This window comes from Echiichthys vipera (assembly GCF_963691815.1).
Source record: "Echiichthys vipera genome assembly, chromosome: 17".
In the NCBI taxonomy this organism is placed as follows: Eukaryota; Metazoa; Chordata; class Actinopteri; order Perciformes; family Trachinidae; genus Echiichthys; species Echiichthys vipera.
The window spans coordinates 15,485,325-15,629,503 of NC_139842.1; the positions used below are offsets into that span (position 1 = coordinate 15,485,325).

Consider the following 144,179-nt stretch of genomic DNA (forward strand, 5'->3'; position numbering starts at 1 on the left):
TATGGGTAGTAACATGTCCCATGTGGCTATATCTCCAGTCACATGCAGCCAAATGATGGTTGACCTCCACCTTTTTTTCCCAGCTTTCCATCATCTGTGGCGCTATTCAGAATTGTTCAGAAAGGGTCCTTGATACCAGGGGAAGTAATAACAGAAACACAAAAGTGCAGCCAAATTTTGATCCATCCTGACCTGGGATCAGGCTGAAGCACCATGTCTAGACATCAGCTCCACTTGATGCCAGCATCCTACAGCACCCAGACCTCTCTCTCTTTCTTTTGCTTCCTCTGTTACTTTTACACTTTTCTCATTCCCATATTCACAACTCAGTTCTCACAATTTCCTGACATCTGCAGCTTCCTTTTGTTTTTGATCTCTGACTCTCATGTCATCACTCTCTGATTCAGACTTAGGTGTGGTTCTCTGGTGATGATGACAGTGAAAGGAGGATACGGTAAAACGGCTGACCCAGCAATAACCCAACAACAGAGACAGACAGATTTGAAAGAATGTATCCTGCTAACATGCCGAAGATAACTCTTGAGGTTCCCTTTCTTTCGTTCTCTCTTCTCATGTTCGATGTCTAAAATTCCAAGTGGCTTGTTTGTCAGTACACAACAAGGGTGCATGAGGAGAGAGCCTACGTATGTTTAGCGGTAATCAGTAATTGTGACAGGGTAACAATTAAGGGAAGACCTAACCACGTCACGCTGCCCTCATTATACTGCAATTACGTTCTTGATTTTGAAACAAAGGTACATAACAATGGTTTGATAAGACCTCTTGTTTAATGAGACTTTGCTGTAACTCAGTGTTCATTCAATTAGCAAACAGGTCTTCCATTCAGGCCTGGGCACCCCAATTCTCATCTTCCAAAATGCAACACACCCCCACCCCTCGGTGCCCCAATATCCCCCACCTACCCCCTGCCCTTAGCCTTCAGCGTCCCACATTGGGTCTTGGCATCCCTCTGAACATTCAAGACACACAGACTCCTCCCCCAACCTCCGCCCCCCATCCCCTCCACCCCCCGCACACACACCCCTTTGATTGTGATTGACAGCATCTTTGTTCCATTGTGCAGAGCTGTCGCCTCTGATGAAGACACATACACAGAGCTGAGGCGCTGCACTCATTGTACATTGCACAGAAACTACAGGTCTGCAACCAGTTGCACTGTCCTCTGATGATGAGCTCCATGCAGTCTGTGAGAGTAACCAGCCTGGATATGGCACTGCATGGCAGGATGGGATGGGACAGGGCGTGCGCAGACAGGACAAATTCTGGTTAGGCTATCCAGGCCAGACCGCAGGCCTCTCCCAGTGTGGACCAGGGGGTCCTGGCCCTATGGGTTGAGGGGGCCAGCTGGAGAGGGAGGCTCAGGGCTGCGCAATGTGTCTGAGGAGGCCGTCATTAGGGTTCACCCCTCCTCAGGGATGGGAACCAGGTCACATTCTCTCACACGGCACAAAGCAGGGTGTGTGCATGTGAGAGAGGTGGGGGTTAAAGGGAGGGGTTTTGATGGGGAACAGGCCATGACCTCTTTATATCCATCAACAGATCACTAACTTGGCCCATAGACATGCTCATACAACACTTTCACACACACACACACACACGCATGCATGCAAACACATGCTAATGTGTGCGTATGTGCACAGACAAAAATGCACAAAAAAATGCATATGCAAAAACAAGTACGTGCTCTGCAAGAGGCATTATGTGTCTTCACCTGAATATGGTCCTGATAGTTTAAAGTCTCTGTTAGCTGAGATACATTTATATGAAAACTACCTATAATGCTTACCACTAAGGAATAAATATCCTTCCAAATTAACCATTAAAATCATCAGTATGGATTAATGTTGACTATTGTATTGAAACATATATAGTTACAAATCCAATGTATGCAACAAATCTGTTCATAAAAAATGCTAGTGTATGCAAGATTTTGACTTAATTACATTGCATTTGTCTATCTCGGGCCACAAATTCCTTTATACTACAGATCCAGATCTCTGCTGCTGATCCTGTGAAATCCAAAAGTTGGCTGCCAGGGAAAAACACTGTGAAATACTGCCCCCTGTTGCTACCCAAAGAGTCTTGCAGACAAACCTTGCAGATCATTTTGCATCAAGAAAAAATATTAGAAAAAGTGGTCACATTCTGTAATTGAAAAGAAACCCAAATAAATAAATAAAATAATTGAGGGGAAATCAGAATTCTGTTTATTTTTAAATCAAGATTCTAGCTTAAAAATATCTGACCCACCCATTCACAAACATTGAAAACATTCAGTTCATCAAAAGATTCAAAATATGATTTAACAGCAGTTATGACCATGAGAACACTATGCTAAGGAAACATGAAATAAAGGGCACAACACAATAAAAGCAGATATTCTGTCTCTGTCATACCTGTTATAACTGGGGAGCCGGACTGTATAGTTAGCTAGGCTACAAGTTATAGCATTGTTATTATTACTATTTTATTGTTTCTCTCTGGAATTGAGTTATTTTTTTGTTCTTTGTTAGCTATTCATGGGGCTCATATCTCATGTCCTGTGTGTTCTCATTTAAAAGATCAAGACATCGAACCACTATATAGCAACGCGATATCTGACTAAGGCTTGGCCTTAGCTTTATAGTATGTACGGTAATCCAATTGATTGCATGTGTACCTGTATATGTGTGTGTGTGTGTGTGTGTGTGTGTGTGTGTGTGTGTGTGTGTGTGTGTGTGTGTGTGTGTGTGTAGAGAGAGAGAGAGAGAGAGAGAGAGAGAGAGAGTACATGAGGTCATCCTGCATACAACATATCTGTGATAAACTTGTGCAATTGTGCATGTTGTCTGCCAAAGCTTATCATGGTAGTGTCTTTGAACTAAAAGGCACCTCCTCTCTCCGGGGTTACTGGCTCTAGTCTACCTGCTTAGCCCAAAACCTCAGGATAAAGGCAGTAGGAACTGGGTTTGGGATCAACAAACTGGAGGGGGAAAGGGAGAAGAGGAAGGATCAGACATCCTCTTCAGTTAGGCGAGACGGTGCGTCTACGCAGGCAGCTGCATGTCAGGCACTTGAGGATGCTCATGGTGATGTGCATGAGAGGGCCGAAATTGAAGAGTAGGTTGTAGAAGGTGTTGACAGACAGGCCGCCAGTCTCATCTGCGTACTTTAAGGCCACGATGGGTGTGTAGAGGCTGTTGGTCAGATTCCTGAAGCGAGGGCTGCTTGACTCAATAACCTTTTTAGTGCACTGGAGAGATGAGGAGCAAAATAAAGTTATGATCGCATTGTTTCTTTCATTGTTTCCTGAGATGGGTTGGTAAAATGTGAGTTTGAAACCTGTTCCCTTACTTTGGCTATGTCATCTGGCATCTGGCCCATGGCTTCAAATATATCTATGGATGATGGCAGGTAAACATCTTTAAAATAACGAACTGTGTCGGCATCTGCTCCTGGATACTCCATCTTGGCTACATCCTCCATCATCTTTGTCTCAAACTCGGTGTGCACAGGGCCAGGCTCAATCATGGACAACCTGTGGGGAGGCAGATGCAGAGGGGCCAATGATGGAGCTTGTACAGTACAAAGCAAAGACAGATGTGAAGGAAGAACAGAGGAAAGAGGGTAATCTACCGGATATTGAACTTCATCAGTTGCACTGCCATACTCTCGCAGAAACCTTCCATGGCAAACTTAGAGGCAGTGTAGACATCATTGAACACCACTCCTAAATCAATAAAATGGAGCGATAAAGGACAGCATCTCTGCATTTTATTATCAAATGTACTCAATTAACAGCAGACCTGCATCAAACATCAGTTTCTCATTAAGGCCTAAAATACTCAGGTTAAATTCCAGACAGAGTATGTAAGCCAGTTTAGCCAACTTGCATGCGATTAATAACTTGTCTCGTCATTCTTTAGCTTGTTCTGGTAAACCCCACCAATCTGGCACTTCAAACAAGTTACAACAAATGCTAAAAATGATTTGCAACCCAAGTCAGATCAGCAGACTTTTGCTAAGCAGACAGCTAATAAACAGAATCAAGTAAAGTCTTTAAATACAAAAATATGAAATTGGAAAACAAGATAAAAACATTAGTCAATCTTGTAACTTGCAGACATTTACTATTCAATTCTCATGCTTTTCAACTAAGCCTTAGTCTTGCTAAATACTATGTCATGAGACATGAGTTATATCAATAGTATTGCGAGTATGATTTGTCTGATGATTTATTAAAGTGGTGTCTGCCTGCAAAGACTTAAAGCATGTATTTTTGTAAGTATCTTTTCCTGTGTTCAAGGATCAGACTTAACTGGATTGCAAGTTGTTTTTTTTGTTTTTTCATTATTAAACATACACAAAACGTACCCTGAAGGCCCATGACACTGCTCATGACCACGATGTGTCCTGAACGCCTCTTCTTCATGTCTGGCATCACTTCTTTAATCATGCGAACAACACCAAAGAAGTTGGTCTCAAATACTCTTTTCATCTCCTCGATGCTGATGCTCTCCACAGGTCCCAGCAGGCCCACACCGGCGTTGTTGACTGACAGGAAACACACAAGACGAGTTCACAAAGTGCTTGGCCCTCCAACATTGCAATTATCAAAAACAGTTGAGATATTGTTGACTTAATATGACCTGATATCTGTATTGTTTGCATTGTTAATTTGGCCTTTCTGAAAGAATAGATCCCTCATTGATAGATGACAGATGGTATTTCCTAATATTGCCACCAGATGTCAGTGTGTGACAACAACAGAGAGGTGTGATGTAACACCAGTCCATGTTAAAGGGCCTCTGGGTCTTGAGTAATGAGTTGAAGGGGAATGAAATGTTGGATTTAGATTAAGATTGAGTCAGGTTTATAAATAGAATATTTATCCAGACTAAAGGTTTAAACCCAAGACCTGTCAAGAGTTGTTAATTTAGCAACACACAATGGACCAAATTGCCATAAAATGACTTCCAGGTTTTTACACAGTGTCAGCTATATTTCACACACACACACACACACACACACACACACACACACACACACACACACACACACACACACACACACACACACACACACACACACACACACACACACACACACACACACACACACACACACACACACACACACACACACACACACACACACAGACAGACAGACAGACAGACAGACAGACAGACAGACAGACAGACAGATAGACAGACACACACACACACACACACACACACTAACACACACACACACACACACACACACACACACACACACACACACACACACACACACACACAGACAGACAGACAGACAGACAGACAGACAGACAGACAGACAGACAGACAGACAGATAGACAGACACACACACACACACACACACACACTAACACACACACACACACACACACACACACACACACACACACACACACACACACACACACACACACACACACACACACACTCAGGATATCAGCATGGCGGTCATATCTGTTTTGGTGCAGAATCTATCTGCCCACTGGAATTTCAAGACTCTCCCAATCTCCTCCCCCCACCTACTCTTTATGTCAACTGCAAAACCAAGCAGGACAGCACTACAAGAGACTGAGTGCCGTTGTCCTAAAGTTGAGATATTAGAACAGTAATAACGCTGTACTGTGACAGTTTGCTTTTCCACTTGACAAGCCTGTTAGAGATTTAGTGTTATTGCGTGATACGACATGACTGTTTGTGTTGAAAACGGGCTACTATTGCAGGAAAGTTGAAGGTTTACGTTCTTTTCATTTGGTAATCATTCCTACACACATAAGAAACTGAAGGTCATATAGTACATTGAGATTACATACTTAAATTATCAACTGTTCTAAGATAGATCACAGAAACAAAACACACATATGTTTATCCTCATACAGGGGATGCATCAAGTGTAATCCAAAGCTAGGGAAAGAGTCAAATGGCATGTGTTGTCCCACTCACTCAGGATATCAATATGGCGGTCCTTGACATTGATGATGCACTGCTTGACTGACTCGTCACTGCACACGTCCAGCGGAAGCAACATCAAGGTCTTGCCATATGCATCTCCTGCCGCCTCCACTAGCTTGTCCTTCTTCTTCAGGTCACGCATGGTGGCAATGACTGATAGGGATAGACAGAGGAGTGCAAAATATTGTTTTACTTGCATGATGTGGCTTCAAACTTTACAAAAATAGTCTTTTTGATGTCAGAAAATGGTTCTTTGAGATCATACAGTAACACAACTTGGAACCACAAAGAAATGCTTAAGAGTGCATGGAGCATTCCAAATAATCAGTATTAAGAACATTTTTTAGTCTACGAGAGCTTCAACAATTCATCAACTAATTGATCAGTCAGTCGACAGAAAAATAACCACCAACTATTTTAATGACATATTATTAGCCATTTTCCATGCAAAAAAGGCAGAAAATGCTGTGTTCCACCTCTCAAATATAGACATTCCCCCTTTTTCTGCTTTGTATTACATTCAACTGAACATCTTTTGGTTTTAGAGTTTAGGTTGGACCAAACAAGACATTTATAGACATCATCTACAGGGATGGGCATTTTTGATTATTTTCTGACATTTCATAGACCAAAAGAGAGTGAGTTAATCTAGAAAAGAATCAGCAGATTGATTGATAATACAAACAACCATGAGTTGTGGCCCTAAAGTCCCTTTTTGTCCTAAAAAATCATTGAGAAAATCATGATTAATTACAGTATATCCTTAGTTAAAAGAGAAGAAAACAACCTTTGACCCACTGTCTCACTTACATGACATACAGCACTGTGAAACCTCTGATCTGTGAGGCCACCACTAAATGTCTTCCTTAACACACACACACACGCACACACGCACACACGCACACACGCACACACACACACACACACACACACACACACACACACACACACACACACACACACACACACACACACACACACACACACACACACACACACACACACACACACACACAGTTGTGACAGAGTCAGTCGTGCAGGTCAGAGTTCCTTGCGATGGACACGCCTGTCAGTTTACAGGCCACAGAATTGATTTGCTAAGAACTTTACACGCTGGGCAACATTAACCTACATACAGCACAGGAATCTATTGTGACCAGTGACAGCAGCTATCAGCACACTGTCGACTTGGCTTTCATGGCTTCCTCCATGTTGTGTGTTACACTAACACTTTGCAGAATGATGTTATCTAGCAGAAAAATGAGAAACAGTGCTGTTGCACAATGGCAATCAGTGGGAGTAAACAAGCTCTTCTCCACACATTAATCTGAATCTACCTGTTGGCCTTGACAGATAAAGGCAAACCCTCACCTGATTCTTGTCTGGACAGAGACAGGATTGGTTGAGTAAGATTAAAATACAAATTGCTGTGCTGTAGAGGTTCTTTATGTTACATGTCATCATGTATAGTAATAAAACTAAGCCATTTCTTTTAGAATATTGCTGTGTAACTTGGTTTGCAAGTAGTCGAATACACACTCTCTATTAATGACGTCTCATGAAGTCTAATTAAGTCTAATCTTATGATCTGAGAACTGTGTGTGTCTAAGAAACAACAAAGAGATTTACGTATTGGTAGAGAAGTGAACAAGAGAACCATTGTTCCTCTGGCTCCTGCAGGAATTACTCTTGGGCTGCTTAAACATTCTTGAAAGAACCACATTGCATTGCACACTCTTTTTTTTTGGGGGGGGGGGTTCTTCGAATTTGGTGCATGTTACTGCAGCTAATTATTACTTTATGCACAATGCAATATTTAATCTCTGTTGGATTTCCTAAAGACCCTGGTAAAAGGACAGTTCCCTTGCTCAAGGGTGGCCTTATTGAAAGCGGGTCACATTGGTGAAAAACGTGAAAAACAGTCTGTTATGGTAGCAGTTAATCACTTTTGTTTTGCTCATCTTTTTCACAGTAATACATCCCATCTGATGATCCTGATGGCCCCCCAAAGAAAACTTTCACTAACACTTGCACAGTGACAACTTGGTTAAAATGACTTTAATTAGATACTGTATAAGATGACTGCTGAAATCATGACTGTAGGCTGAGCCAATTACGTCTGTCTGCATAAAGTCACAGCTAACAAAAGGGGGGGTCTTAAAGGCAAACTCTTACCAAGGGGGAGGGGGAGGGGGCGGCGCGGGGGGGCAGGAAGGTAGTCTAATTTAATTCTGTCTGAGGCTCCGTGACACGGAAAGGTTTTGGATCTCCAATTCCTACAGTGGCGTGGCTGGGAAACAGGAGAGGAGACGCGCACACTGACAATGTCAAAGTGGGACACCCCAACTCCACTGTGCACCAATGAAGTCTTCAAACAAGGCCCTTGCTTTAGAGTGAACCCTCGCTTGTACAGGTCTCAAACTTTGTCCCCCTTTCAACACTCGCTCCAGTGAGGGGACTAAAGGCACATTAGACACGGCACTAAACCGGAGCAGGCGGTCTACAATTCACTGCGATAAAAGGGGGCTTTGTGCCGGAGAAGTCACTTGAAAGAGAACTGACAAGACTCCTTTTATGATTCCGCATGGAAAGCGGCATCCTTGCAGAGCCCTACCCTGGAAACTGCGCTTTCAGATGATAATTGTTGAACCACAGGGGCGACTGAATCCCAGTCCTTACAAAAGGATATGGATCCGATATCACTAGGGTTAGCTATCTCAGTGGACACTACACCAATTCACTTATTTGCGTTAAGAGTGAGAGTTGCGCATGAAACTCAACCGAACTTTGTGCGTAAAGGAGGGTTGGTGCAGAGGGGGAAGTAAACACGGAATAGGATTTCAAGCGAACCACACTTTTTTTAGGCATGCTACAAATAGGTCCGATCAAAGAAACAATGTAGAAGAAAGCGCATTTACCATGGTAACGCTTCTTTTCATCTTTGGCCAGCGTGACGGCGATTCGTAACCCGATGCCGGAGGAGCAGCCGGTGATCAGCACAACTTTCTGCCCACTGTTCGCCATGATTTGTCCGAGTAGGAGCTGTGTTTTTCAGCGGTCCTCCGCTCTGGATGGTCGCTGCCGAGGGAGCTACCGATCACCGGACTTTAAAAAAATAAAGCGGATCATGCAGCCACCGCAGCCATGTGAGCTTCTAATTCAGTCACATGTTCGATAAAATCAGTAACCAAAAAAAAGACGTGGCAACGCAAACACCCCTTGCAGACAGGGTTTTAAATCTTGATAGGTGCCGCCTGCCTCGAAAATGAAGTTAAATCCTTTAAAATGTGTGTGGCCGTGCTTGCGCGCACGTGCGTGTTGTAGAGGGGGAAGTGCTTATTTGATTTCTGAGCTGGTGACCCCCACAACAAATAACTCATGCATACAGTCAGAGCAGTTGTGTTCGTACTTGATTGTATTTCTGCTTCACTACTACTACTATATTTAATGGTTTATAGCCAACAAACTTTTTATTTATTTTTTATTTTTTTTAAACTTTTATTGAATCTTTTATAATTAAATTAGATGAAATCAAACCTGCTAATTACAATTTAACACAATATTTTAAATGCGATATTGAAGATTTAGGCTGTGTATAATTTCACAACAAATACAATTAATATTATTATTATTATTATTGTTAATGTTATTATTATTGTGCCCTGTGCTGTTGTCCACGTTATACTTGAACACAGATCTTGTTGTTCGGCTGTAGATGATTTATTAGTTAAACTAGTCTATCTCATGGAAAGTTATGTTTATAGTAACCTAATGCGCTGCATTGCACTGCCATCTGGTGGTAAGGAAACGAGCAGCACACTTAAGAAGCACTCGTGCTTTCTGAATTCATAATACCTCATCAAAAAGTAATGCTAATTTCATCACTGTAATCCATTTGTTGACTAAATATGATGAGTTTATATTACAATGGTCAGCTTGGTTATCAGCTGTCTCAGTTTGGTTTGACAATGATGCCATCAGTGAGGCTCTGTGATGGTGACTCCTATTCTTGATGGATGTTGTTAGGAGTCAAAGTTCCTCTGATAAGATCTCAAACCAGACTTGTTTTTTCCCCCTTTCCTCTGATGAACGGCCATAGTGCAAAAGTCAGTCTGCCATGTTTGGGCCTGTTGCTAGATGTGATGCAACCACATGCAAACTGCAGGGATGAGTGGATGGTCCAAAGAGCAATCAGGAGTGATTAGTGAGTGAGTGATTTGTTTATGCTTCTATTTTTTAATGGCCTTGCCAACTTTACATGATGGACATTTCAAACACAAGTGCTGCTTCCCACATTTCAAAAAATAATAAGTATAAACACTTACAACTTTAAAGTATGTTGCATGTAATGCATTTATAATAGATTGTAATAATTAAGACATTCTGTTTTTAAGAACTGGATTAAACTGGGATTATTATGATTCTTCTCAGGAGGATAACACATAATATAATAGGCTAAATCATCTAATATATGTGGCTCCACACAGGTGAAATGAGTTTGGGTCTAATCTCTTTCATTTCTGCCTTTTAAAACATATTGCCAGCACACAATGATGACTATAGGTCCCCCTGTTTTAATCCTCCCCCCTGGTTAACCCCTTTAACCTCATTTCTATTTTAACATGTTAACGCAGTGTGAAGCAATAAGGTCACTATGAAGACAAGACAAGAGATTAGGTGAAAGCAGAGGACACTCGCTCACTCACAGAGACCAGCAGAGGGGACAGTGGGAGAGGACAGGGAGTTCTCTAGTTTATTTCCTTTGAGGGTAAACTGAGGTTACTACATCCATCGTCAAGAGCAGCTATTCATTTCCGCCACAACTTTGAAGGGATTCTCCCAAAGGGAAGACATATTTTAACAATGAGTGGAGTCCTGGCCTGATCCATTAAGGGTCAGCCAGTAACCAGCAGACGCATGGTGCTAAGACAGGTTTAGGCTTGCCGTGAAAAAAATCAACCTCAGGCATGTTCTTGCGTATATAACTCAACATATAAGAATACATAATGAAAGAATCTTCATTCGTCACTGCTTGTGACAAACTGTCTGTTATGCTGACAACAGAGAGTAGACTGTCAGCTTACATAGAATTCAGACCCAATTTCCTCTTGCTGTCTCCCAAAGTCGATGTCCGCTTATTGAGAACATCCCTAAGCTATGACCCATTTCTCTCACCAGAAAGCAGAAGTTCCCAATGAGACAATAAAAGTATAATTTGCATTGTCAGATAATGCAGCTTTAAATCCAAGCTGGCAGTGTGTAAAACAAAATGCACTGCAGTGACATTTGGTTTATATATTAATGCGGCTTCAGATTTTAGGCATTTGGCTGACAATCTTAGAACAACCTACAACTGAATATAAATGCAAAACCGATGGAATAGCAATAGAATAGCAACAAATAATAGCCCATTTTAGCCTGTTCACTTTTAAAGTGAGTACAAAAATCCACTTTTGCACTTTTAGAACAGATAAGTAGGTGGTGATCTGAGCAAATGTAATGAACAGGAACAGAGACAGAAAATGACCATGAATGTTTGACCCAGACCGAACCCACCAACACTGAACCAGTAATTAAAAAACAACAAAACTACCCTAAGGCTATTTTGCTTCAAAATCATTAAATCAGTTAAAACCGGTGCTAAAAGGGCCGAAGTGAGCCACTGAAGTGAGGTCAGGGCTCTTTCTGGCATGCTTTCTCTTGTGCCTCCAGAGAAAGTGGACAGGTGTGGATGGAGATGAGGAAGAACCAATGGCGTCTACCAGCCTCCAAGCTATTGCTGTGGAATTCTGAGGCACTAAGACACAGAATGAGTGAGGAAAGAGACAAAGAGGAGGGGATAACACCAGCCCATACATGCTTTTCCACGTGCTTTCTCTGCTTTCAATGTCTTGTTGTAAACCCTCCTCCCTTTTTCACCTCAAACCTTCCCATCTCCACTTTCTCTACTGCACCTCTGTACCTAAAGTATAGAAATCATTTTTTCCTAACATCTGTCGGCAGAGTTTTCACCTGTTCCCTCTGACACCTCTGAGCCTATTCCAGCTGTGCCCTGAGCCCAAATCATCCATCTGTGACCTCTTTATCGAAGTCCAAGTCATAGAAAAGGACAACCTCATCTCTTCTTACCCTACTTTTATGGCTTAATAGTCAATTTCCTGTGGACAGGCTTTAAGGATACATGAGCAGATGCTCCTGGAACTTCCACTGGTCTCCCAGCTGACTTTATAAATCCAAAGTCTGTCTTCATCAAAATTAAAGGACTGTGTGATTAGATAGTGATGTTGTTCTATCAGTGTGCATGAACTGTGTGTGCATTTGTTTAATAAAAATGAATAAACTGCATTTGAAATATTTTTTATACTCATATAACACACATTTTTATGCATGGTTATTATTATTTTACAAATAATTACTACGGTAGTATTCCTCATCATATAGCAAGTACATTACCCTGACTCTTCCTGGTTTTGGCTTTGCGGCCGCAGTCGCATTGAATAAGAGACATAATCCAGCTGATGCTACTGGAAGGATAAGGGACTCTGGCTGTGTGAAATGGCCTAGAGGACTGGAATGTTTGCCACGGGTCAGGAGTGGCGCTTTCTGCTCTTTTGTGTGCAGTCTGCAGAGGAGGTGTGGAATGCAAACTTCATGAGAATAAAAGGGACGAAAGGGAAAGAGTAGCTGGGGGTCGGTGGGTGGGAGGAAGACTTAAAAACAGGAAAAGAATGGGTGCAAAGACTTAGAAAGGAGTGAGCTGGGAAAGAGTTTTCTGCGGCAGACATAGATCACAGTTAATTGAGAGAGAGAGAGAGAGAGTGATAAAAGAGGTGCCCACAAGCTACACCAAAAGAGGAGAGTTAAAACAGTTGCAGCAGCTGCTGACCACACACAATGGACACTCCACAGAGAGGGACACTCTGAAGATCATAATGTGGTATTTCTGAGCACCAGTTAGCATTCTTAGAAACATTCATAGAGGTACAGCTCATCATAATACATCATGTGTACAGTCTCTTGATACGCATTACTCAAACAGTGAAATTTAGATCAGACTCAACAATGTTATAGTTGAAGTATTAGGGCTAAGATTTTGAGGTACAAAACTCATCATCATCAAAATGAGCAAGAAAACTGGTGTTATCGGGACTGGTGGAACTGAAATGTAAATGTCTTCCACACAGAAGGAAAGGTCAAAGAAATGTGTGTGTAAGTCATATTTGGCATCAGCCAAATACCAGCCAATACCAGTTTTGAACCTAATTGCTGTTTAAAGATCAAAACAAAATCATGGTGTTTTGTGCAGTAAACTAACAGTGAAGAGGAGGAGGGTACACTGTAGAGTGTGGTTGCTGGTTGAGTTTATTTAGTCTGTTTGTTTGAGCAATTAATTTAACAGACATGGTCCTTTGATGTTAATTAGTTTAGTCTCCCGTCATCTCTCAATATTATAATTATCACCAGACTGGCAGTTCCCCTTAGTGGCAAAAGGGAAAATTTCCACACACTTTCTCGCGGTCACATCCCTGGTTTGGCAACTCAACAGCAGGGTTAAGCAATTGACTAAATGGAGTAATATGTCTGAAAACACAGCTCGACATCCAATCCCCACTGCTCTTTTTCAAAATTCCAAATACCATCATTGGTTGAGGGAGGTACAGTGGTGATTAAATACCAAGCTGCCAATCTTATCCTGTCTGATGTGCTCACTCTGCCCCCTTGTACCGCAGGCAGGTAAAACCAGCTGTAAGCTCTTATGTAAGAACACATGCTTTCTGATATATTGAGATACTATCATCATCAGTCAGTCAGTCAGTCATTCAGTCAGTCAGTCAATGGGTGGCACAATCACATTTCTCTTGAGGTGCTTTCATAAATCAAGGGTTTTACCAGCCTCTGACAGATTAACCTACATGCCCCCCACAAGCAAAATGTGCATTTGTTCAGAGCCTGTGTTTTATCGCCTTTATACTTGTATTCGTGATCAGTTAAGGCTGTCAGAGTTTTTTCTTGTTTTGAAGTCACTGACGAATCCCACGTTTCACACAATTCGACATAAAAACATATATTTCACCACTGGTACTGAGAACACATAGATTTTCTTCCCTGTGATATGTATTGCATACAGATGTTGGCTGTTTCCATGTGCAGAAGAAAATAAATGTAGTTGTTACCCGAGGCTCATTCATAATCCTGCTATAAATGGTGAAATTAAGTGCAAGTAAGAAGAACAGCAACTCGCCTGGGTGAAAGTCCTGTGTTAGGGGACCCTTCCACCTCCCCAACCTACCTAGTTAAGTGGAGATTTGCTGTCTTATACTACGTCTCCTTCTTATAATACGTGGAATCCACATAAAATAAATATGTGGAAAATGCTCAAATTACTGCACATTACTTTCCATTGTTATATGTATGAAAAAAAACATAAAGCATGTAAACGTTGTAGTTGAAACCCAAAAGATTATGAACCTATATGAGCATATGTCCCCTTTAAATACTCATTATATCACAATGACAGAAAGCAATAACTGTTTATCACACAATGCAACTACATCACAAGCCCATTAGGGAGCAATGGTGTAAGATTTGAAATGATTTCTATGGTTATGTCATAATGACTTCACAGGAAAAGGGTATGTTTAAACATACATAAATCAATTTAGGCAAGCTGGAAGAGTCAGCTGCCTCTTCCTTTGCAGTTTTGCATGCATATTTTTCTTGACAGTTGGCCTGTTGTCCTGTTCTGGCATGTTCTTTGACACAAGAAGTAGACCGGAGGCAGACTCAAGTGAAGGGTCTCTAATCCTAAACGCTCATCAGCTCCGCTTGAGGATTAATACGGTTTCACTTTATCTCAGAGGGCCTAGAATGTGGCAATGACAGATTACCTCACTTCACCTTCCACCCTCTCAGTGATTTAATGATAACAAAAGTGCACCATCATTTATCAGCACAGAATGACCTGTAGAGGGAGAGAGAGATACTTCCAATTTGTAACACCATACCACATGTGTGGGCTAAACGTCAAACTTTGATACTGGAGGCATAATTTATGTAATTATATTACTAAAATAGGGGGAAATGCAGAGACACATCCTCAAGCTTTTTTTCCTTTTACAAAAATCTGTGATAGATTCATCTCCTGCCAAACTTCATCCGTAAATACATGTCAAAACACATATGGAGTATACTTCAGTATCTGAGTTTACACCTGATTTGTAAGTGTGTAGCTACAAAAGACAGTTGCTCACTCGGTTTCTGCCGATTCCTAATCAGGATAAAGAAATCACAGCATGAACAGACTTCATTTGCCATGTTGAGCACCGTTAAGCAGCATTTATGTGTTTACATCAACTTGAAAAAGGATCATCTGTTTACCTTACATTTATCATCGTCAGTCTGATTTATGAAACCCTCTTGGTTAATGAAAGTTGACAAACTACTGGCATGAGACAAATGGATCGACTCTGATTTTAATTGGAATTTTCCTGCATGTTACGGTCACGTCATGTGTATTAATTTATGTGTATGTTCAGCTCAATCAATGCCAGTCATGTGGAAAGCCGAAGTCTGGAGGAAGTTAATGTCAGGTTTACTTCTTGATTTAGAAAAATGTACATTAGGAAGTTTTTTGTTGTTTTATTGTTTGTTTTAAAGAAGGATTATCTGTAAATCGTCCCATAGTTGGACAAAGGTACACAGCACATGCTCTGGAAATATTTCTCACCCAAAGCTCAGACTACCCACTGGACTCTTAGTAACTATCTGCTAAAAGCTGTTAGGAATGTGGCCCTGACTCAGGCAGGCTAAGCTGGTACTGAGAAGGGAGACGGTGGGAGGTCAGGGGGTCCGTTGTTTATCTACCAGATCAACCACAATCTGCCCAGTTATCTGGGTGCTTCTCCTTCTATCTCTCACTCCCCTGGCTTTTTATGCTCTTTCTAATCACCCCTTCAACTTGTGCTCTGACAATTTACTGTCTGAAGATTATCTTTCATTTTCCTAGAGGGTCCCAATATTTTTAGATGTTACTGAAGCAAATTATTTATTCACCATGAAGAAGCATGATATGTTTTGGATTTACATAATAACTGATGGCAATGATGTTTAATAATTTGCAGCTAAGTAAGTAGAGTTTGTCTGGGAATAATATGGAACAGCATCTTTGGATAAAAGAGAGAATTGTTATACAGACTCTAAAATGGGTGTGTTTCTTCTTCTCTCTGTGGTTTGAGAATCTTCTGCCTTGAGAAATTATGGTTTGGCTTCCTATTTTCTCAATGTTCTCTAGGATTTAGAGTAACTCCCAGTTACTTTACAAAGGCCTGTTGTAGCTTGGACTGTAGATGTTATCTTTGGTAATTTTCCAATTAGACAAGGTCTTCAAAAGTCTTATCTAAGAGCATGTCTCAACTGAATACCACAGACTTCCTAGAATAATTAGGCTTCTGGCAGGCTGTACAGGTAATCAACACTGTTAAGGCTTACGTTTTGGCAGATGATGGAGCAGATGATGGGACAGATGTCCCCGGCAGTATTAGAAGGTATGGTAACTTGTCAATTAAAACCAATACATTTAGCTCATTCCTGTCAGTAGTGCCCCCATTAATGGATATAACTAACTCCCATGTCCATTCAAATGGAGAAACACTGACACAATCACAACATGGGTGGTTTCAGTTCTGTGAAAAATGTCTGGTGGATTTTGCCAACATTAAAGAGCTACATAAGATGGGATGACCATTCACATTAGGGGGTGTACAATAACACAGCTTATTATTTTAAATAATGTGTTTTATCCAGGTGTGCCCGCCCCTGAACTAGCAGTCCACGACCTATAACCTGAGGTGATTCAGCCTCCAGCCTGCTGTGGTAAGGCTCCAGCCTGAACAAGCATTGCAGAAATGCTGTAGCAAAGCTGGGCTGAGAATAAACTGATGGTGGAGATAACCTGCACTGGTCTGCAAAATGCTGACTCCATGAACTGACCTGGGGTTGTTGTTGAAATGTTGAGATGCATTCAGCTAGTACTGTGAGTGAAGTTCAAAGCTTGGATACATCCTCCAGCTACAAATGATTTAGTGGCCAAAACCTCTGATCTTCAGTGTGAGGTGGGGATTAATGAAATACCTGAACATTTTGCATCATCCTCATATAGCCTAATGATGTCACTGTATTCAAATATTTGCATAAATGAGAAACTTTTCATGCAAAAAAGGCAGAAAAGGCTGTTTTTCAGCCTCTCAAATAGGAAGATGTTCTGTTTGTCTCTGTTCTATATAATATTAAACTAATTATATTTGGGTTTTGGACTGACAGAACAAGTTATTTAAAGACATACTTTTGGGCTTTGAGAAACTGGGATGGACATTTTTCATTATATTTGACATTTTATCGCCCAATCGATTAATCGAGAAAATACTCTGCAAATAAATCGAAAATGAAAATAATAGTTAGTTGCATCCCTGAGCTACTCTGGGATCATATATTATAGCCTATCCTTCATTCAGGTGCCCCCTGTTGTAGTCTGTGTAGATAATAAAGCCTGCGGCTATCTTCAAAAATCATCTGTCGAGGTTGTGCCCTACATCACTTCTGTAGGTAATGACCGCCTTTAGGAAGATAGACCTCACAAATGATCGCTAGTAATAAACATGATTTAGGATGAAGTTTTCTGCCGTCCTCTATGGGAGGGAAGAGGCGGAGGAGGAGGAGAGCGGAGGGAGGGAGTGATGGCGAGAGGGAGAAATTGAATGAGAGGGGGCAGAGCGAAACTGACGGGAGTCACCACAACAAAACTTCTCCAACAATCAAGCAAGTGGAACTACAGACTGGCTTGTCTCCCTTTCTCCCCGCATGGCTGCTGATTCCCTGCAAAAATAACTTCAGTGTAAAGTTTCTGGTGGCGGAGGCAGAGGGGGGTATCCGCTTGGAAAGATGGATCGTTTAATAAGGACCAGGTCGCGCAGGAGAATACCGCTTTTTGTTTTTATCCTGCTTCACGTAGCGACGACACAAGCCGGTAAAGTATCTAGTTGAACATGAATGACACACTGTCCTCTGTTAAGTTCCTGTGACTTTTTTCAGCAGCCTTCATTCATCACTTGATCCCCAGCCAACAAAGCTATTGGCGCAAAATATTTCCTGTTAAAGGTTCACTGTGGATCCTTCAGAACCGTGCAAATGCAATAAATTGCGCAAACGTTATTTTTGTTAGTGCACACATATAAAATATGTACGTTGGACTCATTCATCGTTTCCCGTTTCAGCTTGCATTTAATTTGAACAAGATTTTGAATTTCAGTGCCCTGCGTCAGGTGAGCTGTAAGACTTGCAGAGACCTCAGGAGATGTATGATGTCATGTTCGAGTTTGCTTGTGACCAGCGTCGGTTTACTGTGAAAAGGTTTAACGTTGGCTTGAGAAAGAGGTGAATGGCTGAACACTGACCGAACAGAGTAGATTAAAATTCCTGTCATGGATCTGTTTAATGTGCCCTCTGCTCACATAGGTCTTAAGTGAAGGCGCTTAGCACTAACACTCTTACTGGCCAAGTTATGATGTTTCTGTCACTCTTAAATATTTTACATGTTTTAATGCAGGCTACTACCTCAGGTCATATTTACACACACTTATAGGGGAACACCACCTATATTAAGAATCCCAGTATGTTATTTTCATGGCCTAGGAGAGTTCAATCAATATTTGTGAACAAATCAGAGCCGCAAATCAGAGCAGCAAGTCTCAAACTTGTGCTGCCATCAAGTATAAAGTTGATGACATGATTTTGTGGACTGCTTCCTTTTTTTCCAACCCAAATTAACTTTATTCTGTTGAAACAAAAAATGTACCCTTATACTGCGACTCTCAGGTGCTCTCAGTGTCATCTATAACAACAACTTTCCCATTTCATCATCAGTGGGGCAATTCCACACTTTTTATACTTGATGACATCACAAACTGTGTGTTTTAGCACTCTAGTTTTTTTCGATTTGGGAGATAGTTGTATATGTTTACCAAGATTTTTGGAGCGTCTTATACTGTATGATTCTTGAAAATGGGCGTAGCCTCCCTTTAAGGCGCACTATGTCTTGTAGCTTCTTTTTTTCAATAATCCACCTGTAAGAAGAGGGCCTGGTTCCAAACAGCTGTGTCTCTCTGGTGTTCCAATTTGTTGTACTTTCAGGCTTGTTCAGCAAATGCTGCACCCATTTTAAGACTTCCTTGTTCTTAAGATAGCCAGTAACAACCAGCTTGTGCATACATACTGTATATCATTTGGCCCAGTGCTATCTGTCACCCACACAGACCTCCGTGCCCTGTTGCCATATCCTGAGTATCCTCAACTGGCAGCAGACTATTTCCTTGCAGGTGCTGCGGTTTAGAGACTCCCTGATGGAGCGACATGCCTCAACAGAAGGAGTTAACCCTGTGGTCACCAGAAGTGCTTAAAGAGATCTCATTCTCGTGGCCTTCAACATGCACCCACTTTCTGGCTGGCAGGATTTGTAGGAATTCATTAGCTGACATGAAGCAATGGCAGGAGGAAGTGAGCCAACTGACAGAATCATATTCAAGTGACACAGCGGCTGTGGTGTCCACTGCTCTCTAATGAGGGCCTGTGAAGTGAGAGGCTGAAATGATTTTAAAGTGCAATGGACATATGGTGCTGCTGATATGGCGGCCTTAGTGCATTTGGTTGTTAATGCGTATGTGTCTGTGAGTCTGTGCATGTGTGTATTACAGTGCCAGAATGTTTTCCCATATGCTTTCTGTGTGTGTTTAAGAGAGATGAGAGAACACTTTGTAGTCATGTTTGCTGACAGGAAGTGAGAGATTCTTGCACACGTCCAAATCATCTGTTCTTTTCTTTGCCTCAACAGTTTTGTTCAGTTGTTCCTTTCCTTCTTTTTCTGTTCCTGTGAATATGGAGTGTTTGTTTTTCTTTCATGTGCCCTATCTCTTCTTTCACATCGTTCTCCTCTTGCTTATGCCCTGCCTCATCCTTGACTGGTTCTCTGACAGAGGAGAAATCGTGCATACAGCCCCCTTACTGTGTCCTGTTTGATCCAGTCTCCTTGCCAATCCTGCACCACTCCCAAAGGAGGAAGGCAAGCCTTGTTCGCCTTTGATCCAGCAACAAATTAGTGGCAAATGAAAACAAATGAAAAAGGCAGCTCTGAATTTAGCAGGATAGAGAATTAGAAAAGATTAATTTTACGCTTGTAACAGCTCTAGTGTTTTCTTCTTATGTGAGTTTCTGTAATGCAAGTATGAAACATCAGAAGTGTATGGGATGCTGATGTCTGTCCCTAGTTGCTGATGCTGAGTGTCATATCAAACTGTTTCTCAGACATTTTGATGAGGCAAACTGTTTGGAATTCCCCGAAGTCATTAATATGTAGAAATTACGCTTAAACACTTCATGGCGCCGGACCGCAATCTATAGTATTCAACACACATCTGGCTTCCAGAAATTCAGTTAACTCCCTTCCCCTCAGGCTTCTAAGGCTCTGTGTTTCTGATCACTGATGCTTCAAGAAGCTTTCTGTGGGAGTAGTTGGAGATGCTTCCCGTGGAATTGCAATGAGCAGGCAGCTGAGGGGCTGACTTCTTTGTAGTGTCCCCTTACATGTCATCCGCCTCTTTATCCAACTTTATGGGCCTCAGAAAAGTTTTATCATTGTCATCAGTCACATGCACATGCACATTTTAGTAGAGGCCACAGCAGTAAGCTTTCCTTCCAAAGCCATCTGTAGAGTCTTGAAAACAATATGCTGCTACTCTCAGTGACATCGTGACCTGGCTCATATTTCAACTTCTCTGAACCTGCCAAGTGTCACTAAGCTGCAAACACAGAAGCCCTCAACTTGTTGAGAATTTCTTTCAAGTGTCACTCAGAAGCACAAATGAACAGAACTTCTAAAGGAGCATGTGAACCTGTCTTACACACGGTATATGTAGCGATACACTCCATAATAGCTGCCTTAATGTTATGATGTCTGAGAGACTAAATGATGGCTTGGGTTGAAACTTGAATGGGCTTGGTCATGTGTACGCTTGCATGTTTATATCGAGGTAATCCTCTGTGTCTGGGGTATGCATTTACCTGTGAAACTGTCTGTGTTCATTTGTGATTGTATTTGTCATTGTGGTGGTGTGTTATAGTGCATGCTCATGAGGAGATAGTATCTAGTATCTCATCTACAAGGATAAACAGATGAGAAAAGATCCTTCAACATTAGGATATTTTGAACCCTCACCCCACTTCTTAGAGAGTTTAGTGATTAGAAATGGTGTCAGACTGGTCTAAGGACCAATGTTAGGCATGCAGTGGAGATTATGTTAAGGGAGTGGATTTACTTTCATAATAATAATAATAATAATACATTTTATTTGTTGGCGCCTTTCAAGCACCCAAGGTCACCTTACATGTTGAAACAGAAACAAAGCAGACAATAAATACAATATCACATATAATTACATACACATATACAAAGAAAAGAAACAGAGTCGCTAGATAAATAAATAAGAAGGATAAAACGGTTATGGGGGGCAGCGACTCATACAGAGTAGGACAATTTCAAAAGGTGTGTTTTGAGGTGAGACATTAAGGTGTCAGTGGAGTCCAGAGTGCGTATTTGTAGTGGGATGAGTTCCAGAGTCGAGGTGCTGAACAGCTAAAAGCCTGAGCACCCATTGAGGTAAGTGAGAATGAAGGGTTGGAAAGCAAGGCGGCAGATGAGGAACAGAGTGAACAGGGTGGGAAATAAGAATGTAGCATAGTAGAGAGATATAGGGGGTGGGTTATGAAGAGCTTTGAATTTTAGCAGAAGGAGTTTGTAATGTATGCGCTGTTGGACAAAGAACATCCTCCCAAATATAGAAGTACACATGTGTGTTTCTGTGTGTTTGTGTGAAGTATCTTTGCAGTTATGGGCCTTAAGGGGCAGGTGTTTTCTCTGTGGGCCAAGCAGCTTTTGGCTTGCTGGCCCATCATGCTGTGAACAAACATGAACAGAACAAACTGTGGAGATTGAAGAATGCAGTGCTGATGTGAATTGGCAGGAAATGTGTAACCAGATGGCACCCGAATCTTGCAGCTTTAACACCATTAGTAACAACAGGCCATGACCCATATTCAACGAAGCACTCTGAACAAGTTACATTTTTTTTTAATATATAAGACTTTTGGTCATTCACCATATAGTGGTAGTGTTTTAAATGTGTGCATTTCCTTCATGTAGTAAAAAAAGGGGGGAAAAATAGCCTATAAGCGACGTATGTGATTCAAATGTTATCACCGGTGGAAATTAAGTCTCAGTTGTAAATGCGCCCCAGTTTGGAGAAGCAAGCAGGAGTAGCAAACCAGAAGCCAAGTAATGCAGCAGCAAAACGTATTTTAGCCAGCTCAAGAAAGGTCCAATTTTCCCGCTGTACTTTGCCGTCAGACAGCCCTTTTCAGCTGGGAACTGAAGCCATTGTATCAATCTATGCTCTGTTCAAAGCCACCAGACTCCTCCAGTAATTTCACCTCGCAGAACACCTAGTTTGTGTTATTGTGACATTGGTGTTTTAAAGGGTTAGGTCAGAACTATCCCTTAACTTCAAACATAGCCGATCATGTCCAGTTTAGCCTTGTAGTTAGAAGAGTCTGTAGATTCCCCACAGTCTAAATACGGTATATTATGTGAATGTCCGTGCATGGAAAATGGTTACAATCGTTGGTATAACATATGAAACTTGAAAAAAAGACTTGACCATAATTCACTTATGTAGAAGGCTTTGTCGGATCTACAGGAAACAAAGGGTAAATGGCTTTTCTTACAGGATGGTCTCTGTGGTGTCGTTTGTATGTAAATCCAGAACATTTCCTGTTGCTGGTCATCTCAGGTCCAGTCTTCCCTCTCACTGGCCATTCCACTCTGCGGTGCAGTTCAACATAAAAACTCAATAGCCACAGAGTTTCTTACACTGTCCATAACCTGTTTGGATGTCGCTGGTTGTCTTGTGTCTTTTAATGCCCACACAGATTAGATAGCATAATATTATAAATATTAATTATGTGGTATTACAAATAATTTTATATTTCAGGCTACATGCTTAAAATGAATTTAAGACTTAATGTTAGGCACTGTTGGTCGCTTTCATCATCTTAATAATATCCATGACTTCCTAACCCCACAGAATATGTTAAAAGCCATTCCCACCAGTCGTCTACATAACTGCTGACTTGACTTGCTCCTAAACTCTCAGCGATAACTCAAAGCAGACCCAACCACAAAGCACATTCAGAGCGATAACTATCACTGCCTCTCAGTTTGCATACCTCCAGCCCAACAAATGTCTCCATGTTACAATAAATTTACCTTTCTAACACACTCTTCTTTGTTTTAATGAGCCCTGTTTACAAGGAAAAGAGCAAAGTGTTTGACAGATAAAATAATGCAGTGATTCAGAGAGGATTTTTTGACTAGGGCAGAGGTCCCAAAGGGCTGTTTTTCCCCCTCTGTGGGCGTTATAATTGAGGTACATATAAACAGTGTGTGCAGTCAGTGTATTAAATCGTATTTGGCTGTTCATGTGTTTACATTTTCATCTGTTCAGAGCGTGTATTAGCTCTCCTCACTCATCGTGTTCTTGTCGACACACGGCAGTGACCCAGACAAAAGGTCACACCCACTGCTAATTAGATTAACGCTGTTCTTCATAGAGCCCGGGAGAAACTGTCTGGATTTATTCAACATTTTATCTAGATCTTTGTCCTTATTAATCACCATATGTTTTGCAGTTTGCTGCATTTAAAATGTTTTCTGAAAATATGTCCCCCCAATAGTACTTCTTACGGAGAGTGAAATTGCTTTTTCACCACTCATCTCAGGGTGTGGTCCAAGATGCTGTGGGAAATTGCCCAGATTCATTTTGGCTTCAATTCTTGTTAAAATCCCCCAGTTCCCATACACATCGTTTTTGACAGACTAGCATTGTGTGTGTGTGTGTGTGTGTGTGTGTGTGTGTGTGTGTGTGTGTGTGTGTGTGTGTGTGTGTGTGTGTGTGTGTGTGTGTGTGTGTGTGTTTGTGTGAGTGGTATTTTTTCTGGGAGTGTAGGTGGTGTGATTCATAAAGAATGTCTTCAGAGACATTAGCTTTAGAAACACAGAGAAGACATTATGTCCATGTAAGACTGAAATGGTGTGGAGTTGTATGACCGCAGGGCATGGAGAGAATGTGTCACACTGCCAGAGAAGATACACAGATGTAGACTGTTTAGTGCCACTTCCAGGGGGATAGAGCATGATCTGTGAGGTGGAGTGTTCAGCTCTTTTTTTGTCAGAATGACTGTGGACAGCACTGTTGCTGGGTAGACATGGTTGTCTCATAGGGGAAAAAAGCACAAGAAAAGGAAGGCAGGAATTCCAGATGTCTGTGAAATTGCTGGATGTTTAAGCCCCTTCCCATGTACTCTGACCTTTTGGAGTGATTGGAAAACACTCTGAGTCATCAGTCCTTAGAGGTTCTACGATGCTATTTCAAACATGTTGAGCCATATCTTGTTGGGACTGCATGCTGCACAGGCTAACAGAATAACCCCACCGAGTTCTGTCTATCAGTGGCAATCGGTGTTTATGCTCATTTGCTCTTACTGCTTTTCTTTAGAAGTAACATACTTTGACAGGCGAGGTAGGGACATGAATGATTACCACAAAGCCTAATGAGATGAAAGCAAAGCCTGCTCAGGCAGTCAGTTCTGCAGGATAGGTAAAAAGGCTGTAAAAATTGTCAACTTAAGGTGACATAAATGGATCCAAAGTAGAGATGCAACGATCCATTTTTTTCTGATCCAATCTGATACCGATACCCGGGCTGATCCGATCCTACTATTGAATGAATGAAGCGTATACCTTGCCATGTTAGGGAAGGCATCAGGCTTGACATAAACATTTAGCCTTGTTAAATTAACAAATTAACACAGATATAAATGTACCTAATATCATTTGAATTGAAATGACTAGATTAGTCAATAACAGAGTCGATATTCGATCTGGGTATTGTTTGTTTGCTTTTTGTACCAGGCTCTCAACATGTTTGTTTCTGCTCTAAAGTTGAGCCTTTTAACATGCGGATCTGTGGGGATTGACTCACTTTTGAAGCCAGCTCCAAGTGGCCTTTCAAGGAACTGCAGTTGAAATTTCTGCTTTGGCTTACTTTTTCAAGCCTGGGAGTTGCCGCTCAAGTCCAGCACGGGTTTTCCCCACGTTCTTCCAATCAGCTTGCCAAACTAATATTTCATTTTGCACAATTGGGTGTTTGTTGCTGCCAATTATTCCTTGCACGGTTAACTGACAGTTCATTGTGAATGCAATCTCTTTTTTTGGGAGGAATTTCTGCTGCTTGTCTCACATTTCTCCCTTTGGCATTGTTGCACATCTTGACAGTTCTCTGTTGTCTTCAGAGTGTCAGAGGTCATCAGTCTCCTGACAGCCCATAGCTTGAACATGTTTAGAATTGGGCAACGGTTATTTTAAAAAACTACTTGTGGTTGAGTCAAAAATGTACTTTATGTGGTTCATGGGGTGCACTGTCATTTTCATCTTTGACTTGCTTGAAATCAAACATTTATGCTGAAAAGTTAATTTTGTTAGTTTGTTTCAAGACCATTTTGCCAGGTGCTGTTTTGGATGAGCTGACATAAACCCAAGAGTCTTGTTTAATTAGACTCATGTTGCTTCAATTTAGAACATTATTCAGAACATTGCCTTACGACCTCTCTTCCCAGAGAGTGAGAGAGCGAGAGAGAGCGAGAGAGCGAGAGAGAGAGAGAGAGAGAGAGAGAGAGAGGACTCTGAACTATGACTAAAATACAAACTTTAAACTTTGCTAACCAAAAGGAAATTGATTTTCAGTCAAGGCCATAACATAGGACAAGCGCAGATAAAGACAGAGGCCCTTCTAATTCAAATTCAATTAAATAATACACAAGGATTAGGACTCAGGCATGATGTACAGTTCAAAGTAACTGTTGTGAATGAAAAAGTGCTTTAACAGCAATGCAGATGCTTACATATTTAAGCTTTTACATACAAAAAAAAAGCACTCAAGCGTAGCATGTCTTGTTTTTTTTTGCTTCTAAAGTGGTAGCCTGATCAGAGCATGGAGTTTGTTGATACCAAAACATTCACTTTACTGGTCAACTTTACCAATATTGTTAAGTTATTTTTATTTTTTGATGCAACTATATCAGGCCAAAAGAAATTGCTTGATGTGAATATGAAATCAAAAACAATGCCAGTGTCCTTATTCCTGCTCTAAGTGTGGTTGACTGGGCTGTGACCTTTTAAAGTCAATAGATACCTTATTCCTTGACATTTAGGTCTTGGTTCACTGTCATGATGACTAGAGTGGATTTGAAAATGATCCTCAATGACTGTGTGTGGATGAACATTTACTTGTGCGGGAGGTTTCTGTTGTTAGAAGTCACCAAATTGTTATTATTTGATTTACACTGCATGTTTATGACTATATAAATTCAAAACCTGAGCCCTAAGGTTTTAAATACCTTTAGATCTGGACCTAATGCTTTCCATTGTTGGAGCCTGGCTGTAATTCACAGCTTAACCTATTTACGGCCCTGTTGCCAGAGAAGGGGACAGAGAGGGCGAGCTCTCAAAGCTGCTTGGAATAAACGACCTCTGCTATGCAAATAAATCATGCCATAAAACGTATATAATGTGGTGTTTTCCTGCAAGCAATGTCGGAGCAACAGTAAACTCTTCTTACGTGTTTAATTAACAAGGAGAATAAAAGGCGAGCTCTGTATGAGCGGCAGCATCCACAGGAGGCAATTTGGGTTTAGGATCCTCATTTGAGATGCCTGGAATGCTAAGTGCTGAGTTGCCCTGAACAGGCTCTCTCTAGCAGCTGGTGGGAGACTGGCTACACACAAAAATCTGATCCTGGCTAATGCTCATGGTAACACTTTATCAACAGAACATCTGATAACATGACCAGCGGACTGCAGCCCAGGCTCAGTGTAATCAGACAGCTACATATTTACATGCACTTTGGGAAAATACCTGAAACAAGGGGAATTGCACGGGGAACAAATGCAACAATCTTACCCCCAATGGCATAACTGTTTCTATTTTCAGGAAAATGAGCTTCAAATGTTTAATACAAAACTAACTGACTTGTCAGGACAGATGTTTCAGCAGCAAGAATATATGAATCACTGATGCAATGCTTATTTGTGCCAGTGAAGTGTCCAAATTGTGATGAATGTGATGCGGACATATTGTTGCTCACTGGTGCAGGGTGAGCAGTGTGCAGGTGTCAGCTGTCAGGTGTGCTGCTGCAGGAGGATTATGGGTTAGGCTGTGTACCACCCCTATCCTATAATAACACCCACAGAAGCCTGGCCACCTGCAGCCACATCTCAGAGGAGCCCATCTCTTCCGACTCCTAGGAAGCAGGAAGCTTCTACACTTTAAACCCAGCTTCCAGCCACACTAAACCCTGCTCTTCAGCTTGGTAACAACCAGCACTTAACTGAGCCAGACAACAAAGTGCTGTCACAGTGGCAGAGCTTAAGTGTTACACCGACATGACTAAAAGCATGCTGCCGCAATCTTCCACAAGTTTCGTGCTATTATAAGTAGTTTCCAAACAAAGCTAGAAACAGGAATAAACAGAAAGCAATAAAATCTTGTTTAAAGAGATAGTATTAGCTACAGTCTGTGAACATGAAATAAAATAAACAACCATATTTCCTCTATCTGCTCTATAAGTCTGTGCAGATGGTTCATTTTTTTCTTTCTTTCCATTTGCAGCTGATCCCATCAATGTTTTGCAAGTGCTGGGACTCTCAGAGAACATGGAGGGGGTGTCCTTGGAGGCTGGTCTCTGCAACAACAGGAGGGGCTTGGAAGAGATCGACTTGGCCTACAAGATAGACAAAAGGATCCAGCTCAGTGCTCCCACTAAACAGCTTTTCCCTGGTAGTGGATTTTTTTCCAATGAGTATTACTAAAAACGGCAAAAAGCCCACAAATGTGTCACTTTTGCAAGGAATTCTTCCCTCAGTAAAACCTTAAGAGATCTGACTTTGAACTCCCTTTACTCCTCCTTATGGGTGCTCATTGCTTTCATGGGAAACATTTTCCATTATTATTATCTTCACTCAGGTCTCGCTGGCAGCAGGTGGTGCAAGCATGTTATAAAAAAAAACTGGTCCCTGCTGTGCTTTCTCTTGTACGACTTAATATCTCTCTGGTCCTCTCCTCTTCTCTCCTCTCAGATTCCACCAAATTTCCAGAGAATTTCTCTGTGATGGCTACAGTGCGAGCTAAAAAGGGCTCCCAGTTCTTCCTGCTTTCAGTGTATGATGACCAGGGGGTGCAGCAGCTGGGGCTAGAAGTGGGCCGTTCGCCCGTCTTCCTGTATGAGAACCAACATGGACAGCCCACACCAGAAATGTACCCCATTTTCAAGACGATCGACCTGGCTGATGGAAAGTGGGTAGTTTGAGGGCCTATAGCATCCCCATTTGAGCAGATATTAATGAAATATATGCCTTTCTGTTGATTGACATGTACACTGTAACTAATGTGAGTGTTCAACAGAACAGATTTTTTTCCCAAGCCTTGAAATTCGAGGTAGGCCTCACATTTCTGTAGCCTGAACAAAATGGGGAATAAGATGCTTGTGGAGCACTTGCTTTAATTATTTGACTTTATCAAAGGAGTTAAGGAAATCAATCCTTCACATTGGTTCAAAGACACTTCTCGTTTGCTTGACTTGAAAGAGAAACTCTTTGCATTGCTAATTCTGCTGGGCAACAGACTAAATTCTTGCACTACTACATTTCCACAACACCTCCCTATCAAACGTCTGTTATTCTTATTCTCGCTCACTCTATGTTCTTTTAGATGGCACAGGATAGCCTACAGCGTGCAGGACAAGTCTGTGACTCTCTACTTGGACTGTCAGAGGGTAGAGACCCTGGATCTGCATCGAGGGGACGACTCTATAGTCAGCACAGAGGGTGTCACTGTGTTTGGTACACGTCTTCTGGATGAAGATGTATTTGAGGTAGGAACACAAATGTAAACGACTGCAAAACGCAAACACATTTTATCCACACTGCTGCTGACTTGAACATTTCTATAGCTTATTTAATCACTCTAGAGTGATTAGGATAGTTTTTGGATCAGATTAGAAAAGCTCTTTATGGTGCACCACTGACCCAGCATAACTCATTCCAGCGTTGTTTTAAATCCTTGGTAAGATCTAAAACATACCAAATATTAAATCTCTCACCCACAGCATGAAATAGAGATCAGCTCAAGGGCCTGGGGGCTCTGTTTCTGCTCAGCAATGAGAGAGAAAAGGGAAAATAGACAGAGGTATAAGGTATAGTCAAGTTCAGAGAAATTACCATCTCCCCTACCCTCTTTCCCCACAGTGTCTCAAGACTATCCCACAGTTTATAAAAGGGGACATACTGTTACAGTTTTTCACACTTGCTAAAACACTAAACCCCATTCTCTGAACCAAATGCTCATTGCCCTAAACCCATTTATTGAGTCATTCACTCTTTTGGCAAAACCCTAAACATTTTCTCACTCGCTATAACACATTTGGCACTGTGATGCACTTGTGTTGTAACACAGCTGAAGCTGAACACAACTCCAAGACAGTTATCATTGTTTAAATACAACAACTCAAAATAGTATACACTTGCTTCTAAAGATATGATGAACGCTGAAGTCGGTAACTTTCAAAATGTGTGTTTTTTTTCTCTATTTGCTGAGATTGTCATTATATCCTGATAGTACTGTGAGACACATGACGTGTGAAAAAGTCAGGTATCTCTGCTTCCACCTGCTGCTCCCCATGAATGGCTAATGGCATCTGCTAGATTAAACCGCATTGCCTATTTCATGCATAAACTGTTTTCAGGAACATATTTTAGTGTACTGTTTAGCTGTAAAATGAGATTTTTGGTTGGGTGGTTGGCAGTGCTTGTTTTACGTGCTCATTTTACAGCTGAACAGTACACACATTTTTTTTCTAAAAACACTTCAGAAATATCCCCAAAGCAATTTCAGTCAAAAGTAACGGGACTTGGTTATTTGTCTAGGAAGACGTTTCACCTCTCATCCAAGAGGCTTCATCAGTTCATGTACGTAACTGACCAGGCTGGGACTAGTCCAACTAACTGGTGTGGAGATCCAGGTATCCAGGTAATGTCGTTAGTGCTCTATTGAGTCTTAACGACAGTCGTTGGAGTCACAGGAGGCCATTTGTGAAAAGTTGTTCTTTGAGGTTAGATTGTCGAATCTCCTGGGAAGGGATGAAAGGGCAGCATTGTAAATTGGAGATAAGTGGTGTCTCAGACTCTACTTTTGTTTCTCTACTTTTGCATAGATGGTTTCTTTTACTCCTCTTTCAAACCATCTGTCCTCTCTGTCCAGGATGTGGACATTGTTGTCATCAAAGGTGTGGGCTTTCTCAAAACAGTAGATATTGATCTGTGTGAGTGGGTTTTCTGTATACCCCAATGTGGATGCTCCTGTCATTCGCCATATGGACGTCACAGTCTGAGAAAGACAAACTATTGTCCTTGACTTCTTCTCTTGTGAACTTGATGTTTCTGTCCACTGAGTTTATATGTTCAGTAAAAGTTGGCATCTCTTTGGATTTGATTTTAACCCATGTGTCGTCCACATACCTGAACCAATGGCTCGGGGTGACTCCTTTGAAGGAGTTCAAAGCCTTGTCCTCTACCTCCTCCATGTACAGATTTGCCACAATAGGGGATACTGGTGAACCCATGGCACAGCCGTGTTTCTTTCTGTAAAAAGTGCCATTAAACTGGAAATATGTGGTGTTCAGGCACAAATCCAGAAGTTAGCAAATGTGGTCTGGTTTTAGATTTGTTCAGTTTTGTAATGAGTTGTCCTGTGTGAGCCGCTCTCTTACTGTGGCCAAAGCCTCCATGTTTGGAATACAGGTGAACAAGGAAGTCACGTCGCAGGATACCATGGTTTCATCTGGATCCATTTTCAAGTCTTGGACTTTGTTGACAAAGTCTATGGGGTTTTGGATGTGGTGTGGGGGTGTTGCCCACCAGTGGACCAGTCTTAGCCTGGTCAGTTGCGTACATGAACTGATGAAGCCTCTTGGTTGAGAGGTGAAAAGTCTTCCTATACAAATAACCGAGTCCAGTTGCTTTTGACTGAAATTGCCTTGGGGATAACGATGGCCTGGACAAATGAGAATATTCACAGGTTTACTTCAGAAATAGGCAATACAGTAACAGAATCTTGATCTATATTTGATGGATCTCACTGTCATATTTGACACTGCTGCCGAGTTTCACAGTTTGATCAGAGTTGACGAGCGGCCATTGACACTGCGTGAGAGACTCCTTTGCTCCTCTAGGTTGTCTTGATGCAGAGGTACATGACTTTTTAACAGATGGTCTGTCTAATAGTGCAGTCACGATTTAATGATAATTTCAGCAAATATGAAAATAAATCACATTATTCATAGAAAACTATTGATTTCATCTTATATGAGGCAGTTCAGAGTGCACGGCAGGAACATTTGAGTTGAATGTTGAGGTGTTGGATGAGGGGGACGAAGAGGAGAGGAGGATGTGGAAGAGCAAAAACAAGAACAGAAATTTCAGATAAAATTGTGATAGACAATGACAATGGGAGGGGAATAAAGAGTCTATATTTCTCAGAAAAGGGCGGAAGGTTGCAAGAATATGTCTTAGCAATTGTGGGAAACTGTAACTTACAGAGGGTTGGTTGCTCACTCCTCATAGACCTAATAGACAGAAACCACATCCTTCCTCACTTTCACCGGGGGAAAAAAAACAGATGTCTTTGGTCTTGACAAGTAAACACTGACTGCGTTTGGGTTTTGCATATATGTAGTCAATAACTACTTTCCTAACGTTGTCCTCACATTAACCTCCCCTTCCCTGGGACCTCTGTTGCCCTTCCTATGCTATAAGTTGTTTTCCACTCCCTTCCTACCATTCCCTCTCAGTTCTCTTCAGATCCAGTTTTTAAATTCCTTTATATCCCACTTAAGAAATGTCTCTACTTGTGGGTTCTATAAATGTCCCTTTTCAGAGACAATGGAGACCGTTTCTTCTTTGGCCTTATTCCAAAATCGCTCCAACGCCGTTATTCATCCTATGCGTGACTAATACTCCTAATACTATCTTTATTCTAATCCATGCCCTTCTTGTGGTCATCGTGGTCATGTGTATGCCTGCGTGTCTTAAAGGAATCAATTGGATGTTTTGAAGTGAGTTCTATAAGGTACCTATCCATAGTCACCCACCTAAAAGAAATATAATTTAAAAAAAAAAATCAGTTTAAGTGTACGCAATACAGTATATTTAGAATTTAATAATTGTCTTACCTTGCGGTCAGACAGCCCTATCTGGCAGGCAACTAAAGCCATTATTTATATATATCTATCTTTTACATGGTTAGTGTGTTTGTGTTATTGTATAACTTTGGTGTTTTAAAGGGTTAGTTTGGATTCACACAAGTCACACAATAAGACAAACAAATTAACTGATTGAGGCAGCAGTAGAGCAGCAACCCCCATGCTCTGTGTGGTAAAACATTTTTTCTTCTTTTTTTACTGCCTTAGTTCTCCATCGGAGAGGGAGTTCTGACAGTGAGATAAAGGGGTGAAAATGTTCTAAATATAATATACACTTAAAGTGATACTGATTTTTTTTTCAAGTGGTTACATGTAATGGTAAAATATAAGTTTCAGTGTGTGCATTTACAGTATGCATTTACAGCTATGAATATAAGCTTAAATGTTGTACACCTCGGCAGAGGCTGGTACCAGGGGAGGAGAGACTGAGCAGGCTGACCTCTGGGCCTCTGTTCCCATGGCCATGGTTCTGGGGGTGGAGGCCAGTGTTCTGGCCCAGTTCTCCCAGCGTGGGAGCTCAGCGTGGGAGCATGGGGACCGTGGTCAGCCACTAATGTCTCTATTGCTTCCAGATTTCCCTACAAATGACTACAAAACTTTGGTGTTAAAACTCAGCACTTCGCTTGCATTTACAGTAAAGCAAACATCAAACCGTCTACAAGTCTGGTTGTACTCCTTCTTGGCTGCTGTGTACCCTGTGTATGTGCCTCCAACACGCTGACTGCTTAGATAAGATCCAGCTCAGCGTTTATTTGTTAGGAAATTCAGATCCGATTTGTACTGGAAATAAGATGTTTTTGGCTCACTGTTACAGGCATGTTGAAAACAAGACATGTCAAGCATATCATTAAAGGCCAGCTTTATTTAAATGCTTAGCAACCCCACCGATTTACCACACAAATCGGCACATTAAATCGGTCAAGGTCTGTTTAAGTCATATTTTCCTTGGTAATTACTTATGTCTGATGGTGGTCAGATGTTTTCGGTTAGCCATGAACATCTGTCACACTCTAAGCAGATGAGGACCATCAGAATGCTGTTTCATTAGCATCAGCTTAACTTTTTGGTTTTTCCTTTACCCACACAACGTTGTGAATAACACAAGAATGCACGCCATTTGTGAGAGATCGAGATCTGATTAATGCACCACAAATGAATGGACAGCACCTCATTTAAGGTTTAGTTGATATGGTTGGCTAGCTGGCACCACACATCTTATTGCAGACAGCAGGGGAAAGCACATCCTCACATGTCCTTTTTAGATGTCCTTGTCCCATCTTAAATGGAGAATTGCAGCGCACACACGATTTTGGGCAACACTTTAGTCGCTGTGTGTTTCTGGAGGAGCGAGCTCCTGCTACGCAAGAAAAACAGGAAAACTTCTCTGTGAAAATGTCGCCTTTGATCTTAAATTGAGATTGGATTAGATTGGATTTAACTCCCCGTAGCCTTTCACTCTCACACTCTTTCTCCCTGTCTCTCACCTTAGAGTGCAAAAGTTTCTTTGGCTTGACACTGGCTTTTGGCTTAAAGGAAAAAAAAATGATAAGTGGGTAACAACTCCTTTCATGTTTGATGTCATGAATGAAAGCATAATGTGCACGGTCAGTCCTACATTTACAGTTTTCCGTATGGTGATCCAGACTTTGTGTGGACTTGCACTGCTGACAAGACCTGAGCTATATTAGAAGATATATGAGCTGGCTGCAGGTTACAGAGAAGTGATATGTTTTGATTTATTTCACCTCTGCCCGCTAAAGCCTAATTAAAGAGATTACAATGGGACTATAATCATCACAACATCAAGCAGTTAATCTGACTTGATTTATCACAAATGGCTGCCCAGCTGTCCCCGGATAACATTTCGTGCAGCAATATGTTTGCAATGGTCTGTCAGTTACATAGATTATTATCACTAATGTAATCTAAACGTTGTCAATCACTGTGCCATGGGGCTGCCTGTGTTTGGTTTATACTGAATTAATTTTTGACTTGTATCTTGGAGAATTAGCACTGCAGCAAACCATGATTTTCCCTTTTTGAATATCATTTTTTTATTCATTATTTAACCTATAAATATAAAAAAAACGTGTTAATACTGTTGTCTTAACTAATACTATTTATATTATATTATTATGAGAAAAGGCATTGTAAGTATTATGTACAGTTTTATGTACTTATTACAGTACAATTAAGAATTAGTCGACTAGTTATCTCAGCACCACAAAGCATTTTGTAATAATGTCATGTGGGCCGAAGACAAGAGTGATGCTGAGTGTAAGGCCATTAAAGCTAACAGAGGCTCTGGTCTTAGTGCTACAGGGTCCAGCCATGCTGTCTCTGTGCATGTTTGTGTATACACACTGGCTATGCCTCCAGGGCTGAATGGAAAGTGAAAGATCCTGACAGGGGGTTGAGAGAAAGCTATTTGACTGTTTCACGTACACAATCAGGCCCCTCTTGGAGTTATGGGAACAAAAAGAAGCAATAGTCAGTAGCAATTGTATCAGCAGTGGCAGTTTGATGATGCCACCGTATTATGCTTTGCCTTACATCTGGGCATGGCCAGTTTTGTTGTTCTCATAGTGTCTGTGTGGTGTATTAATCCAGTTCGGCTGCTGTATTTATCTGTAAGTGCTCCATTGAGATGATTGTGCTTTACTTTTGGTTCTGGAAATAAGCCCTAAGGCTTTTTTTGTGTCTTTTAATCCTCTGCAATTTTGAATATCTTGTATGGAGTCTGTCATTGTGATCAGCCTGTGATGGATGTTTTAAGACTTGTTAAATAAATCTATCTATCTATCTATTCTCCTGTATGCCTGATGTTATAACATGACACTTGTCTATCATTTCTCTCTCTGGCTTATTTCAGGGAGATATTCAGCAACTACTGATTCTGGAGGACCCCCAGGCAGCTGCCAACTACTGTGTGAACTACATACCCGACTGCGACTCCGCTTTGCCTTACAACAACAAAGCCCTGGTCCTGCAGGAGGTTAGTACTGCCACCAACAGGTGGCAATGCCTACTGGAACAGCCACTCAAATCTTCATACAGTTCTTTCACAGTTCATAAGATGTAGTATATAAGTATAGCACCTCAATAAACTGCACACAGGTCTAGATATCTCAATTCATTCTATTGTTTCATCGCATTTCCCACATTTCCTTAGAGGCCCTGTGTTTTATAAATTAGCTTCTTCCTCTAGCACTCATAATAATACATTAGCATGTCCTTCTGACTTCCAAAGGGGGCTTGCAGAAGCCCTTGCTTCGCAGCCAACCAGTAAAAGGAGCTTAAGCATGTCTTTCAGTAGAGGTATGTCCTAAGACTCCTATGATTTACAATCAGGCAACAGCCACAGCCAAAAAGAGGTCTGAGTACAGTGCAAACGTTTGAGTGTTTGCAAAAAGAGACTTGAAAGATTAAGACAGAATAGGCTATCCGTCAAAGGAGAAGTGTCTTCTTTCAAATGCAGCCAACACTGGAGCATTCTTAAGGTCAGGTGCTTTCACAGACACACACACACACACACACACACACACACACACACACACACACACACACACACACACACACACACACACACACACACACACACACACACACACACACACACACACACACACACACACACACACACACACACACACAAACACACTGAGCCAGGAGGCTATAACTCAAACATGATATAATAGCCCTTCCCCTCCTTAAGGCGTGCATAAGAAATTGAATTAATCATGGATATGAATTACTGTATATCAATTTGGTGGTGTGCGAATGATAGAGATAAGGAGAAAGGAGGCAGCCAGAGGAATAGAGGCAGAGAGATGGGTTTGTGAGTGTGAGTGTGAGTATGAGTATGAGTATGAGTATGAGTATGAGTATGAGTATGAGTATGAGTATGAGTGTGAGTGTGAGTGTGAGTGTGAGTGTGAGTGTGAGTGTGTGTGTGTGTGTGTGTGTGTGTGTGTGTGTGTGTGTGTGTGGGCTTCAAATAATACTATTTTAACTGAACACTTAAATGTCTTTATGAATGTGTCTATTTTTTCTGTGTATGTCAAGTGCATACACTCATATGCGTGCACCCTCATGTGAGTGCATGTAATTCTGGACGCAAATGTGTGCGCCGCTCCCATCATTGATTATGCTCCTGACAGAGATGGCTCATTAATGGCAGTGCAAGGCCATTTCCACAGTCATCTAGCTCAGCCTTGTCCAGCTGGCTTTTAAAGAACCACAGCTGAGCAATGAGCTCTGAATCCAGAACATGTCAACATCTGTCATCCCACTGACCTACTTCCCATCATTCTCCCTCACACACTGACCTTGTTTACAAGTGGATCTAAATCACGTCACAGACTGTCTTTCACAGACTGGGCCTTCAGTATTATTTTCCGGCAGAGGCCAATCAGGCCATTCACATCACTGACATGCTATGCACATTAACTCCGGAGGATGACACAACCCATATTTGTGCACATGAGGAATTAGCACCTCATTAGGATCAAGAACAGGGTGACCCCTGACCTCTGCATGGCATTAAGAAAACCACTTTGCATTTGCTTCCAGTTTCATGTTTGCTTTAGGTTTTTGCCAGCTCAATGGGAATCACAGTAAGTGTCTGACCCTATGTGGGTCATAGAACCTGTATGCATCACTACTTTACTGTATCAGTCTTCCCTAATTGTATTTTCATTCACAAAAGTATTTGTTTTTTCTCCATCCTCCACTTGTACCCTCGTTTTCATTCCCTTTTTTTTTTCATAAAAGAACTCCAAACTTGAGTCCGATGCACTGATGCAAAGTGACCAGCCTGATGAACCAAAGGAGCACTCCAAAAAGGACAGGAAAGGCAAAAAGAAGGGGGACAAGGGCTCTAAAGGCAAAGGCAAACGCAAGGGCAAGGGCAAGGGCAAGAAGGGATCCAGGAAGAAAAAACATGAAGACGGTATTGATGATGGCTTCCTCAGAGTGTCCACAACACTACCTGAGTATCTATCCCAAGAACCCTTTCAGCCCACAACAGAGTTGCCAGAAATCAGGAGCACCCTAGAAACTGTCATCCCACCTGAAGTCTTCAACAAGACCCTCATGGAGATGCCCACACATGAACCTGATTCCAAAACTGAGGCTGCGGCTGTGGTGCCCAGTGCATTGCCTGAAACAAAGGTTACTGAGGAGGTAGACAAGTGAATTTGTAGATGCCCTCCACCCCCCTCCTGCTATTTGCAGTTCTAACCGATCACTTCCCTCCTAACCATAGAGAGCACCTCTTCCCTCTCCAGTTGCTTCCCACCACCACTAACCAGCACCATCCTAATCATCCCTTCTACTACATCCCTACCAGAAAACATGGAGAATGCATTTTAAATGTGATATATTTTTTAAAGATCTCGCCCTATGACTAATGCTAGAAGGAATATTAGTTTACAGTTCATCAAATGTGAAAATATGCTCGAATACTACCATATAGGGCTGGGTATTGTTTAAACATGTATTAAGATGCCAGTACCAATACCAGTAGCCTTAAAATGAGTACTTCGTTTGCTACCTTTTTTTCTTCTTCATTTGATATCCATCATGTGAATGGAATAATCTCGGCAGATTGAACTGCCATGATTAGGGGCCAATCACACATTGTGTTATTTGCTTCGTGCAGAACCATACAAATAGTAATTTGTTTTCTAGATCTGGGTACAAAAAGGATTTAATGCACATTTTGTTTAACTGGAGAAGTTTCAATACTACTTGGTACTGGGTTATTCTGGTAGATAACTTAAAGAAATCGAGTACAGATACCCATCCCTAATGCCACACACAAACAATTGTAGAATATATTTTTTAATCCAATCAAATTTTAACTTCCCCTGGCAGCAAACAAGGAATGTTTGTGTATGTCTCCTTCATGTTTAATTTTTGCTAATTTGCAAAGTAATTTCCTCTGCTCACGCTGTTCCTGTAGCTGTTGCAATCTCTCTGCCATGCTGCTACATGAATCTGATGTGGTCCATCAGCTAATTACACTCCAGCATTGTAATTAACTGCACACCTGTCAATCTGTATCCTGGATAATAAACATATCCCTATATAATCCACCCGTTTTGCTAACATTTGTATCATGCACTACAAATTGTGCCTTCATTTGGAAGCACTGGGCGCTAATGAGAAGAGCTCAGTGTACTCTGTCTCATCTTTGCTATGACTCACTCAAGCCTGTGTGTTGGCCTGCAGGAGGACATGCCAGTGAAGAAGCCAGTGATGGAGGAGCATGGTGATGACCTTTACGGAGAACTCTATGATGATCTCTCAGTTTCCACGGTAACAGTGGGCCCAAATGTTACTGAATATGAGGTAGGTAAAATGCAAATGCATGAAATATTTCAGCACAAAAACACTAAGAGTTTATTTTGGTATTCACTACACCTGAACAGTGTTTTTCAATTTGTTACAGATTCTTGAATATGAAGATTTCAAGAATGACACAGAGTCAGAGTATGAAGAGTATGAAACATACGAAGACGGTTTTGAATTTGCAGAGCGGGAACGTGCAGAGACATGGGATGGAGAGGTAAATCCCAGAGTGAACTCATACATCAAGTGAGTGGTCGCATTTTAAATGACCTGTGTCAAGTGATTTCTAACAAAATGTTTCTCCTCCTCAGGCTAGCCTCAGAGCAGAGAAAGGTCAGAAGGGAGAGCCAGCTATTATTGAGCCGGTGAGCTGCTAGAGACCTTTAATGAATAGCCCAGCAGAAGCTTTAGTTATGAACATGGGAATGAGTGGTTATTCACTGAACGCACATTAAATTCTATCTGTTTCTAGGGTACATTAGTGGAAGGACCCCCAGGTCTACCAGGGCCACAGGTAAGCCTATTCCCCCTCCTGAAGAAGAAAATGATTTTTTTTCGAGTCCATTTAACATGTCCCTTTAATTATGCAGGATGTGGCATAATGTAACATAAGCAGATGCCCAGGTGTTGGGCAAAAGTGTTGAGAACTTTGAATTATAACTACCAGGATGCAATGTGGTGTTTTCAGAAAAGGAAACAGAGTTTTCAGCTGTGATAAAAAAAAATACACCTCTGCTGTAAGAAAGGCTAATAGGTTGAATGTCAATCAAACGATCAAAGATTGCACTTTGTGGAAGACTGATTATGTTAAAAGTGCATCATTACAAGGAAGTCCAAATATTTTGATTCAAAACTACATAAAAGGGATTATTTTCAAGTATTTGCCTGCTTAGAACATTATGTAGAAGTTTATAATTTTGTTGAAAGCTAAGCAACAATAAAGCAATGTTCTTTAATGTTTCTTTAAGTGCTGTGAATGTTTCCTTCTCAGGGGCTCTCTGGCCCAGCTGGACCAACGGGTCCTCCAGGACCCAGGGGAGATTCTGGTGAATTGGTGAGTGTGGTTTAGGTCTGGACCGGGGCCCATTGGATTAGTTTGACCCCAGTTTGATCTCTTCAATTGTGGGACAGAGCTGTGGGTTCAACTGTGACCTCATGTCCAGTCCTGAAGTGAACCTGACAGATGTTGACTCACACATTTGAGTTTCTTTTGTGAAACACACACACACACACACACACACACACACACACACACACACACACACACACACACACACACACACACACACACACACACACACACACACACACACACACACACACACACACACACACACACACACACACACACACACACACACACACAGACAGATGTTCTCTCAGTTGTTGATGGTTTTTATCATTTTGCTTTGCAAAGATGTTGAATTGATTACAATTCAGTGCTGCATGGCTTACAAGCACATCACCTTCAGTCACTGTACACACTTTTAGTAGCTGCGTACGGTTCAGATTCAGTCGACATAATAAATAAGCATATTTTTTATTAACTAAAATGACATCTGAAGAGATTCAACAATGGTTGATATCATGTTATTTGGAACTGATGTCAATAAGTGAGGAAAGGATTAATAAATGCAGTATATCTACTAATAATCTCTTTAGCCATGGCTTTAAAAAGACAAAAGAATATGAATCACCATGTTTTACTGAACCTGAAACTTGAAACAAAGAAGTATACTGTATTAAAGGACAACATGCGCATTTCACCAGTGGTGGAAGAAGCATTCAGGTATTCCATATAAGCAAAAGTAGTAATATCACACTGCAAAAGTAGCAGCCTTAAACTATACCCAAAGTACCAAAAGGAAAAGTACTCATCATACAGAATGGCCCATTTCAGATCTATTTACAGTACATTATGCAAGGCTCCTTGTAACTAAAGCTGTCAAACAACTGCAGTACAGCAAAAGCACAATCACTGCCTCCAAAATGCAGTGTAGCAGAAGCTGAAATCAGCCTGAAATGGAAATGCCCAAGCAAAAGGAGAAGCACCTAAAACAGAAAAAAAACAGACATAATAAGAAAAAACAGGAGCATTCATTAAATAAGACATCGCTCACAAGAAGCTTAAACTGTTCCAGGGGTATTAGTTTCTCATACTTAAGGAAATCTGAAGCTTATTCCACCTGTGAGGAGTGTAATAGGTGATTGTAGTTTCTTTCTGTACCCATATGAGGTAATGCTGTGTCTGTGCAGTTCCCATTAAAGCTTCATTTTCAATCCTTCATTTATGATATTGTAACAGTGTGTGTTTAATCTAACACCATAAGTTAATTGCAACCTATGTTTAAAAAATACACATTTTATTGATCAAATTTATGTTTTAATATATGATGTATGGAATAATTAAGGTCCAGGTCCTCCTGAAACACAGGCATAGCTAAGGGACTCTGCTGCAGCATGAGGCTGTTTAATTATGTCTGTCTGCCAGTGATTGACGTATATTAATTATCTCACGTCTTTAAGGATTTATGTAATATTTATGGGAACATCCTGTAGACATTTAATGGTTCAGGTTGAAAATCTCAAGTCTCCATGGTTTACTAGAAATCATTTTAATGCATATTCAGGATTGTTATATATACACATTTTTAAAAACAAATAAAAATGCCCACCAATGAGGTAAGATAGCATTTTCACTTCTGCTTCAGTTGTTCCTCGACAGTGCCAGTGTCAGTTTGTCAAGCGCCTTGATGAACCACCACCAACAAAATTACCCTTGATCCTTAAAAATATGTAATCAGTAGAGGAATGTATCTTACCAATTTAAATATTTATCAAATAACAGTAATCTGATAAACATAATCTTAATGACTCAATGTTCCATTAAATGACTTGACAGTGTCTAAACAGAAGATATGGTAAGTATGTGTGTGTGTGTGTGTGGGAGAGACATACCCCGTGAAAATGGAGCCAAGGTTGTTTTAATACATACAGTACATACAGTACACAGACAAGCCTATGTTTATCCCTTTCCCCGACCTTTTTTTCAGGGCCCCCCAGGACGTCCTGGTCTTGCTGGGGTTGATGGGATTCCAGGTCCTCCAGGAACCCTGTTGATGCTACCTGTAAGACCTTACAGCACACTTGCGCGCACACACAGAACACACCTTTTTCCTAATGTGGTGTAGTGGCATGACCACAAGGGGGGGCTGTGTGATTGAACTTCATTTACATCTGCAGTGGGAACTGAGTCCTCTTTTTGCCTATAGTTCCAGTATGGAGGTGATTCCCAAAAGGGACCTGTGGTGTCTCCCCAAGAGGCGCAAGCACAGGCTATCCTGCAACAGGCCCAGGTACACGTCATAGAAACCCACACTTTGGTGTCATCATGCCAAATTCACCAATTTATTGCAAATTAAAAGTCAAAAAACGTATGCAGCGTACATTAACCACCCAGTTGTGTTTTTCTTCCAGCTGTCACTGAAAGGACCTCCAGGTCCCTTGGGTCTTGCAGGGCGACCAGGCCCAGTGGTAAGGCACTCCACTGACCTTGACTAAATTTGCATCATACCTTAAGGGTTCAGGCAATCTTTAACCTCAACTTCACATTCTGGTTGACAAAGCACAAGTTTTATTCTCTCCCTCTCATCCTAACCTCATCACTATGCATGCTCAGTGTGTTCAAATTGCTTGTGCAACCACTGCAGGATTGCAAAAATGAACAGATTTTTTAAAGATGATTTGTTCTCAGCTCATTTGTATTTAGTTTGTTTGGTGCTTCATTGAAAAGAGTTAAATTGCTCCTGTGCATCATGTCATGCTTTAATTATTTTTTTGTTTCGCAGGGAATTCAAGGTCCCTCTGGGCTAAAAGGAGACAGAGGAGACAATGGCCCCCCGGTAAGACCAGACATTATTTTGTAACCTTAGTACTAGCTTCCATATCATATAATTCGTTTTTTTGCCACACTATTCATTTCCTTTTATCCTGCTCTTTTACTTTCTCATATAGGGATCGCTGGGGTTGGTAGGTCCTTCAGGAATCAATGGAAAGCTAGGAAAGAGGGTGAGATATCAGTCAGCTTTCCAAACGGAACATGTGTCTGAATATTGTGTTAAAAACCTGATGTACTATAGAGCAAAAACCTAACTGTATTGTGTATCTTGTAGGGGCGTGCTGGAGCGGACGGTGGTCGTGGAGCTCCAGGTGAAACAGGCTCTAAGGTAAGCTCTTTGAGCTCACACTGCACCGCAATGTACTAGTGATAATCTCAGCTAATTTTGCAGCTTCATGAACCGACAGATATTTATAGTTGTGTCAATGCTGCATTGTCTGTTGTTATGCCATATTGCTGATATTTGGTGAGGAGTTTCCATGAATTCAGCACTATAAACAACAGCACCGCACAGGCATAGGCAGGCATAGGCATAGGCGGCAAAGGTCTTGGATGATAAACTATCTCAACTTGCAAGTGAGGTATCCAGCAGCCCACAGCTTATTATATGTATTGACAACAAGGCAACTCAATACCTAACAGCTGCAGGAAGAGCCTAGCAAATAAATCAGGCTCCCTTGATGCCGGGTCTGACAGAACAGTAGAGTCTTTATCAGTCAAAGCAGCATTTTAGCAGACATACAGCTAATCTGAACGCTCCCTCTCCCAACACATACTCAGAGCAGATGGGAGGCTCTGCCAGGGGAGACTTTCAGCACAATTCTGCTAATGTTTACACATTACCGTATGTTTGTGTGTTTCTGGGTTTAATGCACTTACTTCCCTATTACTTTTCAGGGTGACAGGGGTTTTGACGGCCTGCCAGGTCTCCCAGGAAACAAGGGACACAGAGTGAGTTAGCAACTTAGCATTATCGCTGTATTTATTCAGTCATCCAGGCACTTACATGCTCACACGGCATGCATGAATACATTACACATCATATAGCAGGTGTTTATTTGCACATTATGATCATGATGATTATGATTTCTATGATGACAGTGCACACTAAAAAGCATCTGCTGGATTCTGCTCTGCAATAAACAGAACAGACCTAAAAAATCTCTAGGCTTGTGGCTAATGCTTTTATCTTGTAGGGGGACAGAGGAAAGCCGGGTCCTCATGGGCCTGCCGGAGAGCCAGGAGAAAAGGTGAGTGCACAGTACTTTGCAAAATGTACTTGCAACAAACAAAGCCTAGAAAATACATCCTGCAGGAATGCTTTGTTTTTCTTAAGCTTTCCATCACGCAAGGTTAAAAGGGAAAACATTTTCAGATCAGTGAATCAGTTCTACAAAGCATTTTGTAGGTAAAGCACCACAGATCAAAGCAGGCTTTACTGAAATGAAGTCATAAACTCTTGAAATTTTCAATCCCGATACGCTGGCCTGAGTTCATTCAGTATCAAGGTTTGCAAAAGACATGAAAGCTATGTGGTGCAACCCTGGCGTAGAATTGAAAATATGAAAGATAGAAGCTCTATCAAGATAGTATCAATGCATGCAGGCGGACGGGGGGAAATTTGAGAGAGCGGCCTATTAGTCTTTGCTCAAAGATAGTTGAGCCTTATCTGTCAGGCAGTGAATTTCTTTAATGAGCTATTTTCACAGATTATGTCTTTGGGGATATAAATGTATCCACGCCTGAGTTTGATCTATAGAGGTGCATGAGATTTATGTGTTGAATCTGTTTCCGTCTTTGTTATTTTAGGGATCTGATGGACCTGTGGGGCCAAGAGGGCAACCAGGCGAACCTGTGAGTAACCACATTTAGAAGGATTTAATGCTCCTTCATAATGCACATGATGAAATATATAATGTTGGTTGTTTCTCTACATTAATATATTTAATGTAGAGTATGTAGTTATCAAATCAGTGCAGAAATACGCCAACACAAAACCATTTTTGTATGGTGCAGAATCACAGAAACGTATGATTTCCATGACAAACTATGATAAACCATTAATGTCAAGCCGACATTGCAACCAAAATCTGACAGAAAAAACGTACACAAGTAAAGAATCCCCTGCTCATTTTGTAGAAAGATTGCACAATATTTAACAATATAAAACTATAAAAAAATAAAAAAAACTAGGACGGTCAAACCGTATTAATCCAACATTGCCAGTGTTCATCATAGAATTAAGAGAGAAAAGATCACTGAGAAAAAGCTTGCAGCTTGAGCACAATATACTCTACAATAGCATAACATGCATACCATGTATAGCCAAAATCTGTCATAGAAATTCTACCTGCGGAGTAGCTTCGACTTATACTAACAAAGATCTTCAGAGCACTGCTGAAGAACCTGACATTTTTTTTGTGTACCTCTGCGGTGAACACTAGTTGATTGGTTATGACTCACACTCTATCTTTCTCCCAGTAGGTGAGGTTGAGACTCAGCAGGACTCTGTCCCTCCAAATGGATCAGCCAGAGCAGGAAGAAATAGAGCACCATAATAACACATGTTAGGAAAGCTGTGTTAAACTACAAAGACACAGGAAAGGAGAGGCGCTAGCTGTTTTGATGAGGGAGAGAGAGGAAGCGATGGGGAAAGTGAGACAGCGAGAGACAAATGCGAAGCAGAAATGTGGTTGGTGGTAAAAGAGATAAGTGAGATGGAGAGAGGAAAGAGAGAGAGAGTCGGAATGGGAAGAGATAAAATCCTGGCCTGAATGATTATATTTCCATATCAATCACTTCCCGGGAGATCACAGATGTGGCTTTGGAACAGGTGGCTTGGCCAGCCTACAAAGAGGGAGGCTGACAAAAACAGAGCACACAGTCACGCAAACACAGGCTAGTGCGGTCTCCGTCGCTAGCACTGTGAGTTGTGATTTATGATTTAGTATTCCACACTTACCCCATCTCATCTTGAATGCAGGTTAGCGGCTGACTATTTGCTGTGCTTTGTCTCTAGGGTTCGCGGGGTCTTGTTGGGCCAAGGGGGACACCTGGCCCACCTGGCCAGCCGGTAAGTCAACATCGCCTTGATTACGAGATTAGAGCTATTCAGTCTCTTCAACTCTATAAAAGGTCCTCTAGTGCCTCGAATCATCAATATGCCACTGAAGATAAACAAGGAAACTATCGAACTGTGTCTCTTTCATCCATTGTTTTCTGACTGTCTTGTATTTTGTCAGGGTATCCATGGGTCTGATGGAGTACAAGGGTCTAAGGGTAACCAGGTCAGTCCTGCGACTTCCTCTACCTACTGTAACATATGTAAAAAATAGTTGTATGGAAATGAGCATATGGGTAACAGTCGATTGAAAGTGATCTCAGCTACAGAAACATCAGCCAGAGAGGCTGAGTGTGGCCTTCTAATGAACCTGTTCACCAGTCATGTGATGATGAGCTTATGGCAAAGTGTGTGACGATCAGTGTTTGTTGTTGTCAGGGTCCAGCTGGAGAGATAGGACCCCCAGGTCAACAGGGAAATCCAGGAGTACAGGTACCGTACCAACACAAAAAATCTGTCGTGTTGTTATGAGTTGAGCCACTCATTACAAATCCTTATTCAAGTCATATAGACATGCTTCAAATGTGCACAATCCAGTCCCTTTTTTTTTAAATTTCAGTTTCTATCTCCCATTAATTTGTCCAGCTATATTTAGTCAGCATAAATTTCACCCCTTGTAGTTAACAGATGTGGGTGCAGGTTTATCTGGGCGCATGTGCTAATGTATGTATGTAAATATAAGATTTTGTCTTTGTACATGTGTGTGTATATGTATGTGTGTGCATGTATGAATGAATAATGTGTTGTAAAAGTTATTTTTTTCTATTCTATTTTCCGTATTTGTATTATTGACATTTTGTAGATGTACTGATTTATAAATGTATTGCAATAAAATTATTTTTTGAAGGAAAATAATTAGTCTGAATTTTGAAATTGCTTCTCAATCCTCCCTGGATAAAAAAAAAAATACAAAATCACTTGCAAGCAGACAGTTGCATAAACACATTTGCACAAATGAACACTTTGTCTGTTTCTATTACATATTTTACCTCAACTGAAAGTTCCCTTTCTCCAACAGATTTAGAAATCTTTTATTTAGATTTTGGGCATAAGTAAAGCCTTTTACAATCCAATTTCATGACAATAAAATATATTCTGAATGCAAGGCTGTTCTAATTACCTTGTTAAAATAATGTTCTTGAAGATACAAGGTTTTCACCCCAAAGCAAATAAAATGTGATTTTAAAATATCATCAGAGACATTACAGTCATATAAAAAAGATTTAACCATATTTTCTCCAGCATGTCAACAATCCATGCACCCCCCCAGCTCGTGCAGGGACAACCACACATTCTGACTCTTACATACACACAGACTCAAGCAAAACCTCAACTCCCAACTCTCTACCAGTCTTGTGACACTTAAGCTGATTGATGCTTTGTTCTTGTCCAGGGCTTGACTGGTCCTCAGGGTCCCATTGGATTGCCAGGAGAGAAGGTAGGTAGCATGTCCCTCACTTAATTTCAGAATCAAAGCTGTGACCTTGTGACCCCTGTCATCATACACCCAGGGGAGGCCGGTGGAGCTGGAGAGTATGACCCACACACAACTTCTGGCTCCGATTCAGACAAGACAGGGCTAGACAGGAAATCAATACAGAAGAAACACACACAGGCAAAAACAGACAGTAGGGACGGCCTTGGCCACTGCACATCATGAGGCTAGACTGATAAAATAAATAAAAAGTGGATTTAGTCATGAATATAATATGCTTGGTAGAGGAGCAGCAAAGTGGGAAATGTGCTGTCTAAGTGAAGGTGCTATATCATACCTGAAGCTCATCTCAGTATTCATACCTCTCTCTGTCCTATGCAGGGTCCCCAGGGAAAACAAGGCATGCTGGGACTTCCAGGCATTGATGGCCCTACCGTAAGTACACACAACGAAATAATTACATATGCATGCATTTGCACATAAACATGCACATATCCATGCATACTTTTGCAAAACCAGTATCTATAAATAAGGGGCCTACTGCTGCTCCATCATCAGTCACCTCAAGTGACAACTGGATGACAGCTCCACAACATAAACTGATTGTTGTTGATGATGGGTATAGCAAGTTAGTTCCTTCATTTATATTTTGTAGGGTAAAAATGGATGCCTGGTCACAAACTGCCTCATATAGCTCAAAAGTACACTGCAATGTGTTTCTGAAAATATCTGAGGCGGCAAATAGGCAATACACTAACAGAATCTTCATTCCTTTTTGATCAGCACTGCCTGGTTTGACAGTTTGATCTGAGTTTTGTGAGGCCTGGTGCATTTCTCTGGATGCAGTATGACAGTTAGTTCGATAACTACATTCTAGCATGTAACTCCTCTGTCCTTCACTGTTGTAAAACCCGCCGCATATGAGATGTGATTAGTAGGCCGTAGGCCGGGTCAGCTGGAAATCTATCTGAATGTTAGGGGGGCCAGATGTATCTGCCAGAGCAAATTATATATGAGCTTGGCAGATTCATCTGGTTCCCAGGTTGGGTAAAAATATACATATAGACCAACATAACTAGTATAAGCAAAACCCTTATAAACCACATAATGACTAAATGAGGACTAAACCCAGTTGACCAGCCACTACAGTAAAGGATGCTGTTCCTCCATGCATGTCAATTTCCAGACAAAAGCTCACATAATGTTATACCAACAATACATAGCTGTATAGATATGTTCACACTTATATTCAACCCAGAAGTTAGCCAAAAGAGAATAGAATTTACCAACCTACACTTTCTGTGATCTGCCAGTGGGGGGACACAGGAGGCATTTGTGGGATTGATCCAAAGCAGTATGACATTTAGCAAAGAATAAAAAATAATCTGACAGCGAGGCTTTTCTCATCTTTGAGAATTACTTTTCGATTGCAGTCAGACACATTTGAATGAGTTTCACTTAATGTTCCTTGTATTTTTCTGCAAAGCTTTGTGACACACAATGATAGTTTTTATGGTGTCTCACTCTCAGTGCCGTTGGCGTTTCCTCCTTTTCATGGGTTGGTTGCACTCGGAAATATACATCAAGGAGTGATACAATAATGATATATTTTGCAGCAGTGCTAAGTCAATCTGATTCCTGTTTTGCTGTTTCAGGGTCACCCAGGAAGAGAGGGCCCTGCGGGAGAGAAAGGCATCCAAGTGGGTAACTGCATATCTGAGGCTTGCCTGCTGTCATGTCATATTATAAGATATTGAGCGTGTAACATCATGGTGTTTCTTGTAATCTGTTGCAACTCCACTCACTCACATTAGGTTACGATAATGCTCACTTTTATGATTATAATAATTGTGTTACTACTATGTTATAATGTATTATTGTGCACGCGCATTAGCGAAGAGTCAGCAGCCTCCTCTTTTTATGGAAATCCTTATTGACAATTAAGAACATGATACTTATTCCTATCTCATCGGAGAAATGCATTTTTGCTGGCTGCCGCTTGCTGAAACTAAATAATACTGTTTGTTTGTTTGTTTGTTTGTAGGGTTTACCAGGTGCTCAGGGGCCTATTGGGTACCCAGGGACCCGTGGAGTCAAGGTGAGACAAATACTTCATGATCTCAGGTGTAATGTCCACTGTGATGTTTATTCCCTCACACATTTCATTCTGCGAGCTGTCTACTGGTGACGGACAAGCTGTTTGAGTCCATGACTGACAGGTGACAGGTTGAGGGAAAACACCTCAGTTCTCAAGGGGACTGCTAACAACAGAGCGAGGAACATTTGACGAATGGAAGCAATGTCAGATAGAGCAGAGCTGTGTGTGGAGCAGTCCGTTTTGACTTTGATTGTGCTTTGAAATTTGGAGAATAAAGGTGTGCCATGAAATACCATCCTTCTCTGTGTTTGGTGTTTGTCACAATAACACATCTGGTATTTTATCTGGTAGTTTGGCTTAACATGCATTAAGGAAAGCCTGGTCTTGTTGGCAATCAACGGTATGAAAAGAATCTAAGGTCAATAACTACTCAATAACGGAGCAATGTTAGGTCAAGAGAAAATCAATACAGTTATAAATCATTTCAATGTTTTAAGGTTATTTCTGACACTGTAGGCAACCAGTGATCTTTCTACTTTTCCTGAGAGTAGACTATTGAAGGTTGCTGGACTCTTGTTAAATTAAGTGTTTTCCCACTTTTTTGCAGGGAGCAGATGGAGTTAGGGGTCTAAAGGGGAGCAAAGGAGAGAAGGTGAGTGAAACAGAAAGTGAGTCTTTATTCTGTTGCTGATGTCAAACTGTGGATTGTGACTGGAAGGACACTCGAGAGATTACGATGTAATGATGCCATTTATCATCAAAGAGCTCTCATTAGACACCACATCTCCTCGATGCATCACAGGGAGAAGACGGCTTCCCTGGGTTCAAAGGTGACATGGGCATCATGGGAGACAGGGTGAGAGCGCCCACACATCACAAGCCTCAGTATCATTCTCTGTCAGAGTGGAGATGGATAGAGAGTCTTTATTCTCACGTCTTTGACTTTAGGGTGATAACGGAGCTGCTGGTGCTCGTGGAGAGGATGGACCAGAGGGGCCAAAGGGCCAATCGGGACCCTTGGGAGAATCAGGATCTGCCGGGATAGCTGGTGAGAAGGTAATTCATCTTTTTTTTTGGTTTAAGATTTCATTTACATTGCATGCATAAAACCTGCACTGTGATGCTACAGCTGTTATAATGTTTGGTAGTCAAGCTCCATTCAGTTGTCAGCTGAGACAAAACTTTCTCATAAATAAAGTGTCTGAAAATCACTAAATTACTCAACATATGGATTTTAATGCCTTCACATTTATCACATCTGATTTCATTCCTAAAGCATACTGCGACTGAATGAGTGCGCATATTTTAAGCATTTAATCTTTTTGTCATCACTATATGCATTTAATATACCAGATATCCTGATGTATGTCATAAAAATCTCAATTAAATGTTTTTTCCTGCATTTTTATTCTGAATATTTCTCTGGTATATTTCTTACTCCCTTCTTATTCTGCTGGTCTCTCTGCAGGGTAAACTTGGTGTGCCTGGATTGCCGGGATACCCAGGAAGACAAGGTTCTAAGGTGATTTAGCATTGATGAGCTATTATGATCAGTTAATGTGTCCGCTGGTTCCTTTATCAGAGCTTTAACCAGCAAGATGTGCGTCTGTGGCTGGACTGTTTCCTGTCTGATTAAAAATAAAGGATGATAAATGGCTTATTAAAGAAGGCTATTTTATTAATAGTTCATTAGTGACATCAATTCATTACATGTTGATGAATGGTGTGTTTAAGGCTATGTTGAGCTCATGGATTAGATTTGCTTTAATTTGATACAGTAGTTAATTATACGTTAATGAGGCATTGGGGGTGATGTGTGATAAATGGAAGGCTGAGGCTGATTAACCTCTACGTGCGTCTCCAGGGATCACTTGGCTTCCCTGGTGCGGCTGGGGTCTCAGGAGAGAAAGGACGAAGGGTGAGGACTGTGCCGACACTTTATCCCATTCTGACTGCTTCAGAATATGTAAACTTTTTTGTGTGGGAGCTGATAGATAATTGTTGACCTCTACAATGCAGGGTCCAGCTGGTCAGCCGGGGTCTGGAGGCCAAAGAGGTCCGAATGTGAGTACAGCATTAGGTGCCATGCTGATAGCATTATGTTTTTTTGCTCTAATTAGATACAATCAGTTTACCACAACTTGTGGGAGGCACACTGTTATATCACTGCCATGTTTTTCACATCACCAGACTTTTATCTTCCACCTCCAGATGAGTTATGCATGTGCTAATCAGACTGTTGTTTGTTTTCCAACAGGGAGCCCGGGGAGGAAGAGGAGCACTAGGGCCCACTGGAAAGCCTGGAGAAAAGGTGAGTTTAGGCTACTGACACACACACACACACACACACACACACACACACACACACACACACACACACACACACACACACACACACACACACACACACACACACACACACACACACACACACACACACACACACACACACACACACACACACACACACACACACACTTAAACAAACAAAGACAATATGCACATACAGGCAAACAAACACACACCTGGCTGACTCATAAAGTATGGATGAATGCACTGACTGAGTTCAAACTGGTTGTTGCTGTTCGCACTGACAGGCCATCTGGTGCAGTGAGAAGTGACTATCTGGCAGGGGTGCCTCTGTTTACACTCTCACCCTCAAAGACCATCTTGGGAAAGCTAAATATTTGGTGGCAGGCGGAAAACAAAAAAACGTTTGAATGGCCGATCTTACTGTGTGTTTTTTATTTGTCTTCTGCCTTGTCCACCTGGTAGGGCTCTGCAGGACAAGATGGTCCTTCAGGATCCCCTGGAGAACAGGTAATCTTTTTGACTCTTGGATAGTACTGTACAGACAGTGCCTAATAAGACTATAGATGTAAAACCTGAAAAACACATCTTGCCTCTTTCATAAGTCAGTAAAGGACAAGCAGCAGAAAGTAAGATCTGGGGTTTGAAACAAAGTTCTGACAGTCTGTGTTATTATTTTCCAGGGACCGCAAGGACCACTGGGAAGAAATGGAGAACCAGGACCTAGAGGGCCTAACGTGAGTGGTTGGGCTATGTGTACTATTTGCCCTGTGATTTTATGTTATGTCTCATTTTTATCCCATCCCAATCCCCTCCAATTACAATGGAGTCCAATCTCTGCACTGCATTTGAATTATTTACATTTGTAAGAGAAGAATATTGACATATTACAAAAACATTTCTAATTAAGGTCTGCAGAAGTGTGCAGAAGGAGGAGGTTGGGGTGGATGGATGGATTGGTCACAAAAACCGATCCATCCATCCACCTCAACGGACTTCCACCCAAGAAGCGGCAGTTCATGTCCAATGTAAAATCCAAAGCCAACAATGTTATCTGAGAAGCGTTCTCGTTATTTTTTGGTATTCAACAAATATACTTATTGAAAACAAAACCACAATGTTTTCTTTAACCTAACAGTAGTTTTGCTGCCTAAACCTTAAAGTATGTAGTATTTGTGTAGTTCACGTTGGCGACTGTAATCCAATAAGGAAAAATGTTACCCTCAAAACGAAAATTGAGAATACAGTTCAGTTGCATGGGAATGTAATTTTGTCAGAGACAGGCTATTACAATGATGTAAGAAAATGCTTCCTTTCAGGGCCCACCTGGAAAAGATGGATTACCAGGTCATCCAGGCCAGAGAGGAGAACCAGTGAGTCACATTTAATCTCAATAACTCTACATATTTATTTTTGTTGAAGTGCATATCCCAGCATTAGCTTGACAGGGGGTTGGGAGTCAACATGATCTACGGCATGTGTCAACACAGCAAACAATTTGAAAAATACGACTTCGGCATTGAATTACTGGAGTCAGAGTGCATGCTAAACACACTGCCCTCTGTGCATCCTACTGACTCACTTAGCCTTATTCTTCAGGGCTTTCAAGGCAAGAATGGACCTCCCGGACCCTCAGGTGTTGTTGGACCACAGGTAAGGAGATCAACTCATGGTATAAGATTCTTATGCAAAGAGCTGTTTATTTCTGATAGCATGTTTAACTGTTATGGTGTGTGTGTGTGTGTGTGTGTGTGTGTGTGTGTGTGTGTGTGTGTGTGTGTGTGTGTGTGTGTGTGTGTGTGTGTGTGTGTGTGTGTGTGTGTGTGTGTGTGTGTGTGTGTGTGTGTGTGTGTGTGTGTGTGTGTGTGTGTGTGTGTGTGTGTGTGCGTGCGCGCGCGCGCGCGTGCGTGCGTGTGTGTGCGTGTGTGTGTGTGTAATTTGCTTGCTTTCAGGGCAAATCTGGTGAGACAGGACCAACTGGAGACAGAGGCCATCCAGGTTCACCAGGACCACCCGGTGAGCATGGTTTACCGGGATCTGCCGGAAAGGAGGGTTCCAAGGTGAGTAGTTTTCATCATAATGTCAGAATCATAATCATCTAGCAGCATCACCTTATTACTGTTATATTAGATAAAGCCCAAGGACTCTCTCAGCACTGCCTGAATATCTTATCTCCTGGGTCTCATCCTATCCTCTAATTTGTAATAAATAACAGAGGAAACCTCGCGGTGTTGAGTGTATTATGGCTCATAAAAGATAAATGTTCTTTCTTGGTGTGACTTGCTGGTTAGTGTGATTTATGACTGCATAAGGGCCTGCTGTCTGCTGGCTACTTGCCTTATATCTTCTATAATGTGTGTGTATGTGTGGTTTCCAGGGAGACCCAGGTCCATCAGGAGCCTTAGGGAAAAGTGGCCCTGCTGGGCTCCAAGGCTTCAGAGGGAGCAGAGGAACCCCTGGTGCAATGGTAACGCAAACTATCATACATTTCACATCCTTACCATCTCTCACTGTCAACATCAGATTCTCTTGAATTGTGGAGTTTGCAGTTAGATTGCAATTTTAGTATTGTTGCAGTTGTCGCTTTATTGTGAAGGCTATTTCTGTGTCCCTCCAGGGCCCTGCAGGTCTGAAGGGAGGAGAAGGCCTGCCTGGTGTTGCAGGACCTATTGTAAGTCTGATTTGTTAAACTGCTTTCCATCCTATACCCTGCTCTCTGCCCAGCTTCTCATGCTAGGACATATGAAGCAGGAGGCTGTTTCCATGGTGACCACTGATCGTGACCACCACATTAAATCAATGAGTGAATCATGTGACATACTCACTTCACTTCTCTATCTCTTCTTATTTCCAGGGTGCCACTGGAGAGAGGGGCCCCGCTGGGCCGGCTGGCGCTATTGGCCAGCCAGGACGGCCCGGCGGTGTGGGTCCTGCTGGGCCGATGGGAGAGAAAGGCGAGCCAGTAAGATTTGGAACATTGCTAATTTTGATTCTTAGGCAACAATGTCCTCTAACACATACTGTACCATCACCTCCCACCATTGGGTAATAAACAACATGTGCTCTCACTTTGGAATGTGTCATTATGAGAGGGAGAGCAGGAGGGAGGTAAAGGAGACAGAGAGAGAAAGGCAGGGAAAAAATCTGAATGTGATCAAGCATACTTTCTTGGGCGCGAGTTTCCTATCTGATACTATACATTAATCAATGTGTCGTGCTGCTATATGAGGATAATAAGTATTGTAGCATTTGCTAGATGTGTGCTGTTTTCCCTTCTGTTCCCTAGGGAGAGAAGGGGCCTATGGGGCCAGCTGGGAATGATGGGGAAATGGGACCTGTAGGGCTGCCAGGGGCTGCAGGATCTCCTGGGCCTCCAGGAGAAGACGGAGACAAGGTAGTTAGATGGATAGTCAACATGGATGGCACTGCTGTGAAGAGCTTGCTGATTTTTGGACTTGCTGTTAATGTGTGTGTGTGTGTGTGTGTGTGTGTGTGTGTGTGTGTGTGTGTGTGTGTGTGTGTCTGTTCCCGATGTGCATTTGTCTCCATAGGGAGAGACAGGAGGACCGGGCCAGAAGGGCAGCAAAGGAGACAAAGGAGAAGCTGTGAGTATGAATTTTATGCAAATAGTCCTAATATCACATCATTACCATGCTTCACCAGGAGGTAGAGGACAAACTGCCTTATAATTGGTTTGCGGAAATTCATTGTAATAAGTGTTTGCCTGGGCTGTGTATCATCTGGTGGAATGAGCACATGGTTTTAATCATGTCTTTCCTCCTTTTTATAGGGACCCCCAGGACCTGTTGGAAGTCAAGGACCTGTGGGCCAACCAGGACTGCCAGTATGTTTCGAAAACTCAGAATGCAACAAATAAAAACACATCATTACCTCCACCAAGGAGGTCTTTCAGCAGGATTACGCAAACACTACTTACCCGATTATGAGGAAACTTGGTGGAAGGGTGTAGCATGGCCATAGTAAGAACCTATTCAATTTCGGAGCAGATACACAAATTATTTTGCACTTTCAATAACACACTCGACAAGGTCTGTTTGCTTGCATGCAACCAAAGCTTGATCTTAAGTGATTAGTAAATACTAATTTCATTGAGGGCAGGCGACAGAGAGGAAGCAGTTTGGAAACCAAATGGTGACAGGGGAATGAAGCAGTTGCCGGCGGCAGAGGCTGCTCTTAAAAACACTTTTCTTTTTTGGGAAACACTCTCGAAGGTAGGCGGTTGACAGGGTGGTTGCTGCGTAGCGGTGTGAAAACAGCTTTAGTGCAGTGTTAGCACTGCTGACCTGTCTGTGTATATACTAGGGTGCAGATGGTGAGCCAGGTCCCCGTGGGCAGCAGGGCATGAACGGGGCAAAAGGAGATGAAGGACACAGAGGCTTTAAGGGTGCATCTGGTCCCTCTGGACTACAGGTAAGAATTACTATCAATCCCAAAAACTGACTTTATCTCCACTGGCTCCTCTCGGATTTCACATTATACTTTAACTAATATCTATTTCAATATCATGTCTGAGACTGCATTTCTCATATCTGCATTTGAAGGGCATGCCAGGACCACCGGGGGAGAAAGGAGAGAGCGGGCATGTTGGATCAATGGTGAGTTCTGCTCACCAATCTCAGCTCATACAACACTCATCTCAAGTGCACTGCTATTGTCCAGTGTCAAGTCTCACGTCTGTTCGCACTTTATGATTGTTCTGACTTTGACTTGTCTGATGTTGGATATCGACTTGACTTTTATTCACTTTCCAAAAGCCTTTGTCCTTGTTACTGCCAGGGCTCTTAAGCACTGTGCTGACATTGTGAGTGTTTTTGATACTCTCACAAGGTGCAGGTTTGATTAATACATCATTGAAGGTGATGATACAGGATTACGTGATGCACACAAATTAGCATGGTCAGGAGGATTTCAATACCAATATTATAATCATACGCCATTGGAAGTGTTCCATCACACAGAGTATATGCATTACTATAGGTATAATCACTTAGCTCAATACCTGTGGATAATGCAGCCCAAATAACAGGAAGATAGCTATGAGTATAACTGATTACTGTCAGAAGAACATTTGAATGCAACCCCATTGTATTATAGAAGGCATCTCTTCCGGCCTTCACATAAGAGAAATACTGTAATAAAGGAATTTCATGGATAGTTATTTTTTCGTGAGATGAGGAAATTGTATTTATTATAGCTTATCACGGAAACAAAAAGCTGTTGATGAGGAGAGAGGAAAAATGATCTTGGTTTTAAAATTCTATCTGACCTGCTGTTTTCCAGATTACTTTAAGTGCTGCATTGTAAAGGTTCAGACGACCCACCTCATCTTTTTAAACTTTCATTAGTGCCACCTATTTTGGTTGTTTTGTGTTTATGTGTGCAGCTGGCTGCTGTGAAAAGTTGATACACACTCAAATTTTGGAGAAACGCAGCCATGCATGAGGCTGTGGTGGTAAGTGCGATCAGATTCATCACAATCTGTTGTGAGGCACTGTGAGAGTCACCCTTACATTAAAAAGTAAACTTCCCAGCATCTATCACTGCCACAAAAAGTTTAAAAAATCTAAGAAGGAAAAAAAAAATCGAAGCACAAGCACTCAACTACCCGGGAGATTGTGTAACAACTGACTGTTTCCTTTTACAGGCTCCAGCGCAGTCGCTCAATTTCTACGTCTCTTTTCTTAATCTATTTCTTCTGAAATGATGCTGCCTTGAAGTGCATAAAACAGTAGGCTAATTGTGAAATATAAAGTCTAGGGGGTTAAAGAACACAACAGGGCATCACACAAGCCTTAGACAGCATACAAAGTTATGATACATATAGTACAGACACATCACATTCATGACATAATTGCATAATTGCATTGTTAAAAATGCTTACACTATGTGTGGGTTTTTTTTATCTCTTAGTCAAAGCAATGAACATCCCACATTAGCTCTGCTAAATAGCTGCAAACTAGTCAGTCATATTACTGTGAGATGGGGCTGCTGATATGACGATATTTATCGTCAAAATTATATGAAAACATCTATATATTTTTTTTTAGATCGTCTCTATTGCAGTGTTGAATACCAGCGGTTCTACTACTTTACAGCAATATTTAAATCACTTTACACTCTATGATCCTTGCATTAAAGTTCAAAATAGGCTTTACCATGTGGTTATTACATATAGACAATTTATTTCTTGAATAACTAGAAAACAGGCTTTGTCGTTATTGTTATTATTATCTTCTATCCCAATATCAGGATAGAAAATTGTGGCCATATCTCCGAGCCCTACTCCGATATATAACATATACTGTAGTATTATACTGGCAATGAAAGAATACAGCCTTAGGTTAAAAAACACATACTCCCCAGTCAACTTCTATTTTAAGTCTGCCCCACAGACTTATGTATATATATATATATATATATATACATCTACATCTGTTGGCATTGGTTTTGTTTTTCCAATACCTGATAAAATGAAATCTGCAATAATGATGCTGAAAAGAAATCTTTTAAACCGCAACACCTAGAACAATCTCACCTCAACATTTCGATGTGTGATGGATCTTCAAGGCTGAGCGTGAATGACAGTGGACCATGGTGTCATGTGCAAGAAAGACGATCTAACAGAATGAAGAGGTGGCCCTGTATGTAAAAGAAACAAGAGGGTATAAAAGAGAGAGAAAGATAGATAGAGAGAGAGAGAGAGAGAGAGAGAGAGAGAGAGAGAGAGAGAGAGAGAGAGAGAGAGAGAGAGAGAGAGAGAGAGAGAGAGAGAGAGAGAGAGAGAGAGAGAGAGAGAGGAGGAGAGAGAGAGAGAGAGAGAGAGAGAGAGAGAGAGAGAGAGAGAGAGAGAGAGAGAGAGAGAGAATGCAGTAGAGCAATGCAGTGGAAGGAAGAGGCGGGGCACTAATTGTGAACAGGAAGACGGTGTGACAGCTGCTAATCAGATTAGCCTCAGCCTTGGCTGTCTAATGAGCATTCTCCTTTGTGACAGTCATCTCACAACGCTGTCAACCATGAACACAAGCTCAACAAGATTCTCTATAGCTCCTCTTCTCCACAGCCAGATTAGGGAGGGAATGCATCAGAATGGAACCAAAACAAAAGTGAGAGACGGAAAGCAAGAGAGAGAGAATAGAGAAGAGGAGAGATGCTGAAGACTCAGTGGGGAAGTTTCATTCATGTGTGAGCGTTGCGGATCACAGAATTCTCCCCTCTAATGCTCAAGTATCTCTCCGCCAGAAGGATATGTGTCTCCTCTAGTCCCACACAGTCTCTCTCCGGGCAGATTGTCTGTCTTTCTGTCTCAGTGTCTTTACAACACAAGGCTCCCTCCAAGACTTCAGAGTGATTCGGAGCACAGCTCAACATCTACTCAACTGAAACTGAAGCGGAGCACAGTTAGGATTAATTGCTCGCCGCTCTCTCTCTCAAGCAGCAGCACAGAAGAGTCAAATCACATGCCGTCATTGTGGCTGAGAGAATACGGTCTTGCACATCACAGGCTAGAGGTTTCTTATTAATAAGAGAGAGAGGGGGGGAGGGAGGAATCAGAGCGTGTGTCATATTGAGGGTAATGACCTGTCTGGATGTCTTCATCATGTCACTATGATAATGATCATAGATACAGGGGCCATTGCATTAGCAATCCACCATGGGCTGACTTCTATTGCTCATTTAATTTAGGAGGCACCAGCCAACCCCTGTATCTCACATTCAGTTTGTACTTCTGCCTCTGTTTTATTGATGTGGTATTTCTTTAGTGTCTGCACTGATTTCCTAATGAAACATTTCATTTCTCTCTCTACAGGGGCCTCCAGGACAGCATGGCCCCCGAGGCCCTCAGGGATCCATTGGCGGAGAGGTAGTGTGCAGCAAAAATTACATATTTTTATTTAGATGTGAGCATGGGCAGTCCCATTGAGTGAGGATGAGAACACTCTTTACACTTGCAGGTGCTTTAAGCAAAAGTAAAATTACCAAATGCCCTGACATAATTCATGTAACAAAACCGCTTTAAGAGTCGTCATTGGACACTGTTTGGAAAAGAGCAGGCCCTTCAAAAAAATACCTGGCAGGTGATTGGATAAACCATCTGTCAATCAAACTCTTGTTAAAGCCAGTCAAGAGAAGAGCAAAAACATATTTTCGATTGAGAAAACCTTTCAATGTGGTTCTTTGCTCTTGCAGCATCTATGCTAACTTCTTTAGGAGACGCCATTGTTGTTTTAAGTGCCTCTCTGTGTCGTCACACACACACACACACACACACACACACACACACACACACACACACACACACACACACACACACACACACACACACACACACACACACACACACACACACACACACACACACACACACACACACACACACACACACACACACACACACACACACACACACACACACACACACACACACACACACACACACACACACACACACACACACACACACACACACCTAAAACCTGTAGCACCTCACAAGATTGCATTATATGAAGCCTGACAAGATGGATTTTTGAGTGACTTCACGCAAGGTAGCAATTCAGGCAGTTTATATCAACAAGCTGTTTATAGCCATCTTTATAACACAAAGTGTTAATATTCCTAGCAAAATATTTCAAATCCACATACAAGAATTGGTAAGTTAGTTGAAATAAGAAATGCACCAACATGGTTCATTTCATATGATGATGCTAATCAGCATAATCAGCGTTTGCAAATATTATAATTGGTCCTCACATAATGAATGCACGTAGATATTTTTTTTTATAATGTCTCTCCGTCAGATTTTAGTCTGATGCTTTTGCATTTTTAATGTAATTCATTGAGGTTGGCGAGTATGTATTATTTGTTCTCAATTTTATCTTTTTGTAAATCATTATCACTAAATCATCACTAAGACTAAAACTGTATTTTTGTTTATTTATTTTGATCTGAATCATTGTGATTTTTGTTAAAGTAATGTTGAAATTACCCACACTGTGCGAGGATTGGAGTTCTGATATTTTCAAGTGATGGCTGCCTCATGTCTTTGTGACTCATAAAGAAAACATGATGGTGTATCAGCTTTGGAATCAAGACGACTTCCATTCAATCCACAATAGCTCATCTTTACACACAGCATATTTTATATTTCCCAGCCCCTCATCTCTTCATATACAGTCACTTCATTTGAACACGTCCTGCCACAGACCCTCCGCTGCTTTTGAAACTTGAATTATTAAACAGTATTAGGATATAATCCCTGCGAGAGAGTTATATTTACTGCTCTATGAATCATTAAGAAGTATTAGACTATCATCCCTGAGAGGCAGTTATATTTACCTCTAGTAATGGCCGTCTCTCTGCAGCCTCTCACACCGGTCAATTATTCAGCAGCAAGCTGCAGAAATCTGTGTGAGCCACGCTAGTGCTTCATCACAGGAGGCATGAAAAAACAATGGTGCAGGGATGGTGGGAACCATAAATGGATTGATACAGGGAAGAGGGAAATGGTGGTGGGATGGCATGTGACAGCAGGACCTCAGTAGTAGTGCGTGGCTGTACTCAGCTCTCATGTTTGTGCACTCTACCGAAGACATGCTTTTACTGGGTTGGTCTCAAGACACGACACGCAAGACGTACACGCGAACATGCGTGCACATACACAAACAAAATGATTGAGAGCAGGGGAATAACATTCACCCTACTGTGTGACTCAGACACTATCCTTATAGCAAACCTGACACGCAGTATTTTTTCTTGTGTTGTGATAATTCTGTTCCAGTTTCAGCATTCTGTGAGCAGAACTGCTGACAAACAGCAACAAAATACTTCACCAAGAACTTGACTTTTCAAAAATCAAATAAATATTTCAGACTTGCCCGTGTTTCATGATACTTTGATTCAAGCTGTCCTCTCTCTCCTCCTGCCGCAGGGCCCACCTGGAATGCCTGGTGGAGTTGGTCAGCCTGGACTTGTTGGAGAGAAGGTCAGCATTTCCCATTAGCACTTGCACAGCGTGTGCCTGTGCGCAAAGAGAAGAATACTGGTGGTTTCTGTGTGTGTGTGTGTGTGTGCGTGCGTGCGTGCGTGCGTGCGTGCGTGCGTGGTGTGATTGTATCTTATTTTTCGGTCTTCTTTCTCTACCAGGGTGAGGATGGAGAAGCTGGAAACCCTGGGTCAGTTGGAGAGCCTGGCATTGCTGTAAGTCCCCACCATCTTTTCTACCTGTTTTACTCTACCTCATCCTTTCTTTGCCCTTTCTTTGATTGTCATTTCTCATGCTGGTATTCCAGGGTGCTAAAGGCAATGTGGGGGAAAAGGGTGACTCTGGCCCAGCCGGTGCATCTGGGCCTCCAGGATCCAGAGGAACACCAGGGGAGGACGGACCCAAGGGCAACCTTGTGAGTCTTTGTCCCTCTGAATTAGTGACTTGTTCTTGCGCTGGTTGTCAGGTCAGTGAGTTTTTGCCATGCCATGCATATGATGGTTTCTAACTCAATGTTTGTTCCCACAGGGCCCCATTGGATTCCCCGGAGATTCAGGACCTCCTGGAGAACCTGGTGTCAATGTGAGTATTGCTTTCTTTAGTCATTAATTTATCATTAACTTATTGTTTGATAATTTGCTCTATTTGCCAATTTTCATCCAGGGAGTAGATGGTGGACCGGGACCTAAAGGAGACAATGGAGAATCTGGCAAAGCAGTAAGCAGTGATTTTTTTTCTCCACTTCTTGCGTATGTAGACAACACTAATAGTTTCTGTACTGTATCTTTAGCTGAAGTCTGTGAAGTCTTTAGAATCATTATGGACATTGTTCTCAGTGTTCAGTGACTGGGTGGGAATATGCTTCTGTTCTTACTTTTTCTGTTCTCTGCAGGGACATCCAGGAGCCTCTGGAGAGTCAGGCCCCGCGGGACCTCCTGGACGAAGGGTGAGCTCAGCATATTTTATATGTCTGCATGTGTGCATGTGTATGTAGTTAGTGCATATGTGGGTCCTTCAATGATCAATGAGTCAATGATCTCAAAAACATTGTCTTTCTAAACCCAGGGTCATATAGGTGCTGTAGGAAAAGAAGGGAAGCAAGGCATGAAGGGAGCCAAGGTAAGGATAATGGCTGCTACTGAGCTCCATAGTTGTGTTGATGGTGCCTTCCAATAAAGTCTTTCTGGCTCCTAGTGCTTGCTGTCTGTTGATGTGGCTCTGCTCTGTAGGGGACGGCAGGAACTATGGGTCCAGTGGGAAAGACAGGCCCAGTTGGACCCCAAGGGCAGCCAGGGAGGTCTGGCCCAGAAGGTCTTCGAGGCATCCCAGGTCCCGCGGTCAGTACGCAATGTGAAATGCTATTTTAACATTAATCTTAAGCTGTTACTGTCTCCATTGAGTCTGAAGCAACACCACTGGCAATCATGAGAGCATGAGGTCCTGTCTGTGTTCAATCACTGCTTCAGCATAATTTACACTAATCTCTAGTTCCTGTGTTTCTTTTCTAGGGCGAGCAAGGATTAAATGGGCCACCGGGACAAACTGGACCACCAGGACCAATAGTAAGATCCATGTATTTGACTGTTAATGGCAAAGGGAAATTGGGGACATTACTAATAATATCCAATTCAAACCCAGAATCTACAGAAGTACCAAACTAATACATATTCCATTATTAACAGGGGCCACCAGGACTCCCAGGATTAAAGGGAGAATCTGGAAACAAGGGAGATAAAGTGAGTGTTTAGCCCTTGAGAGAGAACACTCTCTCTCTCTACTAGTCTAAACCCTGGGAAAGAACGCTGATAAACCATGTCTCTGTCTGCAGGGCCATGGGGGGTTGATAGGTCTAATTGGCCCCCCAGGAGAATCTGGTGAGAAGGGAGACAGAGGCCTTCCAGGGAGCCAGGGTACACCAGGGACTAAAGGAGATGAGGTATATTTGCTTGCAACATGATGCATCTGAAACATAATGGAACTTCACTTCAGTAATACGATATGCTTATCCTTATATCTAGGGTATGGCTGGCACAACTGGTCCCAATGGCCCACTGGGACCACCTGGACTGTCAGTAAGTGACATAGCTGTTACACCAATATACTGTTAATGCACTTGTTAAATTAAAAATGACTGTTGTTCAACAGTTTTTATGTAAAGTAGACTATGGTAAAACTTTTAAATTAAATGGCTCCACCACTGACTGATGCCCAAAGCAATAAGAGATGAAAAGCCCTCTCCTTAAAAAGGAGTATTGAAACCTTTTTTGGGGGTGACATGTCTGGAAAACAATTTAAGTAGATGTTGCTTATCAAAATTGTTCATAATATAACCAGACAATAGTTTGAAAACTGTAGTTGCTGAACTACCCGTATTCAGTTTATACCTGTAGTCAGATAATACAGATGTTAATGTAATTTGTGTCATAAATGCATAGTTCTATCTTGGGCCATCCTTTTGCAAGTGTAAAACAAACAGATGCAAAAAACACAAGATGTCTAGAGGAAAACACGAGAAAGTCAATACAGCTCACTTCAGGCATCGCCAAGTACAATCATTTGCACTTTGGTGCAAATTGGCTGATCAATTCTCAATGAATACTTATTAAAGTCATATAAGAGTTGGATTTCAGGGTTTAAGCTAATGATTATAATTAATCAAGTCATCAGTCTGATAGTTAGCGGATGATTTTGAGTAATACGTTTTTAAGCTTTTATACATTCGTTCATGTTTTTACTGCCAACTTACTCCTCCTCTCCACTCTTAGGGTGCAGCTGGCGAGAAAGGATCGAAGGGAGAAACAGTGAGTTCAGTAATCTGTCATTGTTATATACATTGCCATTGCTGTACTCACACCTCAGCTTGGTTAGCAGCTGCTGAGAACATATGCTGGGGAAGAAAAAAAAAGTGTTTTTTTGGCTTAAGTGTACCATGCTTCATAATCATAATGCTCTACTGTGTCTACTGCATGTCTTTGGAACTAAAAGCCTGCTGTACAGCCATGCTTGCCTTGTGTGTGATTTTTCCATCGGGCCCTTTTAATAGGATTTGGTTCTAGTGTGTGTGATGTTATGAAAACCACTATAGTGTGTCTTGAGAGCCAAAGCTTTGACCACAGAGTGCTGATGCACACAGCTGGATAATCCTATAAGCAGCCATATCTGCCTGGATAAAACTGGGATTTAACCAAGTGGTGCAAGAGAGGTTCCAGGTGAGACATGATTGACACAAAGTTTTGTCCTCTTCTATTCTCCAGGGTATCATTGGTCCAAGAGGAGATCCAGGCCCTGCTGGCCCCCCAGGACCCCCAGTGAGTACTGCCAATGATCTACATCATGGCATTTTCAGTGCCAGTTATACCCTCTTGCTTATCCTTTCACCTCTCTGTGCTACCTCCAGGGACCCCCTGCAACAATGATTGAGCCCCTGCCGATCAGGGAGGGCAGGCGAAAGAGACGAAGGCACTCCGATCGGGCAGGAGGTGCAGCCCCATTCAGGGAGGAGGATGTGGATATGGATATGGATATGGAGGAGTTCCTCCAGGGAGATCAGCCTCTGGAGGATGCAGAGGGAATGGAAGAAGTCTTTGCTACCCTTTCTTCCATGAAAACAGAAGTGGAAGTGATGAGGAGACCCCTGGGAACCTTTGAAAGCCCTGCCCGGACCTGCAAAGAGCTCATGATGGTCCAACCTGACTACAAAGATGGTTAGCAAAGACATGCTATATAATTGATGCATTCCTCACCAGCTTAAAAAAATGCATAAACTGGCAAAAACTTGAACACATTTCAAATATGTACACACCCTCTAACATACACCCCTTTTAAGTTAAAATGCTCTTTATCATTTTGCAAGTTGCATGTTATTATATTGTTACTCTCCGTTTGTTCATTATATCAACATCTGGTGCTTGATTGACGTTCTTTCTTTGCACTTTACAGGAGACTACTGGATTGATCCTAACCAGGGCTGTAACCGAGACTCCATCAAGGTCTACTGTAACTTCACAGCTGATGGAGAGACATGTCTCTACCCCGACAAGAAGATTGAGAATGTAAGTCTCCAATCTCTTGTTGTCAGCCTTTACAAAGCCAACCTTGTTATATTACATCAGAGCACAAATCACTCTCTATATCTCTTGAACCTAAAACTCTCTCTCTCTCTCTCTCTGGGCCTAGGTGAAGTTAGCAGCGTGGAACAAAGAGAAGCCAGGAAGCTGGTACAGCCAATACAGGAAAGGCAAGCAGGTACAAAAAAATAAAAAATAAATCAAACCTGCCATTAATCTCAACTGGCTCCAAAAGCCAGGCAGTCTTTTTCAGCTGAAATACTCATCGTAATTGAGAGCTCTTGAATTATATTCATGCATATGATTGAAGTGCAAGCAGTGTGTTTACACGAATGTGTAGACATGCATGTGTGTGTGTCCATCCATGTGCACACGACTGCATGTGAATGCTTTTAGTTTATTTGTATAATTGCACATTGTATAATTTGGTATAAATGTATTAGACTATGTGCAATAAGAAAGCCAATTTGATATTGCCTACAGTTAATTTCAGCAGTGTGGATAACTCACGCTGAGCCATTGCCAGCTCTTTCATTGACTAGCATTCAGGGCAGCATGCTCAGAGCACTGGCCTTTCATGTGCACCTGATCAGAGGTCTCATAGTCATTTCAGATAATCACAGAGCTGCCAGCACAATTGCAATTCACTGAATTTCTCCTTGAATATGCTTAGGTTTTTTTCCCCCTTGATTTCCTTACTGCCTATTCTATTTTGCCTCTTTGTTCTAATTCTGAAGTGAAGTTGGTATAACTATTTCACCCTTGATTATGTAAACTCCGTCACCAGCACAAGCTGGAAGATTTGTACTTTTAGTGATGTCATTTTATTATAGAAATTAAAACTCTATATTTGTCTGAAAAGATTATAGGCTCAGACAGTTTTTCTGTGGAATCATCTCTTTTAGAGAAACCTGTTTTTGTGTATTTTTTTCTCATGCTGTGAGTTCTTGTGTAATTAAAGTGAAAGTTTTGAAGTGCACTTATCGGCAAAAGTGATTATAAAGCAGGTTGAGGTGTTATATAAATACTGTGAAAGTATCAAAACACTCAATCCACAGAGAAATGCACAACAACCCAAATTCAGAAACTGTGACTTTAAACAAGCCATCAAGATTTATGTAAGGTTGTGATGTCACAATTATACTTTATATAGGTAGATAGTGCTGCAATAGTGCCATTAGAGACGCGAAGAGCTCAGATATGTCATATCCAGAACCGCTGAAACAGAGCAGACTGGTCTTTTTTCAGGACAGGGCTTAAAGAGACAGATGCTAAAACAGAGCCTTTCAGACAGAGAGTGAATACAGGTGTAATCAGATAGAGAGCATGATACAAATCATGTGCTTTTTGAACATTAAAGAATGTAAACATATTCTAGTGGAAATGCAAAATACAAGTATGAACTTTTAAATGAGCATATGTCCCTTTTAAGGATATTATTAGTACATATAACAAGTTTTAAGCTATGGTGAAATCTATTGAGACCATGTTGTCTTCGTGAAAATATTTTACCTGATAACTTTTGTTACACAAATCTAAGTGTTTGTGAGTGTTTTGTGTGTGCTTTGTACATTGAAACATTGTGTTGCTGCTATTCTTGGACAGGTCTCCATTGTAAAACAGATGCTTGATCTCAATGGGACTAACCCGGTTAAAAAATATTTCTCTGCCTATGTAGTACACTAACACCTCTGTATCTGTGTCATCCAGTTCTCCTACAATGACAGGGATGGGATTCCTGTGCATGTAGTTCAGCTTACCTTCCTGAAACTACTGAGTGCCACGGCCAAACAGAGCTTCACCTACACCTGCCAGAACTCGGCAGGCTGGTTTGACAGCACCTCCCGCTCCTACCAGCTTGCCCTCCGCTTCCGGGACAGCAATGATGAGGAGCTGACACAAGCCAAAAGCCCCTTCATCAATGCAGTGTATGATGGATGCCAGGTATGTGCAGGGACATGCCAGGGAAAGGGACTAGCTGGACAAACAGGAATTAGCCTTAATGATATTAATGTGTCTATCAATTGTGTTGTTGTGATAGCCATCAAATGATTGACTTGAATAGACATTTAGGCAACAGAGTGGGGGGAGTAAGTTATTCATATTAAGCCAAGCAAATTCTAATAATGGCTTTCATTTTTCTCTTTCAGTTCCGCAAAGGTCAGGAAAGGACTGTTCTAGAGATTGACTCCCCCTCTGCAGAGCTGCTCCCTATTATAGATGTGGCTTCGGCAGACTTTGGCAACAACAACCAGAAGTTTGGATTCCAAGTTGGACGAGTATGCTTCAATGGTTAACATCCTGCCAACAACAAACAACAGAAAAATACCCGCACAGCAAGTTTTCCGTGAAAGGAACTTGACTTTTACCGCTGCCCCAAGCAATATTTATTATATCATGTTCCTGTATGTGGTGGGTTTGTGGTATATTATTTAAGACTCTTCAGCAGCCAATGAAAAAGGTTCTATGGCTTTACAACAATACGAAGAATGGCAAGAAAGAGGACGAGTGGGAACAAAGCACATTTACCAAAGGGAAATATTCCAATTAGATATATTTAAATTTTTTGTGTTTTTGTTTTCTCTCACTGTTTGAGTGTGCTGCAATGATCCTCTAGAATAATGAGGACTGCACCACTTGAAGATGACCACTTATAAACAAGACAGAAACGTCCAATGATCCCAGAAAGGAACAGTCCGTCATTCTGTGGTGTGGGCCGGTAAAGTGGGACTTCTCAGACCTTGGATGAACTAGTTGCTACCTAATGTTTTACAAAGACTGCGACTGAATAAATCAGAGACATTGTCGTACTCATTTGCATGCTCAGATTTCCCTTTAAAGACAATTGTATAGCAGTTGTGAACTAGCCTAGCATATTAATTCCAAACAAGCACCATAATTAATTTCCTGTGTGCAGGAATGATAAATTGTCCTTTTTACCCTTCAACTGCAGTTTGTTCAGTGAATTACCTTGATTAGTATTCAAGAGGTGTAGCTAGTTATTGAAACCCAACACGTACTTGAACGGATAAGGTTGTTTCCTTTATTGGGCTTCTTCCCTCCATGGGCTTGATAATAAGCTTTTGAGCCCTCCATGTTTCCAAGGACTACAGTACTGTATATGTCAGACTAACATCCTATCTACTGTGGTATATACTTGCTATGACATACCTCAGCGATCAGGTTGAGGATATTTCAGGGCAAGAATTAAGAGCGCGCTGACTTTTCTCTAACTTCAGTTCTTTTTAACAAGAGGCATTTTCACGCATCTCTTATAAGCAATTCATATTTGCTGACATATCCTGTTTTCCCATTTCTGCCCGCCTCAGAGGTTTTTGTTTCCCTGTTTTGTTCATATGTTGAAATTTCAACGGAATATGTTGCTGTTCATTTGACATGATTTGCTCTTCAGTGGTGCTAAAGATGATCCTTTTATTTTGTGTCACTGTGTTTGTGTGTCTCTGTGGGCAGGATTAGGACTAGAGAAGGAGAGGGTTATTGCTCTTTCAGCAGCGCCAAATGCTCAGAGGCTGGGGACAAGTCTACTGTGTTTTTTGCACATCTTCTGGCTGATTGTGCCAATTTCACAGGGCCAGTGAAAGGAGGTTAGGGTCAGTTTAGAGCAATGTGGTTGATAGCTTTAAAGGGAAAATCCCTCTTAAACCAAGTTTATATTGTGCCGTTTCACTGATATTAGATGGTAAAGCTAATAACTATGAATACACACAACTATCTACATAAATCATAGACTGTATATATACTGTAGATGGACAGTGACTCTACTTCCTCCCAATGCACAAAATTGAGGACGAAATATTGTGGATATAGATGCTGCCATCCTGTTATTCTGTAGTATCAAAGTCCCATCCAAACACCCACCCTACCAATCATGGTTCAAACACAGCTGTCAGTCATGGCATTTCATTTTTTACAGTATCAAATAACTAATTACATCCAAATCTGGATATTAGAATAAGTAACATTTGTAACACACAATGGTGATTTGTACTAGCTAAAATATCAGACAGATATCTTCTTTGGGAAAAATGTATTTGACTTGTACTTGACCATGTCACATCCGCTAACATGCAGCCAGCCACCAGGGAGGGGCGGTCTCGATGTTTTGGCTTGACTATTGCGGAGCTCTCAAGCAGTCCATCTTAATTAACAGTCTATGAGCTAAACTAGAAATTACAGCTTCAAGACTGAAGCTAATAATTTAATTGGGTAATATTTTGAACTTCATCCATTTTATATATATTTTTTTTCGTCTTTCAAATTACCTTTGAAAATTGTAGAGCTGTGAATCAGAAATTGCCCTCACATCCCAGTAAAATTACCACAGTTGCCATTATAGTGTCATGTTGTTCCATTATTCACTGTCTATGGAGCAGCTCCAGGATTTGTTTTTAGATGACATTATTACCACAGTCTGTGTCTGCATGTCGGCTTAAACAGAGACTTCTTCGGCTTAACAAATGAGCTGTGGAATAATACAGAATTGACAAATGTATGTGAATGCTATTTTACGGATGATCTTCCCTTTAGTAAATGACATCTTAATGCTCTTACTACCTCCTCCGACTGAAACAGTAGAATGTTTGTGCCCGGTGTGTGTAATTTTGCAATTCCCACCCGCTGTTCTGTTTGTTTCATAGCATTTAAACATTCCAGTAATTAACTCCTCTCCTCCTGTCCCATCCTGCACTACGCCTCCTGTGTATAGTGTTTGTCGTACTCATTTTATATACTGTACAGTTATTCTGAGGATTTTATGAGCAGTAACCTTCTGAATGAAAAAAACAAATGTATTTGTCAAAAAATTATGTGCGAATAAAAACAAACAAGAAATCTTTTTCCTCTCCAGACCCTAAAGGCAGGATAGCACAATATCCATGAGAGCATGCTGCTGTCTGTAATGTCCAGTCAGAGTGTAATACACAAACAAGGCTCTTCATTACCAACGCGTTCTGCAACATTCCCCCAACAAGCTTGCAATCAGCATCGCCACACAGCCGATGTAATCAACGCTGATTTGCTCCCCAGTTCATTTATTTCAATTAGCCCTGTTTCAGTCCTCAGGAGACAGAAGCGTGAGAAGGATGGATGGTGTGAACAAGAGAGGAGGTCAGTAATGAAACGGCTGAGGATGAGAAATGCAGCCATGGTCAGTTTAGTGAAGGTGGAGATGTTGTGAGTCCCAATGACTACTTTGTTTTCAACCACTGTCTGAATTTATTTGTAGCCCCCCCCCCCCCCTCTCTCTCTCTCTCTCTCTCTCTCTCTCTCTCTCTCTCTCTCTCTCTCTCTCTCTCTCTCTCTCTCTCTCTCTCTCTCTCTCTCTCTCTCTCTCTCTCTCTCTCTCTCTCTCTCTCTCTCTCTCTCTCTCTCTCTCTCTCTCTCTCTCTCTCTCTCTCTCTCTCTCTCTCTCTCTACTTATCTCGGTTGCTACCACAAACACATGCAATAATTGCTTTTTGCTCCATCCGCACAGACACACACATACACACTCAAAACCCTATTCTCTCACACAAGTACAAGGCACTCATCCCCTTTGGGGCCCACTGTTCAAGGTTAGCGTCAATGGCAGAATAAAGGTTACTATGTTATTTTTTTCTCCTTTCTGTTCCCTTCCACACAATTGAATTTTAACCACACTAAGCTTTTGACCAAGAAAAGGTCATCTGTTACCACTAACTCAGAATAATGATAAAGCAGAAGAGCAGTTTGACTGTAAAAATGGTATTTCCATGGCACTATGCCCTTTTCCTTTGCTTACATTCCCTCTACTGTCCACCATTTCTGTAACATTGTGTCTCCAAAGTATTTTTTTCCTGCTGAGCATTGAATCTTTGTTAGATAGTATCACTGCCGCACTGTACAACTATACAACTATTCCCTCTGTTGAGAGCTGAAAATCTTTACCATAGACTAATATAAAAGAACAATCGTCAAACATGACAATCTTTTGGAAACCCTTGATACACAGTCTCACAGATAAACCAGCTAGAACAAAGCACTAAGAAGAGCTCTTCCTCCAGCTGATCCCTGAGCTCAGCTTTGTGAAAGCCTGTGAAAATCCCATGGAAATGCACTTCCACGTGAGGAAAATTGGAATTTTATGCTCACAAATACAAACAACATACTGTAAAGTGTGGATGAAAGCAGGTTTATATCTCTCAAATCGCTGTGATTGGAAAATGATATATTGTTTTACTAATTCTCTCTTTTAGGGGTGCCAAAATATCTGATTAGAATAAGGTATCACGGTGATTGAGGTAAGGTCCAATTGATGAAAGTATATTGCAATATTCATATATTTGCAGCATTACAAAATGGGTGTCTGTGGCAAAATTCACAGAAAAAATGCAGCATTAAGTTACTCCTAATACAGTCTGCGGTGGTGTGGTGGTTAGCACTATCGCCTCTCAGCCAGAGGGTTCCTGGGGCCCTTCTTTGTGGAGTTTGCATGTTCTTCCCGTGTCTGCGTAGGTTCTCTCGGGGTTCTCCGGCTTCCACCCACAGTCCAAAGACATGCACGTGTTAGGTTAATTGACCTCACACCCAATGCCAGTTGGGATTGGCTCCGGCCCCCCCGCGACCCTGTTAAGGACAAGCGGTTGATGATAGGGATGTCCGATAATATCGGCCCACCGATATTATCGGCCGATATTGAGTTAAAAATGTAATATCGGGAATTATCGGTATCGGGTTTTTACATCCGATGTTAATTCTGTAGGCTTCAGCATTTCCGAGTGTACCTGAATGCAACACGGGCCGTTTACAGGCGCGTGCTTGATGACGTATAACAACAACAACACGCTTCACTCGTAGGTTGCTAACCGTGGCTAACAAGCTTCAGCTCTCCCGGTGCATGAGATGTCCGTGGTTTGGAAGTATTTCCAAGTGTCATCTACTAACAGTAAGTGTGCGCTTTGCAATGACTGCAAGGCGTCGGTAATGAGAGGAGGAAACAAGGCGTCTTCCTTTAATACATCTAATTTGATCACCCACCTCAAGAAGATTCATGGGGAGTGATAAGCTACATCTGTGCAGCAAAGTGATGGAAAGAAGCAACAGCCGACACCGAGAAAAAAAACTTTTTCTATCGTTCAGGATGCCGGATTCAACAAACGTGTGGAGTTCCTGGAGCCCCGTTATGTCTGTATAACGCCCAGGCGCAAGTATTTCTCAGACCAGTGTTTACCCGAATTGCACAGCATTGTTTACTGTCACGTCGAGAAGCTAATTTCTGGTGCTGTATCCGTTAGATCCACTACAGGTTAGCATGTTGAGCTTAACTGCTAATTTATTGATTGTATTATTTGCCAAGTTACGGCCGGTTACTCAGTCTGGAAAAAGAAAACTAAGTTTGTTTACTACTCTGGACTGAAGCTATGCATCTTCCTTGTTGTGATGTTGTCTGTAGTGTTGTTTGAGACAAAATATTCTCTCTAAAAACACAAACAAATAAATGAATGGCATTTTTTTCAATAACTTATTTTGTACAGACTGTTTACATTTGAAAAGCCGTGTTGCATTTATGTTTGCATCCAGTGGGGCATCACAATAGAATTAGGCATAATGTGTTAATTCCATAATAGGTGATATGTGATGAATTTTGGTGTAAAAAGGCTGCATGCATCGGTATCGGGTGATATCGGTATCGGAAATTAAGGGTTGGACAATATCGGAATATCGGATATCGGCAGAAAAGCCAATATCGAGCATCCCTAGTTGATGATGATGGATGGATTATAAAATCTTGAAACCCATCGACTATCTGTTTGACAACAATTTAGCCTCTGGGGGAACAGCTAATATTTCATGCGTTCCAGCTTAGCCTGAGTATATCTGGGCCAAGACTTCCTCTTCCGAGCGGCAGTCATTGTTTACCTTACGATTAACAACTTGAGGCATTTCAATAGATATCTGCATATAAATGTGGAGAAATTATAACAGAACGCTAATGAAAAGCTAAATCGTCGTTCTGTGAGTGAATGACAGCCAATGCGTTCTGCCTCATTTGCTCTCCACACAGAATGTTTACCTGCATGCAGCCAAAGCCTACTCAAACATGATTGGTAAATACTCCTCGGACTACAAACATAAACCAGACCACTTCTGCTACCTAAAACTCGTCCTGTTGCCTACAGATTCTACATTCCTATGCAGAATCTGTTTATAGAGATAACTGCTAATGTAAACCCATCATCTTACTGTTGCAGCTTCACATTAAAATCACATAACTGGTACACACAACTATACAAATACACAACTTTTATTATGAAGTTCTCACAGGAAATGCAATGTGTTTGTCAGTGACCTTGACACCGACCGTTCATCAGATTTTCATAATTTTTGTCATTTTTTGACAGTGGATCAGTTTGAAATATGGCAGGTAGTAATGGAACAGTCAGGAGCAGCTACAGAGAGCTATTAGATGAGGAGCTGCAGGTGACAGGCTGCACACCTCCAACTTCTCCAAGAGGTAACCTGCCACTTTCACGTCCGCAGGCTCACTGTGTAAAGCATGAAATCAGGTCACTGTTACTCAGAGAAGGATGGGAAAAGGCTAATTATTGCCTGACTTCTTTAGTAAAACGACCAGAATTCTGGGACTGCAACTGCTATTATGACTGGCGTCACCGAATAAACCAGGACTGAAATCTTAAGGATTGGCACTTTAATAGGTAACTTTTATTTTAACAGATGGTTTTACCTTTTTAATTTCATGTCAGTTAAACTTACACTAGTTGATTTTTGTAACTAAATAGGCCTGATCTCTGGAAGACACTACCCCTGAGGCTCTGTCTTTTAATGCAGTTTGGACAAGATTGTGATCTTATAATGATATCTTTTATTGTATCTCTCCTGTATCTAGAGGGTAACACATCACACTCGATGCACTCTGATCTGCAAACATTATCTGTGTTAGACACAGAATATCTACCTTATAAGCTTTACCTTACAGAAATGAAAACGGTTTTCTCTCAAGCTTGGCCAACTCTGCATTGCTGTTCACTGCTATTCCATCAAGGATTTAAGCAGAGCTGTGGGTCTATAGTTGGCACTGATGAGCTACTCTTAGGCCCAGGAGTACATTAGTGAAACCCACAGGCAGGAGGATCCTTAGTTGCTGCTTATTGGAAACAAGATTGTTCTCTCTCTCTCTCTCTCTCTCTCTCTCTCTCTCTCTCTCTCTCTAAAATGTTTGAGGCGTTTCTTTGTTGTTGGACTGTCTAGTCTCCCTTCTATACACTCTCTAGTTTCCCGTGTTCTTAGTTTGTCTGCTATGACCTTGATTCGAACTAAGCTGAACGTGTTACCAAGTCACAATAAGAAATGTAAAAATTGAACAGACGTTCATTAATAAAAGAGAGCCAGAGAGAGTCAGTGGCAATATCTACATTTCCGGTTGAACAGGGACACTCCCTTGGTCTCAACACGTCCGCACAAATCTGGATGTTGTGTCAGAGTAGATAACAGCAGACATTGTTTTCAACGCCACTGATGTGTGTATAAATGTGCATGCTGCTCCCACTTTAGCACCTTGTACTGTACAAGTGGCAGGGAATAACTTGGATCATCTCTAGCTCGTACTGAACAGGCTCCTTGACGCGTAGGCCCGTAGATGTGTCTCCGTGGGTATGTGAAATCATGAGCACTTGTGGCTAAGCAGGGGTCCTCCTATTAGTGTGCATGCAAGCGTCTCTCCTGCCAGGTCCCATTCACAGCTCCTTCATCTCAGGAAGGGTGGGGGGAATAATTCCCGCAGATGCCTTTTCCATCAAAAGCGCTTATCGACAAAGCTAACATTAGTAGAGCAGTTTGGAAAAAAATGACTTAAAGGCGAGGGAGGGCAATAGAAATCCCTGGGTGAGTGGACAAAGAGCCGGCAACAGTTCGGAAGCCCAAAGCCCTGTGCTTCTGAGAGTGTGTCAGATGATTATCTGGCAGACAGAGAGACGCCTCCAACACACACACACACACACACCCTACTCCAATTTGCCATCTGCTACAGCTCTCAGCGTCCACCGCCACAGACACAACCACAACTACATCCATAACCATCACCACTATTGCTGCCGTGCCATCCCAACTTAACTGACAACTAGTCTCGGTCTTGAGTAAAAGGAGGGCCGAGTTGTCTGCAAGCTCCCCAGGACAGCCAAAGTTATCAGTGGTGTCTTATTTACCACAGTGGGAGACGGCCACAGAGAGAAATTGATATATGATCAGAATGAGAGAGCAGGAAGTGAGAGGAAGAGTGCTATAGTTATTCACTTGACAGGCCTGTGTTGTACGATTCACTCAGATCAATTTAAACATGTGCAGCTGTTCATAAATCCAAGGCAGAGAGTGTTAATCAACAAACGTAGCCCCGATCATGAAAACAGGAGGAATAGACACGGGGGATTGGCTTTGTGTGTGTGTGTGTGTGTGTGTGTGTGTGTGTGTGTGATTTGTTAGTGAATGAGAGTAAGCGAGGGAGAGAGAGTGGTAACTGCATGACCCCATCGCTCAATAGAGAGGATTTTTTCCTATAAATCAGACGAGGCAGAGGAGGACAGAGTATGTGAGAGACAAGGACTGAGTGCTTCAGCTGGGAGTACACTGGCTCAGACCTCAGTTGAAAAGCCAAGGAAACTAATCTTTTCCATTCACCTCGATGAGTCTGGCTGCTCTTGTCCTGAATGCGAAGGAATCCTCATCTTCTCCCCGCCCCTCACTCCATCACTCCTCCGCCCCTCTGCCCCCTTTCGCTCCACTGCCTCCCCAACACCCACCCCTTGTCCCTTCCCTTCTCTCTCCCTCTGTGAATGATCAACCCACCCCGTCCTGTATCAGCTCCTGAGACAGTTGTTATTCTATCCCAGAAAATCCTATGCGGCAGCATGTCATGGCACTTGACACTTAAACATAAATCTTGCAATGGCAGAGGTGAACTGCATTAAGAGCAGAGCTTGTTGTGTGACAGACCAGGAAAGCCTCATTTAGTCTAAAGAGAGATATAGAGAAAATGCCCTATTTGAGGTGTTAGGGTGCTTTTCTGTCACTTGTACGAAATCACCATGTCGTGTAGCCTGTACCAGAAAAATGGATAAGGCCTAATCAATACACCTGCTGAGGGGATAAAGTGCATCCCTTTCCCCGCACTTGTCGTTGCAACTGGCAACGTTGGAATTATGCTTTCATATGTTTCACAGTAATGAGTACAATTGGGCCTGACTCTGCTGCGCTTCAATTATTCAGAACCAACCTGAGACATGAAGCAATATTCTGAATCGGCAATCAGGAATTATTCCTGCAGTCACTCGTTTTTCTATGCCTTTCTCACTAACTAGGATTCACTGTCAGACTTATTTTTTTGCTTTTTTTCATACTGTACGAATGAACTCTTTTATCTCACTCACACATACAAATGGAGTGCACATTCACAGTACGGTCACACAAACGTGTATTGGTGGCTTTGAATTGGCTCAGGGTACATTTCCTGGCACAGAGGTAATCAGAGAGTTGGGAATGCTGAAATCATTACTGCATTTGATGATCATTATGCAATCAACAGAACAGTTTAAAATATCTCATACTGTAAAAAGTGAGTGAGTGAGTCTTTTTTATTATAAAGCAGGTGAAAATACTTAGAAATAGTCACTCACGCTCAATCCACAGAGAAATGCACACAGCTTGTATAAAAAAGAAACAGTGCCTTTAAACAAGGCATCAGGACTTCCATACAGTTGTAATACTACTGTATATAAAGGTAGAAAGTGCCGCCACAGTGCCGTAAGTAATTCCCCGGCTGCAATGACGTTGCTGAGACACCAAGAGCGCAGATGCCAAAGACTAATACTGACCAACCAAAGCAAACGGGAAGGGAAGGGGGCTTACAGAGATGAGGCACAAAAATGCGGCTCTCTAAAGTTCAACATCTCAAATAAATTGTGAATCGTTGCACCATGTAACAATAGAAGTGCCATTCTTTTTCACTGATAAGCCCTGACCTGTTTATTTGGGGTATGTGGATGGGTATAAAGGCAGACAAAGCAGGTTAATGTTAACATAAAGACACTGTTGAGAAAATTCTTCATGCTGGTGTTTCATTTTCTTTGACTAGCCCCCATATAGTGCAACACAAACAGAGGTATTTAGTTAAACCCCAGCTCTATGTTTTTCCACTAGGACACATCAAACAGCCATTTCTAGTCAAGTCCCATCTGCACGCCTGTTCCAGCATCAGATGAAAGTGCAGCAATGTACTGATTGAATGCTTTGCTGTTAGATTAAACCAGAACCTATTCTGTTTAAACCACAATGCTTCAATTTGAATTCTATTGAAGATTCAGGCTTTACTGATGCTCTGTACGCTGTACGCTCTTTACATCTTTACACAAGTGTACAAGTATTATACGGTCATGTTGTAAAATTGTGTGTGAGACTGTGTGTTTATGTGCGCGCCTATGCTGCTGCAGTGCTAATGAGAGACTTGGGGGTTTCAGGTGACGGTGCTTTGAGAGAAGAGGTGAGTGACAGGGTTCATGAATAGTGATGGCCGACAGCTGCTCATTAACCAAGAGACTGTCTGTCAGCCAGCAGACTGGAACAGCAGTCCTTCCTCTACCCGCACACACACTTACACACGAACACACACACACACACACACACACACACACACACACACACACACACACACATACACACACATTAAATACATACACATATGCACACAAGCCCATGCAGATGTGCTTAAAACCAGCGCACATACAAACACAGTTCACATCACCTTCATCTGGATCCCCTGTGTGTTCTGTGGAGCCTGGGCCAAACATGCCCCCCCACTGACAGCATGAGCCGAGTGTGCCTATTAGCTATGTGGTCACACCTCTCCCACTGGGGCAAGCCCCTCACTGAATATGGAAACACCTGCCAGATGTAAATTCTGAATGAGGCCCAGAGTGCAAAAGGTACAAAAGATTAAGGCGACGGCAGTGCCCACAGAAGACATTTTATTCACTTTTAAATGGTTTTAAAGTCCTCCTTGAAGAAATGTCTGACACCTTTAATGTCTGCATCACATTCATTTTGACAACTTTTAAAGAAAATTCTAACACAAGGTGACCTAGATACTACTTTTGTGGCATGTTATCCTCAAAATAAAACTGCTGCATATTACATATAAAATATATATTTTATTAATCATGGAGGGGAAATAACATTTTTTCACTCTGTTGTTTACACATAACACACACTGTTGCAAATAATATTCAAATTAAAAAGCCGCTAAGAGGCTCAGTGGGCTACAACGCGCTCGTATGACTCCATTCTTCACTCCAGTTAAGTTTTTAAAGTGTTTATTGAAGAAAATTATATAACGATATGTATACAAGAACGACACGGTCAACAGAAAATATCGGAGCCCTACTTATCCTCTTTGTCTAACCAAATGATGCCTTGCAACTGAACAGGCTAATGAAGTGAAACAACACCCAGGTGTTAATTACCGTAAATGATAGAAACTAAAAGAGCATGTGCAGAATAAAAAAACAATAACACAGGCAAAACTAATTTTGTCCATGGACAGTTGCCTCAAGTAGTTAAGGGTTCTGTGTCTTGCCCATGAGGTGAGCTTTTTTCAGTTCACACTTATACTTGGTTCCTACGGGGACTTCCCTTGCCAAGCCACTACACCACTATAGGGAGATTTACAAAAAAGTGTGTGGACCAGTGGTGGTCTGAAATTGGTCTGTGAAGTCAGGCTAGGAATAATGTGGGTCTGGCAAGAACATGGACAGTACTGCAGGCTAAGAGGACAGTGCAGGCTAAGTATGATGAGACAGTGAAATGTAAATAACAAAATTAAACAGACTTTTTATCAGAGATAGTAGTGACATAAGGAAATAAAAGGGTGAGCCCAGATCTCTTGTGTGTCTCTGTTGGTGGACTAGAACATGAATGCTGTTACTGCCATTTCCATCATCAATGGATTTGACACAAGATCGGAATTTGGATTGGTCTTGAATCCCAGTCCCTGCTCTTGAATTTTTTTTTCTTTATACTATAATGCATTCAAGATTCAAGATTCAAGATTCAAGAAGCTTTATTTATCCCGAGGGAAATTATTGTGCAACAGTTTCATACAAAGGCGGAAAAGGATCAGAGTAACAATAAGCATAAACATAAATCAATCAAAATAAAGCTAACGTCAGATAAATCAGATAAATCAAGCAATGAACCAAGTGTGACAGAGTGCAACAGACGTCGTGGTTAAGCGTAGGTATATACAATATACAACAATACGCAGCGTGCAGTTTAGCAGCAGATTGAAATAAAATAAGTACAAACTAGATAAGTGAGAAGGAGCGATAAGTTATAAGTGTTAAAAATGTTAAAAATGTAGCAGCATGTCCTACAGAACTAAGTGACAGTATGGCACAGTGGAGTGTAGCAGCATTTCGTACTTAAGTCAGTTACAGTAAACCACAGTGAAATGTAGCAGCATGTCCTAAAGCACATGCCTACAACAGTCAAAGATGGCAAAGCTCTCCATATGAAGTAATTATAACTAAGGTTCAGGAACAAGACCATGCTTCTCTCTCCCACCAATTCAGTTCGTCTCAGTTCTCACAACACTCCCCCCACCCCAGACCCTAGTCTTCTCCTCTATTCCCTCTCAGTGGGTTAGCACCCTTGCCTCACAACAAGAAGGTCCTGGTCTTGAACCCTGGAGGAATGATGAAGCCTGATACTCATCAAGACATCCAATCAAACACCCTTTTTCATCCCACTCCTCAACCCCAATCATCCTACCAAACAGGACGCTCATACCATCCTTACTGCATCCTCTGGTTATTCCTGATAAAACTAGTTTTATACTGTACAATGATGTGTTCTTGTTAGTGAATAAAAGCAACACATAATATACAGTAGAAATACCCTCCACCTCCCACACAAACCCAAGTGAGTTATTTATACAAAGTAATATATTAAAGCATAAATCTGTAACTCTCTCATATTATCACCCGCTGCAGCACAACAGTGGAGATGACAGTTGTTGCTGATTGTGTTGAAGTCTGTTGTTTACTGTTGTTTCACGCACAACTTGGTCTGCTTATGTTTGAAGCTTGACTGAGGGGTTGCTTGATGCGTGAAAATACAAATGCGGTGTGAAATGTTTTGATTTCAATGTGCTGGTTCCATTTCGAACTTACTTTATTGGTATTGTCGAACGAGCGTAACTTAACAAGCATGAAATACTACCTGACTCAGTAGCAAGGTGGAGAAAGCATCGGCAAATTGCACGTTTTGTGCACCATGTACAGATCTACAGCACACACAATTTGCTCATCAATTAACATGACAGCTACCATTTTTAATACATTACATATTTATCAAAACGTATTACATAGCTCTGTTGAATTTTCTGTTGAACTTGAACTTGATGAAGCATCTAATTCTCACGGCATTCTACAGTCTCTTATTTTTAATGATATGATTTTATGATGATATGTATAACAGACTGTTGCTATGGACGCAGTTCTGATTTGGAGGACCACATCCATCAATCTGCAGAAAAAAGTCCGTAATCAATAGTACGTGTCAAATTATTGATTTCTTTAGTAAGTAGCCGTGTAATAGGAGGGGAAATGTAGAGTGAGCGGGTCATTATTGTGAATGAAACCCCTTCCTGCATCAGTCTGTTGGGGTTTTTAAAAATGAAACATTTAGTAGTAGAGTTAGTACACAATCACATTCATCACAAAGCGATTCCATTTAAAGACGATACATGATCATATCAAAATATCGTCAAGCCACACCGGCTCACTCTGTTATCCCTTACACTGAACATAAAGGTACCCAGTAATCTGGAAAAAAAGCTGCTTGTGCTGCTAATATATCTGATCTCACTTTTAAAACCAGTAAGTAAGTAAACACTTCACAAATGAATAAAATTAGTGATTGAGTGAAAGAGGCCCACAGCTTTTATCTGGGCTAAAATGCCACTGATTATTGGCATTACATCTCACAGGTGGCTAGAGAGAACTTCAATTGGATGCCCATGTTGCTCTCTTTCATTTGGATGTATCACAGTGACTGGCAACAGTACACACATTGACAAAGGACTTGGCAGGAAGGCTTAACAGGCAGTTTACTTAAAACAATGATCAAAAAACAGGCTTTTTATAGTCAGCAGGCAGTCCTGTAAGGCAAACAAACCAGAAGGGCTGAGAGAGGAAGGCAGGAAATAGTAAGCAGCAGGTCATAGACATGTTGGAGACTTGCAAACAGGTTTCACACCGTTTATCTGGCAAAGAAAACTTACAAAGTACAGCCAGACAGTATGGTTGCTATCATGTTGTTTAACTTTTGTAACAACTTATTTATTATTAATGATATACACCTCAAACCATGGATATGTTCTTCTCTCATATTACTCAAATTTGCCTACAGAATTATGACGGATCCAATTAAATGAGAGGATTTGGGTTTTTGCTGCTTAATAAGGGAGCCGTGGTGGCCTAGAGGTTAGAGAAGCGAGCTTGTAGCTGGATCAGAAGAGGCTTCTTATCAGTGAAATTTCCCTGAATAAATACAGGTAAAACATAAAAGAAGAACATCATTTGTAGAGACTCACTTTAAGCAGACTATGATGAAGATTCCAAATGGGGATTAGTAAGAAATATTATTTTACTGTGTTAATAATTGGAATGAATGTTGGTAAGTTTACTCAGAAACTATTTGGTGACAAATTAGTACATTACTCTACTTGCTTTTCTAATCTGCAGACATCTCATCATCATGCTTATTATACTCAGCATAGTACTGTCTTCATCTCTAACAGCGGGGGGAATGTAGCTAAAATGTTCATATGCAAATTTACATGTGATATAATCGAAAGACATTTTTCAGCCAGTAACTGCTTTCCTTGGGAGGCAGAGAGTATCCATTCTAAAAAAAAAAATCACTCTCTCACTATTCTTAGAGCCATTTCTTGTGAGATTCAAAGCAAAATAACATTGAACCAAGATGCTTTAGATGGCAATGCATACAGCAGCACCTCTAGTTAAAGGCCTCTGATGGAATGCTCCTTTTGTTTGTTATCGATTGAGAGAGAAAGGCATCCACCGTGTAATTGTAGCCTCATTTGATCTCAAATAAACCATGCTGTCCTACACAAGAGAGGGAGCAGAGCAGGCATAAGCTGGAAACACCTTCATTACAAGAAACACGCACTCCGGCACACTTACTTCCTCGGCCTGACTCTTGCATGCACACGCACACATTCTCTTTTGCAGACTCTTTTTAAATTATATTGCCCTCCCTCTGCTGCTCTGTCTTCTTCTTCAATCTCGCTCTGTGTCTTGTCTTCAATCATACTCAACAAACAACTATACATACACACGCGTACACGCACGCACGCACGCACGCACGCGCACACACACACACACACACACACACACACACACACACACACACACACACACACACACACACACACACACACACACACACACACACACACACACACACACACACACACACACACACACACACACACACACACACACACACACACACACACACACACACACACACACACACACACACTCTCTCTTTGCCTATCTTGGAATGAGCCTGGGATTGATTCTAGTCACACTAGAGTGGGGCGAAATGAGCAGTCACTCTGAATAGGCAAAGGCGTCAAATAATACAGATATGAACGTCAGAGGAATAATTGAAGAAAGTGTTTTATATGTAAAAGACAGGGGAGGATGGAGTGGAATTGAATCTCAGAGAAAATGAGGAGCTGGTTGTGTCCCAGGGGACCGACTCACAATGCCTGAGTCTTGTTTGAAGAAAATAGAGGATAATTAGAGTGGTCAGTGGCTTCCACAGGGCCCAACACCACTCAGCCTCACTCTTCCTTTATCTGTCCTGCATTCACTCTCTCTCTCTTTCTCTCTCGCCATTTCTTGGCCTCTTTTTTTTAGCATCTCTCAGTCAATTGTCAGTCTATGTTCATAATACTCCTTGCCCTTGCTTTCTCTCTTGTTATTTCTTTGTTCTTTCTTTCATCTCATCTATCGCTTTTCTATTTGTACTCTCCATGCCTCGTTTTTTTATCAGTCTCTCTCCCTCCATCCCCCTATCCCCTCCCCCAGCAGGCGCAGAGCTACATCAGTGAAGTTGATCAGATATTCTAGGCACATATGGACAGCACTGACGGGCATAAATCATGAGTATTTTGAAGCGCCCGTGCAGGGTTCTTCAAACTGCTTGTTGCAGCTCTGTGTAACCAGTGCTTCAAAATCTCTCTCTTCTACCTCTTGTTCATGCCAAATCCCTTTCTTTACAACCTCTGCCTCTACATTCTTTCCAAACCTTCCTCTCTATTTGTCTCTAGGCCTTTCATCCTGAGCCAACTCAATATATGTTAATACTAATGCAACTTCCAAACCCTTGATGTCTGAGCACTGTTTACTCACAACCTGAGGTGACTAAGGAACAACCACCTCACCACTCCACAGCAAAGTTGTGAGCATCTCTGAGGTCTGAACCCCTTGTTTTTTCAATACTGGCTAGCTTGTCGGCATGACAACAACATGTCACTATGGCAACAGACTAGCCAGCAGCAAGATTACTGGATGTATGGACATGCAGCGTTGCCTTAAGCTTCTCCCTGGTTCCTTAGTGGCAGGACAGCACAAGACAATAATTCCTTCTGATTCAAAAGGGGGTTAAAACCTGCTTGTCCCGCTCACACTCTAACATCAGCAGAGCCCAGAAGGCATTATATAGGCCTCAAGTTCCTTGGCGTATAACATCATATTGAGTAATGTTTAAAAAACAAAATCTGAAATCAAGCTTCCCAATAACTTCCAAAAATGCTCTGCTTTCCAATTCCAATCAGCTGTGAGTGTCATCATAAACTAAGATTACAGCAGACTAAAATACGGCATTCAATATTGTACAGGGATAAAAAATCATTACAAAATCAATTGACGTGCTCCATAATCACAGAGGAGATTCCTGGAGCTTCCCATAAGCATTTGTCTCCCTGTGTGTGGCCACAAACCGACAGGCAGCACAAATAAATCTCCACGCTCTGCTCTGTCCTTGCACTCTCTTTCCCACTGCCTCGCTCCGGATGACATGTCCTCTGTCTCCCTCTCTCGCTCCAAGTCCCTGGATATTGATTGGGACCCTACTGGGGGGAGCAGGAATAAGATAAATAAGGAGTCAGCAGCCATGAACAGTTCTCTCACTCACCCTAACATGAGGGGAAGGATAATCTGCCAGACATGAGAAAATGGTCATGTATTTCTCAGGCCACTTTCATGCAAATTACCTCAGCGAGTACCTAAACCAGAAGGACCGCCAGCATCAACATGACTAACACACTGGATTCAGTGATATTTTGATGAAGGTGAACAGTGTTTTGGCACATACAGTAGTAGGATGTCATATTTTCACTAAATGACCAAAACAGTCGCCAGAAAAAATACATTGGCATTACACGTTTCTGCAAACCACATACTGATATTTTTGAACCGCTGTTACCCATTCTCATTCCCTACTCGTCACATACCAACACTTTTTGCCGCTCCACGGACGCAGTTTGAAACACGTGGTAAACGTTAATTAAAACAAAAACTATCAATGTTAGCTAGGTTAAGCCGTCAAAATCACTTGGTTAGGTTTAGGAAAAGATCATGGTTTGGGTAAAAATAAGTACATCTGTGATCTAATTACGTTTAAGTTTCACATGGGCTGGGACACAAACCGCTGTCTCCAGGGTGAAAGTTCAGTGTGTGTGTATGACCCTGTATGACTGAGCAGTAGTTATGTTACATCACCTGACTTCTGGAGCACTTTCTGTCAGTTGAAAGCACTGTGGCTGTCATACATATGCTAGAGGATGCTAAAAAATGTCTCCTATCAACATTTCTGTGGTTTGCTAACATTTTTTTTTCTGGGGACGAGGCTGGAATAATCAAATTTGTAAAATGAAACCACTTGTAAAACATCTCATCGTAAAACCAAAAAAAAACATTACAGGTACTTAACAGAAGCCTGGTGTGTGGTGCTTCCTCAGCTGTGCAGCGTAAAACAGCATTATTTAAGCATGTGCCGGCCTGTTTTCACTCTGTTCAGGATAATTATCTAAGTAGTGCATATGGCATCAAGTCCTACAAGGACCATAACACACCACGTCACACTAGACCTCCATCAATCAAGCCAGATTTCACTGAAGTGCAATAAGGAACACAACTGATTGATTGTCACACACCACTATGTACTGTACAGCAAAATGCTGCTATTTGCAAACAAATACACAGCACACAGGCATGCGTAAAGTCATCTGTAAACACAAACACACACAGTGGGGTAAATAACTGTCGGTATCTCTTGCAGCGTCGGGAGCAGTGGCGCGAGGCTTCCCCTCAGATTTTGAAAGCCCTATCTGTATCAGGAACAGCAAACCGAAAAAGCAATTTGCTTTGTCACACAGAGACATGCTTGACTACACTGAATAATTGCACCGCAGCTCGGGAAAGAGCTGTTTTCCTTTTATCTAATGAATGCCTTCAGGGGAGGCAGCACTGGGGTATGTGTATGTGTGTTTTGCGTGTGTGCGCTGTACGATATACATGTCTCAGGACTTTTGTACTGTATGTATGTGTCCAAATATATAAGTGTGCAACTGAAAGATACGCAGGTGAAGCATAAAGGATATTTTTATTGCTCTGTCTCTATCCGATCCAATCCTGCCCGTGTCCCCTTGCTGCTCGCCTTCCACTGCAATATATTGATTCATCAAATCTGCATGTTGCCTCACGGCTGTGTCCAGTTTCAGGTTTGAGGCAGTCCCCTGATTCAATAATGCAGAAGCAGGATGGAGAATAAAAGCCCCTGTGCCTGGCCTCAGACACTAACTTCTGAGAAGTGCTGAGTCCACACTCCGTTGCTGGCCTGCCTCTGTGGAGCTTGTCAGAGCAGCGTGGAACCTGGAGGGACAACTTCAACCTCGATCCCCCTACACAACTACAGTACTGTTCATTTCACCATTATATTGTTACTTTACGTTATTTACTTTTATTTATTGTTTCTAGTTCATTTTGTTATTGTCATTGCTATGGATGCCGTTCTGATTATAGACTCTGAGAACCCTTTTTAAATCAATAAAATCATTTTTTGATCAATATTTTTACTTCATGTTTTTGATTAATTCAGTAAGTAGCCATGTAATAAGCGGGATAATGTCAAGCGAGTCATGGCCCTTATCACCCGTCAGGGTTCTAATTTACAATAATCACCGTCTCAATCTACATTATCCCTTACATGTTATAGTTTATCTCTATATTTTGACTTCTGCACTATTTTATGTCTTAGATTCTCATTGATTTTCTTTTTATACATATTTAATGAGCACTGTTAGAGGAGCTTGAGATCCAACATTTCCATTGCTTCTCTGTAATTGTGCATGACAATAAATCATTTGAACTTGAGAGAACAGAGGACCAAAAGAGGCTTCGTGAGGATTTGGAGAGTGAGGTTAAAGAGGAGCGGGATTACGGGTCAAAGCCGAATCTAGAGGCAAATGAAAAAGCTGTGTTTGATCATCAGGTGCACAGGAGAAGCACATGGAGATGGTAAAGGTGGCAATGAAGACAGAGAGAAGACAAACATGAGGGAATACAAAAAGCACCTTCTCTGATGACTGCTTGTGTGTTCAGGAAAAAGGTTTGTGAATTGCCGTAATGACTCTAAAGTATTTGTTCTACCGTGGAACTGTAATTAAGCCATCAGCCACAGTTTGGAGTCTTTAACTTCATAATGAGGCTGAATGTTCGCAGTTCGTGCTCTGTGGATAAGCTGCTGTAATCACTTCTATCTGCTTAATTATGTAAAACCATTCTTTTATCCTAGTAGTGTCTCGCTTTTTATCTCTTCCTCTCTACGGCTCTGTCTCAGTCATGGTCTCATTTTTTTAAAATAACTTGTACCATAAAAGCATAGGGACGCAGTAGCGATGAGAATGCATGCGCGGAGATGTCAACCTGAGACAGCCATGCTGGGAATTGTCAATATAGATGGCTGCAGGGAGATAAAGTACAGTGAAAACTGAGTGTTAACACAGGGCACTACACTATATGTGGAAAGAGGTGTGTTCTCTGCAGCTACTTTGAGAATAAGCACAAAGCTCTTACTGCTCTGAGGAGCATTTTATTACCTTTCTCTACTCCCTTCTTTGTATTGGTCAGCGGGACATAACAGATGGAGGTATTATATAAGGCGTATTGCTTTCTTCTCAGTCTCTTTTTCAATCTCAAAACTACTGAACTATTATTATCATTAGTGATCCTGATCCAGTGCGATGGAAGTGAAGATGCTGCAGGTTATTTGCAATGAAGATAAACACCTTCTATCATCGTGTCCCTAATGGAGGCCTGGTAATTTTTTTTTTAGGTAGACCTACATCAAAGCTCTCCCTTCTACAGTACTTCAGAGATCACTACACCGCTACATGCTGCACACAAAAACACACACGCTCCCCCACACAAACACTCACTCTTGTGGCAGTGGAGAGTGAAATCTTGTGATGCTCGGGAACTTTACATCAGAGACAGGCTGCAATGGGGGAAATAAAAGCCCTGAGTGCATGAAAAAACATGAAGCTGCCGCTGTTTCAATGGAGCAGAAAAAACTGTAGGGAAAAATGTCAACAACAAATAGCTGCTGGTTTCTATTGCCACGGGCGACATGGACTTTGCTTCCCTCATGTTCACTTCCTCTCCGCATTATGCATCATCTTTTCATCCAATTAAACACAAACACAGGCTACAGGCTGAGCACAACTCATAGAGCATCTAGTCCTGCTCATTCAGGGAGAAACAGGCAGTGGAAGGAGACGCATGAGGAAAAGAAGACGGGGAGAAAGGGATAGTTTAGGATAAAGCAATGGCCAGGTTTGATGGTGTTTATATGCCAGGTGGCTTCTCTGAAAAGATGGACCTCTTGGCTGACCATCTCTATGTATCTGTCAGTCTCCCTTCATGTCTTAATGTTTCTGTGACTCTGTGGAGGACAGCGCTTAGCTGTTGTTTTGTTTTGATACAGAGACACAAGCAGAGTGCCGTGCAGTTCATCTAGATGATGATTGATGGTGTTTGCTGAATTATGGCAAGGTGCAGACATGAAGCATGGCAGTGCCACCTCACAGACAACCCGAACCCAAGTTATCCTTGCCCTGGTTTCCTTGGTTATGTGCAGGTAGTAAAGTGAGACAGCCCAAGAGGGGGTGTGAAAAGCTATGTTTAATTCCATCTTCAGGCAGCCATTAAGGATTTCACACCTATCCCTCCAGGCACAACATCGCTATGGCAACTGAGCACTCTTAACCTTCTGACCCAACCTTCTCACCATAACTAACTTGTTCTGTATCATTTCAGATGAAAGTAGCCTACATAAGGCTTTTCCTCATCTGTATGAAAGGAGAGAGGAGAGTTAGTGAATTGCCTTGGTCTTAACTCAGATCTGACAGAAAGAGTGTTTAAGAATGGACATTTTAATTTTAAGAATGACAGCTTTTGATAAATCCTGTCAAAAATGGGGGTCCGCGCTGACAAGTTCAGCGAGACTTTGTCTGAAATCCTGTATTTTTAAACTCAACCTCTAGATTCATAATGACTTTCCATTAGTGAAGTAGAAAGAAAAACTCAGCAGGCGGTGAGTGTGAGCTGCGGCCGTCCATTTGGCTGCACAAAGACATTGCACTTTTGGGACTGCTGAATGAGGTGTTTCATGCTGTTTGCCTGGGCGCGAGTTGATTAGACATTCATTAGGAAGCATGAGTGTCTAATGTGAGATGCGTGCTGTTGTAATGTTTGCACAAGGATTTCCTGTTGGCTAGGATATCTGTGTTGTGTTTGCAGGGGTGTCAGGTTTAACGCTGCTCCATCTGCGTGTTTATTGACATGTTGATGTTTTAGTGAAGTGTGTTTGTGTGTGATGGATTGCTTGTGTGTTTATTAATCAGTGAGTATTTAATTTTAAGCCAATGACTGAGAGCTCCAGCAGCTTAACATTATGCTGTGTGCCCATTGGACTATTTTAATGCAAATTCAACATTCTGAATACTTTCAGTAAGCATATGGTCTTTCAGTCCTATTGCATAATAACTCTGCAGCAGCGGCAGTAGCGGTAACATTACGGAGATCAATAACAACCACAATGCTCTGTTATGGGACAGACTTGTCCCATACCAATGTTTACAAGATTGATAGAGCAACTCATGTTCTCCAACTTCCCAAAATCCAATTAGACTGTCTGTGTTTTCCTGTGTGATGATCTACAATCGAGTCACTCACTGGGCCTTTCCACCTGTCTAATATTCACTATAACATGAACAAAACACTTTGCTACTCTTTCTCCGTCTCTGAATACCAAGTTAATTGCAGAGCGTGTGTAAAACTGTTCTTGCTTTCCAATTATTTGGAGAGAATCAATGCAATGATATGCTTAGCAATGATGGTTGAACATAAATAGTCCCAAAGTGCTGTGTTTAAAATGCTGAAGAACCATACTTTTTGACAAGCAGAGCGCCTTTAGGCAGTCAGAGCCAAAAGCTGACGCATACACACACACACACACACACACACACACACACACACACACACAGACAGAGAAGCACAGCGATGCTGGCGGTTGTTAAATTTAGTCCTCAGGCCACTTCAGTAGATATGTTGCATCGCCTCAAATATTTTAGCAACACACTCACACAGAGAAACGCACAGGGACAAATCCCAGATTAAGTCATAAAGCATGAAATACAATCAAACAACCACAGGTCAATAACTAACATAAATACTGAGGGGAACCATGAGAACATGAGAGTAAAAAAAGAGAGACAGAGTTGAGGAGTTCAGAGAGGCAGAAAAAGGCTTAGACCAGAAACATGTAAGAAATAATCAAAATGGTGATTTTAGTACCACATCTGCCGATCACAGTGCAGTCACGTGTAAGGCGTCAGGAAGAGAGAGATAATGCCTGCGTTACAGGACATGCAGTCGCCCTGCAGGTCTATTTTCTACTTTCTCTTGGCCTGCTTGGACTGATGGGGATAAAAAAGAGAAAGATGCGGCATCTTTGACAAATGGGTTATGCTTTGTTTGCATTTACCTCAGAATAATTCCCCCAACTCCCTCAAAACTCCCTCAACGCCCCAGGTCTCTAAACAGTACGGAATGGAGGGGGAGGAGGAGGCTGATAGTACAGTGTATACAGTATCCCCAGCATGACCATAAACACACTGGCACTCTGACCCCATGCAATGACTCAACATCACTTTTACTCATGCTGGCAGCCTTTGGCATCTCTTTTAATCTCAGCCACATGCTCTACTGTATGTATCTGAGCAGAAGCCCCATCCAGGATGGCTCAGTAAAATACAATAACTGTGGTGAAAACCAGGCGGAAATCGTTCCTGTATTCTTCTTTCCTTCTTTCTCATACACCACCCACACCTTTCTTTTCCTCCTCAGCTACTCATTTCACCTCCTTGTAGTTTTTTCCTGCTGGGAAAATAGAGGGGTATACACCACGCGACTGAGGGCAGCAGCAGGGGTGGAGAAAGTCAGCCCTCTGCTGAACCATACAAGAGCTGAAAGGCACAAGCCATTACACTGCCTGATCTAAAGTCCTCTCTGAATGTGTTATTAACTAATATCACGGTTCTAAGGGTTACAAACCAAGATAAACTGGAGCCACAGGGTTGTTTTTAAGAATAACATTTAAACCAGTAAAATAGCCACACTGTTGCAGCCCTTTAAGAAACAAAAATTAGGTCTACGGGATAGAAAAACACAACAAAATTGAAATGAAAAAGAGAATTGTAGTAATTATAATAATAATTAGTGCTTTACACAATGAAAACCACAAATAAGCACATTTTATTCAGTTACAATTAGGGCTGCAACTAATGATGATTTTTATTAAATCAATCATTCAATCGATCAATCTATCAATTCATTGTTTGGTCTATAAAATGTCAAAAAATAGCAGAAAGAAATGTCCAACACAGTTTTCATAGTCAAAGGTGATGTATTTGAGTGTCTTGTTTTGTCAGTACTAAACCCCAAAATATTCAGTTTAATATGATATAAAACAGAGAAAAGCAGAAAATCTCCATATTTAGGAGGGTGAATGCAGCATTTTTGCTTAAAAATGACTAATGACTAATGATTAATCGATTATTTAAATGATTTTTTACTGTTGATCAACTAATCAATTAGTTGACTTATCATTGCAGCTCTAGTTCGAATCATGATGGAACTTGTGTAGAAGCAACAGGAGCCCAGTTTGAAAGTGATATGTCACTGTTTTCCATACACCTGCTGCCATTACCTTTATTCTAAGATAAACTCTAAAGACATTTAAACAGGTTAGATGTGATTTTAAGGCTCTGACTTTATCTAGTCAAAATAAAAACTGACTTCACAAATGCAGTGCTTCTGTACTTGTCTCTTTGTTAAAGAATATAACTATCGTCAAACAATCTATTGCATTGAGAGCCAGCCAGCTTACACAAATATCTGCCCGGGTCACTTTTTTTCAGGATATGGCACATTCTGTTGAATGTATATACCGCTTTATCGCTTTGAATTACTTAAAAGGAAAATGGAGCAGGAGGGCTGAACACACCTTTCCAGCAACAGTGCTTTTCATGTTCTGATGTTGTGGTTTCATCTTTCTTTTCACTGGTCAATCATTACAGGGGATTTGCCAGCAGGTGACATGTTGTGCATTTACTTTTGAAAAATGTTTTCATTCGCTATTATTAAGGGATGAGAACCGATTGGGCAGAAAATTGCTCAAAGAAAGCAGGGTAAACATGCACAATAAATAGACATACAAACGTAGGCTGTGTGCACACCCATTCACAATCTCACCTGGCCTGGAAAATGCTTATTAGAATGCCTAAGCATCATTTAATTATCTCTGTTAGCTAACAACATTATTATCTCCATTGCAATCGGGACAGGAATAATCTTTATAAATTCCCTAAACCCAAGAGAATCCCTCTATTTTGGCATCTTCTAATTGGATATGCGTCAGCATTGAATGATGGTATTAATGTAGATTTGTCAGTCACTATAACGCACACAGTTATAATTCACCATTGGGAAGACATTATCAGTGCTAAATGTCAACTCTTTCTGTAGGTATCTGTCATATATGTCATGGAAGCAAATAGCTTGCCACTGGAAGCAATGCTTCTATCCACCCATATCTACCTATCATCCTTCATGCATCTATATATCTACCTATTCATCTATATAGATATATATACCGTATATATCGCAACTAGATAGATGATAGATGGATATATACTCTCAGACTGTAATCTCTCTCTCTCTCTCTCTCTCTCTCTCTCTCTCTCTCTCTCTCTCTCTCTCTCTCTCTCTCTCTCTCTCTCTCTCTCTCTCTCTCTCTCTCTCTCTCTCTCTCTCTCTCTCTCTCTCTCTCTCTCTCTCTCTCTCTCTCTCTCTCTCTCTCACACACACACACACACACACACACACACACACACACACACACACACACGGGCGTGCGTGGGCGCACGCACGGCCAAGCTCGGCTGCGTCAAAGTGTGGTACTTCTTTGACTGTGCTCCCAGCACATAGATGTGCTGCTCCCAGCGTCTGCACCTTGCAAGCACAGTAGTCACCTTCCAACCTCTGCGACTCTCCCTTCGCTCTTTCTCGCACGGTCGAGGTTATTTTTGCAGGGACGCAGGGGGGTGTCGACTGTCCGCTACGCAGTTCACATTATCTGAGGAGTTTTCCACGCTGGGAAATTGGGAGGTTTTCCTTTCATAACCCGCAAAAGAGTCTATGCTCCCCGAAAGACACGCGGCTGGTCGCTTTACCAAGCCAGCGAGGGCTGACGTGCGTCCTGGTGATGAGGTTGGTGGCGCACAGCCGACACAGCATTAAAGGAATCCCTCTGTATCTGAAGAAACCGCCCCAGTAAGGGACAAGAACGGGGGGAGAGCTGCGGGAACTGGTGTCGGCTGGGACGCTATCATTTCGACTAGGATGCATCTCTTCAGTGCCATGTTCCTGCTTGTGATGTTAGCTGCCATGCCCTGTGAGGTAAGGAGCCCGGTACTTAAGACGCTTTCACGCTATGAATAAGCATTGTTTAAAAGTTCCTAAAGCAGTGCTATATACGAATTCTAAAATATGGATGATGCAGCATTAAATAAGAAAATTGCTATTGTTCTTGAAGGTACCTCCTTTCAGTAGCCTAGCGTGCTGATGAGAAGGGAAGGTAGAAACTTTAGTCAAGATACGGGCAGAGCTCAGTTGATGGTAAATCCACCTGAACTTGACTCACTTGCCATTTTATTCTAGAAATTGAAGCCTCGCGCGTTTTCAGACTGACATAAATCTTGATGCAATCTGTATGAGTGGAATACATGATGGTAACACGGTGGGGACATTGTTTTTAAGGGGGAAATTAAGAAGACGAAGTAACGTGTGCCCTTGACTCTTGGTTTCTGGGGACTCTGATACCTTTGATGCCCTGCAGATCGTTGTTTACAGACCTTCCTATCTAACTCTACATCACTGACAGAAAGGTTCAGAGAGGTCCTAATCCCCGAGACCGGCTTGACTATAACCGATCGCGCTGATCGAGCTGAAAGAACCGAGCGACGGGCAGATCTATGTGTGATTTGTGGCTGTGAATACCATGCGTAATTGTACCAGAGCAGCGCCAACAAATGGTTGTAGATCCTGGAGATGTGTGACGTGTCTGAGTGTGTGGCGTGCTGTAGTGCATGCCACCCGATAGAGCCGCATCCCCTTGGTAAAAATGACGAGCTTTGATATGACAGCTGTGAACTGAAGTGAAGGACGGTAAATGATTTGACCCAGAAAAGCTTTGAGTCAAGGCAGGAGCATTTGAACTTGCAGCTGGTCAGCATACATGTAGTGTTAAGCACAAGCCATGACAGCTTAGAAAGTATGATGTCTGCTAATAAAGTAGCTGCAATGTGGCTATCTGTTATTTAGGAGTGCATAAAACAGCCGATGGTCTGTTTGTTGGAAGGCGCCGGTTCGCACCTTTGCCTCCATGCAGCAAACTATTCAGCACCACGGATAGCGCCGTGTCGCGCCTTCGGTAAAAAGCATCAGTCTGAGTCAATCTAGCACCACAGACAGCGCCTCCCACTCTTCGTATGTTGGCGGTGAGTATAGGCCACCAGTCAGATAGAAAACAACACAAAATAAAAATGTAAAGGGTGCAAACAAATGCATAAAGAATGTATTTATGAACCATACATTCTATGTTCAAATTATATAAGAGATGGAAGTAACAGTGAGTGTGGTCACTCAACAGTTGTTTCATCTCTAAGCCCCTAAACAATGCAGTTACAGTTCAGACTAAGGAATATACTGTAACGTGGAGAAAACAGATAAGCCCAGTTGTTGCAGCAAACATTAGTGTTTTGTATATAATGTCTGAAGGACAGTTGACCTTTAACTACTAGAAGCTACAATACACCTACAGGATGTACGCTGATGAACTGGCTATACTGTACACCTGTGTGTCAGCTTCAAAGTATAACGTGTACAGCCTAGACTATATTAGATTAAATACAATTTCATTCTGCGTGGTATTAGACCGGGGGCTCTAATTCAACAATGATACTGGACACATCCCTATAGCTTCCACAACTACCACAAAATGAAAGCATCAAGGCTTGTTGATGTGCCTATTTAAACTCCTTTACACTGAATAACCCAAGTTCCCTGATGTGTAATAACTAATTTGACCTTAACTGCAAATCTAATCTAATCACTAATTCTAACACTTCAAGTGAAAAATTGTAAATTACTCAACGTGTCTTTCCTACACCCACACAGCACTATGGATATTCTTCAATAAATGAAGACGAATGAATAAACATGCAATTGTGAAACGGAAAATGTAGCTGATGACTTAGTATCACAGCTCAACCCCCTTTTCAGTGGGTTCATACTGTAATTGGCCTTGGGGGACAATTTGTTATAAGTGTTTACATTAAATATTTAAAGGTCTGAAAGAAAATACGATGCTACCAGTCTGCCTAAGATGGCGTGGAGAAACATAAAGAATTGATGACTTTTTGCATATCTACTGCAATGAGAGTAACACTCACTACCAGCAGAGTTGAGACATCCACATATTTTCAGTCCAGTATGAAATATTTACAGGGCTTTAATGAGACAGATGCACTTGTTCCTTCACTGCATGTGTTTGTTAAGTACCTATAAAGCCCAGGGGTGCTTATACAGATGGACACCTGCTTGACCTTGGTACAGATGTCTCGCTATGGTGTGCACATCAAGCCATGCGTGACAGGACACAGCGATGTGTGTGTGTGTGTGTGCGTGTGTGCGTGTGTGCCTGTGTGTGTGTGTGTGTGTGTGTGTGTGTGTGTGTGTGTGTGTGTGTGTGTGTGTGTTAGTGTGCATTTGTAAGTAATGCTATACATCCACAGCATGCTGCAACCTTTAAAAAGAAGGCCTATTAATTAATTCAAGATATCTAAAATGTAAAGGAAACCCATTTCCTCCAAAAGTAACATTCGGAGAGAGCAATGTTTGCTAATAATTATTCTTCTAAATATGAAAGATGCTGCATGAAAACACATCAGTCTGGAGTTAGAAATTATAGTATGTTGTTATAATTTTCTGTCAAAGGAAAGCAACCTTACATTGGTCGGGTTAAAGTGAATAGCTTCACATTGATTGCTCAGGATTAATTTAACAGCTGAAATGCTGATGCACAACTTAATTCATCTTGGAAATCGAAGAGCTCCATTGAGTAGTATGCACACTTGGATTTAATGGGGTGAATTCAAATGACGTGAACAATGAGACGATCAGATTTGTTTTTATGTGTTAAAGACAAACAAAGACCACAGTAAAATGTATTGTTTGTGAAAAATCACTTTTTTATCACAAATGAAGTAACTTTGTATTTCTTTGGTGACAGTTGCCCCAGAACTTTGTGAATAAATATAACTTCTTTGTTTAAAACATATACATTGGATTTAATCAGTCGCATTCACAAGTGGGTATGTTTTTAGTCGAATGTCTGCCAATCAAAAAGATTTGTGTTCCACTACTATTCCTGTCAGACCATCAAACAGATTTAAAATGCTTGCTGCAGCCTGACAGAGCGGTGAGGTTGTATTGTTCAAGGGGACAAAATATTTCTTTGTTTTGTTTTCTGTAGCTGCTCGATTTCTACTTAAGAGTAGAAGACTGTTTCATGTACTTGAAAGATTCACATTGAGGTTTGGAAGCACAAAAAAATGCTGTTGTTGTCTCTCTGGAGCAAGGGAGTGCCAGAGGAATACAGTTGTTGGTTTAAGATATTTGGCCTTGAATACTCTCAACACTAGCATGGTTGAGAATGATGGAAATGAAAACTTGCTTTGGTGTTTTTCTGTTCAAACGCCAAGTGCAGTGGGGGAGAAAACCTAATTGTCTGTCATTCTCAACGAGGGAGTCAGAACCCTGTGTAAACAATTGGCTAGATTTTTCAGTAATTTACTTGATCCTTTCTCTCACCAGGGATTACAATAAACAGCCAGTTTTAACAGGCTACCATTTAAGACCTTGTTAAGATGTGTTTCCTCATTCTAGATTGGTTTGATGATTGCACACTCAGCTGGGGTGTATTCATAACTAAAAGGCAAGCACTGTAAAAGAATGTGCACTTGTAAATCACACTTCTGTTTAAAACATCATTTGGTACATTTTTCATTGAGCAAATTATACAGTACTTTGTGTTGTAATGTAAATGCCACTCAATTAAGATTGACACAAATGAAACCGTGGCTATGATAAGAATACTTTCTTATATAACAGAATCCGGACATTAAATGTCTGATTCCACTGACCTAATGCTGACACCATCTACACTGTCTCTGCATGTAAGGATAACAAGGATAGGCCTCAGCTCAATCAGTCAGGCAGGAACAAACAGCTGGGTTGGATAATGTCCAATCGAAACAGATTTAGACGGTCCAGTGACCTGACAGTGACCCTTTGGCCAAAAATCTCTTTTCCTAGTGCCAGTCCAATGAGAGCGAAGCAGCATGATTGCAATAAAAGCCCTTCCCGGGACATGACTATATAATCGAGCCACTTGTGGTAAATTTCTGTCCTGGTCTCCATGCCAAAAGCCTATTACACAGCAGTCTTACCAATTAATTGGAGCTTGTCAAAAATATTTGAAAAAAATGTGCTGCTCTACCATTATTATAAGTGAGTCTACCTGTTAAAAGCTTTTTATAAAAAACACATAAGGAATGAGACTGTGTGGCTGGATGGCAGTCAAAGAGGTACTGAGATGTAGTCTACGTCTCAGGAGGAAGCAAGGACACAAGGTAGGAGGCTGGACAGAGTGTGCTCTGCCAAGCAGCAGTCTAACCTCCACAGAGAGAATTAAACAAATGAAAAGCTGTGAGAGCAGGGGTGTAAATCTGTCAGAGAGAGGTAAAGACACACACTCAACTGTTAAAATCACCTTGCTATGCTACGACAGGTTCAGTGCTTGCCTGAATGACAAACATAGCAAGCCCTTGGAAGGTCAAGCTGCAACACACAGATACAACTTTCGACATTACACATTTTGCATGCAGTTCACAAAGCATTCATTTTACATTGCAAACGTTTAAAGGTCTCACATTGTATAAAGTTTTCATGTCTTTCAGTTCGAGGTGCTGTATAAATCGTCAAAACGTTCAATCCACAGAGAAATGCACACAACCCGCATTCAGAAACTGTGCCTTCAAACAAGCTGTCAGCACTTCTGTACGGGTGTGATGTCACACATATACCATATGTAGATAGGGAGAGATATTAGTATAGTTAAATACGAGCCACATTTTCAAAATCATGTCAATTTAGACAAGCTTTGTGTAATTTGTAAGCCTTTCTTATCTCCGTTAAATAACCCACACAACCTAATTTCTGTGCGCCTGTCAGTCACTAACAATTATGTCAAGCACTATGTGGGTGAGTAAGTGCGCAGGCCAGGTTGCATGAGCCACTACAATATGCCTGCATCCACTTTCATGAAATCCCCTTTAATATACAAAGGTGCTGCTTCACAATCAGCCACAGATAATGAGGTTGCATTACGTTTGATTCAGTGCTGCCTGAAGAGATTGAATAGTATGTACTTGTGTCATGACTGATTAGGGTAGAGCTGGATTCAGTGAATGATAATGACACCACATTGTGCATGTCAGAATCTTACCACTGTAAAGAGATCTGCTTAGTAGAAGAGATCCTGCTTAAGAAAGGGGTCTGTGTGTGTGTGTGTGTGTGTAGGGGGGGGGGGGGGGGCATGAAGCACAGAGGGCTATTGTGCCTTTGTGCTGTCCGTTGTTCACTGCCTCATCTTAATGTTTGATGCACTTTCATGTTGCCCGCTGCTTCATCATCAGAGGCGTGTGTGTGTGTGTGTGTGTGTGTGTGTGTGTGTGTGTGTGTGTGTGTGTGTGTGTGTGTGTGTGTGTGTGTGTGTGTGTGTGTGTGTGTGTGTGTGTGTGTGTGTGTGTGTGTGTGTGTGTGTTTGTAGGGACAAGTAATCAGTACACACAGTGACATTGTGGGTACTGTCCTTTCATCTGAGAACAATAATTTAGTCCTCAATGGGTTTATTTTTGAGCTAAGACCTTGTTTTGAGGTTGAGTAGTTAGGATAAGTTTGAGAAAATGAATACTATACAAATTCCTTACAAGGAATGTGTGTGTGTCCATGTGGTAAATAAAAGAAGTGGGGGTTAGCATGTGTGTGTAATTGAACTGGGATGTACCTGTGAATGTTTTCATTTGTCCAGGTCATCGTTAGAAATTTGGACATTTATTTGGGGTGAACAGGGATGTGTATTTGCCTGTGTGAGTGGCTTGGTTTTTGATGATGTTGTACCTGTTTCTGGGTCAGTTTTTTAAATGTGGCCTGTTCATTACTCATACAGGGATGGTATTAGCCTGTGATGATGGTGGCAGTGAACTTTGTTGTTTTTTTTGCGGTGCAGCCCTGGGTGAAATGGGTGACTGATTTTACTACTGCAGTGCTTCGGATGGGGCATGGAGGTAGGCAGCGGTCTGCATGGTAATTGTTTAACAGATGAAAGGCTGGGTCGAGAGGCGTGTGAGGTCGGTGGCCTGACTCTCAGACTGACACTGTCTCCTCATCATGATCGGGCCCATGGGGTAGAGAGGGTGTTTCAGCATGGCCTTACCCTACCTTTCCAGCTGAAATGCTATTTTCCATGTGGGTACATATGCAAACACGCATGACTGTCCTGATCCGAAACAAAAAAACTGTGATCTTAATGTCACACAGTAAATAAAAAAAATTAAAAACAACAACAACATTACTGTTGTAGTTAAGCAACAGCTCACGACAATCCGTGGTATGTTGTGATTATATCACAGCTAGGGGGTGTTGTTGGGCCTGATCCAGTCATCAAGTACAGCAATATGAAAGTTACAGACACAATTTAAATAGATTTTTATTAACTAATAATACTGTTCACAATTAAATAAGTCTCTGTGGGCTTGCTGTCTGCACATGCAGTTCTTTTGGAATGTACCCCACACAACCAGCTGGCCTTCACCGAAGTCACACATATAACAAAAACATATTAAACAACTGAGGCAGTGTTGACCACTACCACCAACTTCCGGGTTCTGCCACGTAAAATTACTGTTGTCAAAGGAGTCTGGTGGCTTTGAAGAGAGCATACAGAAGATAAAATTCATTCATTCATTCATTCATCTTCAACCGCTTGTCGGGGTCGCGGGGGGCTGGAGCCGATCCCAGCTGACATCGGGCGTGAGGCGGGGTACACCCTGGACAGGACGCCAGTCTATCACAGGGCACAGAGACAGACAACCATTCACACCTACGGGCGATTTTAGAGTCATCAATTAACCTAACATGTGCATGTCAGTTGGATTGTGGGAGGAAACCTGAGAACCCGGAGAAAAACCACGCAGACATGGGGAGAACATGCAAACTCCACACCAACCAAGATAACAGCTTCAGTTCTATCAGAAACAGCTGTCTGACTGCAATGTAAGCTCATTTTCTCAGATGTGGAGTGATACAATTGGGCAAAGGAATTATATGTCATAGCCGTTGTAAGCGGTTATTATATCACCGCTATGAACTAAAACACTCCCCACTGATAGACGCTCCTACAGACGAAATCAGATCTGTTGCATGATTCTGATTTCCTTTCGAGCTTTGAAATCATACAGTAGATGGACCTATTTAACTGCCATCCATATTTGTTGTTGAAACCCTGGGAGTTTGAGTATTTCGTAGATAAGGACTGGGACCGTTTTTGCTTCAAACTGGGGTTGTCAGTCAGATAGGAAAGTCTGGTAACCTTGGTATTTAGTCCATATTTTAACCGACCACTTACTCATACAGAGCCACGTTCTGACCGCTACTAATGCTCCAGGGTTGTGTGGGCTCTATATGACCTCTGTTGCTGTTTTCTGTCTTGCTGCAAACCCAGCAGCTTACTGTACTAAAATGACCATTAGCAATCCCATGGACTGAGCTGGCTGACTCTAGGGCAGCTCATAATCGTCATTAGAAAGGTCTTTAAGGTCTTTTGGGATGGAGAACTGAATACAGTTGTCAGAGCTTTCTCATTTATACAGACATGGTTAACCTGGCAGCTAACCAGCAGCCAGATGTACACTCAGGGACAGACTACTTTTTATACATGCAGGAGGAAAGAAATGTTGATTTGCATGTGTCCCCTGAGCCTGTAGTGTCCCCTTGTGACCCTAATTCTACCTTCTAGACAATTTCACAATGACTGACTGACTCAAATAATTTCTCAAAATATTCCGTGCTCATATAATGTATAAAATGTTATTTATGCTTGCTGCCAACGGTGTATGGAAGGATCAGCTTGACTGGTGGGATGGATATCATCCCTATATCGCATTCTCTCCCCCACTTTCTCTCTTTCCTTCTGTGCGAGTGTGCTGGAGGGTGCAGGACTCCCAGAGGTTTATGTCTGTGACTCTAAGCAGGAGTGACATTTCTCTGACAACACCCAGAACAGGCACACACATGCACACGCACAAGCAGTCTGTCTTTTTTTTATACCATCACACAGATTGTGTCTGCCACCCTTCTCTCTCTCCCCTTTGCTATCTAGTTCACAAACATGTCAGCAACAGGATCCACAACAGACAAAGAGCTAAACAACGCACTGAGTCGATACCAACAAACATGGCTGAGGTTGTTAAGTCTGTCGTAAGGTATAGTATGAGTGACAGATGCCAATTAGAGCACAGGCACGTTTGATCATCTGGTCAATGTTAGACACACTGCCACCAGCATTAAGGGCAACAACACACGTTACCCTAGTGACTGTCACCGTGGGACTCACCTAATGATTTTCGTTTTTCGCGTCCATCTGCTCTTTTTTTGCAGTGCAGTAGGCACCTCCTGACCAGTTTTCTGTACGACCTTGCTTTCCCCTGCTCGATGAATCTTTTATGAGCCTTTCAATGTGGGTTTCTGTGTAGAAGATTGGAATATAAATACGGCTGTTGCGCCTAGAGCTCCTCTTCTTGCTCTAATACAAAAGCCTTCATAAGACTGAGTAGCAAGCTGCTACTTGAACGGTGCTCTTCACATCTCTTCGCCTTTATCGGAAGACACACATCCTATATCAGAGAGCGTTATGCATTCTCAAACAGCCGACATGTTCTGCCTCCACCTGCTCGATCACATGGCTGGAATACACACACCCGGGAAATCTTGTTCGCTTTGAAAAGGTTTGGTTTTTATGTCAGATTATTTTAGTTCTCTTCTGAATTGATTACAGATTGCTCACATACTTGTCATGGAGAGCTTATGCAACAATTGATTTTGAATGAGAGTTGATAAAGTGAGAGCGTTGGTTGAACTCAGACTGTACTATGCCCACTTTCTATAGTTTTTTCGCTACTTTGTCTTCCCCTACTCCTATTTTACATGCTACCTTTATTAAAGAGAATGCTCTCCTCACCACCATATGTGAGTGTGACAGCACTGCCTCCCATGTTGAAAGCCAACTCAATTGCAGGGCTTTCATTTTGGGGAATGAAGGATGAGAGCTATGCGCCGCGGCAGGAACAAGTGGCAAGAGGCACCATTTAATCGATGTGTTTTCCGCGTGGCACTGTCACAGCCACTCAGTGGGGCCATTGATGAGGGAGGCTCTCTCTGACTGCGCCAAGGCTTAAAGGCTCCAGTCAGGGAGGCGTGGGAGCCCAGCAGCTACCAGACACTGCTGCATATCAAGCAGGCTGGCAGAGCTGCTCCCTGCAGCCCCACGGTGAGCAAGGTAGAGAAGTCCTTTGATAGAGACACTACATGTAGGAAAGAGGCGATAACACAGTGCTCCAGTGGAAGGAACACCAGCTTACATCACATTATGCTGCCTGATTCTAAACCCCTGGGATTTCTCCAAGTCTACAAAACACACATAGACACAAGATTGTGTAATACAGGATTGGAGCGCCACATCTGGAAGAAGGAGCCACAACTAGAGAGCTTAGTATCTTATTAGAGAAAAATTAAAATGGAATATATCTGTAACATTGATGACATTTACTGAAAGACGTTTGATCTGGCTTTAATGGATTACACCAAATTGAAGGAAAATGATGTAACACGCTGACTTTTGCACCAGTATTTCATGGATCCGAAGGCTTGGATTTAGATTTAGAAGTATTTTAGTCAAAAGGAACTTTTTTTATGAGTGACTCCTGTGTATCCAGCAGTATCATAAATACATTGCTCATTATGCCCTTTTGATTATTCAGGGAATATACAAATAAAACATGTTTTTTGAACCAATGGCCTTGAGCTTGCCCCGAGTTCAGTCTGTAACCTTCTTTTTTAAATAATCCAAAGACTCAGATGAACAAAGGCATGTATAAAGAACAAAATCTCTTTCTTCTATAGTATATAGAAAGCGCTAGTCTCTTAAGTAATACTCTTGGCAATGGGTATGCATATGTGCATGTAAATTATATTAATACCAGCGTATACCCTTCATACGACATGTATTCAGTAACACACAAATTTTGGACAGATGCTTTGAACTAAAGATGTGTGGTGATCAGGGTTTCTGGGCAGTGTCAGTGTACAAAGTGAGAGGATGTGTACTGGGTTTGAATCAGTGGCCAGTGGAGGAGCTGAGCAGGGCAGCATTTGAGAGAGATGGTTCTGAAAGAGAAAGAGAAAGAGGAAAAGACAGAGTGGAGTTGCTGGAAATGAAACTTGGAGATTGCAGGCAGGGATAGAGAGAGAAATAGTGCCGAATGTGTCTGCAGGGTTATTATCTCTCCCATCCTAACCAAAAGGAGAATAATAATTAGAGGCCTATCGCTCCATGATTTTATTCCCCTCACTGGCACTGACACTCCTTGCAGATTGTCTTTAATTAGCTCCACATCGCTTAATCAATACGGCCGTGACCGTGACAAAACAATGGCATGTGCATCCTGTCGCTCAGGAAAGAGAGACACAGGAAGCAGCAAGAAGAAAGGATGAAGCACTGACAGACAAGATGAGAGAGGAAAATGATGTAGAGTGGCATTTCTGTAGGAGGGGTGGGGGAGGGGGAGGGGGGACGTCATGCTCTGATAAAAAACTTGCTCTCATAATGATTAGAGTCTGCACTTGTTTATCTACTATTGAGTTTGTGTGCATGCAGATGTGTAGTAAGATATATATATGTCTGCTTCTTGCTGCATCATAAGGTAAAAAAAGCAAGAAGGTTGAAGTCTCAACCCAGCTGTACATCAGGCAACAGTGATAGTCCTATCATCTCAGACAATGCTATGGGATCCAATGCAGTAATCCTCGTTATATTTTTGAGCAGCAAAGCAAAGTGCTTCCGCCACACTAATGGTGATGTGATGAATAGGTATTCAGGAGAGGTCTCTCTCTTTAAGCCTTAGTGCCTCAGGCTACAGGCCCAGCTCTCATCTCTTACTGCTCTCAGTGAAAGTAACAGCATGCAGAGAGCTGGTGCAGGGATCTTCAGAGGAGTACTTCTTACTTGTCAGAAGCATTTTTTGACTTGGAATGTTCTGGGTCGATTTCTGCAGCTGCCATGCTTAAATCTGTGTTGTACTACAGCCAAATAGAAGATTATTAAAGGTCCCATATTATGCTAGATTTCAGCCAAGTCTTCTCTGATTGGTCAGTGTCTCCTGGTCTTCCACATCCACACTCTCTGTATATCTGCACTGCCATTACAACCGGGGAATGCCTGTAAGGGCACTGTAGCAGCACTTTATACCTATAAAGTACTGTTTATAGCATATAGGATATAGTATAGTTGCGACATCACAACCATACGGATGTCCTATTGGCTTGTTCAAAGGCAAAGTTTCTGAATACGGGTTATGTGACGGTAGGTTGAGCGCGTTGATGCTTTCACAGTATTTATAAATCACCCCCGACGGCTTTTTAATCAAACTGGGACCTTTAAATGCGAACAGAGGGACTCATTTCAACTGGTAGATAGTCTTTTGATTCAGGAAAGTTCAGCTAAATTATCTTTTTTTTTTCCATTACATTATGTGATTATGATGGTCCATGGGAGTGTATATACTTGGATGTAATAGTATGTATGGGAAAATGATGGTATTAACGTTTTCATGAATATGCATCAAATGAGCAATAGGTCTGAACCTTACATTATGTAATTGATTAAAAATGGAAGTCAATATATTGATTCATATATATACATATATGTATATGTATATATATATATATATATTATGTACTTCTTACTACTCCTTTTCGGACATGTTAAATTGGTCAAATATTTTGTTGGTTTATTCATCTATTCTGTTGCTTCATATTTTTTCAATCTCTTTTCTCTTTTATTTCTTTTCTTTTCTCACGTTTGAAATCATGAAAAACTTAACCTAACCTGTTCTACTAACTGTATACACACAGTATAAGCCTTTTCAAATTAACGCCAATACACAGTGGTTGTGCAGAGGGGGCCTTTGCATAGGTGTCATTAAAATTTAAATTAGTGATTTTATCTTTGGGTAGCAGAAATGTTCCCAGAATGTGTTACCCTCTCAAACTCATTATGAAAGGGTATTTCTGTCATTCTAATCTTCCATGCTTAGAGGTCGGAATTTATTTTGAAGTCATCCTTGTCTGTCCATTTTACCAGTCAACAATGTGTCACAGGAGGAATTAGCAATGTAGTTGCAGACTGCCAAGTCTTAAACATGAAATGAAAATATTTATGTAAACGATTAGCAAAGGAAGCGCCTCCTTAAGGGAAAAGCATCTCCTATCCCCTCCCTGTGCTGCATAGAATATGAACGCAAGGGATGGCCTTTTTGATATCGTATCTTGCAGGCTGCAGTCATAGATATCATAATTAAGCACCATAGATCCGGTCGTGCTCAGAGTGAAGAGCATGCTGCACGATATCCTGCATCAACTGAAATCCTGCAGACAAAGATGCAGATATACGGTTTATAGAAACTCACAGAGCAGCTTTTTGTGCATAACCCACGCATAAACTCACACATTACAAAGCACAAACATCCCATAATGTAATTCACATTTTGAATGCAGTACATGTCAATACATTCACCATACAGCTTATTGTCTTGTACCTAATGAACACTGCATCTGTTGCTGAGAGATCTGGCCTAATGATCCAATGCAACCTCCTATGGTGAAGCACCAGACTCTATGGCCACTCCTTACTATTACGTCGCCTCCTTCTTCCCACTCACAATACTTCTTATCTCACACTTCGCTAACTTCACGGAATATTACCCCTTTATAACATTCAACATACAGCCCTCTCATTTCTGCTCTGTACACTCATTTTCCCAAGTTTGTTGATATTTTCCTGCCCGTTTGTTTATTTAGTCACTGAATGGATCAGCAGCTCCTCATTTTGACAATGCAGCCGAGACTTTGCAGATTACATGACTGGAATCATCGTCCGGGAGTTGGGGGAAGGCACAAGGAACACAGGCTTCAAAACTGTTTATTTACACTAAGACTTATTGCTACTCTGTCCACCAGCAAGGCAAAACTCCATTAAAAGCACACAATCTAATTTGTTTCTCCCAACGCTTTTTGCCATTACTCCATGTGGCTGTAAATGTAATATTCAGTTAAGGGCTGTTTAGGGGTTTTCTCTCCACTGCACACTGTGCCTGTGTTGGACTAATAATGTGTCCCTAATTAAATGTTACAGCTTCTCTGAGCATTAATGACCTGAAGACAGTGGATACAAATGGAGGCTTGAGTATGAGCTCTGACAAAGTAGCTGGACACAAGACTGCAGGCTGGTTCTGTCCCTTCATTACTAATGTACAGTTATAGCTGATGGGTTCCGGTCATTGTTTGCTCCTGACCATTTCGAGCACCGAGCATTAAAACAATTTTTTCACAGTTGGCTTTTGCAAACTCTTAGTCAACCAGACTGTAATTGGCAGGATTCTCACCACTCCTCTCTAGTCCTGTTAGTTTTGCTGTTGCAGACGTGGCAGAAAACAGACAAGATGTAAATTCATCACCTCGGGGAGTTTCAAATGCATCCTTTTCTCTCATTAATCGGTTTCTCTCTCTGCCTCTATATCTCTCCCTGCCTCTCCTAAACATCACAGTCTTTTCTATTACCCTTTTGTCTATCTTGTGTTATTTTTTGGCTTATTTTCCTCTTGTGTAACCTACCACAGTGGTTAGCCTTTCACGGTGATACCTGCACTGAGACTGGGTGACTTTTGTAAACAATGACTCAGACAGAGCCCAAATGAGAAAAGTGCAGACTCTCTGACATCTGGTTTTCTCTTTAGTCATCTAACAAGGCTAGGTGCATGGCATCTAAGCTCAGATACCAGCTCTTCTGCAGGTATAGATAAATATATCAGAAATGAAACAAAGCTGACAATGGAATGGCACTCAACTCCAGTACTGCAGAAACAGATTTAAAGGTCCCATATTGTAAAAAGTGATATTTTCAGTTTCACTATGACAGTATCAAAATGCTCAATCCACAAAGAAACGCATGCAGCCTGAATTCAGAAACTGTGGTTGTGATGTCACAACTAGGTATAAAGTGCCACTATAGTGCCATTGCAGTCATTACCAGCTGCAATGGCGGTGAAGGGACACCAATAGTGAAGATGCGGTAGATCAGGAAAAGCTGACCAATCAGTTCTGGCAAAATAGGCTTTTTCAGGAGAGGGTCTTAAAGAGTCAGGGGCTTAAACAGATCATTTAAGACAGAGGATGAATACAGAACATACAGACAGTTGTTTTTTTGTTTTTTTAACAATAAAGCATATAAACGTGTTCTAGTAGTAACCCACAAGTATATGGGACCCTTAAAAAACCCTTTCAGCAACAACAGTATAATTCTATATAGAGGCCTAATATAGATTATCATACATACAGAAATATCAACATGCCAAAATAGAAGGGTTTTATTAGCCACTACTAGCGAAGAAAATAGGTTGCCAGAACTCAGCAGTAGTCGGACCATCTGGATGGAAAAGCTCATTATTGGGTGATGGTGGCAACGCCAGCATCACAAGTTCAGTGAAGGGCGTTTTGAAGAGGCGAGTGGTATGGGGGGCAGTCTCAATTAGCAGGCTTTCTATCAACCTTCAGCTACCTTTCTGTCGTGCTGAAGACTCCCAATTTGCTGTCAGTAATTACTCCATTTACAGGAATAGCCATCCCCTATGAAACAGAGTGAATGTTTGATTAGCTGGGTGGGAGAAAAGGTCAGGATGTGGTAGTGGCTTTTTGCTGTTGGATCGAGAGAAGGGTGAGTTTTGTGGGACATTAGCAATCAGGTCATGTAGCCAGGAAATGATCATAATAAAATGTGTGTGTGCGAGTGTGTGTGTGTGGGCAATTCAACTGGGCACATTTACAGCAGGAAATTCTGCACTGAGTCATATTCAGCTGGTGCTGTTGGCATGAGTAGGTGCAGAACAGAATAGAGCCATGCTGTGCTGCAGAATGCATGGCAGCTGATTGCCGCATGCAGTTCTTGCCTATTGCATTGATTAGGCCTTTTCTTTAACAAGCCTCAGACAAAATGTGGCACCCTAGTTGTCCCTGATTGAGCTATCTGACATTCAACCATATACTGTTCATTCATAACAAAATACCATACAAAGAATAATGCATAAGCGCCTGTGGACTGTTGATAATGTAATCAACGGAGCAATCAGGAGCAATCAATCCCTCTATGAATAAAATGTGAATCCATGTTCCAGCAATATATTCATGAAGCTTCTAATAATAGGTAAACTGCACTTGGATTCTTTTAAACATGTTAATGTAAATATGTTGCAATGTAGCTTCTTCAACTCTATCTGTGCCTCTGGCGGATTTCATGGAAACAGGAAATTATTGTAAAAACATCTAAAGTTTTCCATCATATGAAATGGTTTATTACTAAAGAAATGGGTTTGAATATTTGCTTTAAAATCTTGAAGGTCCCTTTTCGTAAAAAAGTGAGATTCCGTGTCTTTTTTTTTAAATTATAAAGCAGGTGGAGGTGCTATATTGTGAAAGTATCAAAACACCCAATCCTCAGAGAAACACACACAGTCCATATGCAGAACCTGTGTCTGTGAACACAGGTATATTCAAACAGACAAGAGAGTTTCCATTATAGCAAGTAAAGGTGCTCTAGAAGAAACCCAAAATACAAGTATATACAGTACATGAAAATAAGCATAATATGGGACCTCTAATAAAAAAAAGTTAAAGAACGCCCATACTTGATCAAAAAATATATTGTCTATAGTGTTGTAAAAGCAATTTTATTTTACTGGTACTTATGGAGCATTTTAAGAACAAATCGAGAGCTGCTGAGATAAAAGAGGCCTGGTGTGAGTCATGGTCTCAGATCTTCAGTCTTGCCTTGAGTGATATATTATGGAAAGCTCTCCTTGGGTCTCTCTTTTGGGTTGATTGGATGGGCTCTAAGGGCTCAACATTAAAGACTATGAATGGACTCACCACAGGATATTGTAGGTGTGTTTTAGTCAATATAGCCAGGCAGACACACTTATTGATTTTCTTTCTCAAACGTTCCCAACTGGAAGTAAAGATTTTCACCTGTTAACAGGCATTATTGTAGTAAAGCACTATTGGGCTGAGCCTCTGTTTTGTTAATTACTTTTGTTTCATACAGTAGTGACACAGATACAGTATATTAAGTGCATGTCACAGCTCAACCGGGTCTCTCAAACAACACTGTGGCAACCACCATAAGACTATTATAGACATTTCACAGATCAGTGGAGAGAAAGCATGGCTCATGCAAGTGGACACAAACACGGAGAGGCATTGACACACACAAACAAATCCATGCACGCATACGCACACAGAAATGAACACATTTTTTGTCTTTAGTACCTATTCTTGTCAAAATGCACTGATGCCAGCTGAACATACCAGGTTATCGACTCTGATGTTAGGTCTTCATGCAAGCCACATTTATTATGTCGTGATTCATATACTGTCAATCGCCTTTGTGGTCAGAGTGGGACAGAGATCCCTCTACATTTGTGGTGAACGCTCACTGCTTGAATTATTGAGCACATTCAACTCAATAGGATGTGTTCTCTGCACTTTATGCATGCAGGGGTCGATGCATGTGTACTCTCTAATCCTCCTGTGGTCTCAGTCGCTACTATAAAATTTAAAAGCCCAGATGAGTTTCCTTAATCAAAGGCCCACAGGAGCCGTTAATAGATTAAACACCCCATGTTGAAAGCACACCACTGTGTCTGCCTGACTAAACCCTGGGGTACAGCCTATTTATGCCATTTAAATAGTTACCATGGTAATGAGGTCACGCTTTGTTTAAGCTGATTTTGATCTAGATGTATTTAGAAGGCAGTGGGCCTCCATGTCCATCATCTAATTAATGAATTATGACTCAAAAGAATAGCCAGTATTCTTAGAGCTGGATGACTCCAGCATCTTTCAGAGCTCAGGCGGGGGCTCGGTTTGTGTGCAGCCTCGCTGCCTCATTCAAAACAGTTTTGCATCATTATGAAATGTATTATTTACTGTGTAATTAGCTGAGGTGTAATTTGGTCCTGAATTTCAGCTGTGAATCTGAAGCTGGCTGTGTATTTGTGCTCAGTGATGATGTGGCTTTCTTTCAGTATTGTTATCTCACCCAAAAGCTTGTCCCTATGACCTCGGGGCTTTGTAGCGCTTTACTGCCATCCATGGGTGTGCACAAATGCTGCCATTTCTGTAGTTGGTGGCCATTTTCAATGTTTGAACTGATTAAAAATGCCCTTTATAGAGCACGCCCACAGGCTACAAACAGAGTGGATTTTTTTTTAGATATTTGTGATAAAGCACAAGGCCATTTTGGCATGTCTATGTAGAGTCACCAAGAAGCTGAACAACATGGCATGTAGATGTTCCACAGTGTATAAAGTATGTAGTGCAAGCATTCAACAAGACAGCTACGATCACCCCTGAAAGTGCATGAGCTCAGGACAGAAATAGTAGAAGCTAAGACACATGCAGGGTGAAGGAAAAACACATGATATGATGCCTTTTTTTCTAATTGCCAGAGGGGCCAAGAGAGACAACAGAGAGAGAGAGAAAGTCAGAGGAGTTAAAGGCCAAATCAAATTCACAGAGGCGAACAAAAGAGAGTGACAGAGAATTGGAGATAATGACACAGCAGAGAAGCAGCAAAAATGAGGCTGGCCAATTATTAGAGTGGAAATTATGAGGAATGGCTGTGAAAATTAATCAAAAAGGATTAAATTAATACAGGTTAAATGGCTGACTTCCTCTCTAGCTAATATTTAATGAAAGCTTGTTCTGCCAACAGACCCTCTGATTAGATAGTTGATTGGCAGAGCCTGGGATTCTTTGAGCTATAGCAGATTGTCCTCATGACACTCATTATTCCCATCCTTTATTTGGTCCATCACTTTACAAAAGATGGCATCTGACCTGCGCTCCTGTGAGAGGAATACTAAGGCTCAGAGAGTTCAGGTGCACTCCAGTCTACACAGGTAAAGCAAATACATAAGTTATTAACAATGGTCTCAGATGAAAAGGCGCCTTGAAATAGAAGAAAGGGTGAAAACCTCTGAGAGAAGATATGATGTGGGGGTTTGCTGCCTGTATGGCTTCAGTTATCTTACATTCAGCAGGTGCAGCATGCATACACAGTTGAATAAATTAGTCAATAATCACAATCAATAATCAGTTAATTTGAGAAAAAAAGCAGTCTAATCGAACTTGAGAGAGAATATGTTCATCTACAAAATCAGAATGCAAGAAGAAGTAGAATTCCTTTTATTAATCCCGCACTCTGTTATTATTATTATACAGGTTACACACACAGGCCCGATGTACACACATACACAAACAGGACCTATATACATGGAATTAATAGAGAGATGTCAGAGCAGTTGGGGGTTCAACAGCACCTCGGCAGCACCTCGGCAGTGCCTAGGAGTTGAACTGGCACCCTCCATGGTGCACACAGGGACTCAAACCGGCAACCCTCCGGTTCCCAGGATCCCTGATTGACCCCTTCCCTACTTCCTTGCCCTCCACCTTTGCTCGGACCACGTCCATTTTCAATCTCAACCTTCATTTGATCCACTACACACCTGTAAAGATTTGTGACTGTATCTTGTCACAAAAAAAACATTCCTACAGACAGACAGACAGCAAAACGTGAAATACTCAAAACCACCTTTGTGTTAGTTCCCGCTCCAGTAGGCGTCTCAAAGGTGAAAACAACATTAGCTTCACTGTCACGGCTTGTAAAAATAAGGACATTCTGGCTTGTCCTCTGTTATCCAATAGTCATTAAAGCTCTGTAAGAGTTGAGAAGTGGTTTTCAGTTAAGGTTAAGGTAACAGTTGGGGTAAGGCATGTAGTTGTGGAGAAGGGGCTAGGTAATGCATTATGTCAAATAGGGTTAGAGATGTTCCAATACTAAAACCAGTATTGGAAATGCCTCTGATACAGCCTTAAATGCTGGTATCTGTTAGTATGTGAGTCTATTCGCCAATGCAATACCACGCGTATTAGGCAATCATATCACATCCATACAGAATTAGTAGTATACAGCTTTTTGTTATTATTATGTTTTAACACACTGGTATATCGGGTTGGTACCCATACTATAGACACAAGTAGTTATATACACAATAATCGGTAAAAAATAAAAATGCTCTAAAAAACATTTCTAAATACGGCCTTCACTAAATCCGTGTTTGTTTAGTGTAAATTGAATTAGGCATTGTTAAGCTCATTTGGGCAGTACAACTGCACACAAGGGGGCCACTGGAGGAACATTAAAAATATCAATGTGCTGTAGTCATGGATTTTACAGTGAAATGTCCAGCTTACATATTGCAGTGTCCACAGTCATACATGGGATGGGGGTGTAGGGAGGGGGTCCTCTTCAATGAATCTAAGATGGTGCATCAATAAGCACCATCTTACATTACTTTTACAGCTTTTCTTTGTAGAGGCTGAGTACAAGAGCTTGGTTAAATACATAGAAGAGTTGAGGGCATCTAGTCCCATGTTTAAATCTTTGCTGCCACCCTGTGAATGTGAGAATTACTGCATTCTCTTTAGAAAGTGCATCACAGGAAATACATTATAGAATAGTACATTACAAAACATAATTAATATAGTTCATGTCATTTCATTATAAAGACATATCAGACCAACTATTTAGATTAGATCAATAAGAAATCTCCTGGACAATGGCATAGCCCTATATGAATATTACTAATATTACTTTGCATATAACCTTTTTCTAAAATCTGTTAGACATGGAACAGTGAGATTCTAAACAGTGCTGCCACATGCCCTCTCAGATCTCCTAAACACATTCCCAACAACTAACTGTGACCAGCAAAACAACAATGACATACACTGGCTCACTCTCACATGTTGGGTGCAATTCCACTGCTTGCCACACAGGGTCAGACTCATCTCAAAAATAGAGGAGCAGACAGGGACTAATGTGGGAGCCAGCAGGTGAGCTGAGGAGGGCTGACATCTTTTGGATGGGGCTCAAAAAGCTGTCTCTTCTCATATCACTTCTTAGTATACCCCACACAGAGGAGCCCGTATCACTCACCCAATGTGACTGTGTGGGGAAGGGAGCCCATCCATGGCTGACAAACTGAATAAGTCAGCGGACCAGGAAGCAGGAAAGAAAGGGAGATGACCTGGCCGTTTTGTCTGAGCAAGCCATTCTGTCATCATTATTCATGGTTGTTTAGAGCGTGACACAACAGTGCCAGTGGCCCAGTATCTTAATGGAAATTGTTGCGAGGGGAGGCTCTAAGCTTAAAGGAGAAATTTGAGACACCCTCCAGATCTCATACCCCTCATTCCACCTGGGCCATTAGAGTAGAGTCGAGTGTCAAATTCAGACAGTTATGATTTGGATACAAAATACAAAACCTATATCAAAAGCGCAGATCTAAACTAGAGTATGCGATTAAATCGGTCAAGCTCAAATCAGGCTTCAGGCATAGCCTCTGATGTGATGTGACTCCAAAATAGGCAGTGAAGCGATTGGTATGATATCTGACACTGACTTTACCAACTGCAATTGTGCTAAAAGCTAAAGCCATTTGGATTATAGAAATGCAACAATGGTATAACTGCACCACTTGAAAAATAACATTTAATCCCCCTTGTTCGAGGATAGCTATAGCAGCCTATAAGAACAAATCCAGACTTGATTTATCAGTTTTGCATTTAAGGAGCTTTGTAAGCTTTAATCTGTTCCATCATTTATGTCAGTTCATTCATCCAAATGTGAATTCATGCACTCGTTTTAGAGCATAAGCAACATTTTAGGCAGGAAGTGTCAAGAAGACATCTAATTGAAGACAGCAATATGGTTACGCCTCAGGCAGAGTGGAGTTGGTAAGATACTGTGAAAGTGCAAGCTACAGGCTGATTTAGGATATGTCATGAAGCAGAATGACAGATGAGCTGTCAGAAGCAGCCGTGAGCAGGAGCACCTGGATCTCTCCCACTTTAATACCTTGCTGCCCATGGCTCCCCTCAATCTATCTACTCAACCCTTTTTATCCCCAGTCCTCCATCCAGTGTAGACAGTGTGATGAGAACAGTTTACTGTGTCTGGGATGCCTTTGGCACACATGCAACATACTGTAATATATAGAGCACAGATGAGCCCACTGAAATCAGTCTCTCTCCAATCTTCACGCCTCAGAAATGTATACGTGCACACACATCAAGATGTGAGTTGTAAAAGAACAGCCACATGTCATAGAAAGAGAAAAGAATGGATACATGCAAAACAGGGCTGGCAAAAAAAAGAGCATAGGCTGACTGGGAGGGGTTGAAATGGAGAGACAGCCAATGCGCAGCTCTGCATCTTGAGGAAGAGAGGGGGAGAGAGATGAGGGGAGAGTGAGGAAGTGAGAGGGATGGAAAGAGAGGGAGAAAGAGGGAGGGGGTGAGGCTAAGGCAGTCACTGAGAGGGAAGATTCCAGCATGATGCTGTTGGATGTGGGCTGCTCTCTAACCGGTCTCTAGCTGTCCCTTTGACAGAGCCAGAGTGTGTGAGTCTGGTAACTGTGCTTCACCAGCTCTGGGGGCTTTACTGCTGCTTGGGCTGAGGCAGAAGCCGACTTGCTGGTTTCCCTGACTGGAGCCGAGGTCTAGGGCAGGGCAGGTTAGGGCTGGCTGTAGGGCCGTTTGCGGCGGGGCCCCACGGGGAGCAAACATGAGTGTTCCCATGCTAAAGATCGGGGCGGTGCTCAGCACCATGGCCATGGTGACCAACTGGATGTCTCAGACTCTGCCCTCTCTGGTGGGACTCAACGGAACCACTATCTCCAGAGGGGGCACCTCGGAGAGGATTGTCAGTGTGCGTAAGACTTTTTTGCTTATTTTGCGAGTGTGTGCACTGTATTTGTCCATGCATGATCTCACTGTGAATGTAATAGAAAAAGAGAGATGAAAGATAGACACAGCAGGAGACAGAGTGAAGAAAAAGATACTAGCATGTGAGATAGTGTGTCTACGTGTTTAACTACAGCTGAGGGGTTTCGAGACGGACTTCGAGAGTCTTTCTCGAGGACTATGATATATTAATAAGACAGAGATGTTGATGGTAGGCATGCATGAGAGCAATGTTTCAACATAATGTGATTGATGCACATGTTGGTGTGTGGGTCACATTTAGTATAATTATGCCGAAATGTGGGCTTGTGACTGTAAGTGATGGTGAGAGGTGGAAGACGCAGTGGACGGCTGCAGTAAATCATATGTTTTTGACGGGGTGACAGGAGGTAGAAAGCTGTTCTGAGTGATGCTCAGGCTGATCCCATCTGTCAGTCACCTCCAGGGTGGGAAGGATGGTGCTCAGATTCAAAGGTGATGAGGAAGACACGGAGGTTGAGACAATGTTACAGTTTCAAGGATCCACTCCTATAGTAAAACACTCTGGTACGTATGGAGGTCATACAGGTATAGAGAGACCATTGGGGGTGTTTTGCAACTGAAAAGCAGTTTTGGTTCAGTTTATTGTTGAAGTTTGATATTTAAATTGTGTTTACACGGTAGCTTGTCTTCTGTTTAATGCACACACGCAAGTTTTATGTTTGTCTGTCTCAGAGTTCTAATGGGAGGTAAATATCAAGCAGACGCATAAATTAGGTATTTTCTGGTTCATCAGCGGTTAATGATTGCCTTTGCCTCTGCCTGAGTGTGTTTTTATGGCACCTTTCCCATTAAGAAAATGCCTTGGTCTGTTGAAATGATTGATTCAAATTGAATATCCCAAGAGATCTGTGACCATCTGGACATGGGCGTGTGTGTGTGTGCGTGTGCATGTGCGTGTGTGTGTTTGTAATTTCAAATATGTACCCTGAGTATGTTTAGGCATTCTTGTCTCAGGGGTAAAGGTCCATCTGCTTGAAGAAGAGTTTTATAATTTATAACGGTTCGTTAAAACATCAATCCCCCGCTTTATGTCTCCTTAATGTTTCAGTGGGTTGAAATGTTTTCTTTGGAGAAAAAGCTGTGAAAATGTCAAGCACCTAACTAAAAGCACTTTTCTCCAAACTTGTTTTATCTTTCCTACAATGTGTTCTTATCTCAGAAAGTAATTTTGAGTACAATATCAAAGTAAAATCATAATCTAATCTTTGTAACATTTCAGCGTGTCAGGCTTGTTTGAATTATTTAAAGCACTAAACTCTATAATCCTATTGAACACCCACCTTTCCCCCTGGGGTTTTGGTCTGGATAAGCCATCCCTTTATTTTCTATACGGGCATATCCTGCTCAGGGTCAAGGGGAATAACAAAATGTTGCAAGGTTTCTTTTCAGTGAACTCATTCTAATCAAAACTCGTGACTGGAAGCCTTATTTGCATTTCAAAAGACTGGATACAATGAAATACTATACATAGTTATGAGTGGATATTTTCTTTCAGGCAACTCTCCTTTACAACCAATGGAGAAAAAAGGCGGCCATTGATGTTCATGCCATTAAAGTTTCATCAAAACTGATGAGCCAGTTTGATTGTGCCAGGAATTATCATAGTATAACAGTCTGTTGTGATGGGAAGTGTCTTCGCTTTGAGACAGGGATAATCTCCCTCATAAACAATTGCAGCGAATAAAACTTTAATGTAAAACCTTGCCTCAAAGTCCCATCACTATTAATGAAACATTTGCCTGTGATGATCTAAGAGGCAGTCATGACTCATACAATGTTTAGAGTTCTAATCAAAGACAATCTAGCCACGGTCTTGTGACGCTGTGGTGCCTGTGTGCCAGTGGCCATTGCATGGCTGCTCCCCACCCTGGCACCAATGCATGCTCAGAGCTATTTTCAAAGTCTGCTTCACTTGCTTTCTGTGCCTGTCTTCTAACCAGCTGATCCAAGAACACAGCTGACTGAGTTCATATGGCCTTTCTGCCATGGCACTGAGCACAACACTGCCTGGATGCTTGTACACATCTGGATAGTGCAAAACCATGTTCCTTAATGAGCGGAAGAGACCTGGGAACTCTAACACTTACATGGAATTGGTGTGGCTGCGTAGGATGGTCAAGCCAAGATAAGCTGTAGACCTTTTTAGGCTGTGCAGTCACAAAATGTTATTTATAATCATATCAATGATCAAGAAATGCATTGTTAATCTATTAACAAAATTGACATTCATTTTGCAATTACAGTTAATATTCCTTAAATTGGAGAAGCAGCTCTGTCTGGTCTTTTAACATGATTTTCTGAACTCAAAAGTCAAAAAGGACAACCTTAATCGCAGATAGTCACCAAAGCACTGCCAAATTTGTTTTGTGACATGTAAGTCATAACAACTTTAATTGTATCTGAATATAGCTGGAGGAAATTCTGAGCCACCCTTCTGTAATGCACAGCATTACTTGCAAACAAGTTTTCCCAACGGTAAGATATAAAAACAATACTGGTCCAAGAGTTGAGCCCTGGTGTACTCCACACTTAAAAGTCAAAGTAGAAAGTTTATTGAGATAGATGATGTCTGTTTTATAGCAATAAGACATAATCCACTTCAGAAGTACCTGCTCATGATTCTCGCAGTCTGGATAACACGTTTAATAGATGTAGTAAGGATTACTGGCACGTTATGTTTTATTTGAAGGTTTCATTTACTAAAACAGATGTCTATTTTTATTTATTTTAAATCATGTTTTGTGTGTGCAATGCAGAGAATATCAATCAAACTAGTGCTGGGTTGTTTAGATATCATAATTTATTTTTCATTTTCAAAATCACTCCTCTGTAATGGGCACTCAAGGGAAAAATCTTTCAAACTGGTGCTTGTTTATTCATGTTAAGAATGGCTTTCATCCATTTTTGCAAATTAACTCGTCATTGTTTAATATACATTTTGTGTGTATGTTTTCACGTCATAGAGCTTTACATACTGTTGTTGTATACGCACAATATTGCACTGAAAGACCGCACAGTTTGTGTGCGTGTGTGTGTGTGTGTGTGTGTGTGTGTGTGTGTGTGTGTGTGTGTGTGTGTGTGTGTGTGTGTGTGTGTGTGTGTGTCTTGACTCTCCCTTTGATATCTAAAATTAGAAAGCTGTGAGGCAGAAGAGTGGAGAAAATATTCTCACCATCAAAAGAGAGCATGAAACAACAAATGGCGGAGTACAAAGAGCCAGGGCTCAGAATCTGATTGGGGTCACCCAGCCTGTGTCTGTCTGCGTGTGAGACTGTAAACTTCATCACATCCACTGTGCAATCCAATAAAGCAGATTGTAAAGAGCAATTCTTGGCTATGGATTAAAGATTAAACACCGCTGCTGAAATTTATTTCAGCACTTTGCTTTTATGTTTATTAACCAAACTTTATTTGAGCCATGACAGGTGTCCTCTACTACCTAGTCAACGTGAAGTGGTGTGAAGCGCCAGAATGAGTGAAAGACAATCTTGTAAAAGACTTATTAAATTGTCTTAATACATGAGGTAACTGTGTGATAGCCCGTGTACAAAGCACTATTGATCCCAGACTTTATAGCTGGGCTCATAATCAAGATTTTGACATGGTTCATTTGCCATTACTAGAGTGTAATTTCAATACTCTGAACATATTGCTTTGCCCTTCAAAAGCAATTTGATGATTTCACAATTCACACACTTCTACAATCCATATTTTCCTCCATGGAACCACTGACTGTGTTCTAACAGTTTATAAAGTGTTTTCTCACACTAGCTAGCCTGCCACTGTCGTCTCCCTCCTCTATTTAACACCAGCCGTGACAGAGCTATCTTGTACCCGTCTAACAGCAGACAGCATGGTAGTAGCAGCTTGCTCCAAAAAGTATAAAGTTGTACCTCGTACGTGCTGAGCATTGGTGAGTATAATTTACTCTCACTTCTCCAGGAGTTCTCCTACTGAGCCCCCCCTTCAAATAGTGCTTGACGCATCTGCTCCCCCCACTGTCATTCAAGTGGGATCCGGATTGGTGTGAGTGAGCTGCAGATGGAAAGCAAGTAGGACACCACGCAGGAGGGGTGGCAGTCACGGGAGTGATGGAGTGGGAGAAAGTGCGAGGCAGCAGGGAGGAAAAGGAGGCAGCAGGGAGAGGGCCACGATGAGTTTATGAGTCATATTATTGACTGGCAACCATGCTGCGCTGATTGTTGTAATTGGTTTTCCTTGGGCCCAGGAGAGACCAGGGACTTCACCAGGAGTCCTTATTGAATTTTATTGTAAAGGCCAGCAGCTGGCCTGTGCATTGAGGATTGACTGATCGTCATCTGTTCATTTAAAGAGTGTGTGTGTATTTGCATGTTTATATTGGCACGGCCAATTACATCAATACCCAGCAAATTTGAAAAATGAGATCTGATTGTTTGGCCAAAGTATAGATTGAAGTGGGCTCTGTGTAACAAGGACAGATTTTTCAACTTTGCTGGAAACAAGAGAAGAGAAGTTAATGGCTGGCATAAAACATAATTCTGCAGAGGGAGAGAGGAAAAGAAAGTGAAGCTAGGGAACTTAGATAAACAAAGTTGGCGTTGTGGGATGGAAACAGAAGGAGGAGATTACATTGGTAGCACCTCTTCATTTCTTATCCTTACTCTCAGTCTATCTAACCTTGAGGTCACTTATTTCCTAAACATGCTTCTGTCTTGCCGTTCTCTACAACTTTATCTCAGTCCTCCTGTTCTTACACTGCCTGTCCTCTGTGGCGTTGCAGTTTCACAGATGTAAGTTCAGTTCACAGTGTATCAGTCAGCTCTCTCCCATATCCCAGGACTGGTGCCTGCTTCTGAAGGTTTGCCCCTTCTGCCTGCTGCTTATGAAAGTAGTAATAGACTTCCCGTCATGCTCATAAAGTAGCAAGCTGTAGATTTATGATCTCATTTAGCTCTGGCTTTACAGCAGCCAACTCCAGGGTCGGTCTAATGAAACGCCAGAGGAAGTCCATCCTGCAACTCTTGACAGTGATACCAACGGCTCCAATGTCTAATTGGATAATCCCTCTGAACTTCTGAATCATTAACAACACAAGGGTTCTGAGAGCCTTTACACTGCGAGGAGGCATCAGGTAATAGCCAGAGGTGGTTCGTGGTTAGCCCAAAAAACTGCATACACTGCCTACATGTTATCTGATCTGAACATTATCTCTTTCTGTCTGCAGCGTATAGGAGTCAAGGGAGGAATGCTTGTCACATTTGGTTACTACTTTTTCGCTTAGTAATGACCACACCCTCTCATCTCATTTCCTCCTCCCCTCTCTCAGCAGGGATTTAACTGAAGTTGACATTTGACATTGTGGCTGGGCAGCGTTTGAACTAAGCTCAAGGAAATTAGAGCCATCTCTCTCTTTCCTGTCAGCCTTTCTCAAACCACTTTTCCACCTATCAGCGAATCAGTAACTCCCACCTAAAATCCCTTTTCTATTGGGAGTATGTAATTGGAAGACAAGCCTGCAGTGGATGGTGGGACTTTACAGGTTGAGTCTCTAAAATCTTATGTCATGGGAACAAAGGGAACCCTGGGGTGGTGCAAAAGGGGCAGTTCAGAAACCTCAAGGGGTAATTTTCACTTTAGTAAGCAAGACCAATTGATTTATCATCTCTCTTGCCCTCTGCGGTTTCCTGTTGTTTTCATTGCTGCAGTCTTCTTTCTTAATGGGCTTTTGCATGGCAGCCATTAATGTGACAGCTTAAATCTGGCACTTACATATTCTATTTCATCCCTCACATCAGATATGTGAACACCTCCTCTCTCCTGAAACCACATGGGAGGAAAGGGTTATCCTTCAGACCTGAAATGCCCCCAGCTAACCGCCACTGAAAGGCAGAAAGAAGATTTAATCATATTTACATTAAACCAATGTTCAGAAAAATATTTCCAAGTTTACAACTTAAACTCGGGGCATCAGTTGCATATGAGGGAAGATAAATAGCAACGGCTCAGACACAAAGCATATAGGGACAAAGCACATTTGCATTAAAGAATTACCTCTTCCCCACTGTGCTCTAAACTGCCACCGTGATGAGAATGGGTAAGTTAGTTCAGAATGGATAGGTGGGTGGTAATGAAATTGGAAAAGATTCAAATAAGCTCTTAATTTCAGCCCAGCATTTATGAAAAATTAATGAAGAGAAGAGAAGATGTGACGCTGTGAGAGCTCTGTGGCTTGGGAAAGAGCACATGAGGAGCCCAGCATGAGTTTAAACATGTTGGAAAATGAATAAAGTATTATGATAATGGAGCTGACATGCCTCCAGTACTAGTAGTTGAATTTTGAACTTGTTGCCTATCACTGCCCACTATGTAACGTAATATAAAATAGAACTGTGACACCAACTGTGGCTTGTTTCAGACTGATAGCAGTATGAAATATTGATGCCCACTTCTGCATCCATTCGCAAGAATCCTTCTTAAATCAAGGTGACTATCTGGTGCGTAGGCAGACAGCCCCCACATGTATGGATATGAGGTAATTTTATTGAATGCAGGAGGTGGCACATAGTGAGCAACATAAGTGGATTCTGCTGTTGTGAAGCAAACTAACCTCCACCTGTTTAACACTGCAGGATATCAAGTATAATGAGAAGTCGGTGTGCAATGCTATCTAACACACACATCCACAGTATCGTATCAACCACAGCATATGCTCCCCTTAAGTCCGGCAGCAACCATGCATACAGCTGCAGGGACGAACCCTCTCGGGGGTAGATCAGTAGTGTAGCTGCAGTTTTAAATGCATGTCCAAATGCATGCATTATTAAAATGGGTAAGAATTCAATCAAATACTGTATGTACAAGAATAATATATGTGCTGTTCTTGCAGATATATACAGATAGACACAATGCCATACTCACAGAGCTACTTACTGTAAACATATGAGCACACTCACGCACACCCGCTGCAATAAATCAGAAGTCCTGACAGTGAGTGAGATGCGGGCAGAGAAGCAGACAGAGGAAAAGAATATCCCCCTCGGGCAAAGGCAGAATGAAACACACAGTCAGATGCGGTTGAAAGAAATCGGAGGAGGCTCTGCTGTTGTGCTGTTGTCTTGGTTTTACTGCCAACTCTGGCCTCAGACCTCTGTCGTCTTTCCACCGACTGTACAGTCACAGCCTTCTGAAGCTGAATTGCCTCAAAGATGGAAGAAGTTAGAAATGTGTTGACTGACAGAAGAAAAACTGAGCAAGTGACTGCAAGAACTGGCTGCATACTGACTCACAACTATGCATCAATACTAATAATAATGGAATGATAATTTGAAGAGAGTGCCAATAACACTGTCAGTCATACTGAAATTTCACTAATGTATGTATGGAATAATGATTGAATATGAATAGAAATGTGAATAGTATATTACTCCTTGCTTACTTTAATTAAATGTTTATGTATTAATTTTAAAAATGTATGAGTCTACTTGAAAAGAATGAAACAGATAAAATATAAAAAAAGAATGTATAATGTCATTGTCATGGCTGACATTACAGCATATTTAATTCACTTGGAGTAAGTCTGATTTAAAAATCACTCATTTGGAGTGAAGAGTGGGTGAGTGTGAGAGTGAGGAAGGAAGAGAGGAGGAAGGCAGTGAGAGTAGTGAGAGCAGGAGAGGAAAGGGAGAGAGGGGAGGGGAGGGGAGGGGGGGTCGGGTGCCAAGGGATTGGCAGGAGTGACAAGACGTGACAGTGAGCACATTGGCTTGCAGGGTGGTTACTACTTTACACTCCAATCACACAGTCCCCCTGTCCCCCAAGACATTTTAATCTGATCCCCCCGACCCAAGGAGACGAAAATACAGTACACCACTGCTCGGAGCAAAGCAGGCGAGCGGCTCCGAGCCACAATATTTTATTTCCAGCCCTTTCCTTCCACTTATGTGAATGGGTCTTTAATTTTAGCACTAAAATGGCTGCTCCTTCTCTCATTACATTTCGCTTTATATGCTGAGTGTGTGTAGGTGCAGCGTGAATGAAGGGATCGTCCTGGCCAGGCCTTGGCGTAAACTGTGTGTACATGTGCTTGCATGCGCACAGCACTACTTTTGATTGGATTAGTAAGAGAGAGACATCCATCCTTTCAGCCTCGCCGCTCCTCCACTGGTTACGGGCTGCATTATCGATCCCGAACAGCTCTATTTCCTCTCTGTGTCCAAGCTTATTAGATGCTCTGCTTTCACGCAGCCTGGCCTGATACCGCCCTCTTCCTCTTTTTCTTTGAAAACCCCCAGTTAACTCTCCCATTTGTCTTTGTCTTTCTTCATCCTCCATCAAGCTCTTGCTCAAAATCTGTCATGCTGTTTTTTTTTCCTACCTGTGTTGTGTATTTTCCACCGATGTTCTTGTCTTATCTTTATCTGCACCCATTTCATCTTATTTTCTCCCTCCGACTCTTCTATCCTTCATCTCTCCTCCTGTCTTTACAGCTGGGAGCCTCACCTCTGTCAATCTCTGGCTTTGCTTTGTCTCTCTCTGATGCTCTCCGGTTAATACTAAAATTAGACTGCAAGTGATTTTGAGTCACTGGAGGGATCAATAGCCATTAATTGCCTTTGGGGAAAAGTAACTTTTGACAGGGTTGCGTGAGAGAAAGAGAATACCATGGAGAAATTATGACTTTGTATCTAACTTATGGTGACAGAATGGGCACAACTAATCACAATATAGAATGCATTAAAGGGAGTCTTTTTTTTCTCCAAACACTTTCTACAACACTTTCAAGTACAAGATACATTTATTAGTTTAGAAAGGTTTTATAAGAGTGGAACACTTCAGATTACTGTTGATACATGCTGGCAGGATAAACTATCTTGTCTGCCCTCATGCATTTGGAAAAGCCTGCTTGGTAGAAACATAGATAAACAAAAGCAGACAGAAGTAACCCATTTCTTCACTTGCAATAAGATATACATTTCTCTATTTTCCTGCAGGCTCTGTACCCAAGCCCAGAGGAAGGCTGGCAGATCTACAGCTCGGCACAGGACGCAGATGGGAAGTGTATCTGTACCGTGGTCGCACCGGCTCAGAACATGTGTAACCGCGACCCACGCAGCAGACAACTTCGCCAGCTCATGGAGAAGGTGACAGCTGTCCATAATACACTCACTTTGAGACACGACTCTTACCCACACAGACACACATACCGCCACACATGCACTGCGCTCATGTCTGGCACCGTCTGTCAGTTACAGGCTACTGAAGTGAAAAGTCTCACTTCCTCTAAACTACAGTTGATAAGCCATGAAGACGAGTGTGATGTCAATCGGAAGACTGTTGTCTTTCTTTCCTTTTAGTCACATAGTTGCTTAAGCCTGGATTGGATTGCACACATTAAAGCTGTTTGCTCAAACTTGTGTTCATTATGTCTTGCTCTAAGTGAAAAATATAAGTCAACACTCTTTTTGTATGAATACCCGTGTCAAGCAAATAAATGTAATGTCGTACAAAAACGTGTAGGCACGCAAAACCCTCAAGCACAGTACACTGTTTCTGCAACTGGACAATAAATCAATGTTTTATTTACATTGAATACTATTGACCTACAGTGCACTGCATGCAAATGTATTTTCATGCTAGTGGCTATTGCAGGAGAGGACCTCTGCTTACAACAAATCCAGCTGCTTGTGACTCTCTTATTTTTGTGTGGAGGCTCAAATCCGGGGGGGGGGGGGGGGGGGGGGGTCCTCAGTCACAGAGTGAGTGAAGACCTGGGAGTAGAGAGTTAGAAAAGAGTAGGTAAGACATTGATGTGGTCTTGTGAAGGGAGATGGTGGTAAATTGAGATATTGAAAAGGCTCTGAGGTCCTGATGGATCAATGAGACACTTGAATTCACATATTGCATTCATTCTCATTGAAGTTTGCCTTTTCCCCTGACAGTCTCTGTCTGTTGCTGTTTCAAGCACACCTTCATACAGATAAAATCCACACTCACACACACTCTTTAAAAGAAGCATATTCCAACACAGAAGGTATATTCTGTGTTGGAATATATATATATATATATATATATATATATATATATATATATATATATATATATATATATATATATATATATATATAGATGCACCGGTATGTCTATAGGAATTGGTGAATGTAAAGAATACTGTTTCTGCAAGTTTCTAGGTATGCAGAAATAAAACCCAGCACAACCAGTGTGTGTGTTTTGAATACTGGATTTGTCCTTTTCGCCAGTTGAAAGAATTTCTGAGCCGTCGACATTGCAATGTGATCTTGTGTGCTGTAAATGCAGTGAGCTTAACATAATTTTTAGTGTTGTGAAGACGAGATATACAGCTGAAAATCAGGTTAAACCCATCTGCTCATCTTAAAAAATGAGTATAGGTGTTTGTAGAAATCAGTAAAACCTTTAAAATAGAAAATCTAATACAACAGATGCAGAAGATGCAGAATGCTGACCAATCAGAGCACTTTAAAGGGGGTGAACCCAGGAAAATCAGACAGACGGTATGAGAAAAATAAAAACAAATTTGAATATTAAAGCATGTAAACATGCTCTAGAAGAAACCCAACATACAAGTATAACATTGGACATATGTATGAGTCAGAGAGGTGTAGATTTTGACACTAAATATTAAGGGTGCAGTTTGTGTTGCTGCATTGTATAACATGTCACAATACAAGCACAATAAGCCTTCAGAAATGACCAGAGTTAAATCATCACCCGTCTGACACTCTCTGAATATTACAAGCCTTTTCAAATGGGTTTTTTTATCGTGTCTTCCCTATTGTACATGCATGCTGCTTGTAAGACACCAGTTATCAGAGCCAAGCGTGCCCGTCAAATACAGTCCACAGCCCAACCTAATGAAGACACCTGGGGTCAGCTGCAAACGAGTTAAAGCCACATGTTAAAGGAGTGAGTGTGTGTGTGTGTGTGTGTGTGTGTGTGTGTGTGTGTGTGTGTGTGTGTGTGTGTGTGTGTGTGTGTGTGTGTGTGTGTGTGTGTGTGTGTGTGTGTGTGTGTGTGTGTGTGTGTGTGTGTGTGTGTGTGTGTGTGTGTGTGTGTGTGTGTGTGTGTGTGTGTGTGTGTGCGTGTGTGTGCCATGGCCAGACATCCTCATCTGAACCCAGAGCATGTGTGGGAATTATTTCAGCGGACCAGATTCACAAACGCTCTCCCTGACACAGCCAGCCAAGGTTGCAACAACAATGTCAAAACCACCCTCTGTTCAAAGAATGTAAAGTAGCCTTGGGGAAAAAAGCCTCTATTCAGCTTTCTACAAAGACAGACAAAATACCATCCAGAGCTGGCGAGAGATCACTCACGGCATAGACTTTAGAACACCTCCACCCCCTTTGACCTCTCTGTCCGACTGACTGTGTTGAGAGGAGCTCAAATTAGATAGGAGGGCACAGTAATGCATGCAGCCACACAAACACACTTGGTACAGTTGGTACAGTGCAACTCATTACACTGGACACCTGCGACTGATTGAATTCTGGAAAGTATAAGGGTGGGAAGCATCTTCTGCAGCCAGAAGAAAATGTGTGAAATGTGTGGTATGTGTATGAGTGAGCAGGTCAGTTATCACAGCTCAGAGGACGGACTGCCACCGCAGCCCAGTAGGATGGTGACACTGCATTTGCTGAGACTTCAGGCTGGTGTAACAGTTACACATCCATCCAACCATCTCATCTGTAGTGCTGTCAAATATGACAGTGAGTTAATTGGTGAAGGAAAATGTATTCTGTTGAAAATGTTCCCTGGACAGTTCATGAAGCATGTGGGAGATGAGTTGGGTGTCGAAAAAAGTAAGCTGGACACAAAGTAATTGAGTGGGCTGTCAAAGTGTAGGCAAGCAAGGCATTTAGTGCTAAACAGACTTTATGTCAAACTGTGACTTTGAGAGTTGTCACTGATGTTTTCGTTAGTAGGGATTTGAATAAATATGTTGTGTGCCTAGAGTTTCAGCGGTGCGTGCCTGTGTGGGTGGGTGTCTGTTTGTGTGGGTAGTTGAACATATGTACACGTGAGACGCCTGTATGCACCACAGACCTGCAACATTTGTCAATGTTCAGATGATTTCTGGCCAGTTTAGTGCATCGTGCAGAAGATGAGGGGGTGTTTGAAACAGTAGGCTGGTTATGCAGCAACAGAGTGGGCTGTCAAAGTGTGAGCAAGCGGAGGACTTTGTCAAAATTAAACATAGTGCAAAACTGAGAACTGCGATTCAATAAACACCTACCTGACAGCATGTTTACACCTCCATGAGATGTATTCTGTTTGCATTATATTTTGTATGTATCCATCAACTTGTTTACACTGCCATAATGGTATAAGACTGCTATCTTCTATTTTGATAGCTGTGGGAAATGGATATACAGTACATATGGAAATGGGATATGTATACCTTAACTGAGTACCCAACTATATACTTTTGTTGCATGATTTATGAATGCATGTTTGTATGCATTATCTTGATAAATTCTGGTAAACTGTGCTGCCCTTTCAATATCCTTGTCTTTTATCTTGGTTATTGTTGTTTTTTGTTTCTTAGTTTTTTGCTTTTATTTAATTTTTCACCTGTTTATCGTTTTTGTATATTGTTAGTAATGGTTGGGTTTTCAACTGTGTTGTATACGACAAAAATGTGTTAACTCTATACTTGAAAGACATTTTTAAACTCATTGCTGATGTGAAGTATTTAGGTTTTATCGTCACACCCATTGTTTTCTTCCTACTGGGTGCAGAGTTTTTAATTTACAGTACTGGGGGGCAATCCTACAATCATCTTTCAAAACAACATGATGATGTTAAAAGAGTCTATTTATAGTAAATTCGAGTAGATATTACATTTTTCCTTATACAAATTGGAATAAAGGGATGACAAATTGCAATGGATGCCTTGAGGGAAAAATTATTTTTCCATATCTGTTTATCCCTCGGGCACTGCAAGACATCCCAGCATGCACTGGGTGAAAGTGATGGAAACATCTTAGAACGGTTGGCAGTTTGCTGACTGAGACAAATACACAAGCTGTGCGCATTTCAGAGTTTTCAATTCACCTGAGCTGCATGCACAGGTCAGGTGAATTGAAGGATACCTGAACATTATACTCAAGTAAAAGTATTGTTACTTTAGAGAAATTTTATTAAAGTGAAAAGTGTTAAGTAGATGAGTAAAAATGTAGTGCGAGCGGATGACTAAATGTTACAGTGTTACACTTTTAGAAGGAGGGTTAATAACAAGTAGGGCTGGGCAATATGGACAAAATCAAAGATATAATGAATAAATATTTTGGCCAAATACAACTAAACTAAAGTAAACAAAAAGGACAGACAATACACAGAACAAAGCCTCACCACAGCAGACAACGCAGAGATATAAACAATATAAACTCCACAGCAACTGCAGCCACAAACACAATCAAAAAGAGAGTGTGTAAGTTCTGCACACCGTGATGCACGCACACAACTATATGTTGCTAGGCAACAAGGCCATAGGCCTACATTGAATTACAACAAATGAGTTGTTGTACTTTTATGTCTGAATGGCATTCTGTGAGTGTTGTGTATCGCAATGTCCTCCTCAATCCAGGTTAAATTTCTTAGCTCATTCATTGTCTATATAACTCAGTCTCTCTTTAAAGGTTTTTTTTTTAACTTTGGGTTGTGTAAACTGTCAGCAAGTAGCAAACAAATGTTCCATCCCAGTTTCAAGCTCAAGATGATGTCTAGTTTTGTCCAACCAACAATCCGCAAAAAAGATATCCAGCTTTCCGTCACAGAAACTAAAGAAAACATTCCCATTCCAGAAGAATGACTTAAAGTACTTGATTATTTAAATAGCTTATCAACTAATCACTAAATTGACAAATCAGTTCAGCTTTAATTGCAAGCTAGAGCTGCTTGTCTGATGAGGAATGGAGGATTGTAGAAAAATCCATTCCATTAAGATTAACACTAAAAAAATTCAACTAACATCTGTGTGTGTGTGTGTGTGTGTGTGTGTGTGTGTGTGTGTGTGTGTGTGTGTGTGTGTGTGTGTGTGTGTGTGTGTGTGTGTGTGTGTGTGTGTGTGTGTGTGTGTGTGTGTGTGTGTGTGTGTGTGTGTGTGTGTGTGTGTGTGTGTGTTGTGTGTGACAGGTTCAGAACATTAGCCAGTCAATGGAGGTGCTGGACCTGCGAACGTACAGAGATCTACAGTATGTAAGGAACACCGAGAGCCTAATGAAAGTGGTGGATGGAAAGCTGAAGGTGGCCTCTGAAAATCCCCGCAGTCTCAATCCGAAGGGCTTTCAGGTAATTGGCTGTCTATCACCTTCTCTACAGCAGTGCGTGTGTGTATTATTCTCAAGTGAATGCAGATACCATTAGATGTGGCAGCGCTCTCCATGTGTCCACACAAACTTTGCCAGATGCATTGCAATTTCTTTTTCTTTTCACAGACAATAAAACTTTGTATGACTCCCAATAGACTGCGGTATAGGTACACAAATTCAATTCCCAAACTATCTCTAAGTCATTGTGTTATGCACAGAGGAAATTTGAGCAGATTCACATGCTTCTAAATTATTAAACTCCTGAACCTAGAAGATAAGTGTTTTTTTCCTGTATTGCTTTCTTCTCTTGCCTCACTCAGCCTCTCTTCCTCTATATACTTAACATTCTGGTGTCTGCTCTTGGATAACATATTCACATTTATCTCCACCTTATCTCCCTACAAGCTAAGTCTCAACTGCCATTATCAGAGGGCCTTTTTGTCTTCCTGTCAGCATGCTGTCTTGCCCAGGCTTTCTTCACATTTCTCACACCCTTACAGATATTAGATGGACCATAAAATAGTTTGATTAAAAGATGCCTTGATAAATGCTAAGTGTGCTTTACCCCTGGGAACCTGCCTCAGCACAGCGACAAGCATGAATGGCTGTGTTTTGCTTTTGTTTTATGAAAGCAAGTCCAACGGAGGTAATGAAGATGTTTATGAAATTAGCCAATTCCTCAGGAAAGCCTGGGATGACTAAAATATGCAGAATAGTGGGCATTATATCCCAGGACTTGTCTGAATGCAAATCCGCAATCGAATAAAGAGAAGAGGGGGAAAAAAATAAGCAGGATTTGACCGGAGCAGGTTGGCTGATGAATGCGTGCAGCTCAAAGTTGCCAATGGCAGAGCGTGGGAGATTAACGAGACCGAATTTTCGCAGCTTGAAAAGGGGAAAATGAGATTTATGATGTGGCGCCACAGGGCTGAGAGCTGCTCCATCACCAGATTTACGATAAACCTTAACAAGGAGGAAACAGCCCCTCCTGTGGTGGCCACACTTTATTGATACACCTATTTCTCTCTTGAGCCTTCTAACTTCCAAGCAGGCAGCATGGCTCTCCTGCTGTTTCCTGCACTCGTACCTAAGGACACATTGTTCTTTTTATTTCTAAACACATGAGTCACAGACCAAGTTTACACCCAGCAGCTACATGCTCCTCACTGTACATGAAATCAATCAAACCAACTGTGACAGTAAACACTTGTTCATTTGGTCACATTGAAAATAATGTGTAAATTCAGTGGCGTTCTAATCCACACAGAGAGTTATGAATGGCAATCAATCTATATACAGATCGTTAAAAGAAGCCCACACAAGTCAAACAAGTGGGTGGAAACTTGATAAAGCAACAAAAAGCAGACAACTGAGAAAAATGTTATGTTATATAAACAGTTTATATTAGAGGGCATAAATATTAGGAGAGAAATTGTGTACAGCAGTCTAAAATATAGCCACATGAAGAGAAATGGACAATTTCGATGTTCATGCCAAAAATGTAATGCATGAAATTGAATTCAATTATACCTTGGTGCATTTGTACTATTAATCTCATGATGAATCCAGACGCTAAGAAATTGAGCTGATGATCCAGCTCCAATATGAGCCCCTGATTGAGAGATGATCTACGAAGCAGAAGCAACAATTGAAGATTGAAGGGCTAGCTCCTCTGCACACAATCCCCCTGTACCGACTAGAATGATCGACTTCATCCCCTGTCTTATATTCTTTCAGTGTTCATTCTTCTCCACTCCTTTTTGCTTTTCCATGTGTCTTTCTCTGTGATTGCTGTCTTAGGAGTTGAAAGACAAGGTGACCCAGCTGCTGCCCCTGCTTCCAGTGTTGGAACAGTACAAGACAGATGCTAAGATGATCCTGCGTCTTCGGGAGGAGGTGAGGAATCTCTCGTTGGTGCTGATGGCCATCCAAGAAGAGATGGGGGCTTATGATTATGAGGAGCTGCGCCAGAGAGTCCTGCTGCTGGAGACCAGGCTCCACTCCTGCATGCAGAAACTAGGTATAAGATATATATTAATGCATGTGGGTGTGTGGGTGGTTAGTCATTGAATGTTTGATTTGAAATTAATTCTCAAATACCATTTTAGCACTTAAACAATCAGATGTTAGACAGCAACAATGCACAAATGAATTCATGAAAAATTAAAGATCACCAATGGTCAAAAGTCTGTTGTACATTGGCACCAATTCCACTCCCCTCAGTGTTTGAATTATATGCATAAATTAAAGCGAAATTGGCCTAGAAAGCCTGAATGAATAATTGATTGCACTCTCATATAATGTGTTAGCTTAAACTGATGATTTTACAAAATTCCACATATATAAACTGATGACTTAACAGGAAAAACTACAGTTAGAGTTTAGCCTTTAGGTCATTAGTGTTTTGTTATTGGCTTTGATTAAGTGCTTTCATAAATTAAAAGCTTCATTCAGAGATATAATACTTGTTACATACTTGTATATAATAATTTAGAATCAAGATAACTTTTATCTTATAAGTGCTTTACAAAACTGGGTAAACAAATGCAAAGAAGGGGAAACCTAAAACAATGATTGAAACAGATATCTTTTAAAAAAAACTGATTTTAAAAAAGCATGCAAGAACTGTTTTTAATATGTTTAGGAAAAAAAACAGTCAATAAATACATTGATCCATGTGTTCTTGCAAATCACTAGTAAAATTTCAATCCCAAACACGTTTTATTTACCTCTGACTTGTATTGGATGGGATTAAACCTCTTGCACCCAAGTGAAATTTCAAATTATCACATGTCCTTTTTTAAATGAAGTATTTATGGCTTCAGAAAGTGCTGCTTTTCTGAAACATAGTCATGAGTTTCATCTGCCCAAAGTGATATGTTTTTACAGATGTGAACTAATAAAACCCCTAAACTGACAAAACCATATAGGGCCTAAAACCCAGCTTTGTGGAACACGAGTTCCTTGGCATAACTATGTCCATCTGTTCGGTGTGTATGCAGTGTGGCAGTTTGTATGTGCGTGTGCCCTACATTAATCCATACATTTGTATTGGCGTCCCACCTATTTCTCTTTTTTGACCTCCAGGCTGTGGAAAACTGACTGGTGTCAGTAATCCCATCACAGTACGTGCATCAGGGTCAAGGTTTGGTTCCTGGATGACCGATACCATGATCCCCAGCTCAGACAACCGAGTAAGTCCCTCTGTTTCCATGCTACCCCCTGAACATGAACCCTTTAATCCCTGCTACCTACTTAATTCAACAGAGGATAGAAGAATGAAAGTCATAGTCAAAAAAAACTGTCGGCTGCTCAATGGAAGAAATACCTCTCGCAGCAACAATGTTGTGATACTGCAGTGACTGATTGACTGTTTTGCCTGAGTAAGACTTCTCATGAGCCCTAGAGGACGACAGACAGAGAGAGAAATTGGGATGCAAAGCTGAGCAACTGATAGATAGTGTCCTTTTTTATTCTCCCTGTCTACTTCTGTCACTGCAACTCTAGCTGATTAATCACTTCGTCATCAGTGGAGAAATGAATGAGTTGTTTGGTCTAAAGTTTTCTAAATCACCTTGGTAATTACGAGGAGTGTACCGAGATGCTGTGGAGCCAGATGATATAGCCATGGCTTCACCTGATTAGAGTTGACATGTGGTTTGGTTTGGGCAGATACACAGTTAAAAAGCTGTGGAAAAAGGCACAACTAAGGGAGAAAATGAAGAGGAATTGTGGGGCCTGGTGAATGGGTGAATTGGTTGTGGTGGAAGAGTGGATTATTTGAGATCTGAAGGGGAGAATGGAAACAGATACAGTGTAAGTGGAGGGATGACAATGGCCTTTTTCATCCCCATGCTGAATCATAACAGGCTAAATAGATATTGCCAACAGAGAAGGTCAATTTCTGTGATTGAATGCCATGATCTTTGTCTTTAATCACCTTACTTGCTAAGATCACATTAGACTCTTTAGATCAATCACTGATTGTATAAAAAGCCAGATAAATCAACAACATGACATCAACACCCGCACCAATCATAATAACCATATTTGGGAAAACATCATTGTTGCTGAGGAGCCAGAAAAAAAACATGGTCTGGCACAGCTCTAAAGACTCATTTAGCAGGCAGGGGAAGACAATGCTTAATGCTTCATAATCTCCCCCTTTTCATAATTCAGCTATGGTACACCACCTTCCCTCGATTCCTCTCATACACTACCTCACTCCACTGGAAATTATATTCAAGGAAATGACCTATTCTACACCTGGAGAGCATGCGAAAGCAGGAACAGAGAGGAAGAAAAGAAAAAATATGGATGGGACGTCAGAAGAACGAGAGTTACATCTTAGCAAAGCTCTCCTTGATATGTTAAGGACAAAATTAATATCTAAGCCAACTGCAGTTTAATTGATTCAATTAAAAGCTGAACTGTGCCTCAGCGGAAGCATTGAGGGAATGAGATGGGAGATGCAGCCAGAGAGGGGCCATGTCAGTGGAGAGATCCGCTGAGAGTGCTTGAGGAAAAAGATTGAGCTGCTAAATGTATCGATTTTCTGTAAATGTGGACTGGAAAGGCCAGGAAGCACAAGCAGTGGTTGAATGCAAAGCGTAGGCGATGTCTTCACTCCCGCACATGAGAGGGATCGATACTTCTGCAGAAACACATTCAAGGATGCACATGAAGACATACAGACTAGTAGAGATTTACCATAAACGCACACACAACCCGCTTACTTTGCTCAGGTCATTGCCAAAGGCTATAATGAGACAATGCTGATAGTGTTCTTGCAGAGAGGTGTGTCAGTGTCAGGTATAACAGCATTCTCCTATAACCTCTAGCTCTTCTCATTCATCTCCTTCAGTTTGTCTCCTCTTCCCAATAGGATTCATATTTCTTCTCTCCACAGGTGTGGTCCATGGATGGTTACTTCAAGGGACGGCGTGTCCTGGAATACCGCACAATGAATGATTTCATGAAGGGTCAGAACTTTGTGCAGCACTTGCTGCCTCACCCCTGGGCAGGCACTGGTCATGTGGTCTACAATGGCTCACTGTACTACAACAAATATCAGAGCAACATCATCATCAAGTACCACTTCCGTTCTCGAAGTGTGCTGGTACAGCGCAGCCTGAGTGGTGCCGGCTACAACAACACCTTTCCCTACTCCTGGGGTGGCTCCTCAGACATCGACCTGATGGCAGATGAGAATGGCCTGTGGGCTGTTTACACCACCATCCCCAATGCTGGGAACATTGTCATCAGCCGACTGGAGCCCCAGAGTCTGGAAGTTCTGCAGACTTGGGATACGGGCTTTCCCAAGCGCAGTGCTGGAGAGTCTTTCATGATCTGCGGTACACTTTATGTCACCAACTCCCACCTGGCTGGTGCCAAGATCTACTTTGCCTATTACACCAACACATCAAGCTATGAGTACACAGACATCCCCTTCCACAATCAATACTCCCACATCTCAATGATGGACTACAACCCCAGGGAGAGGGTCCTGTACACCTGGAACAACGGACACCAGGTGCTCTACAATGTCACACTGTTCCAAGTTATTAAGACTTCTGGGGACTGAGAGCCCTCAGAGTGACCCACTTAAAAAAATGCTGTGATCATTGTTCGGGGAGGGGCAAATGGCTTGGTTGAAGGTGGGTGGGGGGGTTATGGGTGGTGTGGGTGGGGGGGTTATGGGTGGTGTGGGTGGGGGGGTTATGGCTGGTGTGGGTAGGAGGGAGTTTTTTTTAAGAATTTAAATATTCATAGAGTGCTATTATTCACATCCTCAAAAAACACTCCGACAGCAAGGTCGGTAAAGATACAAGACAGAGTGCTTATCTTATTTTTCTTTCTGTGACGAGTAAGCATGGTTCTTTTTATTTGTGATGAGAAATAAATATCAATCTTTACCATTTATGACTTTGTATTTCATTGTCACTTTTATTTAAAGTAGACCTTTGCTGTATCTTTGAGGAGTGAACAAAAAAGGAGACACATGTAAAAACATGACTTTAAACTTGGATCTGTCTTTTTCCAAGATTGGGTGCTTCTTTAAAGCTGTAATCAGGTGTAGCATTTCTTTATTTAGTTATGATTACTGTTTCTTTTATTCATATTTGGATGAGGGGTACATACAAGTATGTATACCAGGTTGTTCACTGACAACTTGCAGAGATGGAAAATGTGTTTTGAATTAATTGAAGCTGTTTTTTCAGCATGAAATCAAAAATACATTTTAGAATATGTGAAATGGCATATTTTCTAAGTAATTAAATTGATGATTGTGTCCATCTCGTTGATACTCAGTGGCTATTACTACCACAGCTGAATCATAAAATAATGAGCCGACAGCTTGTGAATACTGACAAGTCAATCTCCAGGGCTGCATTAAACCACTACTTAGAAAACATTTCACCCATTTTTCTTCGATCTAAAAAGAAGCAGAGCATAGGGTTATGTGCAATAAAAGAGCATGCTTCCATATACTCACACTGTTAAATTTAACTGCAATGGCTACGGCTTATATTTAACGTTTCAAGGTGAACTTAAAATGAAAGCAAAACATCTGGTTAAAGGGAGCAGGTGGTGCTGCGAAGGGACGAGAAGCACAAACAGGGAAGGAGGAACTAACTGTAAAAGGAATTCTAAGAGCATTTACATTTGAGAAATAAAGCTTCACAATTACTGTTGCATTTCAAGCTCCAATCTGTTTTAATCTTGTTAGTCGCACAGCTCCCCTAAGGTGCTTTCTGAAGAGAAATGTTCAAACACACGGCAGACAGTACAGCGGGATACACATGAGGGGCTGGGGCTTACATAAAAGTCTCAAACTACATTCATCTTTGTTATTATTTGATACGGAAAATAATTCTGCTATAGAGGACACGGTGCTGTCATTTTTTTCCTTTCATTTTTACAAGACTTCTGAGGGTGCATTTATTCTTTGCAAGGTCTGTAGTGGACACAGAAGACGTCCACTACAATTGCATTCCCTGCGTTACCATGGTGATCCTACTCATCCTAGATGACCTTTCTATTAATAAAGTGCCCTGATGAGTTCATACGCAGGAGTGGCCCGTATTTAAAGCACAATACAATATAAGCACATGGGTCCACAACAGTATCAGCTAGAAAGGTCGAGTATAAATATAAACTAGGATTACAATTCAGAGGGCTGCGATGCGATTATAAAACGATTATCGATGCATCTAAGAATCGATTTTTTTCCCCCACCCCTACTGTAGAAGGAAACGTTTTAAGACATTTTTGTCCATTCCTCATCAAATTTGGTACACTGCAAGGTCTGACAGGCCCAACAACTTTTGAAACATCCGAATTATATAAAAGTTTCAATGTCCTCCAATCCATACAACCACATACCACATGTACTGTAGGTGATTTGTTTCTACCCCCTAAATGGACCCACAGTTTCCTGAATTAGCACCTCCTACTGGTGGCAGGAGATCACCACGTCCTCATATCTAAAACATCAGTTTCATCAATCTTTTAAAAACGATCACAGTTTGGTTAGGTAAGGAAAAGATCATGGTTTTGGTTAAAATCAGTATGTTATGTACAGTATGTAACGTCAGCTTCGTACATAAGAGCAGTCTATCCATCTATCCCAACCTCCTTGCTACATGGCTTTTTTTCATACAGTACTCCACCTGATTACTATGGCTACTAGAGGTCACCACCACAATTAAAACATATATGGTCGCTTACAAGTTGAGGGCTGTTTTTGGGGAAGGACACATTTTCAAAAATTTAGATAAAGATGTAATTGGTTGTAAATTGATGGTAATCAGTAAAATGCCCTTTCGGATAAATATATACAACTGAGATGAAAGTGGAAGGCGGTTGGTCTTGCTCTCCTGAGATAAGATCCGCACAGCATTTTCTCTCTGCTCTTCTAATGTCCAAAGAAAAAATAAAAGGATGATCGGACCGCCCGGTTAGCTACTACGAAAACCCATCCTAATTGTGCAGGCAATTATAAAACAGGGCCAAAGGTTTCTTATGGTAAAAAGAAGTGTTTCATAGATCCTCTTATAAATTCTGGAGCTGACCGTTTCACAAATACACAAAAGGTATTTAATGTTAGGCATGACTGGTTAAAATGGACTTACAATTTCCAGGCAACAAAGTATCCCCCTCAACAAAGAGCAGGGAAGGATGTAATGACTGCACACCAATAATGCAATCTCTATGATCAAACAGACTGAAAAACAATGCCAGCAGACTAGAAAGATGCATTCATGATGTGAGAAATATGAAAGGCTTTTCTGTCCATTCATGTCCATATTCTACTTACTTAAGACAATAGTCACAAAGAGAACTATGTGCTTTTTTTTTATCCATTGGAAAAATCCAATGCATTTAGAATAAAAAAACAACTATATAAATTATTGCCACTTTTCCAGTAACTTTTCTTGAAGATGTTATTACCAAGTACCAAAAAAACATTTTTTTCAACCAAAAGTCAATTACTGCAAGTGTTCAATGCCAGCAGCATAACCGTTGCCTCCAGAATTTGTGAAGCAGACATTAGCTCTGTGAGCACCATTGACTGTGCTGTTGTGCCAACTAATGCTCAGAGCCAAGGCCCAGTAAGTGATGTGATAACAACAATATAGATAAGGGGCATGGCGAACAGCATCAAATCATTATGGGTGGCCTCAATTGAGTATTGTATCTGTGTCAGGAGAGATCATCTCCAGTTAAGGCCTATTTGCCCGTACAACCCAAGCTGTGGAGCAACAGCACTTACGTGTCATCTTAGCTCAAGATTATCCTGAGGCTAAGAGAAAGTGTGGATTGAAAATGGTGAAGATTGTGATTGGTGGTTCACACAGTGTGTAAATCTCTCAAAGCTAAGATGCACACATAGTGTAAATGTATCTGCAAAACTGTCCAGTGCAACAGACAGCCGGATTGTCTGCACAGAGCTCTTTCTGGGTGTTTTTAATAGACGGTCTCTTACGTCACCAAACTGCTTTTTTATTTCAGCGCCCATGTTAACAGGTTGGAGGAGCTGCTCGCCTGAGCAGCGTGGCTCTCGCCTATTTTTATTGCAACAGACGATCGGCTTGCAGCAAAAAGAGACAATGAATGTTCTTTTGACAGTCATACTGACAGAATAACAGCACTTTCACTACAGTTTTGACGTGTATATATGTGAAATATGTCACAGACATGGACAAAATGTAGATATTGCTACTTAACTCAACACTCGGTTTCTGTTTTGTTTCTGTGGGCATATTCTCAACCTTTTCTGTTCAAAAAAAATATTAATTACATTTGTAATCAAATTAAATGAAACATTCTATTATTTATGGCCATTATCATAGGCAAAACTCAATGTAGAAAGTGAGGCAGAACCTATATCTTAAAATGGAATAAAACATAATGAAATCACTTTACTGTACATTTTTCTTAAAAACTAATATTTTATTGTATTTTAGATAGGACAAAATGTGTTTTGTTTGAAATATAATTGAAATTGCCATTTTGTTGTAAGGGGATGTTATTTTTAGGATACAGGGTTTCTACAAAGGATCTATTTGATATGAGATGGTAACATCGGCACCGTCATCTGAGTGGACAAATGGCAAACACAACATGATTCAACAAAGAAAATAACTTATAAAGTTGGTGATAGATAGATATCAAAGATTAGTTATTGGTTTTGTGCCACTACTGAATCTACTGATACTACTTACCTAGAAAAAGTGAGGTAAAAAAGTGTAATTGTGCAGCTTAAAGTTTAACGTGTTGTTATCCACGAGCTTGAATAAAATTGCAAACTGCAGTGGCTCTCTAAACTAAATGTGCAACAAGATTCAGGATAATCAAACTTGGCAGCTTGACAATAACTAATGAAAAGAACGTTATCTTTTCAAAAAAGATGCATTTGAAAAAGGCAGGTGGAAAATGTGTAGGGTAAAAATCACATGAGAGCTCTCAGTGGCGCAGAAAGACAAAGATTAGAAACAAGTTCAATTTGAATGAGGGTGGAAGAGGGCGTTTAATGTCTATGCTGCAAAGGAGAATATAATAACATAAAATTAATCTGGCATCTCAAGACAGCTGTACAGTCAAACACGCGCACACAGCCCTACAAAGCAGATTGCAATGATTACAATGAGAAATTCAGATCAGGTGTATCCAAGTTGTTGTTGCCAAGAAATCAGCATTTATTTTCTACTATGTTTCTAATAACTGCAGAGAATAATTGAAAGTTTATGCAGTAGTATATATGTATTCTTAGCAAACAGCATGGTGTAGCACACAACATAGCTCTGTATTACATAGTATAACATACATAAAAGTTTAGAGCTCCGCTTGGTCAACGGAGAAGAAACTCCAACTACTTTACCCCGAAAGACCTTCAAGTCATTCCCTTCACTTAAATTTTTCATTGGTGTCGGGGTCAGCTGTGACTTTGCTGGAACATTTCCTGAATGCAGACTTGTACAGGTCCCCTGAGAAAACAAAAGAAGCAGCTTTAAAATTGCAGCAGGCCTGAATAATAAGCAACCAATACAATATAGAAATTTGTATTTGGAGGATGTATTAACCAACAGAAGTATTTCAGCGTGAACAGCCCGCAGTAATGCAGAGCAAAAATCCAAAAGGAACAATAGACCACAGAGCGGCACTGGAAGCTTGATTTACTCATAGTGGCTATATGCATGTATTCTCACAGGCACTTGAACTGATTGAGGGCTAGTAAGGTCGCAATAGAACTGGTTTGATAGAGTGCACAGGGGTGAGATTCATAGGCATGAACAGAGAAAGAGACAGCAACTCAAGAATTAAGAAGCAAATGCAGTTCCCACTTTAATCATGCAGACATCCTCGGGACGAAGGGTTTGTTTTGATGGAAATCCAATCATCTGCTGGTCCTGAGACGTTTCTCCTTGATTCAACCATAGCACAGTTGCATTTGCTTTTTGTCCCTTCAATCCACCTCTTAGTAAAAACTAAGACAGTAAGGCTCACAATCGGTCCCGCTCGTGTCACATTTGCTTCAGTTTCCTTCACTGCACCATTCTTCATCGGGGCCCTGTTCCAAAAAGCAGGTTTAACAAACTCTGAGCCTAACCCTGAACTCTGAGTTGACTAATAATGAGATGGGAAACTGAGTTTTCGGTTCCAGAACAGCTGATCAGAGTCAGTGCAATCAACTCCGAGCCTGTTGAACCTGACATAAAAAGCCATCATCAATGGAGCTCCGACACTATGATTCACCATGACAACAGGTAAATAAAATAAAACCTCCATTTTAATTCAGTGGACGTAGAGTTATCAATACATGTACATGCAGACTGTGAATAATTACCTTTAAAAAAAAAAGAGAGAGCCTGAGTAAGAGAGGGAGAGTGTCAGTAGGTTAACAAAGTTTTACTCTAGGCTCTCCATTAATTCATAACTTTAAAATGTACTGGGCTCGACAGTAACAGTTGGCAGGTTGACCCAGGGCAACTATGTGTTATGTGTTACATAAGAAATGTTTAAATATTGCTGTTAGTCAGAGCCTGAACCAGACAACTGCACAATAACACACTAACACAACTTGTCTTAGTGTGTTCATTCACTTTTGCACAGGCATCTGTTTTAGAGATAATGGCAAAGCAAATCAAGTTGTTTGACTGTCTGGCTAAAGTCTGACTAACCCATCGATATTACAAACAAATATGCAAATTGATTCAACTGACAAAGAAGCAGATGAACAAGACCAAAAACCAAAAAGGAAATTTGTAAATGTTTGGGTCTTTTATGTCATATTTTCATTATTAGGCCTAGACACACAGTACAACTGCATCATATCTTAATTACTGATAATGGAAACCATATTTTCAGTTTTGGCAACCAAAAGCTGATGCCTTGTTGCAGCCACTTTTAAAGGTTAGTGGTTAGTGTTTTTTATACAGTATATGGTTAGTGCTGAGCCCTGATGTAGTTGAAGATTTAAAAAAAAAAGTTATATATATATATATAAATAACCGGGCAACCACAGTGTGGTCCGAATCCCGGCTGGGGCCCATCTGTGTGGAGTTTGCATGTTCTCCCCGTGTCTGCGTGGGTGTTCTCCGGGTTCTCCGGCTTCGTGTTAGGTTAATTGCTGACTCTAAAATTGCCCGTAGGTGTGAATGATTGTCAGTCTCTGTGCCCTGCGATAAACTGGCGTCCTGTCCAGGGTGTACCCCGCCTCATGCCCGATGTCAGCTGGGATCAGCTCCAGCCCCCCGCGACCCCGACATGGACAAGCGGTTGAAGACGAATGAATGAATGATATATATACATAAATAACCTAACCTAGATCAAAGACATGAAACATGATTGTAAAATGACAATCTGATCCAGTAATAATGTTGTTTGTAGGTAAAAACATAGTGGATTTTAAAATAGCATTTATTTGTTTGTTTAACATCATTCAGTGGCTTTATTTAAGCTGTTTCAAATGTAACTTTACACACAGTCACTTAAGTGCTGTTATGAAAAATGACTGATAGCGCATAAAAGCAGTAATTTCAGATAGTCCCGAGGAACAAACTAATATCCGACCGGGATTTTTATCCTAAAATACAGTAAACCTTCGCTATTAAAGCGCTTCAATACGCGCTTTGATCCAGAATGAATCAATGAGGACATTAAACAGTGAGTCTGGCTCTGTGAGAGGAAGGAGACAGGGAGAAACTCAGGGTTTGTTGGAGAAAAAACTGCCAGTGAGCAGGTTAGTTTCACAGAGTCACCACGATAACTGATCCAGATTTTAAGTTATCTCCTATTCTGGAACTGAAAATACTGAGTTTCTCCTTTCTCAGGGTTAACAAACTTAGGAGTTTTTACTAATTCTGCTGTCTGAAACAGGGCCCAGCTTCCTCGTTACTTGTACTCTTAGCCACGCTTAAAAAAACACCTCTTATCTTCTAGATTCCCAATAAACAAACTTTTTCCTCAACTCCCTGCCCCTCAAGGTGTCACAGAAGCACTCTGAGCAGTGCTCTGAATATTTGTTTCCTCATGATTAAACATAACTTGCACTAGGATTCCTTATTTACCCCACACATTTTATATTCATGTTTGAACCGAAAAAGGATGCGAAAGGTGCCGTGGTGTGGAGATGGAATAGCGGGTTAGCGAGAAAGGTGATTTTACTCCACTTAACTCGTCAGAGATCCATGCTCATTAATTGGCTCTTTAATTGTGTTTTTAGCTTTCATTGATTAATCACTCACATTCCTAATCTCATTAGGAACAGTTTTGTGAAGGACAGTGAAGTAGAATAATTCTGGGTTGCAGTGATGGGTGATTCAGTTTTATAACCCTGATGTCCTGATATTGCACACCTGGCTGAGGCACTAAAGATTTATCATGAAACATCAACCCTCCTGGATCCCTCTCCTCCTGCTGTAATTACAGTAAGATGCTGCTGCAGAAAAGAGTTGACGGTTTAGCTCTGCTGTGCTTGTAGAGAAGAGGGGTCACAATAGTAACTACTATACTAAATACAACAACAAATACAGCTGCAAGTAGATATGAGAAATAAGAGTCCATGTATTGAGTCAATATTACTGAAAGAAAAAAGTTCAGCCCCTATATGTACAGTGCTGCGAGATTTTATAAGATGTACAGAATTCAATGCATCATAATAGAGACTTGGATGAGAAATGGGGTTGTAGGTCAAAACTGTATCATCCCTAATGGCAGATTTGACCATATACGCATTTTTATTGCTGCACCCTTGAGGCTAAATGCTTCCAAAAGCAAAAGCAGGATCACTTGTCATGTCCACAAAATATGTCAGTTGTCATGTGTTCATGGGGAAGAGCAGTTTTGTGTATTGTATTTAAAGTCCTCACCAAGACATGTTTTAAAGTATGTACTCTGCTATGAATAGTATTTGGTTTAGGATGTTTTTTTCACAAATAAAAAACTCTGAAAAGGGACTGGAATCCCATCTTCTCTTCTCCTT

General features: G+C 41.4%; 3 protein-coding genes across 5 annotated transcripts; 2 read left to right on the plus strand and 1 right to left on the minus strand.

Annotated features, from left to right (window-relative positions):
- Positions 1-2,205: 2,205 nt before the first annotated feature.
- Positions 2,206-9,276, minus strand: rdh8a (retinol dehydrogenase 8a). Its single transcript, XM_083931983.1, has 6 exons — positions 8,907-9,276; positions 5,980-6,141; positions 4,375-4,554; positions 3,637-3,730; positions 3,355-3,538; positions 2,206-3,253 (listed from the first exon to the last, which is right to left on the minus strand). Exons 1-6 carry the CDS (start codon positions 9,010-9,012, stop codon positions 3,026-3,028), a joined length of 954 nt encoding a protein of 317 aa, XP_083788109.1. The 5' UTR covers positions 9,013-9,276; the 3' UTR covers positions 2,206-3,025.
- Positions 9,277-17,807: 8,531 nt separating this feature from the next.
- On the plus strand, positions 17,808-70,526 carry col5a3a (collagen, type V, alpha 3a). Of its 2 annotated transcripts, none has more exons than XM_083930694.1 (67): positions 17,808-18,010; positions 27,815-27,982; positions 28,282-28,498; positions 28,913-29,075; positions 35,332-35,454; positions 37,233-37,643; positions 38,694-38,813; positions 38,914-39,030; positions 39,125-39,178; positions 39,286-39,327; positions 39,805-39,867; positions 41,867-41,941; positions 42,086-42,169; positions 42,291-42,347; positions 42,662-42,715; positions 42,828-42,881; positions 42,986-43,039; positions 43,609-43,662; positions 43,908-43,961; positions 44,521-44,565; positions 45,731-45,784; positions 45,954-45,998; positions 46,211-46,264; positions 47,226-47,270; positions 47,649-47,702; positions 48,923-48,967; positions 49,312-49,365; positions 49,973-50,017; positions 50,168-50,221; positions 50,314-50,421; positions 50,834-50,887; positions 51,230-51,283; positions 51,385-51,429; positions 51,623-51,676; positions 52,141-52,185; positions 52,359-52,412; positions 52,995-53,048; positions 53,275-53,328; positions 53,628-53,735; positions 54,053-54,142; positions 54,293-54,346; positions 54,530-54,637; positions 54,962-55,069; positions 55,227-55,280; positions 55,466-55,519; positions 55,999-56,106; positions 56,238-56,291; positions 59,504-59,557; positions 61,622-61,675; positions 61,837-61,890; positions 61,983-62,090; positions 62,204-62,257; positions 62,339-62,392; positions 62,568-62,621; positions 62,741-62,794; positions 62,905-63,012; positions 63,184-63,237; positions 63,358-63,411; positions 63,504-63,611; positions 63,694-63,747; positions 64,441-64,476; positions 64,930-64,983; positions 65,073-65,379; positions 65,615-65,727; positions 65,852-65,920; positions 67,453-67,686; positions 67,893-70,526. In XM_083930694.1, the coding sequence occupies exons 1-67, from the start codon at positions 17,926-17,928 to the stop codon at positions 68,037-68,039; spliced, it is 5,628 nt and encodes a 1,875-aa protein (XP_083786820.1). In that variant the 5' UTR covers positions 17,808-17,925; the 3' UTR covers positions 68,040-70,526. The 2 variants fall into 2 exon arrangements, with proteins under 2 accessions (XP_083786820.1, XP_083786821.1); XM_083930695.1 differs by having other exon boundaries at positions 37,233-37,631.
- A 44,974-nt stretch (positions 70,527-115,500) lies between these two features.
- Positions 115,501-135,776, plus strand: olfm2a (olfactomedin 2a; the record flags this gene model as incomplete). 2 transcript variants are annotated; one of them, XM_083930513.1, is made up of 6 exons in its annotated part: positions 115,501-115,785; positions 124,835-124,984; positions 130,017-130,172; positions 131,993-132,212; positions 133,280-133,386; positions 135,102-135,776. In XM_083930513.1, the coding sequence occupies exons 1-6, from the start codon at positions 115,642-115,644 to the stop codon at positions 135,774-135,776; spliced, it is 1,452 nt and encodes a 483-aa protein (XP_083786639.1). In that variant the 5' UTR covers positions 115,501-115,641. The 2 variants fall into 2 exon arrangements, with proteins under 2 accessions (XP_083786639.1, XP_083786640.1); XM_083930514.1 differs by having other exon boundaries at positions 115,501-115,779.
- Between the last annotated feature and the right edge of the window lie 8,403 nt (positions 135,777-144,179).

Bases quoted from the DNA above. Each gene is read 5' to 3' on its own strand.
- rdh8a (XM_083931983.1), bottom strand. From the start codon at position 9,012: ATGGCGAACAGTGGGCAGAAAGTTGTGCTGATCACCGGCTGCTCCTCC. The intron at 4,555-5,979 runs GTGAGTGGGACA...GTTTCCTGTCAG, and splicing joins CCGCCATATTGATATCCTGA to TCAACAACGCCGGTGTGGGC. The intron at 3,539-3,636 runs GTAGATTACCCT...GCCTCCCCACAG, and splicing joins CTGATGAAGTTCAATATCCG to GTTGTCCATGATTGAGCCTG.
- col5a3a (XM_083930694.1), top strand. From the start codon at position 17,926: ATGGATCGTTTAATAAGGACCAGGTCGCGCAGGAGAATACCGCTTTTT. The intron at 55,070-55,226 runs GTAGTTAGATGG...TTGTCTCCATAG, and splicing joins CAGGAGAAGACGGAGACAAG to GGAGAGACAGGAGGACCGGG. The intron at 59,558-61,621 runs GTAGTGTGCAGC...CTCCTGCCGCAG, and splicing joins AGGGATCCATTGGCGGAGAG to GGCCCACCTGGAATGCCTGG.